This window comes from Atractosteus spatula, chromosome 25, assembly GCF_055471065.1.
Source record: "Atractosteus spatula isolate fAtrSpa1 chromosome 25, fAtrSpa1.hap1, whole genome shotgun sequence".
Lineage (NCBI taxonomy): Eukaryota > Metazoa > Chordata > Actinopteri > Semionotiformes > Lepisosteidae > Atractosteus > Atractosteus spatula.
This window is the reverse complement of record NC_142730.1, coordinates 254,181-365,856: the sequence shown is the minus strand read 5'-3', so window position 1 is coordinate 365,856 and position 111,676 is coordinate 254,181. Positions and strand designations below refer to the sequence as shown.

Here is a 111,676-nt window from a genome sequence, read left to right as displayed (position 1 = left end):
TCTTCAGAGAGTTCCCCTGAGAGAGATTTGAACTGCCCCATTCCTGATGAAAGCCAGCTCGGAAAGCTTCAGAGCCCCTGGGAAGCATTTTGGATTTCACAAAGCAATGACGGAGCCCACACACACACAGGGGCGGGAGGGGAGTCTCTCCGCCATGTCTGTGCAGCTACAGCACAGTCTCTCCTGCAAGACTCTGGGCTGCTGTGCTGCCTAGTTCCAATGACATGGTGGAGTGTCAGGATACTCTCCTGGTCTGTGATCATGGTTCAGCTTAACAAAAAAACCTACTTCACTCTAATGCATGCTTTCCAAAGCCCAACTTTTCAGCATTCAATTATTTACACTACTGTGTGCTGTAGCTCTTGCTCAGCTCCCAAGAGAAAGGGTTTTTCCTTCTTAAGAGGATAGTTGTGGACAAGGGGACAGAAAGGCAAGAGACAATTACAAGCTACTTTATTTTAGAGAAAAAGCCACAGGCTTTGATTCAGATGGGCTGTGCTAACGCGAGGGCCAGTTTGGAACATTCCAGTCAAGGAAATTGGACTGAAAGGGATCTATTACAAAACCGAGAGTGAGGATAACAGGAAATATCCTTCAGGACCTTCCTGGGCTCTGAAGTAGCGGGACCAGGAGGTTGGGCCTTAGGTTTCACACAGCCCAGTGCCAGCAGGCCTGTTCACACAGCTGGGTACACCAAGTGCTGCAGCAGCAGGCAGATCTCATGCAAACTCACACCCACCCACGCACACACAAAAAGAAAAACCTGAAGGGAGAAATTGGTCAGCATGACCAACCTGCTGACAAGCACACCAGTCAGCTATCACAGACTCACAGGCCTCTCTGGCCAGCAGTGCCCATGGCTGCAGTCTGTGTGGGGGCAGGTCTCGGGACTCTGCACTGCAAGGGGCAGCTGTGTGAACAGGCCAGCCGCCTGCGTGTCTGCTCAGCTCCTCAGCTCAGTGCTGGCGGCTCCTCACTGCAGCCCCTTGGCTGCCAGCCTCCACCTCTCCAGCCACTGCTGCAGGGTCAGCCCACCTCTGCGCTGGTCAGGCAGGACAAACTGGACCGGCTGCTCCCACCTGCACAGAGGGAGAGGGGTCGGTACAGACACACTGACTGGAGACTCCAGTACATTAACACTGCCCTGAGAGAGAGGGATCAGTACAGACACTGTGAAAACAATGGTGGTGCCTCACCAGTGTGAGATGGCCCTCTTGACCTCTGCCCCGTACCCCAGACACTGTGCACTTTGCTGGGACAGCAGACGCACCTGGGGCAGGAGGTCCCGCACGCGTGCCTGGTCCTCCGTCCGCACGCACCGCAGCATGGCTGGGGAGACAGGAGTGCAGCACAGGTCCAGAGCAGGTCGCACTTTACACAAAGAGCTGCCAGAGTGGGGAACGACCAACCCAGCTGCGTGGCTGCAGCCGATAGTTCATTCAGGGGCCAGCTGGACGAGCTCCGCTAATGAATTGGCTCCAATTAATCGATAAATTAGCTACTATCTGCCCAACAGGCTGGAAGGGTTCCTCTCATTTGTAACTGTTCTCATGCTCTTAAGTGCCTCAGTCTGCCCTCTGTGAAACAGGAGCAACTCTAATAAGAATTGTCCTCCTACACTCGCAAGCTTCACTATAACCTCTTGGAGCTTCCAATTCACAAACCGGACACAGGCAGATAGGCCATGGTCCTATTTTAGCCACCTGCGCACTAAAGCTTGGCTTTCGGCAGATTTTAAACAAAGCTCCGCTCCAGCTGGGGAAAAAGCCAAACGTATCTTGATTGTAGATAAACGTATTTATCTACAATCAAGCTGCAGTGCAGACGTCTCAAGGAACGAAACAAAGCTGCAGTACTGTTGGCTGTGTGGGGTTCCCAACTAAGCTCCCGTAGAGCACATACCTGGATCGCAGGGATCCCTCCTCCGTGTGCAACCCCCCCACCCAGTCCGTCTTACCTTCCATGTCCTGGGCTGGCAGCAGCGCCACCTGCTGATCCCGGCGCTGCATGCAGGTGGTATGCAGCTGCAGTAGCCTGCGCAGGAAACGCAGCTCCAGCTGCATGGAGACGGCCAGGGGCATCAGCTGCTCTGGGGCCTGAGGGAGGGGAGGCAGCAGTCAACCTATTCCACTGGCAAGAACTGCGGCATGAGGGGAACACGAACCTGAGGACACCGGTATGTAAACCAAGAACACCCCCTTACACAAAGGGTGGTGGGAGCGTGGAACAAGACGGCCAGCCAGGATCCTGGGAACGATTACCTGCTAACAGGCCACACGGCAATGGCCCCCTCTCGTTATGATGTGATTACGGAAAACGACACACAGACCTACAGACTGACCTTGTACAGCGCGAAGCCCAGGCCGTCGCTCACGCGGCGCAGGGCAGGGCAGTCCAGGTGGCGGACGGACAGCTTGCGAGCGGGAACTCTCTGCACACTGCGAGGAGAAACACACGCATCTTCAAAAGCGGACCGGGCCCGCTTCTCCCAACACAAGGCTCACGTACCGCTCACTAGCGGAAGCCCACGAAGATACAAAATCCACGAACCCAGGCAGATTATAACGTGTTTAAAGGACAGTTCCTGTCCTCGGGGGCCTCCCCCTGAGCGCACGCGTCCGAAATGGGGTTCAGGACGCGCCGCAGAGCCCCACTCACCCGTCCAGCAGCCGGCGGTCCAGCTCGTCCAGGGACACTCCGGCCGCCTGCCGCACCTCCTGGGACACGGCGCTGTGCAGAGCCCCTGCCTCCTGCTCCACGGCCCCCTGGTGGCGCTGCAACTTCTCCTGCACGAACCGGTGGACCTGGAGGGTGGGGGGACCAAGACCCGCGTCACGAGCCGAGGGCGGAGGCGGCGTGTGGCAACTTCAAGGCCCGCCGCAGAGGACACTGGGAGGGCGACGCAAGGAGACGCCAGACTCGCTTCCCGATGGGCAGGACATTCGCTGCACCAAATTAACATCAGCCTGGCCAGAGCGGTGCGGAGACCGCCCGCTGTGTAAGGCGCTGCACTTGATTACAATTAACCACACTGCAGCGGCTGAGCGAGGGTAGGGGCAACAGGGCAGTCTGGGGTCACAGCTCGGCTGTAAGGAGACTTCTGGGGTGCAACACAGGCCAACTGGCACAGACAGGGGCCGCCAGAGGAGGCTGGCAAAGGGGTACCTCGGCGTGGACCCTGGAGAGCTCGGACTTGGCTGTGGAATTTCCCTTGATGAGACTGCGGATCTGTTCCTGCTTCCGGTCCTGTGAGAACGGAAAGGGGGAACACTACTGAGCACAGAACCTGCGTCCGAGAGATCTCACGCACCGGAGCTTCTACACTGCTGTACCAGCACACTGCACAGGGCAGCCATTCATACCCCTCATCTCTCAACAAAGAATGACATTTATAAAACAGAAAAGGGAATTACAATGGATGCACAAAAATGGGAGATCTCAAGAGAAAACAAAAAACAAAACACAAATTCCAGAAATGACAAAACGTTTCAACACCTCGTCACTGTTTCAGCACCAGCAAAATGCTATTCAGCAGTACTTCCTTCCAGAAGGAGGAAGTCCGCAAAAAATATAACCAAGTGAAATTTAAGGGTTTCTCAGCCTCCACCCAACCTCACTAATAGATTTTCTTGGCTACAAGAGACATCATGCCTGGAAGATTGATGGCAATGTGGAAAAAATGGAGTAAGAGCAGTCAAGAGCTCTCACTGACAGCACTGCAGGACCACAGCAGAGTCTCCATCCACTCAAGGAGAGACACAACTCACATGAGCTTCATGTGTGGTAAATTGTGAGCCAGTGCTAAGAAGAATCCGAATCGCTGTCAGTTTGGAATGGCGACTTCTGCCCTCAACGATCCTTTCCGGGTCGCACTCACCACCAGCTGCCGGAAGTCCATGATGCTCTGCCGCTTGGCCTGGAGGGCGAGGAGGGCCTCCTTGCGGCTGCGGGCACCCTGCTCCAGCGCCTCGCCCTGGCGCTGCAGGGAGTCCCGGAGCGCTGTCTCCATGGCCAGCTGCAGCTCCAGCTCCAGCGCCGCCCTGCGCAGCCGGTTCGGCAGAAGACAACGTTACAAAAACCCACACAGGAGAATCACCAGAGACCCAGCTGCCTCCCCACAACAGCAAACCCTGCCAGCACCCAGCGCATCACGGCGGCCGAGCGGGACGTTACCTGAGCAGGGGCTCGACCTGGGCGTCGCCGGCGCACGCAGCCTGGAAAGCCTCGCTCTTCCTGGCCTGCAGCAGGGCGCTCTGCTGCCTGTCCTGCGCCCGCAATGCCGCCAGCTGGACCTGGCACCTCTCCACCATCTCCCAGGCCTCCTGCAAAGGGCAGCAGGTGTCAAAGGTCACCAGAGAATATCCACCACCACCCCCTCCCACAATGCCCTTCTGCCCGGACTTCCTGTTTTACTGAATTTAAAACTAATATCAAGGGGGGAGTACTTCCAGGCCTCAGACATTGATAGCTGGTCAAGGTTACAAAGCATCATACGAAACATGATTCCAAACATTCAAGGAGTTAACAAATAAGAGGAGACATTTTACATAAGAGCTATGAGCTGGTGCATCACGGCTGGCTGGGCCACTTCACTGTGCTGTTGAGATGCAGCTGAATGCTCTGGGGTAGTGAGGCAGGGGACATCATTTCCAGCCCATTAGGTCTGCCAACAGGGGACCGTGCACCAACAAGGCCCTGGGGTCCAGGAGCACGATATTCCTTGTGAAACGCAGTGAGCGTCTCTCCGCGGCCGAGGGAACCCTGTGTCTCGTGTGCATGTGTAGTGTCTCGTTCCCAGAGTACTGCGGGCCACAGGTACCTGCAGAAGCAGCCTGACTGAAGGCAGCGCTGCCGCCGTCTCCCTGGAGAGGTCCAGCAGGTGGTCACTCTCGTAGCGGAACCTGAGGCAGGACAGGGACACATTACTGATGCATTGTGGGTAAGGAGACGGTCCAGCTCCAGCGCCACGGGCTGTACGAACACAGTTCTGCCGTACTGCAGAAGAGACAGGAGCTCGACATCCATGCGATCCATCCATTACTACCTACTTTATACAGCGCAATAAAAAAAGTTGTTAATCTTTGCTAATTTGACACTGAAGTTCTAGGTCCACTGACACTCCACAGACTTTCGCAGAGTTGCAGGAGAGAACTTGCACCCCACTGAAGAAAATATTAACCCTCTAAAAAGCTTAATTATCTCCCCAAGAACCTTAGAGCCGCACACAGATGGGCCCTCTGGTCCAGACAGCCAGCAGCGCGCTGCTCACCCGAGAGCCGCCACGTCCCGCGACAAGTCGAGCTGCTCCAGCTTCTCCTGCAGCGCCCCCTGCTGCCGGGAGGCCAGGTGCTGCAGGGCAGCAAGCAAGTGGCTGGGAGGGTGGGTGCGCATCAGGTCCTGCCCGGGGAAGAGGCAGAAAGCAGGAGACAAAGATCCAAAAAAAGCAGAATAAAAAAATGGAAAGCGTGATAGAATACCTATGCAAGCACTTCTAGTGATCGAAAGACGCCCTCCTACCACCGACATTCTCACTCTAAACACCCTGCAAAACCTCAGACAAGAGGAACAGGCTCCTACCTCCACTGAGCTGAGCCAACGCTGAAACACAGCACTGCGCTCCTCCTGAGACAGACTGGAGAGAGAGAGGGGTTAATACAGACACACTGACTGACTGGACATTCCAGTACATTAACTACAATTTACTACACCACTGACATATAAAAGGCATCTTAAAACGGAGACCATTTGCACTTTAGAAAAACAAAATTCCCAAAGAATGAGTCAGGACTCCCTTCTGTCCACATGAACGCCCGACCGGCTTTGTAAACTGGATGATTTTCATGTACAAAAAGGAGTTAAACGGCAGCCAGTGGCACAGGGGTCGGCACCGCTGCCTCACAGCACTGGGGCCCTGGGTTCAATTCCTGGGGTGCCGTCTGTGTGGAGTTTGTGTTCGCGTGGGTTTCCTCCAGGTGCTCCAGTTTCCTCCCACAGTCCAGCGACATGCTGGTAGGTTAACTGGCTTCTGGGAAGACTGGTGTGAGTGTGTGTCTGTGTCTGCGTGTGGCCTAGCTGGATTGGACTCTTGTCCAGGGTGTGCCCTGCTGCACTAGCCTCCAGCTTCCTTGAACTGGGAGAAGCAGTTTGAAAATGGGTGGAAAGAAAAGAAGTTATCTGCTGCTAAACGTTCCTGAACATGACTTACTGTACGCCACTCAAGGGGGCAGCCTTCAGCTCGCTCTCCAGCAGGGTCCAGAAGAACTGCAACCTGTCCTCACACAGCTCTCTCACCTCACACTGAGACACACCAAGGAACACACACTGTCACAACAGGAGCTGTGCTATCACAATCTACCCTGCACGGTCACAGGTTAGGAGCCTGGACTGTTGTAGACTATCGCAATAGAACACATACGGTCACAATAGAAACCATCTTCATGATATCCAAAGATGAAGAACACTGTCATGACAAAACACCAACATCTTGAAATTAAATGCTTTACCTCTCCCCAGAACAATGACGATTAACATCAATCTAAGACAACAAATCTGGAGAAAGTAAGAGCTGTCTGCCAGGATTAGGCATGCCTTGTCTGGGGGGTCACACTCACTAGAGCTTGGGGCTCAGGGCCTGTGGACCCCAGAGAATCTGTGCTGCTGTCAGAGGGATCCCCAAAAACCAGCTCCACTTCTGCTTTCCTGAAAGACAAGAAAAGGGTTCTCATGCATTTGACCTACAGTAAAATCCCATCCTGTTACAAGACCTCATATCCAAAACATAATACCAGGTGGAGATCAGTCTGCAATGGTGAACAATTAAAATTTAGTTTCTGGAACACACACATCTTTTTTAGATGAGTCAGGGTTCACTACATTTGTGAAATGACCATTATTTATACTATATACCCAGCGGGTTTGGGAATCATGCAGAAGAATGTAAGACAATGACTCCTGATTACACCTGAAGACAATCAGTGAGCTCCGGGCAGGAGAATTTGTGCTGAACGCAGTTTCTCCCTGTAGGGATTAGTGTTTTGTGTGCACCTAGTCTTGGGGAAACCACCTGCATGACCCAGGTCAGCCAGCGATGTGACCCGAGCTTGAACCTCTGACCCCGAAGGCCTGATCCTGCTCCAGAGGAATCGCGTCAGCAGGGGTGATCAGTGACCCCTGCATCCACAGACGGGTGAGGAGTCTCATTTCACATTCAGAGCGCCCTGTCTGCTGCTGTGCCACAAGGACAGACAGGGTGACAGCCCGCGCAGCGCCCCGCTGGGGAACCCTACCTGGCCAGCTCCGCCAGGGCCTGGCAGTGCCCACTGATCCGCCGGCGATCCTGCCACAGAGAGTGGCGCTCCTGGGCACAGCGCACTCCCATCGCCTGGAGCAGGACCCTCCTGCGCCTGGCCTCCGAGCAGTGGTCCCAGCACTGACCCACAGCCCTGTCTGAGGACAGCAGGGAGAGCGAGGGAACTGGAGACGAATTTCCACAAGATGCCCAAAGGTGGGGTCTCGACCACCAGGCGAGGAATATATGACCAGACCCCTCCCAAACACCACGAAACATTTTTGTCGCTCTTCTCCAACATCTGGCTAAAGCTAGAGAGTCTTTCTGTGACCGGCCCTCAACACAATATTCATTAAAATTAACCAAACAACTGATAACATTCATGACAATTCTCATGTTCTTAATAATAAATTGGAAGAATATTTGCCTAGAAACATCTTCACTAATTACTGCAACAATTGAAAATAACTATTATAAGATCATCCATAAGGAAATTAAATTGCATATTTCTCCCACTATTTTGGGACTCAGAAGTCTTTGCTTTTGAAGTTTGATTGATTTTTTTAGCTTCTCGCGATTTAAACTGCACACGCGGTTGACGAACGGCTGATCCTCTGGAGGGATACCACCCCCCCGCTGCCCCTTGCTGTGCCCGCAGGCCTCACCGTCGCTGCCCAGCTCCGCCTGCGACTGCTCGATCTGGGCGTCCAGCTCCACCAGCTCTGCCCGCAGCTCCTCGATCTCCCGGGTCAGCGCCCGGCGCCGCGCCGCCTCACTCTGGCCCTCGCCGCGCCGCACCTGCCAACCCGCGGGAGTGAGATACTACAGCCCCACGCGCCTCCCCCGCCACTGAGCACAGGGAGAAGGGCGAGGGTCAAAGGTCAAAGAAGGGTGCCCTTGCCACGACCATCACTGCTCACACAAGGCTTTGAGAGAGCAACTTTACACTGGGTCTCTTTTTAAAAAAAAAAGAACTTGCATCAAGCCGTTCAGCCAAACTCTTAAGATCTGAATCTATAACAATCAAAGAGTTCCAATTTACCTCCGAATCCTGCATGACTTTGTAGCTGAAAGTGCTCCGTCAAGGAATCTGACATCTCCCGTTCAAACACGAGACAACAGCAAAGCCTTTCTCAGCGCAGCCCGAGCCCTAAACCCTGATGAACACGATGGGGCCTCCCCAGTCGAGGCAGCTGTCTGGAAAGACTGACCCTTTCAATAAGAAAAGAAAAGGGAAGGGAAGACACGTGTGGCACACTGCCTAAGCCCTCCTCCCTCAACAAGACTTGTGACCACAGCAGCACGGACCTGCCTGAGCAGAGTGGAAGCAACACGGATCTCATGAAACCAGCACAGGCCCAGGAGGCAGACTGTCTCACGGCTGAACTGGGTTAGAAGGCAAGGCGACGTGTGGCTTATCTTCTGCCTGGGTGAGGGGTCACATTTCAGATGAGACTTTAAAACTAGATCCCCCCTTCTTCCAATCAATCTTTACCAACACCACAATGACTGTGACAGAAATGCTCATGGTGCTGAGCCTGTAAATTCCTACTCACTCTTCCTCAGGCTGTTCTGCTTTACTCTAGTTTAAACAGCTTTACAGAATTCCAAATGAGCGAGAGCTTCAAGCCAGGCACTACAGATTATGGCACCAGGAGGTTTAATAAAGGATACCACTGCAGGTTTCCTTGCATGATTCTCACATTCCTGCAATGAAAAACAAAAATCCCGTTAGCTGGACTACAGCGGGCCATGATCACAGCAGAGTCTCCATCCGCTGGAGGAGAGACGCAGCTCTCACTGACAGCACTGCAGGACCACAGCAGAGTCTCCATCCACTGGAGGAGAGACAGCTCTCACTGACAGCACTGCAGGACCACAGCAGAGTCTCCATCCACTGGAGGAGAGACGCAGCTCTCACTGACATTACTGCAGGACCACAGCAGAGTCTCCATCCACTGGAGGAGAGACGCAGCTCTCACTGACAGCACTGCAGGACCACAGCAGAGTCTCCATCCACTGGAGGAGAGACGCAGCTCTCACTGACAGCACTGCAGGACCACAGCAGAGTCTCCATCCACTGGAGGAGAGACGCAGCTCTCACTGACAGCACTGCAGGACCACAGCAGAGTCTCCATCCACTGGAGGAGAGACAGCTCTCACTGACAGCACTGCAGGACCACAGCAGAGTCTCCATCCACTGGAGGAGAGACGCAGCTCTCACTGACATTACTGCAGGACCACAGCAGAGTCTCCATCCACTGGAGGAGAGACGCAGCTCTCACTGACAGCACTGCAGGACCACAGCAGAGTCTCCATCCACTGGAGGAGAGACGCAGCTCTCACTGACAGCACTGCAGGACCACAGCAGAGTCTCCATCCACTGGAGGAGAGACGCAGCTCTCACTGACAGCACTGCAGGACCACAGCAGAGTCTCCATCCACTGGAGGAGAGACGCAGCTCTCACTGACAGCACTGCAGGACCACAGCAGAGTCTCCATCCACTGGAGGAGAGACGCAGCTCTCACTGACAGCACTGCAGGACCACAGCAGAGTCTCCATCCACTGGAGGAGAGACACAGCTCTCACTGACAGCACTGCAGGACCACAGCAGAGTCTCCATCCACTGGAGGAGAGATGCAGCTCTCACTGACAGCACTGCAGGACCACAGCAGAGTCTCCATCCACTGGAGGAGAGACGCAGCTTTCACTGACAGCACTGCAGGACCACAGCAGAGTCTCCATCCACTGGAGGAGAGATGCAGCTCCAACAGGCAGGCAAGTTGCAAAAGTGCGTCAGTGAGCCCACTCACCCCTCATTGTAAACGTGCCGAGTGATGTATTTCCAGATGTCAGCACCCTGACCCAGACACAACCTGAAACAGAGAAATAAAAATAAGCAAAAAACAAAACAACATAAAAAAATAAGTGCTGCGTGTGTGGTGTCAGGAAGACATCACTCTTATTCTACAATCTTGCTTATACTGCACTGTAAAACCAGGAACGGATCACAGAGCCACTGCAGTGGGCATGCCGGAGCCTCACTCACGTCCTGAAGTAGCTGTCCGGAGGCAGGTCACGGGCCGGCAGCTCCAGCTCCTCCACAATCCAGCGCTTCAGCACCTGTGGCAGATCCTTGTCTCCCATCCTGTCAAATCCAGGCATGAACTGGGTCCGCTCCAGTTTCCCAGCCTCGGGTGAGAAGGGCTGGCTGTCAGCAGCAGCACAAACACTGGTATTCACTCCTGATCCTGGATGGGCTGCAATCCACCAGGTTTTATAGGCAACTGCGGGACGAGGAGTGAATATTAGTTAAGGACTGCCCACAGCACGTTTTGTTTGCACAGCGTGGATCAGATGGTTTCCGCAGGGTCTCCAGTCAGACACCCCACACAGCAGCCTGTCCCCCGCTGTGCGATGAAAGTGTGGTCACAATGCAAAACCCGGAGTGGACCAGACTGCTGTGCACCCGGAGTCCGACTGCCCCCAGTGCAAAGCCTGCAGCGGGTCAGACTGCAGTGCACATAAACAGACCAACACCAGCACCACTGCCGCGCAACGCGAGTCTGACGGTGTAAGACGTTGCAGGAGTTTCACCGTCTGAATGCGCGTCTTCCAGTGTCCCGTCCCCTGCGGCTGTGAACTCACGACGCAGCCGGTCAGGCTCGGCTCTCGGTGAGCAAAGGGAAACGAGCACAGGAGCCAGACAGCACAAGAGCCTCTGACCTCCGCGCAGTCAGACACGACACTCAGCTACTAACTTCACCTTCCGCTTGTCTCCGTGAGCCGAGAGACACAGCGTGAAGACCCTTTTACTGATATGCAGGAAAGACATAGTGTCGAAATATTATTGCTGCCCATTCTGTCTGCTGTCTACCACTATCTGAGGAGACACGGGTGAAACGTATTTGTAAAAACTTGACAAATGCAAGCAATAGTTTTTATTACAGTTATAGTTTTCATTATAATAGTCACTCAGAAACGGTTTTACAACACGATTAAATAAATAAACCGCCTGATACCTTTTTTTTCTCCTAGTTTCGCTCAACCCGGTCAAACAAACGGCAGCATCTTATTTTGAACCTCGGAAACATTTCCTACTTCCCGCCGCCACCGCGTCTCTTTATCAGAGGCTTTTCCGTTGACGTCACGTATGCCGCAGGGCGTCTTGGGAACTGTAGTTTTCTTTGCAGCAGTGACGTCGATCAGTGATTTTTTTCTTGTCTTCTTAAGAGTGTTTCACAATCGTTTACACATTGTTTGAGACTACACTCCCTATACTCAAAACTATAAACACAAATGGCAAAACCTTTGCCCAACTGGGCAAACCGCAGAAATGTCAAACAAAATTAAACAAACAAAATTCTTCTCTTCAAAAACGTGTTATCTTCCATCTGAACAAAACGTTGTGTTCAAAAGACACAGATAACCCATCTAACAAATAGACCCTACAGAGTAGCTGTTTAACATTCTCAGCATTTCTTGCAACCACTGGTGCGAATCACGATTAGGTCTCTTGCCACTGTTCCAGTTACGCCAGGTTTGTGATTGGAAATTGAACAATTGTGCCCCTCAGGGTTCTCACTGGAGGAGTGGGGGCTGTTAATTGATGAACGGAGCTCAGGCATTAACACCCGAAAGCAGGTGATTTTACTGATGACAATTTTGTGAGTGTGAGCGGAGCTCTGCTCATTCCTGCTGAAACCGTGTTCCTTCTGGTAGGGAGGAAATCTATCAGCTGCTCTGGCCTCGAGCAGGAAAGCCTGGACCTGCGGTCTGGAACTGAGCAAACTGAGACAATGCTGTTTGTTTCAATTTTGAGATATTTTATTTTACAAAACAATGCATATAATAACAGTGTATATACACACAATGTACAGTGCATGATACAAAATAGGCAAAGTCCAAAAACAGTCTTATTTGTACAAAATACAAGGAGAGATCGTTTGGTTACAAGTACAGTGAACAGGAGGTGATGAAATGTCACTGTGGTTGAAATGCTGATAAAGAAACGGCCCACTGGAGGCAGTTTCACAAACACAGTGAGGGATCAGGCTCCAATACAATACGAGAGCCGGCAAATGTCAGACTGTTCTACTGAAAATGTATAGGGGTGATCGAATCATTCATTCAGACTTCAAGCATGGGGAAGGTCTGACACACTTTCCAAAATCCTCTGGATCAAAGAACTGAATTCTGTGCTGAGGAGGAAGAGACTGAAACGCTCAAAGACCAAAGAGCTGTCGAGTGTTTAATGAATAACAAATTTCCGAAATGCCTGCACAGGGAGGTGGGGGACACATCTGAGCTTCACACAGGTTTTGCTGATGGGACTCGGATGCCTGTGTCACGCAGATATCAGTCCCACCCCAGTTCCTTCTCATCGGCCAGCGGGGACTTCACCTGGACTGCTAAGAGTGCAGTGTGAGTCGGCTGGGGTGTTGGAAGGGTTAATAGTTGTGTTAATGGAGGGTTTTAATGAGTTCGGAGTGACACATGTTCACAGGGGAATAGAAGAGCACTCTGCTGCAGCACAACCACTCAAACCTGGTGTCTCCTGACTGCCCTGATACACAGACATAACAGACACTTCTGCGGAATCGCAGGAAACGTCAGAAATAAAACAGGAAGTCTACGGCAAGCAGTGAACTACCAGCATGAATGGTAATTCCTTGTGTTATCAGCAAGAAGATACGCTACGTTTATAAACATATACATCAATAAATATAGTACACATAAAAGTTTCCATAGCTTATAAAAGGAGCTGCGCTTACACAATTTTCACCCAATAAATAGAGGCAGTAAGACGAAGTGCTTGCGTGAGTCCCGAGGGTCAGCTGTGAGTACAGACTAAGGGCTCCTGCCTGGACAGCCTTCATTAAACAAAGGGAATGTTATGTACAGGCTGTGTTGACACGGCTGCTGTTTCCTCTGAGAGATGAGAGAGTTAAGGCTGATGTCACCCTGGAGTGACGAGACACGGGGTGGGTGACCCCGGAGCTGAGCCATTATCAGAATTGTGCAAGGGGTCTCAGGGTCCCCCACTGATTTTCATATTCTGAGACAGGGGTTTGTATTAATATGGCTCCTGGGGCATCTAATTAAAGATGCTGAGAGAGAAAGAGACAGAGGGATTGTCTGTACAAGGGGTGTGGCAGTTCCTGGATAGTGCTGGTTTGTTCAAATAAAATCTCTACATGGAGAAAGTAAACCTAGTCTACATATTCTTTAGGACTGATAAGGCCAGAGCATTTCAACATCTACCCTCCCGTTTTGCTCATCTGTGGCCTTTGGTTGCTTTCAGGCTCCTACTTGTTTTAAATGGGATACAACAAACAGAAACCGCCTCAAAAAAGACTTCTCAAAGCTCAGGACCAGGGAGAGGCCCAGGGAAGGAATTCAGTGTCGCACTCATTGGCCAGACCTGTGGTGTGACACTGAAACTCTTCCCCTACGCCACTTCCTCTCAGAGGTGCCTTCGGGACTAGTTGACCCCGGGGTGACCAGTGTGCTTGGTAAAAGGCTAACAGGGGTCTCTCACCCTATCAGGCCAATTGGGAAAGGAAATGGTAGAAGAATGCAGCTGACATCAGTCACACTTTAATTTAAAATTTCTATTTCTTCACTGGAGAACTCTCCCATCCGGATCAAATTTCTCCCACACCATTCTGAGGAAACGGAAAGCAAAATTGAACTAAACAATACATTTGTTTCCAGGCTAGAAGCCCTACTTTATTCCCAAAGCTACTCCCATTGGAACAAGGAGAAATCTGGGAACGTCAAGAGCCGTGCAAGAAAACTGGACTTGCGCAATGCTGCACAATACTGCTGTCCATCATAGGACTATCAGCACTATTTTTAAAAACATGTCAGGATTAAAGTGATTCCTGTATCAGTTTATTTGTAATGGTGTTACAAGCCCAACATAGCCCAGCTGCTTAGATCCTGGAGTCTTGGGAACGACCTTGACCTTACACAGATAACTGAGAAATTGCCTATAGGCTTCTGCAGAAATGTCCCAGTTCTCTCCAGAATATTATAGCCATCAAGAGATAACTGGGACATTTCTGTAGAGATGTTTAGGCTACCATTGTGAGGTGGTGTGTCTGCCTGTTGTAGTCTATAACTGTGGGACACTGTGAGACTACAAATCCCAGCTGCCCTTGAGGTGCGTCACTTCCTGGCGGGGCAGCAGCGTCAAGCCTCAGTGAAGGTGGCAGCGTTTGACTGCTCTTTCTTCTGCGGCAAATTCCTAGCAAAGGAAGGAGAAACAAGCTGTTTTAGGATGCTTTGCTCATCAGGGGACACGACACGATACATGCTGACATTACTAATGGCAGGTGCATGCGTTTGTATCGTCCTCTGCGCCCAACTTCTTTAAAACAAGCAAACCGAAAGCCCAATTCCGATGGCAGGCAACTTTCTGCCTCAATAAAGGTGAGCGGCAACACTTGAATGATCTATTGCCATGTGGGTATTGAAAAATGGCCGCCGAGCTCAAACTCCAGCTGTGCAAACACAGCAGCGCGCTCCTCTGGGACAGAACCACGCCGCCTTGTTTCCTGATGTTCCCCTCATGTCAGTCCTTGCTTGTCCTGAGCCCAGCAGCAGGGGCTGCAGCAGGGGCGCCTCCTATAGGCTGATTGTTAACCAGGACGGATGTTGAGGGACGTGTTGCACAGGCATTGAAGCAGCAATGGGCTTCAGATGACTGTGCCACACTAATTCTCCTCCCCCGGTCACGCCCCAGAAGATGGATGTGTGAAACTGTCTGCAGTTTTAGGCCTTGCAAGCTGTTAGCCCATACGTATGGGAGACACAAAGCAGCTTAAAGATCATCCCTTTGCTAACATTCTTCTCCACTCTGCCCCAGTGAGTGTCGTTCTGTAAATTTTCAGAACCTATTTTTGCAGGATCAGTTATTTGTGATGGAAAACGGTCCAAACCAGCAGCAACAATGGAGGATGAGGGGGCGTGCAAGGAAGGACGACGGGGAACAGCAGACGGCCCAGATCACGCCCTTGAAACATTGCTCATTTCTCCCACGGCTGGATGTTTGAGGAAAGCAGTGCTGCTTTGGGGTTGTGATCCCTTAACCGGGCTCCGGAGTCACCCCACGGCCATTTTTCATGGAGCGCAGTGTCCTGCGTCCACCCTCTTCCCCCCTATTGGGGGGGGGGTCACCTACTCGAACTTGGTGAGGGGCGCTTTCTCGCACGTGACCTCGGCCTGCGCCCCGATCTGCGGTTTCGGGACGCTGCACCGCCGGGTGCTGACCCCTTTGAGCTTCACCTCGCTGCGGCTGAAGAGAAGGGACACAGACGCACAGGCTCAGAGCAGGCGGGTCACACAGGACAGCCCCAGGTGATGGGCAGGCCGCGGGTGGGCTCCCCAGGGCAGGCAAGCCAGGGGCAGTGATAGATCTGGGTTCATGCACGTTGGAGGACAAGACTGACAGAGGAGCTGGACAGCTGATGCTTGGACAGTGAAAATAAAGAGTGCGTGTAATGGCACAGACAGGCAGAGAACTGCTGGTGCTCACAGAGAGACAGAGTGTCCCACAGCACTGATCGCAGCACAGCAGAGACACACAGAGAGGAGACTGGCTGTTAGGGACAGAGTGTCCCACAGCACTGATCGCAGCACAGCAGAGACACACAGAGAGGAGACTGGCTGTTAGGGACAGAGTGTCCCACAGCACTGATCGCAGCACAGCAGAGACACACGGAGAGGAGACTGGCTGTTAGGGACAGAGTGTCCCACAGCACTGATCGCAGCACAGCAGAGACACACGGAGAGGAGACTGGCTGTTAGGGACAGAGTGTCCCACAGCACTGATCGCAGCACAGCAGAGACACACGGAGAGGAGACTGGCTGTTAGGGACAGAGTGTCCCACAGCACTGATCGCAGCACAGCAGAGACACACGGAGAGGAGACTGGCTGTTAGGGACAGAGTGTCCCACAGCACTGATCGCAGCACAGCAGAGACACACGGAGAGGAGACTGGCTGTTAGGGACAGAGTGTCCCACAGCACTGATCGCAGCACAGCAGACACACACGGAAAGGAGACTGGCTGTTAGGGACAGAGTGTCCCACACGCTGTCTAACTGGACTTACACAGTGGAGATCTCGGCCTCCTCCGGGTCCAGGCCCTTGGCGCCTCTGGGCCTGCGCCCCAGCAGGTTGACAGCGATGCACATCAGCATGCCGCAGCGGTTGGTGTAGAAGCAGGTGGCATCTGCGGCGATCAACACCACCAGGAAGATCACCATGACGATACCCACAATGCCCCCCGTGCCCACGCCCGACTTCTGAGGGGAAGACCTGGCGTCTGCGGAGGGAGGGAAAAAAAGGTATGAGGAGGGAGGGAGGAATGAGCCAGGGAGACAGAGAGAAGGAATGGGACAGGGAGGGAGATAGAGGGAGAAGTTGGCACAGGAGATCTTGGACCTGGCTGTTGTTAGCACCTTACAGCAGAGATGCCTGCGGTCGCTCCAGTCTGCTCCCCTGCAGGACTTCCTGCCACCAGCTCTTGAATTGCTCTGCTGACTCCGCCCTCAGTCCAACAGTTAAGGAGCCAGTTGCCACAGAACTCTGTAGCAGGGTGGATTGGAGGGGCCGGCCCCTCCGAGAGAGGCTGGGCGCGGTGGGGAGCCACGCACCTTTGGTGGAGATGGGCTGGGGGGTGAGGAAGGAGATGTTGGCCGGAGCAGAGTTGCCGTTGGAGTTGACAGCAAGGATCTCCACCCCGTATTCCGTGTTATAATCCAAGTCCATCAGGATCACTTCCTTGGAGTCCGCCGGGAGCTCCATTTCCTGTTCCAGCTGGCTGTCCTCCTGCAGGGACGTGGGCACAGAGACAGGCGCCGAGTGAGAACTGGGCCCCACGTCCCCCCAGTGTGCTGGGGCTGATAGTCACTAACCCACCTGGCCCTGGTGTGAGTGGAGTGTGTGTGTGTTTGTGTGCTCTGTGATCGACTGGTGTCCCGTTCAGGATGTACACTTCCTTGCACCTGTTGCTTACTGGGACAGGCTCCAGCTCCCCCATCACCCTGCAGTTAGAAAGTGTGTACGGACTGCAGGCTCTCAAAACCAGAACTTGTTCCTGGTGCCAATTTATCACAGAAAAAGCATCAGGAGGGCTTTCCATTGATATAGCCCATCATCAGAGAAGACCACGCAAAGGCAGGTGAAGGGATTAGGGGCTGGTCTCACTCACCGATCTGTAGCGGACAATGTATTTAATAATGGGCTTGCCCCCATCGTCCAGCTGCTTGAAGGGAATCCTGTAGGTGTTGCCCTCAGACGTTCCCTCTTTAGATATCACAGGCTTGTCAGGCTCCCCTGAAAAGAGACAGAGAAGATACACACTCAAGAGCACTGGACACTGCAGAGCAGCAGCCCCACAGTGAGTCTGAGAGAGGTGGACACACACTGGACACTGCAGAACAGTAAAAGACAGAGAAACTACCAGGAAAGGATAAAATCGCGTTCTAATAATTTGCTGTGCTTATGAACCAGAGAAGAAACTCCACTACCCTGGCACGTGAAACGTTGGAAGCATGAGAATGGTAACAATAGAGGAAGGTGGCCGGTGTGGTTGTTGCTAGGTTACCTTCTGCGAGGGCGGGAGCCGATGGGAATGACATCGTGGAGTGAGATGACGTCACCAGGAAGAAGATGATGTCATATGGGAGGTCGGGTGATTGCGAGTGAGTGATTGGGTGAAGGAGAGATGGGCAGAGCCAATGAAGGGAGATGGAATTGAGCCAGCAGATAAAAACAACAGAAACAACAGTCACAGTCAGGAGCTGGAACACGCAGGATATACTCAGATCTTTGAGATATAAATCACCAGAACTCTCAGTCACAGCTGGTCTAATTATTTAATTAACTGAATAATTCTTAAGACTTCTAACCAGGCTTGAAGTTTTATAGGAAATTGTAGTTTGGCTGTAGTGATTGTAAAAGACCTCCAAGCCTCCTCTCCTGTTAAGAGCTGATTTAGGTGAATTGTTGAATTGACGGCTCAGGTCAGAAGGCACCAGTCACAGCCCTGCTCTACTTGTGTCTGGATGGGTGGCCCGGCGGCTGTGCGGTACTCACTGATGCCCATGGTGCGGACCGTCTGCTCCTGGGACACGTTGCCCTCTCCCACCCTGTTGATGGCGGAGAGTCGCACGCTGTAGCTGGTGTACGGCTGGAGACCTGTGATCACCAGGGCATCTGCGCGGACAAACACAGGCTCAGACCTTGCAGCACCACCAGGGTGCTCTGCCATTTCCTGCCATTATCTCTCTCCCTCTCCCTCTCCACACCCCCCAAACAGCACCTGTGTCTCTGACTTCTCTTCCTTGTTCCGTCTCACCCTGGCTCTGAGCAGAACACCTACCGCCGGCACCGACGAGCTCCTGCCTCCACTCGCTGGCTGCCACCTCCCTCCACTGCAGGCGCAGCTGGAGTAGCGGGGAGCCCCCGTCGGCCAGGGGCGCGTCCAGGGAGAGCTGCACGGAGGTGGAGCTGGCGTGGGCGCGGACCTGCTGGGGCGCAGCCGGGGGCGCTGGGGGACGGGGAGGGAGACGCAGGGATCAGCACCAGGAGACACACGTGGGACGGGGCTACCCCGCATCAACACGGAAACCGAGGTGTGCTGTGTGTTATGATGCTCCTGTAATACGGCAACAGGACTTACTCTGCAGGCTGAGGTCCTGGGACGCTTCTCCAACCGTGTTGTTGGCGATGCAGGTGTACACGCCGCCATCGGAGGGTGCAATTTGCCTCAGAGTGAAGGTGGAGGACCTCGTTTCCTCTCTGATGTCCATCCGGTCACCAGGCCTCTGCACACAGCGACAGAGAGAGACGGCTGTCAGTCCCAGACACAGTGACAATCTGGGGAAGGGGTCCAACCCCAGTTTCTGCCCTCCTGTCTGAAGGCTCCTTTTCCCCTCCCTTCGCCTTCCTCTTTCCTGCAAGCCCTGCCCTGCATCTGCCCATGTCTGAGCTGCTCTCGTGTCGTTGGCTTGCTGATCCCTAACGATACTCTCACCAGTCTGCGCGGACCTATTGCCTCTTGGAGTCAGGGGTACCTGCTGTGTGGAGTTTGCATGTTTGTATGGGTGCTCCCAGTCTCCTCAGACACTCTGACTGATGTGCATAGCGCCTCTACAATGTGCAGGAGTGTGTCCTGCAGTGGGCTGGTGTCCCGTCCAGTGTGCAGTCCTGCACTGATCCCTGTGCTTCTGGGATAGACTCCTGCCTGCCGCAGCCCCAAGCAGGCATTGGTGCCCGTCCGTATTTGCTGCTGCCGGATGGTGCCACTCACCAAAATCTGGCCGTCACTCTTCCTGACCCAGCGGATTGTGGGGGTGGGGTCACCAGTGGCCTGGCAGGTGATGGACACTGTCTCGCCGGGCTGAGCCTCTCTTGTACCCAGCTGCTGGACGTCGGGCCTCACTGGAGCAGCCCAGAGAGGGACACAGTCAGGATTCGCAGAGAAACACACACCTGAGGGGCCGTGGGGCCTGATGCATTCGAAGACTGACATGCTGCAGGCTCCTGCACCTTGATACTATTCTAAACCTCCTAGATAAAGTCTATGCAACTTTCCTCAAAGATGTGAAACATATCCTGTAATACCAATATCCAGTGTCTGGTGTTCGATTTTGCAGAAACCCGGACTTCTAAAATGCAACCTCCTTTACAGATATGAAAGATCACCAAATCGGGATGTAAAATCAGGAAGGCCAGGGTGGATTAAGAGAGGTTAGTATTTGTTAATATTGCCTGCTTCCTTCTTTTTTCAAGTTTCTGCTCTGTCATGCCCTCCTGTTTGTGTTCAGAGCCAGTCTGTTTCTGTAAGGTTTCTGCCAAGATTATTTCTTGACTGTTCAGAAAATCATTACACCCAAAGGTGCTTCTGTGGGAGGAAACTTGTGGGGACGTTAATCATTGTCACACCACCTGTGCATCACTGAATCACTTCCCCATCTCTGACCTCACCACACAGGATGTTCCACCCTATAGAAACCTATCCAGAAAAGATTTTGATGTTGCAGGAAAAAACAGCCAGATTCAGGAGAAATGCCCAGACAGAATTTCTCTAAGGCCAAAGCGAAAATCCAACAGGCTGAACCTGTTAAAAGGACAGAATAGCCAGGTCAGGCAGTACCTGAGACTCCCAGAACGATTCTGCTGGAGTAAGTGCCGAAGGCGTTGGTGGCCGTGCAGTTGTACACCCCCTCGTCGCTCTTGCTGACCGAGTGGATGATGAGCTCGCTGTGGTCCGAGTTAAACTGGTACCTGCTGCGGTCAGAGCTCTCCGGACTGCAGGCAGTCAGAGTCAGGGAGAGGGAGAAGGCAGGGTAGTAAACACACACTGGCTACTGCAGCACCAAAACACTCAAACACAGTGCTGAGCCTGAGCAGAGGAGCTCGCGAAGCCGGCAGACATGATGGCTTTGGGTACAAGTGACAACAGACAGCGTGCTGTGCCTGAACTGAAGCCATGTTGAGCACAAGAACAACAGAACAACCACCTGGTCAGAGGTAACAGCCAGTAACCAGCCAGTAACACCTCACCACTTCTCTGGAGAGAAAGAAGCAGGAAGAAAGAGGAGAGGTCAGCTCAGACACACCTGGCCCAGCTGATGCTCGGAGGAGGGTGTCCACTGACCGGACAGGTCAGAGACACATTGGAGGCAGGACCAGCCACCACACTCTTCTCCTGCTCATGGGTCCTCATGTGGGGTGGAGCTGGAGGGGAGGAAGGGGACAGTCAGAGACACGTCCACTCACACACAGACCGGTCTCGGCCTTATCTCTGGCGTTCAGCGCTGTTGATCTGGTGTCTGAGCTCACATCTTCTTCAGCCCCTTACTCACTGTGATCCACTGTTTCCTATCCTCTTTATCCAGTACAGGGTCAAGGGGAGCTGGAGTCTATCCCAGCAAGCAACAGGCACAAGGCAGGGTCACTCTGGACTGGACGACAGTCCATCACAGGACACACACACACACAGACACACACACACACCAGGGCCAGTTTCCCCAGAAGCCAGTTAACCTGTGAGAGGACACCGGAGCTCATTCACTGGCAGTGTAATCAGAAACAGAACGCAAGTCCCCCTCTCCCCCTGATCCTGAATGTCCTGGCACAGTTACCCCCCCCCCTTCCAGGCCGGTCAATGCTGGTCTCCCGATGACCACTCACCGTTGACCACTATGGAGACCGAGAGCTTGGCCACCTCGTTGCGCTCCTTGGCCTTGATCCAGGCTTCGCACACGTATGTGCCGTGATCCACACGGCTGATGTTCAGGATCTGGAGGCTGTTGCCGGACAGGACAGCGATCCGGCCTGGAAAAACAAGAGAGACAAGGACTTCTTGTACCACTGGGCACGAGCAACACCGCAGTCACATGACCACCCGCCTGCGCTTTCCAAGGGCACCGGGGTGCGGTCAGTCAGTCTAAAGAAGCTTTTCGAACAGCTTTCTTACAGATTTTAACAGGAAACCCATCACAAACAAAGCCAAAGCATCATAAAGTGCTACATTTCTTAGTGTTGCGAGCCATTTTATATATTTTTTGGATACGAATTCTGCCAAGTCCTCTTCATCTAACAGTTCTTTATTTCATAAGTTGTACTTTTAATTTGCTGTCAGTTGAACCACACTCATGAAATTTTAAAAGTCATAAACACAATTAAACCATTTTGAACATTTTCAACAAGTTATTATGATGCAGACATAACAGCTGGATGGGGAGTAACGTGTAATAACTTCCCCGTCCTCCTTCCTGTTCCAGTTCAAAGGTTAATTTGAGTGCCATCGGGTGGCTCACCGTCAGCACTGTCAATCACGCCCCTGTCTTTGAACTTCCAGGTGACAGTGGGCATGGGGATGCCCGTGACCTCACAGGGCACGGTGGCATCTTCGCCAGCGAGGAACTCGTAGTAGGAAGTGGTGGTCAGGATCTTCGGCTTCACTAATGGTGGGAACAGAGGAGGAAACGACGAGTAAATAAAGGAAAAAAGATTCAGAGAAAAAAGGAGAATTTTCACAACATGGAGGCTCCTTGTGGACAACACAGTGGTGCAGAGGTTTACCCCCTTATCTCGGAATTACGAGATAGCAATGCTTACGTCAGTGTGTGTACAACCTGTTACACATCGAGAAGCCACCATGAACTTGGCTGGCACTTTCGGATTAATGGCCATGTTAATGTCCAGCGCTGCAGAAGACTGGGGTTTTGCCATTTTTAGCAAATAGGAACAGAATCATTATGAGCTTAAGGACCACTTTTGTGGGATTTAGAAATCAAAGCAATGATGGTTCTGTTATGAATAGTTATACATACAACCATTCCCACTGCTTAACTGTAAGCCTGCACGGAGCGTTATAGGTAATATATGACAATTCTGCTATCGCGTGATCACATGTACATGAGAATTACTATCGTATAATTACAAGATAATTTTCTCATCAGTGTGAGATAAGGACGAGGATGTTTTTTTTCCTGGGTGGCAGCAATGTTATTCTGTAGTTGTCCAATCAGTTGTGAAGAATCTAGACTAAATGCTTTAAAAAATGTATCTCCTAAAGGTCAAGCTGCATATTCTTTGCCTGTCAGCAGGAAACACATAGCAACTGCTGTCTGTTCATGATTTCACATAACATCTATGCAGAACTTGTAACAACATGTTTTGTGAATGCTGAGTTCTGGCAAAGTGCCATATAAGGAGGTCTTTTCTGTTAGACTAGCATAAGAATGGAAAGGACTGAGTCGACAGTTAGCAAGCCATATAATGTATGTGCTAATACTTTGTTTGTTACACTGTTTAAAAAGACTAACTTTATAACCGTTCGGAGAGACTAGCTTTTACAAGCTGATCTCCCGTATGCATACGAATAAACAGCTCCTCTTTCACCAACACCCGGACTCTGACATTTTAATGTTTCTACAGTTGGTACAAAATGTGAGAATCCCATCCTGGTTAGATACTAGACCAAGCAGGTAGGGCTTCACTCACTGATGATGGTGATAGTCTGTTTGGCCTTTTTCAAAATCCCATCCTCAAATTCACAGGAGCAGATGTAGGTCCCTCCATCTTCTCTCCTAGCGTTTTTTATGGTCAGCTTGGATGATACTTCGTCGATCTTGGTTATGACAAAATTATCTTGGTCATCCTCGATTTCTTCTTCATCCTTCTGCCAGGTGATGGTACCTTCTCCTCCCCTGGCTGAAATCAGAAATCAGGAAATACTAATGATGGGAGTCCTGTCAGCCCCTCTGGCCGGTTTAGTAGTTAGTGGAGCTCATTAATCTCAGAATCTCATCCAGCTGGTTCTTAAAAGAAATCAGGATATCAGACTGAACAACATGACTGGGGCGGATTGTTCCACACTCCCACCAGCCTTTGTGTAAAGACGTATCACCTGTTCTCAGCCTTACATGCTCTTCCACACAGTTTGCTCTTGTGCCCTACATGATGAGCTGGGTTTAGGGCTGGAGGCAAAGCAGAGGCAGAGAAGACGCCCGCCATCCCACCCATTTCTGCGTCTGCTGCAGGGGGAGGGAGGGGCACAGGAGGTCTGCGAGGTGGGACAGAGGAGGAGGCCCAGGCTGTCCCGGGACACAGGGGGTGAGGACGGGAGTGGGCGGGTGGATCCTTACCTTTACAAACCATGAAATGTGAGTTTTCGAGCTCGACGTCTCCGGAGTTGGACACGATCTCCAAAGACTTGCCTAACCCTGCGCACAGGACAAAAAAAAGAGAAAAAACTTTTTTTAAGCTCACAAGACAAGCTGAAACAGCAGCTGTGACCCTCCAGAAATTGGTGCTGTGAGCCACTTGTGCAGTTTCTATCACTGCATCTCCAGCGACCCTCAGAGCACACCTCACAATCCTGCGGAGGGCCCGGGGGAGCTGCGGACCTGGAAACTCCTCAACTTGTAGTTTTCCAGGGCTGATTCGTAGTACTGCCCCCCTGTGCATCTCGGATCCGGACACATGGGACTAGCCCGTTGTCCGAGGAAGAGAGGAGTCTATAAATACCCAGGCGGACTCCCTGCGCGGCTTTGATATCTTCCTGTATGGAGAAGGGCTCTGGCGCGGTGTGTCTGAGCCGGGCTCTGTGCCAGCTCCTCCCGACACACTGAGCCCCACAGCTGCTACTGGTCTGCATTCGTGCCCGCCTGCTCCAGCCCGCTCCTGCAGCCCGGAGAGCAGAGCCACCTGGCTGCTTGAGGCAGGAGAGAGCAGGAAAGGGCTGTGCAGAGGGGCTGCAGCTCCTCGCAGACCAGTACAGAAAGACTTGGACCACATGTGAGCTTTGATCAACTGTTCATGATCAACGTTAACTGGCTCCAGTGAAGCCAGGGTGTGCAGCTGTGGTGTTTGAGGCAGGTGAGATGTTTGGATTTTAATTTGAAATAATTGCTAAAAGGCTTAATCAGCTCACCTGCTTCAAGGGGCAGAAACTAATTGTGTGGAGATCAATTACTAACCCCCAGCCCAGAGAGCCACAGTTCAGCCGCATCTGTAGGTTAAATGTATTCACATTACTAAAACACCAGTTTCTAGAGCTGTGGATCAGCTCCACTGTGTCCAGTGAAACAGCTTAAATGCAAGACAGTCAACCCTCAGTCTAACAGACTGATGGGGAAGGGTATCTGTGATTGCTGAATGTGTGTCGTCACAAATTACATTTTTCAGCCGCAAAACATACTGTTATATGAGAATATTCACACTATATGAAGGTTTTCTGGATCTTTTGACATATTTTAACAATTGCAATTAACCCAGTCAATGGAAATTGTTCTTGTGACTTTTTATCATAAATATACAAACTGTTAATTTATACCATATATTTATAATATATGGTATAAAATTTGCTAAAGCTTACAAAACAAGAATAACGCCCATCGTAAACAGTTGGGCTGATCATCAGTAGCTCACAGGTTGTTGCCAATCTTCAGAAACAGGTGACCTACAGGACTGGGGCTCCTCAGGACCAGAGCAAACCATCCACCCACCATTTCTCCCAATTCAGAGCTGTTTAGAGTTTTATTTCAACTTGTGTCTTTGGTCAGTCATGAATGACAACAATCGTATTGCTCAGGTACAGTTTCCAACACCTACAGCGTGTAAAACTTTACTCATTCTGACTAAACAGTTCTTAGCAGTCGATCAATTACTGATGAGCAGACTTGGGTTGGAATGATGTGGCGATTAATTTCTGTACCAGACACGCCCACCCGCTGAATGGCCGTGTGACTAGAAAGACGTCCCGCCGTCGCCTATAACAAATGCGGATTTCTTGCGATGGTAACATGCTGCTGCTTGTTAAACACATCGGCTTGCTTGGTTCCGTTTCTCGGGAGTAGGGGGTGATGCATAGGTTAGGAAAGCACTCAACGATTTAAATGTCTTTCAGAGTTCAGTTTAACTAGCATAAAATACCGACAGTGCTGAAGTCGGATATCGTTTTGTGCCGCATTTATTTAACTCGTTTACACGGTACAAACCGATATCCGATTTCAGCAGTGCAGGTGATTCCGACTCGGAGAAACTGTCCCCAGGACGAGTCTGACTTCTTGCTGTGCCGAAGGTGCTCTCCAGCCCATACAGCCGGACTTGGTCTTTCATTCCGAATCGAGGCTACAGACCTATCGGATCAGCCCCGCGCTCTGGTGCTGTGATAAGATCAATAATATTAGTTTGATTAATTCAGCGCTTAGTTGGACTGATACATCGCTTGAGAGATCTTTGCAAGTTATTTTTCGTAGAAATAAGTTCGTAAATTACTTATTTTTATTGTTACGAACTTAAACAGCTTGGAGGCAAAGTCCGTTGTTTTTAGGAACTGAAAGTATTAAGATCCTTTATCATCAAGCTGAATCACAGGAGTTCAGTTATTGAAAGCAGCGCTCTGCTAGAATGAAAATGAACAGGTTTGAGAGTCCCAAGTGCTCAGGGTGGGAACTTATTTTGTTGATTGCATACTCTTATTCTTTTGCGTGGAGACATTAACAATTACTTTCCATTGAATGTGTATCATGACCCAGCTCCTCAAAGCCTGCTTGACAGTTTCCGTGTTCAGCTCTAGAGCTGCAGTGAAACCGCGGCAGACACAGAGCTGACTGTCCGGGTTCAAGGAATTCAAGGAGAGAAAATAACGGAGCTGCTCCTAGATTATCACAACGGGAGAGGCGCAGAAATAGCTACACGTTGGTAAAGAAAGAGACAAATGCCTTGAACGATTTCCCGTAATAAAACGTTTATCGTTTTTGTCTTAACTGTTCGTGTTATTCGCCGTTCGAGAAAGAACAGAAATAAAGGTAAAAGGTGATTAAAAAAACACTTTTGTTGGAAAAATCAGGCTAACACAATGACAAACTCAGTTAAACCGGCGTATTTATAACTAAAATTCAAACAACGAAATCCTCGCTAATCAAATATGTTATTTGTAATTAAATAGAATGGAAGAAAGGAGTGAAATCATATTTCAATTACTTTGACCCCAAATGAATTCTTGAACTTTATTAAGCATCACTTTTCCCTGAATCACTCCAGCAAACGCATTTTCCCTCCCAGAGAAACCAAGAAACAAACCCGTCGAGTGAAATACCCAGAGCAATCAGAAAGAAAGCGCAAGTGGTGCTTTTTATCCACCCACACCTTCTCCCTGCAGACCGCCGAGAGAAAGCGGCAGAAAGGGCGGCGTTACCTGCGGCGACCGCAGCCAGGGCCGCCCAGAGCGCAGCTCTCGTCAGCAGCGCCGCGATGCTCATCCTCTCCGAGCGCAGCGTCCTGGTGGCTCCGGGCACCTGTCGTGTCAGCGGGCTTGTGGCGGACTCGCGGCTGCGCGGAGCTTATATAGCGCAGGGACACGCCGGAGACAGCCCGGCCGCGGAAGTGCCCTTTTCCTGAAAGGCTCCTAATCTTCGCGATCTCTGCACGTCCCCACTTCGCACGAGCAGAAGTGGGCTCCCTGCTTCCACCCTGTCGGGCGCCAGCACGTACCCCAAAACTCCCCGCACCGCAGCCGGATGAGAGGGGCTTTTTGTTCCTTGATGATTGGGGGGGCATTTATATCGCACTTTTTTCTTTCTGTAGTGTGCAGCGCGTATAGTGTGCTTTGCTGATAGCGGATCTTTCCTCGTAATGGAAGAGATACTGTGAAGACTCCGCGTTTGCCAAAGTTAAAGCGGGCATAAATCCCACAGCGACTCGCTGGTTTTGGCTGAGCCTGACTGACGCGATTTGAGAAGCGTTTTCCCCCGAAATGTTTGATGAAAGATGCGTGTTTGTGACTTGCATTTGACAATACGGCTTCACAGAAGCGCACACGAGATGTTCCAGCCCTTGCTAGAAGCGAGAAACTTACTTCTGCTTCTGGAAACCCTCACACTTCTAAAGGCCTATTCCAGCTCCATTTCGGTATCAGCCACTCAGATCGAATGAAAAGATTCAATTCTATGAAAGCGCATATTTGCGCGCTCCTACATGGCGAATACCGCTACACGTTTATCATTAGAGGACAGTGTAAAAAAGAAGACAATTTAATGCGTTTTTAATCATCCGGCTAACTGCATCCGATGACCTACTTGAATATGCGTCCACTGCATGTAGGATCTTAAAAAAGTCTGAATATTTGCGAGCCCAGATCATATGGAATCGCCCCGCAGTGCCTGCGCTCTTGTAAAACCCTTTGCTATTTAAAAGCTACTTAGCAAGATCGATAAAGCAGTCACGGAGTTAGTTGAATGAGAGTAGTTCAGAGAGGAGTGGACTGGAGTTGCCGCTAGATGAGCAGATTGTTAAAAGCAAGTCGAAACGATTCCAGACGATCTCGTTACTGGTCGCAATTCGCACCGGAGGCTTTGTCGCTGTCTCTGTCAATGGATTTACCGTAATGACTGTGCAGGTTCTTTTATCAAGGCCGGAGGGCACAGCGGGAAAATACGGGGAAATGCCTTGCAAAGTAAGAACGGGGAGCTCTTTTCTACACAAAGGGTGGTGGGAGTGGAGAACAAGCTGCCCAGCGGTGTGATTGAAACCGATCCGATAGCTTCTGCCAGGAAACAGCTGTATGAGATCTTAGGATCACTAGACACTCACACTGAGGGTGAGACGCGGGCTCGCAGGCTTGATGCGATCTGATCTTTCAGCAGCCTGATTTCAAAGCTTTGCAGATGTTTTGATCGTCACCCCGAGCGGGCGGCGTTCCAGACTTCAGCCGCTCGTGTGGCGGCGGTCACACCGCTGGAGGCTGCGCAGGCACACCCGCCAGCTGCACGAGTGTGATGCGGACCGCATGGACGCTGATCCCCTCTCAGAAATACCAGAAACCGTTCTCTTGCACACAATCTATTGACCTTTTCCATACACGCTTATTTCACACGCTTTTCTCTGCTTTTCTACAGGAATTAGTAAATCAGAAAATGATTTTTTTTTCCGACAAATCTACCGATGCTCAGATATTTTTAATTTATCACTGTGTTACCCTTTAACATTTGTATTTTAATCTATTTTTAAACCAGTGGTAAACACCCTGCTGTTAGTAAGTTTATTGTTTTCGGAAATTTTTCAAACGAAATGCCCTTTGTTTTTGAGCAGCTCGGTTCTGTTGATAACCGTTTTACACATTTTGACATACGAGGGTGGAATACAATCAACTTCAGATATAAATCATTTTTTTCCGAAGAAACAATATAATATTATATCGGCAATATAATATTAAATGGAAAGTTAACGCAAATGACCTCTCGATCGTTTCTCTAAGCATTAAAATCGGTTTCACCTTCATTCTGCATGAAGATGGCCACAGAGCGCCTTTTCGGTTAAATGTTCGTCCACAGGCGGTTTACAGCGACGTTCCCCGTTTAGAAAATGGCATTGTTTCGTGGGCATGAAGGAGGACGTTTTATTACCGAACGTGTTCAAAATGTTCCTAATGTTGTTATTTAAAATGGCCAGAAATGCAACGTAGCCGCCTGTACTTGGAGATCTGAAGAGTCATTCTCAACCCTGGAGAGGCAGCGCCCGTATCTCTCAGCGAACACACTGACGGGTGACGGGTAGTGACGTTCTTACAGGTGTGACAGGACTTTCATTTCACTGAGACGTCTATGGGCTTGATGTGAGTGTTTCTCAGATGCTCGCCACTATAAAGCCGATGAAGTTCAATGTTTAGTTTGCTTTAAAATCATCCAGCGGTTGTACCTTGTGGTGAAAATAGTTTGCCTTGTGGAGGTGGGCGAGATGAAGCCCTGAGGCGCACAGACCCAGGCGAACTTCACGACGAGCGTGTCTTCTCGTCGGCCTTCTATTTTTAACCACTTTTTCGTGCCAAATCCTATTTTTAAAACTTCGATTTCGTTATTGTTCTTCAGGGCGTGTTCAAGCCGTGTCACTGCTGCGAGGAAGCCCCCCCCCCCCCAGCGCCGCCCGGAAGCAGAGGACAGCAGTCGCGCGGCGCGGCGCCCGTCTCGGGAGCCGCTCTGTCTGCGCGCAGGTGATGCGCGACTCGGGCCGCCTTCCGGCCAGGACCGTCCGCGTTTCTCTGTTTCATCCCACTCGAAAGGCTCGTGTTTGAGCTGTACGGTCCGGGACTAAAGAATCGGTCGAAAGAACTGCTCACAAAAATAAACGTATGCAGCATGCATTATGAATTTAGAATGAAATCACTGGTAGGACTGATGCTCTCAGCTCAGAGAGAGTCCCTGGATTTTAGCCCCCAGAAAGATTCGTGCAATAGTGCAATTTTACGGTTATCGTTTTGGAAATTACATTTAAAGCAATTCGACGATAATACGAGGCATTGTGTTAGAAAATACAGAAATAATGTTTATTATTATATTATAAACAATATTAAAATGTTTATTATTATAGCAGCAGTAGTAGGCTCGGAAATGATACTCGTTCAGTCAATATTTGTCTGACATCTGACATTACAGCCTCATCTGCGGGAGGCTGAGCTAACTTCTGCATCTCCTGCGCGTCCCCGAGCGGCGCCGCGCTGGCCGGCTGCCAGCGGAGCAGAGCAGGGCTCCGCGTGTGCGCGCGTTTGCTTAACTGGCTGCTCGTGTGCCGGGGGCCCGCTCGCGACCCCAGACCCCAATGTCCAGCAGAGGAAAAAGGCGAAGACAGCAGCGGGTCTGAAGACGCAGGTCACAAAAAAGCTAAAATTGTGGGGTGAGTTAGGTTAAGATCTCAACTTGAAAGAAAACCTGCAGATACACTGACCTCAAGACCAGGACTAGACACTCCTGCAGACACACTGACCGGCCCTCCAGGACTAGGACTGGACAGCCCTGCGGACACACTGACTGACCCTCCAGGACCAGGACTGGACAGCCCTGCAGACACACTGACCGACCCTCCAGGACCAGGACTGGACAGCCCCACAGACACACTGACCAGCCTCTCCAGGACCAGGACTGGACAGCCCTGTGGACACACTGACCGGCCCTCCAGGATGAGGAGCAGGAGTAGACAGTCCTGCTGTGGACGATGGGAGAGTCCCAACTGGATCCTGCAGAGATCATGAGACTTTTTTTAACTCTTAAAACTGAAGGCGCTTAGAAGGAAACATCCTTCATCAACCTAAAGAGCAGAGGAGGCCAGCGAGGTCGCGGGGTCAGCTCACCAGGAGGGAGGGGGAGAGGGGCTGTTTGCAAAACAAGAAGGGCCTGGTGTCTGCTGCTCTGTAATCAGAGCTCCCCGCCGCTGGCCTGCAGTCCCTGCCCACTGATCGCTTTCCTGCCTTTGTGCTGGCATCTCGCACACCTGACAGGGCCAGAGATCTCAGAGGGGCCCTGGAGCTGAGAACCCCACGCCTCAGCCAGGACCCTGAAGAGCCCGGGTACACCCTGGACAGGACACCAGTCTATCACAGGACACACACACCCTGGACAGGACACCAGTCCATCACAGTACACACACTCACACACCCTGGACAGGACACCAGTCCATCACAGTACACACACACCCTGGACAGGACACCAGTCCATCACAGGACACACACAGACACCCTGGACAGGACACCAGTCTATCACAGGACACACACACCCTGGACAGGACACCAGTCCATCACAGTACACACACTCACACACCCTGGACAGGACACCAGTCCATCACAGTACACACACACCCTGGACAGGACACCAGTCCATCACAGGACACACACAGACACCCTGGACAGGACACCAGTCTATCACAGGACACACACACACACACACACACCCTGGACAGGACACCAGTCCATCACAGTACACACACATACACACCCTGGACAGGACACCAGTCTATCACAGGTCACACTCACACACTCACACACCCTGGACAGGACACCAGTCCATCACAGGACACATAGACACACACACTCACACCATGGCCAGTTTCCTCAGAAGCCAGTTAACCCATCAGCACGTCTCTGGACTGTGGGAGGAACCCATGTGAACATGGGGAGAACATACAGACTCCCCACAGACAGCACCCCAGGAATTGAGCCCCAGCACTTCCAGGCAGCAATGCTGAGCACTGAGCACTGAGCCAAAGTGTCACTGAATGTCACAATGCAGATCTCCCCCCAGTCGCATGGCCTCTGCACCAGAGGCAGTCATTCCAGCGGATACCAGGCTCAGTGGCCAACCCGCAGTGCCAGGAGTGCCTGCAGCCATAATACCCCCCAGGATAGACCCCCCCCGACTTCTCTGAACAAATAAACAGGTCTCAGAGATAGGAAGACTGCAGAGTCCTTGAATCCAGCTTTGTTTTGGACGAGGAGAGAGGGGAAGCTGAAATGCAAACAGGCCAGTTCTGTTCCCGCCTTCCTCCAGCACCCCCTCCCCGAGCTCCACAGTCTCTGGAGCCGAGACCGGGCCTTTTCCTCTCTCACCGCAGGTCTAAATATACTCCACAGCCCGGGACAGAGACAGCTGCGGGTCAACTCGCGGCCAGGCCGGAGGGGGGGCTGCTGTCGCAAATGGGGTACAGAGACCCCCATCCTTTAAGCCAGGCCTAGGCTGAGCACAAGTTCAGTGGCAGACTTTGAGGCATGAAGGGGTTTTAAGAATGATTAGCGATGAGAAGAGGCCATTTGGTGCCTTAAGGAGTTTGACTCTCATCCAGCTGTGTCTTGAAAACAAACAAGGATATCAGCTTGAGCACCATAGCTGAGCAGCTCATTCCCTACTCCCACCACCCTTTGTGTAGGGACCTGCCTCCTGCTCTGGGTTTAAATCTACTTTCATGCAGTCTCTGCTTGTGCCCTCTGGTCTATGTTTCACTGTTGATACTGAAGAAGTCCACTGAAGTTTGGAGTTTATCCGATTCCCTGAAGCCTTCATCACTGACTGTTTTAAATTCAGTCCTGGAGGAACAGAGTCATTGAGCCAGCAGGTGAGCAGCTCACAGCTGCAAGGAGACGTCAGGAAGAAGGGAAGAAAGGGTTACAAACGAGAGGCAGCTCTTCAGCCACATCTAGCTTGCTCAGCTAATTAAACAGAAGCTAATTAATCATCCAGCAGCTCCTTGAACCCTACCTGGAAGAGGGTGTGTGGACCTGTGCCTACATGGACATGGACTGATATACAAACACAGACTGTCAGCAATGATCTCTCACAGGAACAACGACACACACTGATTAAGCATAGTGAGAATGTGAATTGAGTATCTCAGCCCTGGCTTGGGGGCGGCATGGTGGCGCAGTGGTCAGCAGCATTGGCTCTGGGGCCCTGGGTTCAATTCTAAACCTGGGAGTCTGTCTGTGTGGAGTTTGTATGTTCTCCTTGTGTTTGTCTGGTTTTCCTCCCACAGTGCAAAGACATGCTAGTACTGTAGGTTAATTGCCTTCTGGGAGAGTTGGCCCTGGTGTGAGTGTGTGTCTGTGTGTATCGTGTGATGGACTGGTGTCCAGTCCAGGGTGTGTGTGTGTGTGTGTGTGTGTGTGTCCTGTGATGGACTGGTGTCCAGTCCAGGGTGTGTGAGTGTCCTGTGATGGACTGGTGTCCAGTCCAGGGTGTATCCCACCTTGCGCTCGCTGCTTGCAGGGGTTCCAGCTGCCCTGAACTGGACAAAGCAGTAAGGAAATGGAGGGATGGAAGCCTTTCTCTCCAGGGGAGGTAATAAGGAGAAAACTGTTTTCTCCCCAGAGGCGGAGAGTAAGGATTTGGTTCACCCACTTCCCTGCCGGGTGTGTCCGGCGGCTGACGCGCGTGAACGTCCGGGGACGCTGTCTGCTGTCCCAGGCGGGACGCTGGGACTGCGGCTCCGCGCGGCCCATTGTTCGCCCCCCATTGTTTGTTGTCCGCGATCTGTCTTTAGAAACCTGGCGTCCCTCAAGTCCTACGCAAAAAAACAACAACAAACAAAAACAAAAAGAAGGTGGGAAACCATTGTTCTCGCAGATACTTGAGGCAAGGCCATCTCCCAGGCACCCCGTCACGCGAAAATGAAAACCGCGTCATCTTCTACATCCCCATCTGCAAAAGCACGTTCCCTCGGAGATCAAAAGGTCTCATCGCTACTGTAGACTTGAGAGAGAAACAGGAAAACACCCTCTGTCCCCTGTCTCAGGCGAGAGAGCTGCACAGCAGGAGCTGTTGCAGGAATCAGAGTCTCGAAGTGCAGCAAAGCCCAGTGAGATCAGGGTAAAAGCACGGTACAGTGCAGTAAATCACAGTGTGATCATGGTAAAAGCACAGTACAGAGCACTAAAGCCCAGTGAGATCAGGGTAACAGAGCAGTAAAGCCCAGTGAGATCAGGGTAACAGCACAGTACAAAAGACAGTGAAGTGTGATACACTTTACACTGAGTGCCTGGTATCTGCAAGATAAACCCCAGGTCCGAATGTACTGCAGGGCAGGTCGAGACCTGTCTAGTTGAACCACTCAAGTGGGTAAGGTGTTTCCCAGCTCTTAACGAGGTGCTGGTTGGAAGGCACCCCTAAAATCTGCAGGAACCTGTGACTCCGGGACCACGACTGCCTACACCTGTACTATGGTGAACTGTCAGATTACCACAGTAAACTGGAACAGTTCCTGACAGGGCTGGATTAAGGTCCTGCAGGCCTGGGTCACTACTCTAGCGCAGATACTGTAGAGGCTTTTTTATGGGTGTAACAATCACAGGTAGATGGGCGATTGGATTTTATCATACCAAATAAAAAAGTGTGGTCAAAATCTTTTCCATTGGCCTTTAAGTTTTCGTGGGCCCCAGTTCCGGGAGCAGAAGGGGGCTAGGTGTCGCGCACTGCTCTGAGGCCTGCCCCCAGCACACCCACATATACACACACACACACGCCATCGCCCTGGCTGCGTCCCCCGGCCCCAGCCAGAAAACACTGGGGGGGTGAATAAACGCCGGCTTGTCGTCTCTCGCCATCTGTGACCGCCCTGGGAGAGACTGCAGCTGTGCAGGAAGCTGGCGGAGATTGAAGGAGTGAAGCAGCGGGCGGTCTCACGAGTGCACGCTGCCCTGACGGGACAGAACGAGTGCGATTAGACTGTCGCCCCAGATGAAGGTGCGGGACCCCCCCAGCGCAGTGCAGGGTCTCACCGCAGCCGCGAGGTGCCCGCTGGGTGGCAGGATGACACAATCGCTGAGGCGGGCAGCTACGCCAGCACACGTACGCCCGACAAACACAACAGCACCGCGGCACTCTGGGAACAGGGGCTCCTCCCAGGATGGGGACGTGGGATGACCCCGCACGTCAACACTGAAACTGGTCGAGACAAGCTCTTCTCTCAAGCGTGACAGTGACGCAGGGTGAGGCCAGGGGTCCAGGGGTTCAGGGGTCCTGGGGTCCTAGGAATGTGTGTGCAAGGAGCTGTCCCTTGACCGCAAGGCCACGTCCAGACTGAGATGCTCGGCCGGAACTCGCTCTCAGGAACGCCAGCGAAGTCCACAGAGACCTTAACCAGACAAGGCGCCTGCCCTTCAGTGCAGAGATCGGCTCACTGGACGTTTGCTCTTTCGCCTGTTTCCTCAGGGCCACACGGTGGCGCAGTGGTCCTGGGGTGCTGTCTGCGTGGAGTCTGCACGTTCCCCTCGCATTCACGCGGGCTTTCTCCAGGTGCTCTCATTTCCTCCCACAGGCCAGAGACATGCTGGTGGATTAATCGGCTTCTGGGAAAACTGGCCCTGGTGTGTGGTGTGTGTCCTGTGATGGACTAGCCCTGGTGTGTCTGTGTGTGCGTGTGTCCTGTGATGGACTAGCCCTGGTGTGTGGTGTGTGTCCTGTGATGGACTAGTCCTGGTGTGTGTGGTGTGTGTCCTGTGATGGACTAGTCCTGGTGTGTGTGGTGTGTGTCCTGTGATGGACTAGCCCTGGTGTGAGTGTGCGTGTCTGTATCTGTCCTGTGATAGGCTGATGGGATAGGCTCCAGCTCCCCAACGACCCTGAATTGGATGAAGCAGATGGAAAATGGATGTAGGGATGGACTCTATGGCCTTCCATGCCTTGCTCTGTGTTTTCTGCAGGTACTGGCTTCACTGTGATACACCGTACCCTGCGTTCCATGGGGCTCTGTCTCCAGCCAGGCTCTGGGGGAACCACGGGGATACGGCAGTGACTGGAAAATAAGCAGAACTGAGAGGAAATGATTCTACACTTGACATGACTTGGCTTCTTTGCTGTGTGAATTGCCATGAAGGGTACCGCTCTGTAAGACACGGCCACAGACGAACCTTTTACAGCAGGGCTGTCCAGTCCTGGAGGGCCAGTCAGTGCGTCTGCAGGGCTGTGCACTCACACACACACACATACACTGTACACTAACATGCACACGCACTGCACACACTGTGCACTCACACACTCACACACACTGTACACTCACACACACAGAAACAAAGCAACACGCACTCACACATTCACACACACACACTCACACACACTCACAAACACTCACACACACTCACCCCTCCTCCTCCACCACATCCTAATGCTGGAGCTCCGCTGCCCAGAATAGCAAGACAAACAAACTGACCCGAAGGACACGGAAACCAGAGGACGAGAGACACGCCTCAGCCTCAAGCCCTGCTGCTGCTCTCCTTCACTCAGACCCTTGAGGCATGTCCTGGGAGGGGCAGAGGCCTTCTCTCTCAGAAGACACCCCAAGAGTGAAGACCTCTTCAGTGCATCACTCACACTCCCCCTGAATTCACACACTGACAAACCCATGACTGGACTGGAGACACTGCTAGAGACACTGCTGTCCCTCTCCTCTCACACTCCCCCTGAATTCACACACTGACACACTCCTGACTGGACTGGAGACACTACTAGAGACACTGCTGTCCCTCTCCTCTCACACTCCCCCTGGATTCTCCCAGATGTGGGTGTGTCTTTACCCTCAGTGTCTCCTGCTCCCTGAAGAACCCTTTCCTCTACTTTACCCATGGAGCAGTGCTGCAGAAAGTCACCGAGCACGCCGCGGCCAGACGCCGGGGGGTCTCGGTGTGCCAGCTCCCCGTCTTCCTCTGTCCCTCACTTCTCTCCCCTTTGTCTAATCCGGCTGTGTAATTAGAGGAAAATTGCAGGAAGTCAATTAGCTTTATCACTGGCACAGCAGGCCTCCCTCGGTCACGTAGAGGGCAGCGGGTCTTCGTGATGTCGGGGGGCTCGCGGCCCAGCTCGTCACACACACTCACGCACTCGCATGTCACGCACGCACAGCCCGACTCCGCGACACCCGGTACGAGACAGACGTGACTGTCTCCTGTCCACCGCGACCCCCAGAAGCGTCACCTAGCTCGGCTCTGACGTTCCTGTGGCCGTGCTACTGTTTGCTGTGGCTCTGCAGTGGGACCTCAGAGACGCCCTTGTGTGCTGTAGCGCAACAGGCACCGAGGTGGTCTTTACACAGAGGGTGGTGGGAGTCTGGAACAGGCACGCCTATGCTGTCAAAGCCGATACCCTGGCTTCTTTCTTCAAACAGCTGGATGGGATCCTGCAGTCAGAACAGGAGGCACTTCTGTACACAAAGAGTGGTGAGAGTGGGGAACAAGAGGCCTAATCATTTATCACAGTGAGATCAAGGTAAAAGCACAGTACCAACAACCTGGTTGGGCAGTTTGTTCCCCACTCCTGCCACCCTCTGTGTAAAGAAGGGATGTAAATGCTCTTCCTCCTGATTTCCACTCGTTCCCCGTGGGTCGTGTTTCCCTGCTCATTCTGAAGAAGTACGCTGGGATGATGGAGGGGACAGCCCACAGTTCAGATGAAAGGTCTTATACAGTAGAGAGATACGGAGCAATGAGCACGAGCATACAGGCAGCCAACCATCTGTATAAATACAGCTATGACTGGTTGCATTCATTTAACTGTGAGCACACTTGTCCCCGATAGCAGAAATAGCCATCAATAATAATAATAATGAAACAGCAAGTAATATTCCATGCTGAAGAGAGAAGAAAGAAAACAACTTTTCGGCTGTGGAGCCTTCTTCGGTGTAAGCGGGTGTTTTTGTATTATTTATTTATAATAATAAAACCTTGAGCTAAGATAGACTTCTGTCCGTGACGTCACAGGGGGGTGAACGCGCATGGTCACAACCCCCCCCCCGCCATTTTGGTTTTAAAAGGGCTCGCGGCTTCTTTGCCGTGACAACGGCTGCCCAACCGTTACCCCCGAAACGCGAAGCTTAAAATGTCCAAGAAAGAAGGTAAAGATAAAGGCCCCGTCTTTAAGTTATCGTTTTTTATAACTAATAAAAAGAAAAAAATATATATTATATAATGTTATATATATAACATTAGGAAAATGTTCGGTATAGGCCTACGTGGTAGGTTACGTCGTCCTGTTCGTAACTCAAATGACGCTGATCACAGCCAAACTTTTGTGTTTATTTTGTTGATATTAATAAATAAAAGTGAATTTAATCCATATTCTTTGCCCCATCCCACCAATCCCATTTGTGTTCACCTGGGGTCAGCACCTCCCCTCGAAACCCGAGCTCCGTTTCGCGTGTGACGTTTTGTTTTGCCGTTGTTTCACTAAATACAATTAAAAACCGACAAACCTCTTGTTTGCCCGCTGTACTCGCCGGACTCTCCTCCAGGACCTGTCTCGGATGAAAACCTCCCCTTCAGACCGCCGCCGGGATCCCCAGATCCTGGACACCCCGAATCGGGGGCTAATTGCTGCTTAATTACCGAGCAGCTCCAGATTAAACGGACCACAACCTCAAGAATCGATAGTGTCTAACATTTTACATGTATTTGTATTTTAAATATTCGGAAAAATTAAAAATAAAGCTTTTAATCTTATTTATTAATCTTATCTTATCGTTTACTCTCGAAGCCATAGACTGAGATAATGATATTATCACTCGGTTACATGCTAAGGACTTCACAGGAGTGTAGTATTTTAATGTCACTGGGCTTTTGGTAGGTTTGTTATTGTGGTAATTAGCACTGAAACAAATACACAGCTATAAGTACACAATAAATATACAAATAATAAATACACAAAGCTGTAAATGTTTATGCGTAGCAATACCACTGCTAAAACTATTCTGGCACAGTTCTTGAAATATATTTTCTTTCTGATGGACCACTTTGTTTCAGTAATTTAAGTTTCAGCGTTTAAAAATGTTTTTTTTTCCCGTAACTGTTAAAATGTATTGTTGGTGAAGCATGAACTTTAAAAGTGACTGAACTTCAGATCGGACCCGTGAGGAACGGAGTGACTGTATATGAAACCAGTGCGGTGCTCTCCGGCGGTGAACAGCGAGTGAAACTGGTCACAGACTGCCGCTCTGTGTCGAGAAACGATTTAGCACGTTGTTATGCACTTATTCTCAGCAGCCAGTGCTGACCTCCTCGTAAGTAAAAGATGCCAAAGTGTAGATGAATGTGTGAATATGCAGTTATATATATATAGTACTTTTGCATGTTCACTCTGTGTTCTGGTGGGTTTTCTCTGGGTGCTCTAGTTCCCCAGTGATCCTGTGTTGAATAAAGCGGTTCATAAATGGATAGTGATATTTATTCTATTTTAGAATAAATGTAATTTCCATCGTTTTCCACTTAAAATTATGAAGATGTCTAGAAGGAGTGGCTACATTTCATTTAGCATTGGAAACCTTTTGTATTGATGATTTGAGCTCAACACTTCTCTCTGGTGTTTTCGACTGAGCAGCAAGTCTCAAGAGAACCCCCCTTTCTGGGCTCCCATCTCTCGCTTTCATCAGTAGGCCCTGCCCCCGCCGTGACCGCCCAGCCCAAGATTATCATCACCACCAAGGTCCCCGGCACTGCTGCGGCTGGGACTGCGGGCCAGCCCAGCGTCTCCTGGCAGACAGGGCTGACGGACTGCTGCGCGGACACGAAGATCTGTGAGTCCGAAACACAAATAATCCAGAGACCGAAGATACTGGAACTTCACAGAATTAAACATCTGAAATTCCCCACAACACAGACATGCACAAATATCAAAATACTCAGGATTGTCTAAAACCTGACAGTCAACAGTTGATCTCTAACCAGAGAAAGTGACTGTAGGAATCATTAGATAATTATTGTATTTGGTAATTACTGTATTTGGAGGAATTGTGATACTTGTGTAAAAACATATAGAAGTTTACTAGGTTAAAAAACACATCACAAATGATAAATCAGACAAGTACCAAATGATTAAAGCTACAATGTTTCAGTGGGTATTTGATTTAGTTTTAAAAGTGCTTAGACTGTGTAACTTCAGCCATTTCCTCAGCTCACGGTCTTTCCTCGTTCAGCGCCTTCCTTTCTCATCTTTCCCTCCTCCCTCTTTTCTCTGTCATCACTTCTCTCTCCTGCCCTTTCTCAGCCCTGGGTTGGGCTTTACTTTGAATTCAGTCTCATTTAACAATATAAAACTCTTTCCAAGAGGCTCTAGATGGTCCAATAATACCATTAATGAAACCCTCTGTTCTGTGGACACTAGTCATTACAGTGTGCTCATCGGAGGACATGCAGTGGCATTTTCTGGGATAAAGAGCATTGGCCTTAGCTTTCATTAGGGATTGAGGTGGGGTTTATATAGAGCAAGGGTTAGAATTTGGCACCTTGTTCTATAGAGAAGCTTCTGAACGATATTAGTACATGCGCTTGTAACCTCTATTAAGGCGTTTTGCTCCTACACAAGATGGTATTCAAATAAATGTGACCCATATATCCTTTCCTAACCCTCTCCCTCTCAGTTCCTCAGCCGTGCCCCTCCTCCTGTCCCTCCACTGCTCCCCTCCTGGCCCCTGTCTTATCACTCGCTCATCTCTCGCCCTGGCAGGCCTTTGTGGGGGCTTCTGCCCCTGTGTGCTCGCCTGCCAGTTGGCCGAGCAGAACGGGGAGTGTTTCTGTCTGCCGCTCCTGGACGGCTCCTTGCTGGCCCTCCGCACGGGGATGAGAGTGAAATACGACATCCAGGTGAGCCTCCCAGCCCTGCTACAGTACAGCTCATCTGTGCTGCGACTGAGGATCTCATACTCCTTCATGCTGCAGCGATTCTGTCTGGACATGGTGCCGTGCTCAGCACAGGCATTTTCATGAGCTTCTCATGAGTCCTGTATAACACTTGCAATTCACAAATTCTGAACGATCTGAAAAACATATTTTCAAGGAATTTTAAATATCACTTGTGAGCTAATCAGTTGCATCTGTAGGGTTAAAGTGTTCTTGCATGATGCCTTTTGTTCTGAATTTGGACTTTTTAATCTACACATACTTGAGGACCTGTCTGCAGAATGGCTTCCAGCCGCTTGCACTGACTTGTCTCATGCAAGTGTGCGCGGGCTGTAGCTCCTGCTGCAAGTTGTTTCAGTGCCTCAAAAAAATCATGCAGAATGAGTCGAAAGGCCACCGGAATAGAGAACCTTAAATGGCCTGAGATGATAAGCTAGTGATGACTTTAAACGTTCCTTTTCAGCCGTCTACATCCTGAAATGCCAAGTCAGGCTCCTGGCACCTCTGCTCCGTGCGGCAGAGTAACAGAGCTCCGTTCTCTTTCAGGGCTCCGTGTGCTCCGACTGGGTGGCTCTCAGCTTCTGCACTGCCTGTGCTCTGTGCCAGATGGCTCGCGAGATGAAGCACCAGAGAGCGAAGTGAGGAGCACAGAGCACCGCGCGTCTCTGTGGCCTCTCCCCTCTCCCCCCTCTCTTGTACCTGCAGCTGAGCTCATTTTTTATGTTTCTGCTCTAAGGATATATCAAACAAGAGGTGGTATTAATAAAGTTCTGTAAATGTTCTGAGACTCTGCTTCAATTCAGTTCCATATTTCAGTACCATACCATGTGGATAAGAATAATAACATGGCTGAAGATGTCTTGGTTTCTGAATGACAAGTTGTGAATTTTTGGTAACTTTTCCAGATAGAAGCAATATAATATTCTGACGCCAGTAGAAACTGGTTTTATTAGTAACTCAAGTCATCCACGGTCCCCAAGAAATGCCAGTGTGTAGAGGTGTTCAAGACGGCCATGCAAATAGATTTTAGTTTTTAGAGCCAGTGAGATTCAATATCTAAAAGAATCAGCAAGAGAACTCTGCACTCATTAGAGACAGCTGTGGGAAGGCACTGGTGACATAAAATGACATGGGGGCATCCTCAAATTGTTCAGATTACAATACCAATGGGTGCAGCAGTAAAATGTATTCATTCGCAATCCAAAAGTAACCACAAGACTGTGTAAAAGGAAAAGTGGGAAATCTGGAGGCAACTCAGCTGGCATGCATCTTGTCTTTCGAAATCTTGCACAAAGAACTCAGACTACCAGCAGTTTTTTTCAGGTGTGAGGGATGGTTGCAGAAAAAGTTTACTGAGGTACAAAATGCACTTATCTGTGACAGGAGCACTTGAACAAAGAGCTGTTTTTGTGTCAGCTAGGTTTTCACATAGTGAAGAGCCCCCATCCTATACAGAGGAAACCAAACAGTTTTCTCTAATGTGAGCATCAGCACATTAATGCCTTGAGTCGCCACACTGGAGAGCAGAAGGAATCTGGTCAGTTTTCATCCCAGGAGGATTTAAAATCCACTCCTTTCATCTCTTCCCGGTATACAGCCAGAAACCGAGCCTCCTGCTCCGGGCTGAAGTAATTCTTCCAGTCTCCTGCAACGCCTGAAACCCAGAAAAAAGCCACTCCATTAAATCAGTCGGAATGGTTTTAACGCAAACAGCCCTGGAGCAGCCAAAAGCCAGCGACGAACCCTACTCTGTAAAGCTGGGGTCACGGGTTCCCCTCGGTCCATAGCCAGCTATGCCCAAGGTCCCCCATCCAGCAGTGCACCCATCTCCAGGTCCGGTTAGACTTGGGGCCGACTGGACTCCTGTGAACTTGCAGTGCCCCAGACCTGACAGAAACCAGTCGGGTCGATGGGGAACCGCTTTACCATTTAATCTGGCAACCGTCTCTCCGAGAGTCCAGCTGGTCTTGTTCTCGAACAGCTGTTCATATTCGCAACTATTAAGGTTGCCTTTGTCTGAGATTCCTCTTGAGGAGCTGGAAGGCTAGCAGGGACAGGGCGCCTCACACCTACTCCATGACCATCCCGTTTTCTGGGAGAGCCGCGCCTGCGGTCCCTCCTGCTGGCCCCGGCTGCAGGCGCCGTTACAGCACAAACTGCTCATTTCCCCGGAAAGGAAGAGACAGGAGCTGTATGGGCAACAAACCCCGTTTCAGGAGCTACAAAAGGGATTAATAATGAACTTTTATATAGCGCCTTTAAAAGTAGCTTCTCAAAGCGTTTTACAGACAAACAAAAAAAGAACAGATGGGAAAGATGGGAAAAAAATTAACGAGGACAGAAGATCACCGAAGTGGCACACAAGGGTTTGGAATGCAGTAGGAGATGCAGACACAGGGACCAATTACGTATAAGCCCTTCTGAAGAAGGTTTTGAGTCTGGATTTGAAAGCGCTCAGGGAAGGCGACTCCCCGATACCCAGGAAAGCAGGAAACTGGGGCGCAGGTCATGATAAGGCCTAGTGCTGTACCCACCTTTCCTGAGGAAATGGGACTTGCTGGTGTCCATGAACTCCGTGGGCACCAGAGAGTAGTTGGACATCTTGTTCTGCTTCATGTTGCTGAAGGAGCACTGCTCTGCGATGTGCGTCAGGGTCTCCTCGCCCAGCTCCTTCCCCAGGAACTGCGAGAACTTCAGCACGGCCCCTCTCAGGTCCTGGGAAACCACGGGAAAGAGAGGAGGCAGCTCTCAGGGAATCCCCTGCAGCACGGCGAGGAAGCCTGCTCCAGACTCCCACCACTCTTTATGTAAAAATCTTCTTTTGGTTCTATATACACTTCCGTGTGACCTCCAGTCTTTGTGTTCTTGTTCCAACCAGCTCTTTTCTAGTTGCAGGAGAGCTAAAGTCTATCCCAGCAAGCAGGGGGAGCATGGTAGGCTACACCCTGGACGGGACGCCAGTCATTGCAGGACTGACTGTCACTGCTTTTTGAATACCTCAACATAGTCTCTTCTCCTTTAACCTGTCAACAACCTGGGTATGTTTCACCTGCTGGGAGGTTTCTATTGGTCGAGATCTCAGCTACATCTTAAACAGCCCTGGTTCCCTCACTTCTTCGTACTGTATGGGGGACAGTGTCAAGGAGCCCCCATTGCCCAGGAAGACTAACAGCACTTTAAAATGCTTTTCTGAAAGGTGCTATACAACAAAGCTCATATATCACTATTTTAATGTAGAGAAAATTGTTTTTCACTGAACTAACTATTAAGAGGATGGTCCATGGATGAAGGCGTCCTACCTCCAGCATCTCCTCATAGGTGATGTACAGGATCCGATCCTGGACCTCAGGGGACCTCCAGCTCTTCACATGATCTGTCCACTTCCCGAACAACACTGCGTGGAGAGACAGGCAGGAGGACAGAGGGATCAGAGTGTGTGCTCTTCTGTCAACACCGTCTCCACATCAGCCTGGAGAGTCACACAGCGCTGAGGAGACCTAGCTGACATGCACAGACAAGGACAGACACGGGCACAGAGGGACAGACACGGACACAGAGGGACACAGAGGGACACAGAGGGACACAGAGGGACACAGAGGGACACAGACACAGGGCTCGTTCGCACTACATCAGAAAGACACACATGCTCCCTCACCCTCGCCTGCCAGGAACTTGTCCAGGAACTCGTCGAAGGTCCCAGGGTCGTCCAGAAAGCTGGCCATCTGGTGAAAGTGGAAGGACGAGACGACCACGTCCTTGGGGTTGCGGGTGACGTAGATCACCTGTCGCAGAGAGTCCTGTCAGACACCGGACCCCCCCCCCATGCGCTGACTGGTCCAGCTGTCCGCTGGGCGGTCAGGCCTCTGCAACCGCCCTGGAGCTCTTCCCCTTCACAGCAGCCTGCGCCCCTCTCATTCCCACAGCCCTGATCCGAAATCGCCCAGCTCATTTGTGTTTTCAGTGATTGACCTTCTACACAAACCTGGCCTGGCTCGCACCCCCAGAATGGGCATGGTCTGCACCCCAAGTTAAGGACCGCGGAATGAGACGATAACTGGCTCCCCTCTAGTGGTGTCACCGAGCGCGACGGTCCTCAGACTCTACCTTGGGCTTGGCCTTGAAGAAGGAGGCGGGCATGAGGGGCAGAGGCAGGTGGGTGACCATGGCGCGGGGTGAGGGGCGCCCCTCCAGGACAAGGGCTGCCCTGGTCTCCTCCAGCCAGGGCACGCGGTCCCAGTTGGGCTGGTTCTGCACCGAGGACAGGTCTCCCCCACTCAGGACCAGCGGCAGAATCTCCTGCATCCACGTGGTGCCTGGACAGCACAGACAACCAGACAGGCAGCTGTAAACACACCGCCCTGCAGTCCAGTCCCGCTGCAAGATGAGCAAGGTCTTCTGGCATCTCTGAAGCCACCCTCAGGGACACAGAGCCCACAAGTCCTGTGGGTCGCCCTAAATCACCTTTAATTGAAGCTCTTTTAAAGAAGCTCGGATCTGGGCGATTTATTACAAATGACTTCTCATTCTGCTTCGGACCGAATGGACGACCCTCAAGCGCTTGAAACGCACACACGGGCTCGCAGTTCCCCTCGCAGTTCCGGGTGTGATCCTTCCCGCCCCGCGCTCCGGGGGGGGTTCTGTGCCCGAGAGGAAGAGCAGACTGGCGCGGGACGGCGCCCTGTCCTTCTGTCCTGCCTGTGCGCGAGAGCTCACACACCCGATTGCATAACTCCCCCCTGAACCCTCTTCATGTGCCGCCTTCAGAATTGTATTTAATTTTCATAAAACTAATGCTGTTAAACTAAAACAAAACTGCCTTGCTGTAAGAGCAAACCAGGTAAATAATGAAATGGCTTTGAGCGCGTCTGTGCTGTTGCAGATAACCGTCTCTCCTCCAGATCCTGCTGGGCTGCCCGGTTCTGGCGATCAGAACACCGGACAGTGATCGCTTAATCAGACAAGTGCAGTCCGGCCAGTCGAGGGGCTAGTGGTACTCGGGTACCGGTACCGGTACCAGACGGTTTCGGAATCTCTTCATTTAACACGGCGCCCGTTTAATGCGCGACCTGAATTCGCCCCGAGCCGCTGCGGAGCGCTCGGTCCCGTTTCCAGGTTTCACTCCTCCTGGCTCGCTTCAGTAAAGGAGGCTGTACTGGGGCTGTACTGGGGCTGTACTGGGGCTGTACTGGGGCTGTGGGTGGCAGTGAAAAATGCCGTCTGTCCGTCGCGATCTCACTCACCAGACTTGGGGTATGTCACGGCGAAGACGTCGTCATCCCGAGTTTTAAACTCCTCGGCGTATTTCAGGCTTTCCGCGGAATGCGTTTCCCTTGGAACTATCAGCCCCTTGTACAGAATGTATTTCCCTTGCAGAGCCATGCTGAAATGGCAGCGGAACTTGCTGCAACAGACTGCAAACCCGGCGCTGGCGCTCGGAGGGAGCAGCGCCTCTCTCGGCGGCGCGGCTGCTGCCCTGGAACAGGACGAGCTGCTGCGAGAGAGATTTCCTCTGTCACCACAGACTCCGGGCCAGGGTCTGGCTTTTGCGATGCAGTAATTGTTTGCAATGAGTTTTTGTTGCAGAAAGACAGTTTAAACAAAGTGCCCTGTCGCGGCTGAACCGAGCCGGAGCCGGGTCTGGTCTCGGGTTCGCTGGCGGCGAGGATACAGTGTCTCTGCAGGTCCGATGTGTGATTCGAGTGTGGGCTACATCATCATCGACTGCAATGCTGGTTTGTTTTATACAGAGAGAAGAACCCCGCATTTGTGCTTCTTTCCGAAACTTGCCGAGCGTTTTGCGTGGACCTCTGCTTGTAAGACGCTTTGAAACGTGATGATTGCACGCGTGTCTGGGCGCTTCCTCACCGCGCGGGCTATCCGCGTCTCGGCCAGCGGCTCTCGCGACGGGCCAACTAACCCACCGGCATGTCTGGCACTGTGGGAGGAAACCCACGGAAACCCGGAGCGAACGTGCAAACTCCACACAGACAGTACCCGGTCCAGAACTGAACCCGGGACCCAATGGTGACCGCCGCGCCACCTCCTGCTAATACGATCATCTTTTGGCTTTTTAAACACTTCAGAAATATAAAACAAATTCTCCACAGTTTAAAATAAACATTTAAAAACACGCCAACCCCCGCTTACTTTGCGATGTAACCGCAGTGTGAGAGAGGTGTGAGTAGGGCGTTACAGCTGCGCGCTAATCTCCGGGTTGTGCGTGAGCAGTCCGCGGCTCTGAACCAACTGGTCCAGAATCGGGGAGGCGGGGAAAATCTACATTTAATAGCTATAATTATGTGTAAACAGAAACAGAACCGGGCGCTCTTTAAATAACTCGGTATTGAATAAGATCCTTGCAAAGCGCGGTTTTAAAAAAGAGGGGTTCATTTCACGCTGAATAACTCATCAACGAGTTACAAGCACGATCTTGCTCGGCGACCTGTTGAGGGATTAAACCGGAGAATTATTTCAGGGAATTTAATCCCTGTAAATCCGGGCTGTGTTCTAGAACCAGTTTGTCTGTCTTCCCCCGCTACGGCTCTCTTTAAGACTTTTCACAAAAGCGGTTCTTCAGTTTCAGCTTGAAAAACCTTTGGCAAACCCCCGTGCTGGAGGCAATTTAGAGAGGGGAATTAACCCTTCAGCCCGCCTCCGGAGAGTGGGGCGAAACCCGCACAGGCCCGCGGAGAACACGCAATCTCCACGCACAAGGCGCCTGCTCTTTGTCTCTGGGTTGGAATCGAACCCGGGACCGGCGGGGCTGTTCATCCCGGCCTGTCCTGAGAGATCCTGCGGGTCAGAGCTCTGGACCTTTAACTGGGAGAATCCAAATTCACATCCCGGGAGATGTTGCTCGTCCGAGCGCAAGACCCCCCCGGACTGTCCCGGTAAAATCCTCCACCGTCTTCCAGGAACAGGAGTGGGTCTCCTGCAGCCACCGGGGACACGCTGAGTGGGTCTCCTGCAACCACCAGCGGCGGAAGGACCCGTCGCTCCAGCGCGCACTTGTCCCCTCACGGCCGCTCGAGAGACTCAGAAGATGTCGGAACGAGACCTGCAGTTTAAGGGGGCGACCCCCTCAAACCCACCCACGCTGGGGCTCCCGGGGACCGGCAGGCAATCTGCAGAGGGCTATCCTATCGATTCATCGATCTATATTTCCGCCGAGAGCGGGTGACCCGAAGTTCCATCGCTAGTGCACCCCCCCAGAGACACCCGCGTGAGCTCCACTCACCGGACTTCGGGTAGGTCACCGCCACCACGTCGTCCTCGACAAACTGAAACCTCTCGGCGTAGCGGAGGCTCCCCGGGCTGTGAGCCACGGTGGGGAGCAGCAGCCCGTTATAGGAGAGATACTTATCGACCGCCGTCATGCCGGGATGGTGCGGTGAAGCGCAGCGTGCAGGAGAAGCCGGGAGACGAGCGCCGCAACTGCCGGTGACCTGTGGCCGGTGACCCTGCCCTGCCGGCGGTTAGGTTGTCGGACCGGGAGCTCCGGCGCAGCGAGTAAATACCTGCCAGCGCGCGCCTCGCACGCCCCGCGCCGGGCAGCCCAATCAGCTGCCACCCCCGCCCACGCGCGCCGGCCCACAAAAAGACACAACAAGTCGGACCCGTGCGCCGTGTCGCGACTTCCCTCCGAGTAACAGGTACAACGTTAAAGACGTAAATCCAGAAATAGGTCGCGAGGGTCAGGGAACCAGAACTGGGACGAAAACGGACCTGCATTCTCCGCCCATGAGCGTTTTTGGAAAATTGGCAGGAAGATTTAAATTTGTTTTTAATTAGTTCAATTAATGATTCATTATTGGCGCAGGAAGACCCTCGATGCATGTCAAACTTACCCGAGTATGAAACGCTCGATAGGTTATAGGTACAGATAACCTGCAAGACTCCAGAAACTGAGGGAATTAAGTTGGTGTTATTATTTTATACCCTTTATTATATACTCTTCCCTATGAGAATCGCTGACTTTTCAAAATCTGAGTTCACTGCTATGAACAATTAAGCTCATTATTTCCTTAATCTTTTATACCTCTGTCTTAAGGGCTTCAACAGTTGATAATGGGAAAATGCAGTTACTTATTAAAACCCCTTCCAGCCTGCTTGGAAGAAGTAACAAGAAGAAGTAATTCTGCTGCTAATTAAATAATTGGACACGTGGTGTTACGGTGGCCCAGCGGTTAGGCTCTGGGTTCCTGGGGTGCTGTCTGTGTGGAGTCTGCATGTTCTCTGTGTGTGTGTGTGTGTGTGTGTGTGTGTCCTGTGATGGACAGGTGTTCTGTCCAGGGTGACCCATCCTTGTGCCCACTGCTTGCTGGGATAGACTCCAGCTCCCCTGTGACCCAGTACTGGATAAAGAGGTTAGAAGACAGGTGGAAGAGTATAACTGAGCACAGGGCTAAGTCCAGCCCAGGCTGTGCAGGAACAGAGGCTGACACCCCTGATTTAACAATCACCTCTAAAACCTGCTGGACCAGGACTCCCAGAACGGTCCGTCATTGCACCCCTGAAAGGGTATATGAGGATCCAAAGGGGCATGTAACAGGTTTTTATATACAAATACACTATATTTCAGACTACAAGGCAATGTTTTTTACAGTCATTAGTAAGCAGAAACCTACAACTCCACTTGTAATCGAGCTTCCCCCCGATATTCAGTGTTTTAGTCACAGACTTGTTTTTGCTGCTAACCAGAAGCTATCCAATCACAGAAACTAATAAAACAGCATTGTATCAAGTCTTGTTGGCATCCGTGATGAATTCCAGAGATAATTTCTGGACGTTATAACAGAAATCCTGTCTGGTAACCTGCAAGAAATTCTTTCATCTGTGAAGTTCAGCCCTTGCCAGAGAACTAAGAGTTCCTCCAACAGCCCGACGCATCTTCAGCAGTTAACCCTTACCGAAGGTTTGGTCGAAATCCGCTCCTGTCCGGCCCAGGGACAGACGAGCGAGCTCTGCATGCTCTCGGCGGGGTTTAGAATTAAGCGCCACTGCAGACTTCATCCTGAGAGACTTGCACTGTGCTCTTTTTTTCATAGAGCTAAGAGTTTCATAACTTGTGGCAAACAGCATCAGATCTCACACTGATAATGTTTGAGGCAAACTCTTAAATGAAACAAACTGAAGTTCAAACATCTTACAACCTTAAATCCTTCTCCCTATTTTGTTCGGTAAATACAGGATCATTAACTCCCCCCCCGACACACACACACAGTGTGCTTCAAAAGGCTGGCAGCTGGAGACACTTGTCTTTGGCCACCCTGTGCTCCGGCAGGAGCCTTTCCTGAGCCACAGCTGGACACACGGTCACACGGAGCCCCGCTGGATCCATTCAGAGAGTCGAGCGATCGGTTCAGTTAACGCAGATCTCCTCTCCACCACTGCTCGTCTTGGAAAAGCCCCAAAATTCCTCTGGCAGTCTAGTTGGCCAGGTCTCGTGTCTCCTGCTGGAGCCTGGGGACTTTCTCCTCAGAAACAACAGCTACAAAGAACCACCGAGGGGAGGGGCTGCCGAGGCAGCGAGGGGATCGGGCTGCTCGCACGGACGTGGGAACGCAAAGGGAAACCGAAGAAGCGTGGGCTGACAGGTGCGGAACAGGGCTCCGAGGGGCTCCTAGCAGAGAGCCAGCCTTGCTGGTCACTGACGCGCCTTGTTTCTGAGCCATAGTTTGTGAGTATCTACACAATGCAAAGTGTGGATATGGGAGAGTCTGCCTTCTGGAGAAGAACCTGTAGAGCAGCAAGCACTTGCTCCTGGCTTCACTTGTGTGCGCACACTCACACTCACTCACTCACTCACACACTCACACATGCACACTCACACACACTCACATACACATGCACTCACACTCGCACTGATACAAAACATCTCAATGTTGCCCTTAAAGTGGGAATTTACCGACCCCCTGCGCTTGTGCTGCTGTTGAAATACTTCCAGACTGGCAGCACTGAGCAGCTGGTCATGCCCACAGAGGAGCACAGACAGGTCACAAATGAGAGGGGCCCTTCAGCCCAGCTTGCCTGTCAGGTTGATAGTAGTTTGTCTAGGATTCATCCAGCTGTTTCCTGAAAGAAGTCAGAGTATCGGCTTGTTCCACACTCCCACCAGCCTTTGTGTAAAGAAGTGTGGTAAAGACATACTGGTAGGTTAATGGGCTTCTGGGGAAATTGGCCCTGGTGTGAGTGTCTGTCTGTGTCACCTGGGATGAGCTGGTTGTCACGGAAGCCGGAGGCTAGCCGTGGAGAGACCGGCAGAACAGGGAGACCCAGTGAGTAGCGGCAGGAACAGCGCAAACGCTCACGGTATCGGGCGGAGTCGGGGACGAGACAAGCCCTCAGGTAGCGGTAGCCCTGGTGAGCCTCTCGACAGCCGATCCCAATGCCGGGCCAGGAGGATAGGGAGACCCGGAAACATACAGCCCCAGACGACAAGACAGACCGGAAGAACAAGCGAAGCACAGGGAAACCAGGAACAGGACAGAGCAGGAGCACCGTCTGGATATAGAGGGCGGGACACTGGTGTCCTGTCCAGGCTGGACAGCAGTTAGGAAGTGGACATGTGTGTCACCCTTATGTCCCCCCACCCCGAGCTCTGTCTGTTAGCCCGAGTTCCTCTTTCCTGTGGCCGCGGAGGAGATAAGGTCTGTTTCATCTCTGGCTGCCGCAAATCGTCTTTCATCACCCCACCGGCCTCTTCCCCTGCTGCGCCGGCCGAGAGAGCGCACTGCCCTCTCCCAGCCCCCGGGGCAAACTGCCTCCCCGGTGCAACGGGGGCTGTGTGGACAGACAGGCTGAGGGGGCAGAAGGAAGCCCGGCGAGTCGGAGCAGGGCAGGCTGGCTCCGTGCCCATCCCCTCACACACAGGCTGATTGTCCTGCTGGAATCCCTCTCCCTGCATGGGCCCGCATCGCCATGGCGACGCCGGAGCCCTCAGAGCCACCCCCCCCCTCCCCCCGGCTGAAACATGAGCCCAGTCGCACAGGCACCCGAAACTCACGGCCTCCTCTTTATCTCCCCTCGGCCACCAGGGAATCTCGTCACAGCCAACAGGATGTGAGGACAGAGAGTTAACAGCGTAGAGTTGAGAGAATCTTGTTAGTATCAAGGAATATGATCAACTATACAAAACCCTTAAAGCCACAGGCAACGTTAACCCTGCGGTTTTCTTCACAATCGACAGAGAAACACGAACCACTACCTGGAAGTGCATTTAAATCTGAGCACAGGAGCCTCTTCTTTACACAAAGGGTGGTGGCAGTGTGGAACAAGCTGCCCAGCTGTGTTGTTGAAGCACATGCTCTGGCTTCTCTCAAGAACTGCTTAGATGAGATCCTTAGATCAATTCACTTCTCAGTAACCAAATGAGTTAGAATCAGAATCAGTTCATTAGCCTAGAATGTTACACGTACAAGGAATTTGATCTGCTGCCTTGGTGCAAAACCACAGAACCGATCAATAATACACGTGCACTTCACACAGAGAACACACACAGGTCTACAGTTACAGTATATACACACTGCATCTGTATCCCTGTGTCCTGGGGCAGCAGGGTGACAGTCATGGGGCAGATGCCAATCTGGGCTGGGTGATAGTGTCTCCCTGAGGTGAATTTTTTAAACAGATGGACAAGATTTTCTGCTTGCTTCTTTAGTCCAAGTTTGTACAGGATATCGATACCTGGGAAATGGCAGCCAGTGGCTCTCTCAGTGTAGTGTGTCCACACTGCTTGGCCCCTCACGCACAGGTGTTGCAATTTCCCTCTAGAGTGACGCATTACGAAACCGAGCACAGAAGCTGTGAGAATGGTCTCAGTAACGGCTCTATAACGCTGAAAGAGAATGGGCTGGGAAACACGAGATTCTTCAGCCAGTCTCTGGGGCGCTTACTTTGTGCAGCTGGTAACATCTGAGGGTGTTAGAGATGGTTACTCAGCCATACTCGCTGTGACAGCGGCAGGGTTTTGGAGGTGTTTCGGAAAGCTGTGGAGCTGAAGGCTGCTGTCGCTGCACCTTGTAGAGCAGACCCACCGGCTGCAGCCCCTGGGCTCGGTCCACTGTGAGACCCCTGCTGGGGGCGGGAGGAGCAGCAGATGAGCAGACGAGCCCAATGACGAGTGCTGTCAATCGTGTAATGAATTAAATGCAGCGGGGGACCCAAGAGTGTTGCTTGTTCCAGACCTCCCCCACCCTTGGTGTAAAGAGGTGCCTCAGCAGTGTCCACTGGTGGTGTCCAGGATGATCCCTCCCACACCGTCTGTACGCGAGAGTGCGTTCTCAGCCTGGAAGCTATCCAGAGAAAGTAGGCTACTATTAAAGCACGTCCTGGCTTCTCATCCCTGGGAAGGGTGTAAAACGATGCTTCTCTCCTTTGGCCAGGGCTCTGTCCCATTTCGCGTGTAAGAGCGCATTTTCCTTTGGTTTGTACTTGTAAAGGGTCGCCAATGCTATCAGCACACAGTCAGACACGTATTATGAAAAAGAAAATCAAAAAAGTGTTTAAATGTTTAAATAAAGAAAATATACAGTCAATTGTCCAAATTAAGCAGGTTAATTGCTGTGGGAATCAAAGATGAATTAGTTTTGGTGCTCTTGAATCTAGGTACTGTAAACCGATGACCAGACGGAAGGAGCTCAGATACACTGCTACGGGTGGTCATATATTAGCATTTAACACATTTAATAAATGTGCACTACTACCTAAATATGAACCACACTTAAATGTTTTTCGTTGTGTTCTGTTGATCCGCGTTTCCACACCGCCCTCTGCTGGCGAACTGATGAAACGACCCAACCGGCTGCAGAGTAGGGAGTCGCAGGGAGCCACAGAGATGTGGCGGAGGATTTTAGGCTCCAGACAATATTTATTATAATAGAATGATGATAATAACGATAAAATGTGGTTGTTTCAAAACAGGGTACAAATCTAGAAAGAAGCAACTTCCGTTTTCGTATTGGAGTAGTTGGTGAAGGCACTTTATTCGGTACCGGTGAAAATCCATTTAAAAGCTGCAATCTAAACAAAATGTTATAGTACAGAATGAAAATAAATGTTAAGAATCGTAATAGACCATTTAATCCAACAAAGTGATTTCAAAGACATTTATAATCTATATCTTGCCCTAGCTTTGAACCCGTGAAAACGTAAGAATCACACATTCTTATGTAGCTGTGAGATAGCTGTCGCGATGTAACATGGTCATTCCTAATGCGTCTGGTCACACACATCATTACAGTTGACTTCAGCACCGGATCAGCACTGAGCACACCCTCGGGAATGACCCCGGCAGTCCTGCAGAGCTGGTCAACAGGAATCCGCACTTCTCCCACTTCATGACGGCTCACTGGCGCTTCGGGCACGAAGCTGCGCCGCTCGATGGCACGTCCCGCTCACTCTTAGAGATAAAAAATAAATTATTTGTCATAAACACCTAAACGACCCTGCGCGCCCGTGTGTTCATCCAGGCCGCTCCTGGAGTAACAAGAACCCACTCGCGAGAGACAGACTCGCGTGGAGTTGTCTGCTGTTCAGCAGGGAAGGGCGTAGCCACGAGTGGCACCCTGGTTGATCCGAGGCCTACCTAATCAGTCCAAAGTAATTTAAGATTTTTTTCCTTTGTTTGCGTTACATGATTTGCTTTTTAATGTTACGTGTTTGATTTTTTTCATTTTATGTGATTTGCTATTGGCTCGCTGTTTCCTTTGTGACCAATAAGAAAGTGCTGTAAATGTGGGGGGCGGTGCATGCGTAGCCGTAGCCTAATTGGCTGTCGTTGTCAGACGCTCTTAGAGCGACCTCTAGCGCTAAGTATTTGGTTTATTAGCCAACATAGCGAAACAAATGTGTATATCTACGTTTTTCAAAAAGCCGCCTGTAGATGATCAGACCAGTCCCGAAACTAATAAGACACATGAGATGCTACAGGCATCTTGGGTTTTGAGGAGTACAGCCTGGCTTCCCGAGCACAAGCGGCAGTGCTCGCGTTTGCTTGTAGCGGCTCGATACTGCTCCACCTCTAGGAGCTGAGCACAAAAAGGATCTAAAATTTCTCCTGTAAACAAATTACAACTTTTGGAATGCATGAATAACATTAAGATAATATTGACGGATAGATGCGAGTATGCATTTTACAGATAACTATTCAGATTGCCTCTAAATGCCCTGCAGTATTTTTAAATGAACGACGTTTACAGAGCTAAAATACATCCAAATATGTACTTGACGCTTTTATTAGCAGACCATTCTTGCAATTAAAGGTACGATGAATTGGTTAGCACTGTAATGCGACTATAACAATTCAGGGTTAAGTCTTGTGGGAAGTTACGAATTTCCAAATTAGGTGTCTTTTGGCATCAAAAATAGAATACTCATTTCGTTATTTCATTGGGTTTCATACAAGTTTAAAAGTTTCATGAAGGATCAGACAAGATTTTCAGAACATTTTGCCGGGGGTATGCCATATTGCAATATATGGACTTAATGTCGCGACAGCGGCGCCATGACAGTGATGCGCCAGTCGCAACGGGTATTGCAATGTGATCGTGACGCGCGCACTCCTACCAGTGTTGCTTCTCGGATGTGTTATTCGGTAACAGACGCTTGAACTCGGCAGACGGGGTCACTGGAGGTCAAAGTCACCGTGCATGGTCACGTGATCACCAGAAAAACAAGGTGCTATATCTCGGGAACAAAAGCAGCACAAACGCTACTTTCAACGGCACAAACGCAACACTATCGAATGAGGTGGGTTCCATCGATTGTGCTGTCTGTAGGGGGGGCAACTTCACAGAGTTCAAAGTAAACCCTGCATGGTATTTTAAATACAATATTTCAGACGGATTGTGAATCTTGTGTTTTGCGTTGTGTTCATTGTGGTTTGCAATGAAATATTAACTTCAGAGTAACTTGTAAAACTACTGAACAGTCTAAAAGCAGGCATACGAAATACTTAGAACTGTTACAAGCAACAAGTGAAAATGAGCTCTTGCAGCTTTTCTTTAGCTAAAGACAAAGTCCTCATATGAGAGGCCTTTGCAAACCAGCTGTCATTTGAATGGGAATTTGCCGACTCTCTATGTGACGAGATTATCGCCATATTCAATTCCAAGTGCTGACGCCTGCGTCTGGTCTAGAAGGCCACAACCTCACCACAGAGGTGCTGTTCCTTTGTTTGAATAGTGGGGGCTGGGCTCAGGGTTAATATTTCAGGTAAATACAGCTCCCTGTTGAGGGGCGTTCCCAATCCTGGTCCTAGAGAACCTCTTCCCGCGTGGTCACTGGATAACTGCACCTCGGGCAGCCCTAACTGAAGTAGTCTGAACTCCTCACTGCGCGTGGTTCCTGAACATGCAAGAGCTTGTCTTCTAACTACTGGGTGGCTTTCGTAACTAAATTCCCACAAAACCCCTAATCAAGAAACTCGCAGGCTTAACCAAGGAGCTAAGTCCCAAACTCAGCTGCTGGGAAAACCCGGTGTGGGTTTCCAGGATATGGATCGGGAAAACCTGCATTACATCACACATGAATCTGCCTGGTGCACTTCCTCGATTATGAAACATGCAGTGTTTCATTTGGCAGATTTTGCAAACTGCTATACAGTTCTGAACATGTGAACAGTTCTTCAAGAATTGTGTTCAAATAGTTGAGGAAAAACTGGAACAGTTTTTCCCAGCTCTTCGGGTGATGCTGTTTTCTGGAGACTGTGAACACCTGCAGACACACTGACCGACCCTCCAGGACCAGGACTGGACAGCCCTGCAGACACACTTACTGACCCTCCAGGACCAGGACTGGACAGCCCTGCAGACCCACTGACCGACCGTCCAGGACCAGGACTGGACAGCCCTGCAGACCCACTGACCGACCCTCCAGGAACAGGACTGGACAGCCCTGCAGACACCCTGACTGACCCTCCAGGACCAGGACTGGACAGCCCTGCAGACACACTGACCGACCCTCCAGGACCAGGACTGGACAGCCCTGCAGACCCACTGACCGACCGTCCAGGAGCAGGACTGGACAGCCCTGCAGACACACTGAAAAGTTGCTTTGCAACTTTAAGTATCCAAAAGAACTTCGTATATAGTATATACAGGAAAGAAAATTATTTCCATGCCTACAGAACACACTTGAATCGCCTTGGTCATGTTTGAATCTATGCATGTTTGAAGTGTTCGTTTAACAGTATTAACCTTTTAACAATATTAAATGTTATTTCTTTAACCTTGTTTGTAAAGCAGTAGCTCTCAGGATTTGTCCAAACTAAGTTCCAGTTCATATTTTCAAACATTCCATGAGCACGCGCTTCTTTACGTCTTATGTATAAACCTGCGTCCGCGCGGAGGTGACCTCAAGACTTCCGGCTCTGCGTTTGTCTGGACCCGAACGCAATCAGAATCCCGCCAATGTAATTCCCAATCCCAACTCTCCAACGTGGAGTTTTCAATCAAATCCTCAGGAATGAGCTCGGGGCGACTGACCTGCGACAATCACTTTCTTTTTTTTATTATTCCCATCTGAAAAAAGTAACGGTGATATTACCAACGACAAAGTGTTGGTAGCATGACTTTTTATTTATTTTGCGTTCTGACATAGTTCCCCACACTTTATTACAGAATGATAACCATTGTAATTTTTTTAGCGATATTTCACCTAAAAGCAGACAAGCGCCCCATTCAAGAAAATTAATTAAAAAAAACATCGGAATCTGACCCGCTTGCAATTGCAGTGGGTCTTGAGGAAAACAAGGATGGGCGACGCATGCGCTGCTGTAGCGGCCTCTCGTTTCGGAATTTCTGCTGTTCGAGGCTCGGCCACCAAGGGGCAGCAGGGTCCCTCTGCCCAGCTCGTATTGCGGTCCCGCATACCTTGCTTTGAAGTTGCACCTTCCCCCCTCGCCCAGCAAGAGCGCACATATCCTCTGGGACGGCAATGCAAAACTAGCCTCTGACGAGCAGACAGAGGAGGGAGGGACAGAGGGAGTGCCGTTAACACCACAGAGATACTGGGTGAGGAGACACAAGTACAGCAGCTCCTCGCAGAGACAGCTTGCAGCCAAGAGACACTGAAATCCTGAATCCCAGGACTGGCGTGTGGATCCGAAGCAGACCAGCGTGGTGATTGCAGCTGTTTCAGGAGTGGGAACCCCCTGTCCAAGGATGAGCAAACCCTATCCAGATGAGCCCAGCAAGGACCCCAGCGCACCCCCTCCCGGCTGGGACCCCGCGGTCAAGGCAGGGGCTGCGTACCCCCCTCCTCCACCCTACCAGGATAACCCCATGGCGCCCGGAGGGTACCCCATGCCGGCACAGCCCTACCCCCAATACCCCCAGGGCACCACGGTCACGGTGCAGCCCACCATCTACGTGACCCAGACCCCGCTGGCTCACCCGCTGCCGGACTACCTGGGCTACTCCATCTTCACCATGCTGTGCTGCTGCCTGCCCCTGGGCATCGCCGCGCTGGTGTACTCCATACTGGTGAGTCCAGCACTGGGGCCGAGAGGGAGAGGGTCAGGGAGAGGGGTGAGGGAGAGGAGTGTGAGAGAGGGGGGAGAGGGGTGAGGGAGAGGAGTGTGAGAGGTGAGAGTGTGTGTGTGTAAGAGAGAGGAGAGGAGTGAGAGAGTGTGTGTGAAAGAGGAGTGAGTGTGTGTGTGAAAGAGGAGAGGAGTGAGAGTGTGTGTGTGTGAGAGAGGAGTGTGAGAGTGTGTGTGTGTGTGAGAGAGAGGAGAGGGGTGAAAGTGTGTGTGAGAGAGAGGAGTGAGTGTGTGTGTGAAAGAGGAGAGGAGTGAGAGTGTGTGTGTGTGAGAGAGGAGTGTGAGAGTGTGTGTGTGTGTGAGAGAGAGGGGTGAGAGTGTGTGTGTGAGAGAGGGGTGAGAGTGTGTGTGTGAGAGAGAGGGGTGAGAGTGTGTGTGTGTGAGAGAGGGGTGAGAGTGTGTGTGTGAGAGAGGAGAGGGGTGAGAGTGTGTGTGTGAGAGAGGAGAGGGGTGAGAGTGTGTGTGAGAGACAGGGGTGAGAGTGTGTGTGTGAGAGAGAGGAGAGGGGTGAGAGTGTGTGTGTGAGAGAGGGGTGAGAGTGTGTGTGTGTGAGAGGGGTGAGAGTGTGTGTGTGTGAGAGAGAGGGGTGAGAGTGTGTGTGTGAGAGAGGAGAGGGGTGAGAGTGTGTGTGTGAGAGAGGAGAGGGGTGAGAGTGTGTGTGTGAGAGAGAGGAGTGAGAGTGTGTGTGAGAGAGAGGAGAGGGGTGAGAGTGTGTGTGTGAGAGAGAGGAGTGAGAGTGTGTGTGAGAGAGAGGAGAGGAGTGAGAGTGTGTGTGAGAGAGAGGAGAGGGGTGAGAGTGTGTGTGTGAGAGTGAGGAGAGGGGTGAGAGTGTGTGTGTGAGAGAGAGGAGTGAGAGTGTGTGTGAGAGAGAGGAGAGGGGTGAGAGTGTGTGTGTGAGAGAGGAGAGGAGTGAGAATGTATGTGTGAGAGGGGTGAGAGTGTGTGTGTGAGAGAGAGGAGTGAGAGTGTGTGTGAGAGAGAGAGGAGAGGGGTGAGAGTGTGTGTTGTGAGAGAGGAGAGGGGTGAGAGTGTGAGAGAGGATTGGAGGCGGTGTGTGTGTGTGTGTGGTAGAGAGGGGTGAGAGATGTGTGTGTGAGAGTGAGAGAGGGGTGAGGTGGTATGTGTTGTGTGTGCGTGAGAGAGAGGAGTGAGAGTGTGTGGATTTCTCTTTCTCTCTCCCTCTTCAGAAAATGAAATTCTGGGGTCCGTGACAGTGGACTGTCAGAGGGGCTGGGTGGGTGGGGAGATCTATGCATGGGGGGTGAACAAGGTGGGCGAAGGAACTTCACTCCAGACCCCAGGTGTCAATAATTCTCACTGCTATTCCCTGGAAAACTCTAGTGCCGCTGTCTGCTGCCTTATCAGCCCCAGTACAGCACATCGGTCTTGTCCCATGGTCTGCGATACTTCCGTCTTAATGTTTGCTGTGGAGCAGGTTGGAGCGAACCTCCAGAAATCAGGGATGTCTCAGGTGGAGAACAGGAGGTGCTTCTTTATGCAATGGGTGGTGGGAGTGTGGAACAAGCCGATACCCTGGAAACAGCTGGATTGTTGCATCAATAATTACTACTAAATACCAAACGGGGAGGTTGGGCTAAGTAGCCTCCTCTTGTTTGGAAGTTTTCTTTCTTTAAGAGCTCTTGGGATCTGAAGCACAGAGGAGACACATCTTCCTTGTCTGATATTCATTTGCTGGATGTTGCAGAAAGGGGCTAATATTCTGGCCAGCAAGTATATACTCTCAAAAGTGGCCATTGGCCAGCTCTCAGTCCACACATCCCTCACAACAGAGGAAGCTTGCTTTGCGCCACTGTGTGCAGGAGGGTCAGACCTAAAGGACTCCAGCCTGCTGTGTCAGAGTCTTGCTATCCACTGGGACACTAGTGTGCAGAGGGAGACGGGCAGCACTCCAGGCAACCAGATGTGGGACACAGGGGCATGTACAAGCCTTGTTAAGTGCAGGAAACAAGGTTATATATGTGTACAGTGTCTTTCTGCATTATTGTGCTCTTTTCACTCTCTGTTTTATTCCCTGGGCAAGAACACCATTCTCTGGTGATCTTTGCTCATTTAGTCTTTGAGATCCCGGTTAATCTCCAGGATCTGTATCCTGCGATGCAGGAGGGTGGTCTGTTAGTTTCACCAGTGACAGCAAGAGAGGATCAGACTAGACTGGGCCGCCTTCCTTGTACACTCCCCGGAGACTCTGAAGAGTGAACCCTAGGTTTTATAAATAAAATTATTATTATTTTTAACAACAAGTGCATGCTTGGGAAAGAATCGCGGAGTAGGGTTTGGAGAAGATGGTTCCTTCTGGCCGAACAAGCGATCAGAGACAGCAGTCAGGTATCTTAAGAACGCAGGAAATTCAGAAAGGGTACAAACGAGAGAGACCGTTAGTAGTTAACTGATCTGTAATGGACTGGCGTCCTGTCCGCTGCCTGCAGGATAAAGTGGTTAGAAAGTGGATGAGTGGGTAGTAAAGCAATCCCTTGACCTCATCCCGCCTGCTCTTGAGAGAAGCCTTGAGAAACATGACTGAGCAGCTTGTTCCACAAACCCTCCACCCTTTGTGGTTTTAATGCAATTCCCCGGACTTTCCACCCTCTGGTTCTTGTTTCACTGTTTGTTTTGAAACTGATCACCCATTTCAAAGGGTGTGTCAAGGAAGTTTGGGTCCTGGTATTAACTCGATGAAAATAAGAAACCTCATAACACAGGGGACCAAGAACTTCATAGTTATTATTATTATAGGATACAGGTTTTGCTCGGATGTCAGGACGACACCGTGAACAGAGCTGTTCTACAAAGTTGTGTACCTTCTGTGTGGCTGCAAACATCCTGAAACCTTCCTGGTTTTGAGCTTGAGTCTCACGCCCAACACGGGAACCGGCATTTGCACGATCTTCGACATGTTCCACGTGCTGGAAGGGAGGCGGTTTCTGTCGCGCAGGAGCAATAAGACCTTTGCACGTCGCCGGTTGCAATTACACACCAGTATTCAGCAAGCAGGAAATTAGTGGCGAATTCAATCAGGAGGCAGTGACACTGCACAGACACGCGCGTCCACACACCCCCTGGAAGGCTTGGACAGTCATCTTATGAGGGAGGGTTGTTCCCAGTTACCCGAAGTCACAAAGGAGGCTCTACAGCCGAAACGTTGTGAACCTTTTACTTCTACGTCTTCAGTCAAGTCAGCTGTGTCAGTGTGTGAATTCAGGGGGAGTGTGAGAGGAGAGGGACAGCAGTGTCTCCAGTCCAGTCAGGTGTGTGTCAGTGTGTGAATACTTCTCTCGTGGCCATAGGGGTTGAAGCTGAAATAGAAATACACCTCCTGTTGCACAGCAATTTGATACATTTCTAGTTGTAGGAGCAGATGGACTCGTGTACAGAAGTCAGCAGCTGCAGTTTCCTTCTTGTGGCCTCACTGCTAGTACATACAGATCTGCAATTAGCAGAACTGACACCGAAAAGAAAAAATAGCTGTTCTGCCCAGTCAGTGGACTTTTCCCAGCATCTTGTAAAGGAAGAATTGAGAGGCTGCCTGTGGGGAACTGATTCCTGGAAGAGCGGAGGTGTGTGACCCAGGCCAGTTAACGGTGTCAATCAAGGGGGAAAGCAGAGCCTCCTGATTGGCCGCCTCTTCTTGTTTATTCAGGGAGACTAACCAGATGGCTGAGCAGAGTCCAGAATATAACAGAAATCAGTGCATGTGACTTCTCCTTGCCAGCAATAAACAAGTTTATAGGCTCATTATCTGGTTGGTTGGTCCCACCTCCACCATAAGGATGTTGTCTCTCAGCTGCGGGGCCTCTGGACTCATCACTGCATCACTGGTTCCTGGGAGTGTGGAACCGGCAGCCCAGCCATGTTGTTCAAGCGCACACCTGGCTTCTCTCAGGAAACATCCACATGAGGTCCTGCCGTTGGGACAATAGGCACTTCTGTACACAAAGGGTGGTGGGGGTGTGATTGAAGCCGATACCCTGGTTTCTTTCAAGAAACTGTTGGATGAGATCAAATAACTACTCACTACCAAACGGTCTCGGTGGGCCAAGCTGTGTCCTCTCATCTGTAGCTCTTCTCCTGTCTTGTCTAATTCTGTGTGTGTGGAGCTCAGGTCCAGGGGGCCTGGGACTGGGAGGTGTGTCTGTGAGAGCTGAGCTGGCTCTTGCTGGGGTCAGACACTGGCTCTAGCACAGGCCTGGTTTGTTTTTCTTTGAGGAGTCCTTTGTTAGGAAACTCGGGAGGCAGGGAGGCGGAGGCTGTTTTGTTCTGGCTGGTTTGTGCAGCTCTGCTGGGAATGCAAACTTTCCCAGCTGTTTTGCTGCACCACTCAAAGGAATGCTTACACCTGAGCCGGATGGGTGCGGGGTCCTGGGTGTGGGGCGGAGGCTCAGGGGTAAGCGGACCTGACGCGCACTGCCGCCCAGGTGACGCACTGCACGCCTGCTTCCCCAGGGACACGCTTGGATGAGAGCTTGAAAAGGGGAAGCAATGAGAAAGGGGAACACACAGTAAGATATATAAAAAGCATGCAATTCAAATGAAGGGGTGTAACGTGTTACTGGCGTTTTCTGAATAATTTTGGCCACTGTGTTCCCTAAAAGCATATTGCAGTTCTGGAACCCATCCAGAGAAGAGCAACCAGACACATTCTGGGGCTGAAGGGAGGGGAGTGTCCCACACTAACAGGCTGGAGGAACTGAGTCTCTTTAGTCTGAAGGGTGTCCCACACTGACAGGCTGGAGGAACTGAGTTTCTTTAGTCTGAAGGGAGTGTCCCACACTGACAGGCTGGAGGAACTGAGTCTCTTTAGACTGAAGGGAGTGTCCCACACTGACAGGCTGGAGGAACTGAGTCTCTTTAGTCTGGAGAGAGTGTCCCACACTGAAAGGCTGGAGGAACTGAGTCTCTTCAGTCTGAAGGGAGTGTCCCACACTGACAGGCTGGAGGAACTGAGTCTCTTTTGCCCAATAACAACGGGGCAAGAACTGTTCTTACTGCCAAGAAAGCAGGATGTTCCCTTTCTCCAGAGACAGGAGGAGCCAGAGTCAAACCCCGAGTTTAGCTGGACTGGTGAAGAGTGGGGCTCACTCATGGTGGGTGGGGGGGGGGAACACTAGGAAGACTTTCAGAAGACAAATCAGAAGAAACAACAGAGGGCCTCAGAGGCTTCACATCCTCTCCAGACAGCACCAGTTTGGTATAGAGCATTAGTTTCCTAGAAAATTGTTTTAGAAGTCTCTGAGTGTTACTCTGGGTGGTATTAGAGTCAAAAGAAAAGGTATTAAAAATCCAGCTGTACGACCAGTTTAGGCTGTGAAATGCAAAAAATATATATTTTCTGGGCCTCTGTCCTGCAGAAGAAACAGCAGTCCAGTGAGTGTAAATCTTCAGATGAAAATGTGGGTTTGAGCCCCATCTCTGTACACTACTGGTGTTTCCTTGAGAGGGGCACTGCACCCCAGTAGCTTCAGTACACACAGCTGTGGAAGTGGGGACACATCTGGATTCCAGCACGGCTGGCTGTTTGGACCCCAGCCAGTGCGTAGTACTGTACAGAACCCCAGCTCACAGCCCCTGGGGTAATTAGTGGTGTTATTGTGTTCCGGTGGGGCTAACAGACCTTTGTCAGCCCTGTTCTCCATTTTGTTGGTTTCTGCTGGAATGACCTCTCTCAGCTTGGCAGCAGGGGGAACTGGGAAGCCTCCGTGTCTGTGTTAGGAAAGCGCGGACAATGCTCTTGCTGGCTAAGCAGGCATTTGGATAATAGGAGCCAGACAGAAAAGGGGGAGGAGAAGGAAGAGGTGGAGCAGGGATGGGGGATGGGGGTGGGGGTTGGGGGCCATGCTAGGGCTCGGAAATTCGAAACCACAGAGAGGCCCCTTTCAGGGGAGAATAATGGCAAAACACTGGAATCAAAGAGGAGCACTGAGGTTGTCTTGTGTGTGTGTGTGCGTGTGTGTGCACGCCTGTGAGCAGGGGAGAGGGGCAGAGTCATTAATCCAATTAATCCAACTCCTTGAGTGCGTGCTTGAAATCCCACAGGCCCCTGCCACGGCACAGGTGTGTGCTGTGAAAGTAAGCCATGCGTCTCACTAGAGGGGGGCAGCTGGAGCTCCCCATCAGTGCAGTCAGGCTGCGTGACTGACGTGTCAGAGTCGCAGGGCAGCAGAGCAGTCAGCAGTAGAGGAACAGATAGAGCTCGGAAAGCCTCTTCCATGACATCTGTCCTCTCGTTCTTGCTGTGCAGACCCGGGAAGCCAACCACCAGGGCAACCAGGAAGCTGCGCAGAGGAACTCCAGACTGGCGCGGATCCTCAACCACACTGCCCTGGGCATCGGCATCGCCTTCATCATCCTGTACATCATCTACTTCACCGTCATCGTCGCCCACTGAGCTGCTGCTGCGCCGCCCTCCCCTCCGCCCTCTTTCTCATTTCAGTAGTGCTGCTTCCCTCCTCGTCCCGTAATCACCGATTCTCCCCTCTGACCCGGCTCAGCAGCTCAGCTCCGCTCCAGCGCCCCCTACTGGCTGCAGGAGCGCGCTGGTTTGGCCCCGCGCCCCGGCCCTGTCCCGGCCCTGACCCGCCTCTCGTGCGGACCGGGCTGGTAGGGCTGTGATGATAGATGATAGAGTCTTCCCTTGGCGCTACACAGGGGGTGGCTGTCAGTGAATTCTGCTGCGTCTGCACTGGGGTCTGGGGGAGTTTGTCAGTATCCTGACCCTAATGCCCAGCCTCACGCTGCACCTCGTGCCTTTACGGTCTAAAATCGGCTCACTCTGGGGTCACATTCCCCTTTTGATTTCGTTCCCGCCTTTAGCTGCGCTGTGCTCAGGATTGATCGCCTAACGAGTCAAGTGTGTCATATCCCAAGGCGGCTTCCTGCCGGGAGCGGGTTGGGGATCAGTCTCGGGGTCACCGGCGGCGCTGTGGCCCCTGGCACAGCTGTCAGGGGGCCCGGAGCTGCAGAAGACCTCCACTTCCAGGACTTGTTGCTGTTATTTTGGCTGCAAAACTCTCACAAGTGCCTGTCCTGGAGGAATCGTGGTAAAAAAGATCTCCTGAGATTACTGTGAAAAGTGTAATCTCTTTTCACGATTAAGACGCGATTAAGCAATTCACGCTGTATTTAGGGCAAAGACCTCACTGACCGCGACTGAACTGTGAGCACCTGATTCTCTGAAGTGCTGTGCCTGCGATTGCAGAACAGAGCGACTGTGCTGTAGTACTGCAGTCAGCACAGCCCTAATAAGAGTTGGACAGGAACGCGGTGGTGTAACTCTGAAAGTGTGTGGCCTTCCCAGTCTTAGTGATGGTGTGAGACTGAAGCCTGCTCTGCCCTACTGCCATATTGCTCTACTGCACTCCTGTTCCACAGTCAGAGTGCCCACGGATTTCCACAGTAATCTCAGCAGATATTTTTGAGCCATTTTATTTGAAAAAGGTTTTTGCGCTATTGTGCTTTACTAAAGGGATGAAGATGTTTATATTATCATTGTGATCATTTATAAGCCAAAGCAACTATTTCTCTGTCATTTTACACAAAAGCTTGAAGTGGACTCTGATATGACATTCCACACCAGCTGATGAAACTGTCCCAGTACGGGTCTCCAGCCTTGGTCCTGGCTAGTCTGAGGGGTCCCCTCTCATCTGTGAGCTATTGAGGAAACTCCTTGCCTTAAGGGCAGAACTTAAATCTTAGTCTTAAATCACCTCTGAATGACTTCCTTCCTCAACAGCCTTAGAATTGGTGATTTAACGAAGGCCTCTACAAACCCCGCTGGACTGGGGCTCTCTGGGACCAGGGCTGGGGACCCCCTGTAGTCTGGAGGTCAGAGGTATTTCAGCTGAGTCCCTGCAGAAACACCCGCAGGAGTCCGCGAGTATTTGGCGTGAAGCCGACGGCACATTGCTACTTGTACAAAATTGCATTGGAATTGCATTTACTGGCAGTGCTGTTGCTACATTTTAGATTCAAAGTGGTTCAGGCTTTCAAACAGTGTTTGGATGTTTGCCTCCCTTTCCCCCACACTTTGCATCATGTTGGGTTTTGCGATCCAGTACGATTGTGATAGCGGAGCAAAGCGTCACCCTGTACCCTGTAAGAGAGCTTACCGCACAGTCACATACCGTGGATGTAGCGTTGCAATTGCGTTAAGTGAGCCTGGTAATACTGCAGGAGGAAACTGAACAGAACGGGTCTGGTGAAACAGAGGGCTGCTAAACCAGAAAATCAAATTCTCCTCACGTCTGCCTGAGGGTACGAACACGCCCAGAGCTCACGACCGCCCGGAGGTACGAGCCCTGCCCAGCGTGTACAAACGGGACCGGTGTTCGAAAGCGCTGACACCAGAAACCGGTCGGAGCACAGGCGTGTGTCTTTACGAACACGGCTTATCTAGGCCGGGCGGTAGTTGACCCGAGTGTCTCATCCAAACATTCCTTGAAAAGAAGCCAGACTCCCTCGAGTCTTTGTGTGAAAGGGTTCGTGTGAATGTCCCTCCAGTTTCCAAGGTAATAAAACTGCTTTTGTGTCCTCCGTTTTCTTGGGACAGACCAGCGTAATGTCACCAGGCTGGCGCAAAGATGCTTTTTGCTATCGATATGGGGGTTTATATGAGGGTAGACGATCTTGGATCTGGGTATCGCAGCCCCGCTTTATAACTGACCGCAATACTGCACTTCATGCCGCCGGCGTCTTGGACAACTGATTGAATTTCCAGCATCTACGCAGTAATCGAATTGATCATGAAGGATGCAGTACAATCTTGGCTCAAATAATATTCTGCTGGTCATAAACCCTTTAGCGTAATTACCCCGATAGCCCAGTGCACGCAGCTGGTTATTATAAATTAAATTTAATTTTGTTTGTTTTATTCGATGCGACGCAGATGAAACGTGATGCAGTATCAATACGAATGATGTAATATAGATAAACATGTATAAACCTAAAGAGCCAAAGTAAAAAACACATCAGGGTTCAAAATCCCTTAATGCACATGCACACGTTGTCATGACAGATCCGCTGGGGCAGCGCTGTGATACAGTGTGGCGCGATGTCTGCACCAGACTGAGCTTCACCGGGTCGCTTACACGCCGCCCATAAGACCTGCAAACCGAGCTGTGTCGAATGGGACGCGAACAGCAGACGGGGAGCGGAAGCAGGAAACCACTTCATGGAAATAGCAAAAACCACTTTCTTTAAATAAACTAGGCGGCCACTAATATAAATAACTTTGAAGGACGCAACTTGTGGAAGAGCTTGCGCTGTGAGGAGGATTCCTCTGTTGTGCGAGGATCTTGTCCTGGTGTGGATCCACAGGGGTGAATATGTTGCCTGCCTGTTTCTTAATAACTTTTGAAAAATAGAGATTCTGTATATGGTAGATCTGTATGTATACGAATATATCATAGCTAACGCCATTTACCTGTTGTATTTTCCTGACGTCTACTGCTGTCTCTAAGTCTAGCCTCCTATCCTCTTGTATCTGAGACCTGTTATTTCAGTCCACAACTGGAATTGTTAACCAAATACGGCATTTTACAAATAAACGTTATTAGACAAAAACCCGAGAGCGTGTGCTGCCTGCTTATTGATCCAGTCCTGCTGTACACTGGGGAACTGAGACACGGCTGGTCAGTATAGGCTTAATTAAGTCCTGCAGAGCGACAGATTACAACAGGAACCCTATGGAAACCCGTTTCCGCCAGGGAGTAAAAAACGCGCTATGGTATCTCGCAATTGCGACTTTGTATCTCAGAATTACGTTTTGAAAACACCATTTTGACGTCACTTCTGGCGCCAGCAATGAACGTAGCCCGGCCAGGCTGCAAGCCTACCGTGGCGTTACACCTCATTGTGTCTCCTTTTGGAATGCTATGTTTAGGAATATAAATTGGAAATTAGTTTGGACACTTGCTGACAGACTCTGTCTTACAAATAAAGTTAAAGAGATTTCATTTAAGATCGTTCATAGATTTAATCCTGTTAAATTGAGACTTTCTAGATTTAAACATGAACAAGATGACTTATGTGTGTTTTGTAATAATGAGAAGGAATCTTTGTTTGTTAATTGCATATATACAAAATTGTTTTGGATAGATTTGCAAAATGTTATTGTTAAACATTTAAAGGTAAATATTAAATTTAAAGATTTTGATGTTTTATATTTGGTTAGATCTGATTTGGATAAAGGATATGTTCTTATTAATAATCTGTTCATTATTTTGGCAAAATACTTCACAAAAGTAAATGGTCTAATACTGCTCCTTCTATTCATGCTTATAAAGTTGAATTCATTTTTTACTTAAATTCTATTAGAAATTTAAAGAATCAAAAGGCAAGACACACAATGGAAATATGTAAAAAGTATAATTTTCAGCTTTTATAACTATGAATTCCTCTGGCTGTGAAGTGTCTATTTCTGTATCTTTTTTCATATTCTGTCTCCTTTTCTGTATTTCTGGTGTTTAAATAAAAACTTTTTAAAAAGCCCACCGTCCACTATTCCATCCTGGTACTACAGAAGTCTCCCTGGCGGAAATAGGATTTCATAAAAACTAGTGTAATTAATTTGATTTTAATCAGGGCACTGTACAAGACACGTCTTCAGGCCTATAGATCCTATGATCCTGTACGATTCGTGAATACAGTGTAACGGACCGGCTGACACACAGCTTGTACGATCTGGTTGCAGTGTGGTGACGGCACCGCCCTCTCCTGCGCGTAACAGGGATGCTGGTCGCCGAGGCTAAAGAGGATCTTCTATAGCTCAGCTGGCAAGACCCGGGTTCGAGCCCATGCAGTGAGGGGCGAACTAGGGTGGGAGCGGCGAGGGCACCAGCCCTGGAACCCGAATCCGTTGCAACAGTGAAAAGACAGACGATGGAATGTGCGGTATTTCGAAGTCGAAAATGCAGATAAAAAGTCGTAATTCTGAGATACAATGTCGCAAGTGCGAGATACCATAGTGCGTTTTCTTTTTCTCCCTGCAGAAACGGGCTTCCATAACTATGTCATAAATACCTTTTGTCAAGACCTGATGATAGAACTGGAAATTTTTAGTTTTTTTAACATCACTTTATTAACCCTTTACAATTTCTTGCATCAGGAATTATCTTTTCGCAGACCCCAGCTTGCTCTCCATGAGACACACAGACAGGGAGAGAGCCTGGGGTCAGAGCGCAGGGTCTGCCATTGTACGGCGCCCCTGGAGCAGTTGGGGTTAAGGGCCTTGCTCAGGGGCCCAACGGAGTAGGATTCCTCTGCTGGCTGCAGGATTTGAACCAGATTTGAGGCCGTAACAGTACTCGCTAGCAAGCCTGCACTCTGGCCACTCTTCCAGGTCAGGGTGGCGGGGAGCTGGAGCCTATTCCAGCAAGGCGGGGTACACCGTGGGCAGGATGCCAGTCCATCGCAGAGCTCACACTCGCACCAGGACGAATTCTCCCAGGAACCGCCAAAATTAAACTAGCAGGATAATCCTGGTCTGTGGGAGGAACCCGACGCGAATGCCAGAAGGACATGCAAACTCCCAGCAGACAGACACCCAGGGCCCCAGAGCCGTGAGGCAGCCACGCCCACCACTGCGCCCCCGTGACGCCCTGTCCTGCTGTTCAACTGACTAAACTCATGGCAGGTGTGAGTGTGGCGCTGGAACACGAGGCCCTGAGCAGCAGTGGCAGGGCGTTTCTGCAGGTGCGTGTGGTAGAGACGAGAAGAAAAGAAAATGTAAAATCGGGTTATTCTCTGCATCAGCTGAGCATGACCATGCAAGTGAGACCAGAGGTTGCTTGCTCGAGTCACATGGGGGAAACTTTGCGCACGGCGCTGCTTTCATTTAAGTTTCATTTCTCGGGAAAAGACTTGGCGAGCCGGATCTGACTAAACCTGATCGTTATTTTCTTTCAGTTTTCGTGTGTGTTTCGTGAATGCCCTCCGGGTTGTAGACAGAGGATATTAGATTGAGAAAACGTAACTGGAGTCAGACAGGTGAGCCTTTATTGTACAGCATGTAATATCCTGTTGTAGCGGCGAGGCTTAATAATAAGGCAGAATTAAGTGTTTCTGAGCTTCCCAAATGAGGCCCCATTTCTCTGTTCATCTCTGTGGTGCAGCCACAGAGAGACCATTAGGGTGATTTAAGGTTTCCTAGGACAGCTCCCAAAGGGGGGTGCACTTAGCTAAGCCTGGCTATCATGATCAATGGTCATCCATTGGCGCCTATCAGTCTAGGGAGTGCCGGATGGACATCTGGACTGCATTACTAAGTGTCAGGACTAAGTGACTCATATCTCACCTTGATCAACCAATCAGGGACTGGTAGGGCTGAGTAACCCACGTGGGACTCTGATGCCCATGGAACTTTCAGCCAATCAACAAGCTGAAGTTCCTCCAGGTAAAAACAGGCAACACAGGCCTGGAGATTCAGATTCAACAAGATTCAGATTTGGGAGATTCAGTAAGATTCTGGAGAGGATTCTGTGGACTGTTCTAAAGGGAATTCAAAGGAGAATTCCAGGGCAGGACGGCCCAGGAGCAGAAGGCTCCCAAGGGCAGGACATTCTCGCAGCGCGCCTCCTGACCATCCTGAGACTCAGCCCGGACAACCACGGAACGGCCAGTGTGTCCGAGTGCCAGAACTTTCCTTTGTTCTAAGAGTCTAGAGTGGAGGTTGCCAGAGAGTAACCAGCAGCAGGCCTCGTGAACAGGTCGGAACTGTGGACAGCTGAATCACTATTCAGAACTAGCTCTTCATCAGGAACGAACCGGTCCTCTTCCTGACTTGCTGGGATCCACAGTCATCTTTTCTCCTGTGCACAAACTTTGCTAGTTAAAGCCAACACTAACTAGCCGGTCAGTGAGCATCAGCAGCGCACCGTCGCAAGCCGCACAGCACAGCCTGGCACGGAGCCAGAGAGCGCGGATTGGACAGCAACAAGCCTGCAGCTGATTGTTTGTGCCTGCAGGAGATCTGAATCCCCAGAAATTGGATGAGTATTCAACTTCAATGCATTACAGCTCGAGAATTCAATTGTTATCCCAACCAGTTGATATCAATTTAATTCCTAAGAGTTATGTACTTGTTTTGAGTATCTAATGTAGAAGTTATAACCAAGTTCATTTACGAAACGGTCTTAATGAATGATATACTGAACGTATGTCCTCTTGATGTGTAACACTTCGTAACTGATTGAATATATACCTTTTGTATTCTGATAACCCTCTCGATAAGATCTGTTAGGTTTACATGCATATTCTATGTATTAATAAATTTATCCTCGTGTATTAGTACCTGTGTGTGCGCGTTGTTTGAGTTCTGTCGCGTGGTTGGATTCTAAAGCCATCAAAAGAATCAACTTTGTGATTTACTGCTACAATTGAAAATTGTCTCAGTAAATGCCCAAACCCTACAGAACTGGTGCCTTCAGAGAGCCACTATGATTACATATTTGGCGTCCCTGAACGGCTATGAAACACTACATTTATGGCGTCCCTGGGTGGGCGTGGCAAGACTGAAATGAATCAACCAAGCGGAATAATTCATATAAAACGCCGCGGGTTTCATACACGACAATACAGTGTGCTGAAAGCCGAAAGAAAAAAAGTTCCACTTGCTCTTTAAGCAGTGCTTGATTGTTTTGTGATCTTTTGCAATCTACCGGGTTGATTGCATACTTGATCTTGTGGTTTTCTGTGGTAAAACTGTGATTTCGTACTTAAAAGTAATACTCTTTAAGTTTAACGATGGTTGCTAAAAGGTCTGATTTCGAGTCGCTATTAAGCACTCTCTCTAGCAGCGACAAGTCTGACCACGATCTCCGTCATATCTCCGTCAGCGGAGAAGCTAGGAGAATAAATCTCCATTCTCTGAGAGAGCTAGCGAAGGACGTAGAGAGATTTGACCCCGCAGTGTCAGAGAATAATATCGAGAGTTATATTCAAGACCTCAGGTATAACCTGCAGTTCCTGCCAAACGCCACAGAACAGGAGAAAGTGTTTCTGGTCAGGAAAACTACCAGCAGAGCTGTACATGAGTGGATGGCTAGGCAGATGAAAGAAGTCTGTAATGACTTTGAGCATGTCATGCACTTATCGAAGAATACAGTGCGTTTATTGACCCGACTGCTGCGATAGCCGCCGCTCTTAACATTAAGCACGAGAGAGCAGAGTCCCCTCGCGAATATTACGAGAGACTTAGACGAACTTATTTTGCAGGGCGAAATTATGAGGGTTGCGAAGAGAACACACATTTCAAGGGTTTATTCATTGCGAATCTCCACCCGTCAGTCAGAAAGATGATCTTAATGCATACAGATGCACAGACCATGAAAATGACTGATATTAAGAGATTCGCGCAGAAAGCCTGGGAGTATGATGTCCAAAGTCGCTCTGAGCAAAAAGCTGCTAAAGCGACCGTGTTCGCCGTCAGAGCCAGCAGGGTTAATTCCCTCCTGCTCGAAGGAGCACAGGCTCCTGAGCTGGCTAAGCCCCGTTCCAAAGCATGCACACAGGACCGCACCCAGCGTCCTAAGTGCCATGAGAACACCGGGGGAGGAAAAGGGCTAGATAAAGCTGAACAAAAGGATTCAGTAGCCACCCGCCTGGCCAGGCTTGAACAAGCTTTATTAGGACAGGGACAACCGCTCCCCAAGGCTGCCGGAAGCGTGAATGAGCTGATACTCTCCACTGGAGGAGGCGGAGACCCGCCCCCTCCCACTCCCTCAGTCTATCTGATTGAGCGGAAGGGTTCCTGCCTGGATGAGGTCAGCCACTCCCAAGTGAGTACTGACTCCACCCCTGAAGTCACAGAGCAGACAGTAAAACACAGAGGAAAAGCAGGAAGCTTTTACCTCAAGGCTGCCATGGGAGATGTCTTACCCAGTGAGACACTGATTGACACTGAGGTTGAAAGGTGTTTGATGTCACACGGCAAGCTCAAACGGGTAGAAAAAGAAAAGGGCATGCGACTCAGAGAGGAACCTTTGGTGGATCACCAGAAAGGCAAAGTGTGGAAACAGGTCAAGGCTCCTAAGCCTTCTGTACAGAAGGAAAGGGGGGCCAAGAGGCAGACTGTGCTCACACAGTGCCCACCGAACACAGAAGCCTATGTGGAGATTCCTTCTGTTCCCTCTGGACAAGAAATAAAAATATTTTCTTGTTCCCCGGATATACAGGGAAGTCGTGTCCCGGCTGAGGTCACAACAGCCTCCCTGCCACAGGAGCGGTGCTCCAAGCAGCCGCCTGATCCACCAGGTAAAGCACACCCCTTTTACATCCCTAAAGAGGAGCAGATCTCCCCACCTGGCGATGAAAAGGAGCTTTCCCTGTGCACCCTGGCACCCAAGAGGGGTCAGGACCACCACCCTGCAGTGGTGGAAGGGATCCAGATGGCAGGAGAGCAGGTTGGTGATGTAGCCCTCACCCTTAGCCCTGAGAGGTCCTCTATTAGTGAGGATCTGCTTGAGCAGCTGTCACGGGGCCACCGCCAGGTGCCCCTGGTGCAACATTCACAGGTTAGACAGGAGGTCCAGCTGGACGCTGAGACTACTGCGCTGTGGACACACCTGATCCCAGATGCCGATTCCCTCTGCTGTGACCCAGGGAACCTGCAGTCAGGTAACATTATTACTCACAACTACCAGGTAGTGAGTGAGACTGACCTGATTGTTCCTGCCTCGACAGCAGGGTTTCCAACACACCCAGTCCCCCAGAAGGGACAGGGAATGAAAGCCGAGCCGGTTTTCTTACAGCCACCAGCTCAGTCTGTCAGTCTGAGTCTGACCAACAGTGGTTCAGCCAGACTGGAGCTGGATGGTCAAGCCACCCGCCTGCCAGTGCAGGACATCGCAAAGAGGGGTGTCAAAATCCCCGCCTGCACTGACATGGGCCTGGTGGGTGATAGTAAGTTCAAAGACAATGAACTAGCTATCCCAGTGCTGGGGCAGCTCCCTGAACCCCTAGCGAGGGAAGGGGGGAGCGAGCAGGTGTCCTACACCCACGCCCAGCTAACGATTGTAAACATGCCGATAGAGGGATTCCTCAATCAGGAAGTGTGCAGGGTGGACCTGAACAGTGAGAATGGGATAACAATCCCAGATCACTCAGGTGCTCCAGATGACCACTCAGCCGAGGGTCAGGCATGCTCCACCGCTGCACCGCCCCCTGCAGGTTTCCTAGAGCACAGGCATGAACAAATCGAAAAAGTAGATGCCCTGGAAAAGGAGGAGCAGCATCAGCAGCTGCGTCAGATCTCCCCAGATTTCCAGGATGTTGGTGCCCAAGATGCCACATGGCATACTGAGAAAGACACCATGTACACGCTGCGCCAGCTTAGAAAGGCGACAGTCACTCAGAAGGAGATGACTGGGATCAGCCACCCGAAAAGACTTTTGGGAGGACTGATTGCTGCCGCCACTGTTGCACGTTTGCTTTTTCTGGTAGGTTTGTGTGCTACTGGCACTCTCACCCTGACTGCCCCAAGAAGGCAGGTGTCAGAGATACCAGAGGGTAGTGACAGACTGTATCGACAGCATCAAAAGTTGGAAAGCTTAGGGAAAACCCTACAGGCAATTTCCTATGCAACAGGGTTAAACCTTATTCCCCAACCAGTGGACATGATTGTTGGTGTTATACAGTGGGTTTATGCTTGTGTGCAACAGGCCAGAATGTTGACACAAGACCTGTTAAGGGAGCTTGGTGCCACTGTAGCCAGTCTAGCCATGGCACAAATCCCAACCCACTTAATCCCACTCTTCTCAGTAGAGGAGTATGTGACATTAACCCCATCGCTCATAGCTCACCCAGAAGGCAAACCAAGATTGAATTCGGTTCCAAATCTTGAGATGGGTATGGCTACCAAAGCTATCCATTGGCTGTGTCTAAACGATTCACCAATGAAGGGTGTAAAGCTACTAACGAGCAGAGGGAGGTTAATGAACCCCATGAAGAGCAGGTGGGAAGTAAATGGCTGGTCGGCACACCACATTTAACTGTCAGTATGACTTGTGACAGGCATGATACAGCTACCACAAGGCAGCTACCTAATAAAACAGTTCCTGTAAGTTCCTGAGGAGGCCATAGTACAGCATGGTAACTTAACACTGTACGGTCTGGAACCAGACAACATAAGACCAAACTTGAGGTCGTGGATGCCTTCAGGTGCCACACTAAGGAATTGGATAGAAATCCAAGAAACAGTAAGCCCTGAAGAGGTACAGGTAGTTAGTTTGCTTTAATGGAACAAACCTCCAAACCACCCTAGCAGATACCCAACACAGGTGTTGTGGTTTATCGGGGGGCTGGGAACAGGAACTGGTGTTATTGTAACACTGCTGCCGGGTAGCTGGATCATGACTGACAGTGTACTCTGAATGATGTACTCTTACATCAAGATGTACTCCGGGTAGCATGAATGAGTCAAAGGTAGCATGCCAAAAGAAAGGAAGTGACTTCTCCCCAAATATCTACCACAGAGGTATCAGATATTGACAGTGAACTTCCTGATGTGTAATTCCTAGACTTAGATAATGTCTCCTACCGTGTTTATACATGCTCCAGATGTTATTCATCCTGTTTGTATCCAATGCTGGTTCTGGTATGAATTCTCGAGGAGTAATGTGGACATTTAAGATTAATGTTCTAATGGCAAGGGACATCACTTAACTCTGTTTTTGTTTTGAAGGCAACAACGCCTCAGGACCTCGTGACCTTCAAAAAGGGGGGATATGTAGCGGCGAGGCTTAATAATAAGGCAGAATTAAGTGTTTCTGAGCTTCCCAAATGAGGCCCCATTTCTCTGTTCATCTCTGTGGTGCAGCCACAGAGAGACCATTAGGGTGATTTAAGGTTTCCTAGGACAGCTCCCAAAGGGGGGTGCACTTAGCTAAGCCTGGCTATCATGATCAATGGTCATCCATTGGCGCCTATCAGTCTAGGGAGTGCCGGATGGACATCTGGACTGCATTACTAAGTGTCAGGACTAAGTGACTCATATCTCACCTTGATCAACCAATCAGGGACTGGTAGGGCTGAGTAACCCACGTGGGACTCTGATGCCCATGGAACTTTCAGCCAATCAACAAGCTGAAGTTCCTCCAGGTAAAAACAGGCAACACAGGCCTGGAGATTCAGATTCAACAAGATTCAGATTTGGGAGATTCAGTAAGATTCTGGAGAGGATTCTGTGGACTGTTCTAAAGGGAATTCAAAGGAGAATTCCAGGGCAGGACGGCCCAGGAGCAGAAGGCTCCCAAGGGCAGGACATTCTCGCAGCGCGCCTCCTGACCATCCTGAGACTCAGCCCGGACAACCACGGAACGGCCAGTGTGTCCGAGTGCCAGAACTTTCCTTTGTTCTAAGAGTCTAGAGTGGAGGTTGCCAGAGAGTAACCAGCAGCAGGCCTCGTGAACAGGTCGGAACTGTGGACAGCTGAATCACTATTCAGAACTAGCTCTTCATCAGGAACGAACCGGTCCTCTTCCTGACTTGCTGGGATCCACAGTCATCTTTTCTCCTGTGCACAAACTTTGCTAGTTAAAGCCAACACTAACTAGCCGGTCAGTGAGCATCAGCAGCGCACCGTCGCAAGCCGCACAGCACAGCCTGGCACGGAGCCAGAGAGCGCGGATTGGACAGCAACAAGCCTGCAGCTGATTGTTTGTGCCTGCAGGAGATCTGAATCCCCAGAAATTGGATGAGTATTCAACTTCAATGCATTACAGCTCGAGAATTCAATTGTTATCCCAACCAGTTGATATCAATTTAATTCCTAAGAGTTATGTACTTGTTTTGAGTATCTAATGTAGAAGTTATAACCAAGTTCATTTACGAAACGGTCTTAATGAATGATATACTGAACGTATGTCCTCTTGATGTGTAACACTTCGTAACTGATTGAATATATACCTTTTGTATTCTGATAACCCTCTCGATAAGATCTGTTAGGTTTACATGCATATTCTATGTATTAATAAATTTATCCTCGTGTATTAGTACCTGTGTGTGCGCGTTGTTTGAGTTCTGTCGCGTGGTTGGATTCTAAAGCCATCAAAAGAATCAACTTTGTGATTTACTGCTACAATTGAAAATTGTCTCAGTAAATGCCCAAACCCTACAGAACTGGTGCCTTCAGAGAGCCACTATGATTACATATTTGGCGTCCCTGAACGGCTATGAAACACTACACTGTTATAAGGCTGAAACAAGGTGTCTGGGGTATACAATTCAGATGATACAATGATAGATGATACAGGTCAGGGCAGCATGGTGGCACATGGGACCCTGGGTTCAGTTCCTGGGGTGCTGTCTGTGTGGAGTCTGTATGTTCTCCTCGGTGAACTGGCCCTGGGAGGAGGCTGGTAGACGATGGGTGTAGGGATGTAGTTCAGAGGAGGGACACTCAACGGCAGGGGCGGTGCAGTGGGAGAGCGACAGAGCGACACTGTGAGCACACGGCGATGCTGAAGTAGAGACGGGGCGCATAAACAGGGCAGCCGGAGGGCAGGCGCTGTCCCAGAGCTGCTGACCACATGTGTGAAACAGGGGAGGTGTACAGGTCAGAAACGGACAGGCAGCAGGCAGGGCAGACTGGAGCTACGCAGGGCGCAGCAATCTGACATCTGAACAGAGGAGCGCAGTGCGCTGTTCAGAAGGATGTTTGTTTCTGGACTCAGTGCGGAATTTTCGGGCTTCCCGTAACTCAGCTGATAGAGAGAGGTGGGTGGTGGGAGGGGCAGAGCCAGAAATTACTCTTGCGCTGACCGCTTTCAGCACAAACCCGGGGGCCAATCAGGACTCTCCACGACCCTCCCCCCGCCTCTCGGGGCTCCGCGTGAGCGGGGACGCACAGAATTTCGCAATCTGTGGCTACACCCCCCTCTTCAGGGCTGCAGACCTCACACGGGTAGGGCACCAGCGCTAGAGCACAGTCACGTGTTGTGAGGCGCAATAGAAACACCATTCAAAACAAAAGGCAGTCGTGTAATGTCTAGCGACATCCCTCGGCCCAGCACACACATGAAATAAAGGAGGTGTTAATGGATGGCGGTTTGTCTCGGGCTCTCCAGCGCCCTACGCGGGGCGGGCGGGCCGAGTCTGCAGCTGTTCGCGATTCGGACGTCCGAGTCTCGGCTGTTCACCCACAGGACCCGAGAAAAACTCCTCCATTTAAAAAACACAGCCGTCATCGGTCACACCCTCCCCCAGCTCCCCTCACGAAGCACTGGAGGCCCCTCTCCGATAGCCCCGTGACCTCACCCTTCACCCAACTGCATGTTCCGCGATCACCTGGGGGATGAAGTTGTATTTTTCTATTAAATATATATCTCTAGATGCGTAACTAGAGAAACTCATTCACCGCTGTTCATCTTGTTTTTCAGAGAAAACAATAACCGAGAGCTGACAGCTGACTGTCTCTCCGACACGGGGAACCCCAGACACGACCCGAGTCGCACGTGCCCCCGTTCACACGGTGCTTCTCTGAGCTGAGCTCAACACTACGCGGTCTTGAATTTTTCTTTTAAGACTCGGGCTGTATTAGTTTGAGCGCCTCCACTGCGCAGCTGCGCGGTGCGGTTCGGACTGTAAGCGGAACAGCAGAACCGGGCGCTCCGAGCCCGACCTTCAAGCCGAGCTCCACCCGCGGGGGGCGCGGTCACCCCTTTCCAAACCTCCAGAAATCCTAAGAATGTGAAACAAAAAAAACCCTCCTGTTTTCCAAAAGGAGCCTTCGCAGTTATTAATCCCTCACCCTCCATACTCCAGCACACACACGGAACTGGTGAACGAGTGGAACCTACGTGGAGGAGCATTTAAAATACAGAACAGGAGGCGTGCGTCTTTACGCAAAGGGAGGTGGGAGTGTGGAGCAGTCACCCCAGTCATGTTGTGAAACACGATTCCCCGGCTTCTTTCGAGAAACGTCTAGATGAGATGCTGGAATTGATTAGCTAGTAATGGTCTCCTTTTCCCGTATCTTCTCCTGATGCCTTTCAACAAGCCGGTTTCACAGACAACACGTCCCTCGGCTTTCACGAGCCGGAGTCTGTAGTAGAGCGTGTGCGTGTTAGCGAGTCGGAATACGCTGCTCTCAGTATGTAGGTCAGTGTGGGTGTCTAGACCACAGTTGTGGGACGGCTGTCTTCCAGAGGAAGCTGTTTTTTCAGTTCTTGTACTGTTTTAGAGGTGACAGTCATCACGGGACTGCAAGCAAGTGGCCACCAACCTTGCACATCAGGAGCGCTGTCGAGTTTGAAAGATCTTCCATTTTCAGAGGAGCAGAAGGCTGCGGTCTTCTGAAAGCCCACATTAGGGGTTTCATGATGTGAAGCGAAGGCACGAGCTTACAGTACAAGGACATTTGTGTCACTGACAAAAATACCAAACTCGTAGAATTTGTGAGTTCAGTGAGAACTTAACCTTGAGCAAAATTTCACATGTGAAAAAAAAGGAACGAACTTTATAGGAGAGCTTTCACTAGTCTATTGACTCAGGCTCTCAGACACTCAGTCCTGCTTCTTTGTGATCCATGTGTCCAGCCGAACTCTTAATTAAATAGGCCTAATAATGCAATAGAATGAGATATTCCAAAACCTTGGGCATGGCTCGTCTGTTTTGGGAAGTGGTAGGAGGATACCTTAGGAATCCATGTGGAGGAGGCGCATGAGATCTAGAACAACACGCGTGATGCAGTCCGAGGCCTCAGCCCAGACAGCAGTTGAGGAGCGTCCAGCCGAGCCAGCGGGCTTTCTGTGCTCAGCGCTGGAGTGAGGGACAGTAGAAGATGCAGCTGGGATCCTCGGGGTGAGGTGTGACTCTGAACACGTGCGCTGTGTGTAACTCTGAACACGCGCGCTGTGCTCTGTGGCTGTGTTTCCTGCCACTGCCGAGGAGAAACGAAACCCAGAGCAGAACAGCTCCAGGTGCACACTGAGACACGAGACACTCCCAGACCTGCCAGGCGCCAGGCGTCCAGGGGCAGAGACATGACTGACTTCATTGTTCTCTTGCCACTTTCCAGCTGCACGGGGAAAGGCAGACGAAACACTGCTTGTTCGTTGCCTGTTTTTATTGCTTCCTCAGCATAGAAACAAAACAACTGGAGAGTAGCCCTTGTTAACACATCACTGGGGTCTGGAGGCATTCGGCCTTTGGTACTTGAGGAAACAAGAAGTCACCCACAGGCTGCTGGCTCCTGACAGGGGTGGTACAGACTGGCCGGCTGATTGCCTTCACAGAAATGACAGGAGGCCATTTGGACCATCTAACTTGTTTGGTAGTTCGTAGCTAACTGAACTGAGGATCTCATCCAGCTGTTTCTTGACTGAAGACAGAGTATCAGCTTCCATGACGTGACTCGGTACTTGTTCCCTACTCCCACAACCCTCTGGGTAAAGAAGTGCTTCCTGTTCTGGGCTGTTCTGTCCTGCTGGGTTGACTTCTGATGCCTTCAAGAATTTCAAGCACTAGGGCTCCTTGTACCAGGTCACCTTGTAGATTTCTCTGTTCATGACTAAAGATAATCAGTTGCAATAACATGACTGGACCTGAATCACTGGACCAGCTGTCCTCCTGGTGTAACAAGTCTTTTACTTTAAGTTCTGAACCAGAATCTCCTCTCTGCCTCTCCTCCCAACTTACTTTCTCCGCCTTTCAGGCAGCAATTACTGAGCTGCAGTGATTGATCGTGAAACACTGCTGAGGAACAGGGACAGTTTTTGGTTTATTTTCTTTGGTTAAATTACTGCCTGTTAAACAGGAAATCTCTATCTGAGTAGAGTGTACCAGGAAGGGTGTAGAATTACTCAGGGGGCTTTCAGATTATACATACAGGATTGCTAGACATTGTTCACCAGAGTGAGAAAATTTAACATTGTTACAGTTTTAAAGTTGTTGTGCAGATTTTATATGGATTTGGTTTGCTTCGGAGGTGTCCAATGATGTCATATGCCTTCAGCCTAGGTTGTTAACATAGAGAACAGAATAAAACAGGGAGAACATGCCAACTCATGGAGGAACATATCCTTCTAGCTGCAAAATTATTCTTGATCTTTTGACTCCATGTGAGACAGGAATTCACACCCAGAGAAGCGGATGAATGTGGAGTCAGTTCAGCAGTTAGTTAATACTGACTGTTAGATTTGCTAGTTTGAATTCGTTAGTCCAGACTAATTCCATCTTCGAAAGTCAAGAAATCATGCAATGTGAGGAGGCTGTTCTGGCATGTCTTGCTTGACTTCTGGAAGATGAACGATCCAATGATCATGTAAAGGAATGATTGCTGTTCTACCACAGTTTTCATCTGTGCCACTCCGTTTTGTCTTTAGTCTTTTATTGCCTTGAGCCAGACTTCTGGATTAACTTTGGTAATGCAGTATCTCACCTGCAAGAATAATCCTGCTAGTTGTGGACTGGTTGATGAAGTACTCAGCAATCACGGTGGGTCTGGGGTTCAGGAGTGGGAGTGGGAGTGACTGCTCAGATCATGATAACTGTCTTGACATGTTCACCCGAGTTCAGTGCTTTTGACCCACATTCTGCATGAGACACTTAACTCAGTTTTTGCTAGAATTTCAATTTGCCTTGCAACACTTTATTGTGCTTTCACCACAATTACACTGTGCTTTGTAATTCTTTACTGTGTTTATACTATTGGCTTTACTGCTTCTTACCGGCTGGCTGTACAGTACTGGAACAGCAAAAGCTGTTTTCTAAGAGCTGTCCTCTCCCCCCTGCAAACTCCCCCAGGAGCCTTGGCATCCTCCTCCAGTGTGTGAGGTGAATGAGCCCCTTGTCCTGGCAGAGAGGGGGCTCTGTCAGAGCTGAACAGAGGGGAACAGCGCTCTCTCCCGTCTGAGGGGAGAGTGGTCTGACTCAGCTCGTCTCCCCTCCCCCGCCTGGCCACTCCCAGGCTGCAGGAACACCTCAGTGGAGCACCACAGTAAAGCACGGTAAGGTGTCGAGGAAGGAGCCATGCTGGACTGAAAGCAGAGTCTTGAGTACGAGACCAGCAAGCAGTGCTGCCAGCTCAGATGAGCGTGGGTGGACCGGCTGGGCAGGACACCAGCGTCCGCACAGAAAGGCCTTTTGTCTGAAGCTCTCTGTACTGTCATTGATCTACAAGTACAGTAAGAGAGGGGGTCCAGTAGACTAATCCTGGTGAAATAAAGACAGGCCTCAGTTTGTCAACATCACACCTTAACCAAGCAAAGTAACGCAGCTGGAAAAGAAATGTATTGATGTCACATTCCCTTCATTGCAAATATGCACTGAAATTGGGAGGCCCTCCTTTTGCCTGAAAGAGTGGTTGAGTGCTGCAAAAATCGTCCCACAGTTGTGTTGGAAACAGCTGTAGGAGAACCTCAGCTGAGACACAGCTTCCTTCCTCGGCAGAGGGAGGACATCGGATCGGCAGGCCACTGTTGATTCAGATGCAGAAAACTGTGCAAATGTGCTGTCATCTTACCTGGCTTGATTTAAATGTATTTTGTTTTAATCTCTTGCTCAATTGCATTGTTTATTTTGGAAGGATATTTTGCCAGCTCTGGACCAAGAGAAAGAGTAAACAGTCACAGTTCTTCCAGTCAAGGCTTTCTCATGGAGAATTTCTCCACCCCAACTCCCCCTCCCCCCCCCACACACAATCCCCCCATGTCTCAGCTGAAACAAAAAACAGACCTGGCAATGATCTGTCTTATTAAGAGAGCCTTAAGGAGCGCATAACAGCTTTGACATTGAGCAGGCAGTGCAGTCTGTCCCCAGCTTGGTTTATGAGCCGTTACTCTCCTGCTGTAACTGTCTAAACACTCAGCAGATGACAGGTGCACAGTTCACTTATCCAGGCAAGAGCTGCACTTCAGCAAAACATGGCTGGTTAGCTTGTTCCACACTCCCACAGCTTATTGTGAAGAGAAGTTTCTCCTGTTCTCAGTTTTTAATGCAATTCCATTTAGTTTCCAATTAGTTTGGAAACGGGAAACTGTCTGGCTCAATCTAAAGAAATCTACTGGTTTGACTTGGTCAAGGTCTTTGAGGATTTTGAATATTTGAATCCGATCCCCTTGTAGTCTTTGTTCAGGAGTAAAGAACGAGTCAGCAAATAGCCTTCCTTCTGTTACACTGGCACTGCAACAGGTATAAGACAGCAGGGAGGTTTTCCCCGAATTAGAATCCAAAACGTCTCTGAATTCACACCAAACACTAGGAACGTGCTGGATGAGGAGACTAGGAGAAGTCTTAGGAAACTGAACCCCGGCTGGGAGACGCTCTGGATGCACTTCCTACTGTCCTGCAAGCCGGCTAAATCACGTTAGAGAAGGTGAATTCATGCGGATGGACGTATTTCAGCAAAACGAACACCCCGCTCCGCTACCCAGGACATTCTGGGTACATGGGACCGGTGGCTCAGACAGAAGATTCGACCATTAAATAAAGCTTCTTTTCTACGGTCGCAGGTTCCTACTGACCTGGGGGCAGGGGCGGGCGTGTGAAAGTGAAAAATGCTGTTCTTTTTAAGAAACGCAGCCACCCCGCTGGGCTGATCAGAAAGTAACACACCTGAAAGAAGAAAACCACCCGAAAGATCGATATCGCTGGTTCTGAGCCGCCATGATGCTGGTTATAGGGTTAGTGGAACAGGGGGAGGAAAGATTGCTACTTAGAGCAGTGTTTCCAGAGAGCTTGGTGATCCAATAAGCTTGTCAAGGATCTGCTTTCCTGTTGCATTTTCCTCTCCTTACAGCTCTCAGTGACAGCACTGCAGGACCACAGCAGAGTCTCCATCCACTGGAGGAGAGACACAGCTCTCACTGACAGCACTGCAGGACCACAGCAGAGTCTCCATCCACTGGAGGAGAGACGCAGCTCTCACTGACAGCACTGCAGGACCACAGCAGAGTCTCCATCCACTGGAGGAGAGATGCAGCTCTCACTGACAGGGTTAGGGTCACAGTCCTATTACGGTCTGATCAGATGGGCTTCTGGGGAGGTTTTCTCAATGATTTCAATGCAACCCTGGTTGGTGGAAACAGGGCCTGGCTGTTAGAGACCTTCCCTTCCCCTTGACTGGAAGATAAGCAGTTGACAGATCATCACAGCCTCATTCTTTTGCTTTCTCAGTTATCAGGAGACTCTCAGTTTCACATCCTTGTCCCGGCCACCTCCGGAAACCACAGAGGTGCACTGCACAGCCTGATGCAAATGTGTTTCCTTCTACAGATTTAAATTCCTGTGCTGGTTAAGCAGAACTGCAATAACTGAAAGGCCCATAAGTTTGCATGGATTCCATGTGTTAGGGGCTTGAAAGAGTGAGGTAAGAGGTTGTTGTCGTCAAATGCAGGAGTTTAGATTTTTAGAACTTTGCTTATCTTCTCAAGATACAATGGGGGGAGGGAGCTTCAGTCTTTTCTGAATTGGGGGTGTCTTCCCAAGAAACCCCTCTTATGGGGAACAGCTAGATCAGTCTTTACATGATCAAAGTGCTGCTAAGAAATACAATGTCTTAAAACAGCCAGGTTGCATGTTTGCAACAGCTTTTCCCAGTCTAAGGGAAGCATGAGGCCTGGTCATGAAGACACAGTGACGAAGTGGTCAGGAAGGCATCTCACAGCCATGCAGGGAAAAGCACTACCTGCTGGTTCACCAACATGATTTGCCACTTATCTGCAACCCTGGAGGTCTACCATCCCACGATTAACCAGTATCTGATGCAAAAGCCAGTTGCTTAGAGGTAAGAAGTACTACAGTGCCACTGGGTTCATCCATCCATCCATTTTCTAAACCACTTTATCCAACTCAGGGCACAGGAGAGTCACAGCCTATTCCAGCAAGCAGTGGGTGAAGGCAGGATCCATCCTGGACAGGACACGTCCATCACAGGACACACACAGACACACCCACTCACACCAGGGCCAGAACATACAAACTCCACACAGACAGCATCCCACGTCTGGAATTGAACCCAGCCTCAACGGAGGACCCCTAAGGGGGGGGTGATGCCACCTTCAGCAACAGGCTCTTGCACTCTGAGCCCTCCTACATTCTCTCCTTCCGCTCTCCTCTTCGTCCTCAGACACAGACAGTGAAATCCGAGTTGCTGCGCCCAGATTCCAACCCTCTGCTCTTGTTTCTTCTTTGCACAAGAAAACCTGCTCTCCCCTCCTGTCTGAAAGCAGGCATGGGAGATCTCTTGGTCATGTGCCCAACAGCCCCACGCATTGAAACGTGATCTTCACCTTCTCATGAAGTAGATCAGTCTCGCTCTGGGGTCAGCGTGTGGTCAGCAGCTCCCAGGGAAAAGAGAACACAGGCTTCATGCATCATTCGATTCCTGTCAGCACATCGGAATTCCTATTGAAATACCAAGCCAACAGCAGCCAAAGCCCTCTGAGGGACGTCACAGCAGGTACCAGCTTAATGAGGTTCGCTGGAAGATGTGTATGACCGCATGAGCTGGCAGGCTCTCTGAGCTGAGCAGGCTGTCTGTGCGCAATCCTGAGGAGACAGAGAGCCAGGATATGTGTAGGAACACTTCCTTCTCCTTGCATGCTTTTGGAAGTTCCAGATTGGTCATTTCCGACATACTTTTGTGGTTAATCATGAGTCCCAGGCTGGAGAGCAGGAGATTACTACCTCTAAATCCTAGATTAATCGATTGAATAGTTACCTTCCAGAAATTTTGCACCAATTACATTTATGATCCATTTTGCTGTGTTATTTTGGAGTTATTTATATTTTGGGGGGGTCAGTGACTAAGCAGAAAACCAACTTCCTTTTCTCTCAGATGTGGTTTGTGATTTCCAATAAAATGTCACGGCAGCAGTGAGGGTTTTGAAGTAGAAGGGGGGTAGAAGGGGGGTCTGTTTCGTCCAATAGACCCAGTGAGTCTCATGATTTATCGCTGGAGTTCAAACACAGGTATCTCTGGATTTCTTTAGAGAAGACATTGCTGCTCTGGAAGAAGAACCACCAGGTGAATCCTGAGGCGCAAAGCTGACAGGCTAAAGGAACTGAACCCTTTCGGTCTCAACTGCAAGCTGACCTGATGCAAGCCAGTGGACCTCATTAGCACAGTGTGGCACAAACCAGAGGAAACAAGTGGATACTACATGGAAGTGAATTTAAAACAGAACGGGGCACTTTTTACTTTTTTTACAGAGAGGGTGGTGGGAGTGTGGGACACGCTGATCGGCCATGCTGCTGGGGCCCATACCCTGGTTTCTCTCAAGGTGGTACTAATGGCTCCTCTCGTTTGCTATTGTTGAGCTGGGGTACAATTCATGGGAGTGATGAAGATATGGTCTTTCTAGCAGCACTCTGTCATCGTTTAAAGCTCTTCATTTCCAGAAACATGTATAAAACATCTAATTACATTAGACGGATTTGCTTAGATTGATGTCCTAACAATTTATTTCTTTTTAAACACAGAGATGTGGTAATTTGTCTGTAACAATCCCAACAACAAAGTCAGCACATCATACATTTCAGAGGGTTCACAAAGGTATGTAAGTACGTAGGTCTCCTATGACACTGAACAATAACAAGTAACAAAACACAGCCCATATTCTTATTTTATTATTAGTCGTCTTTTAAAGTGCCGACTGGAGACGCTAGGGAAACAAAGGAAACTGGTTGAGAAGACGGTTCAGGCAGAAGGGATGAATACAGCAGTTAAGGCAATATCAGGGCTGATTGTGACGCAACGTCCGTTCGGTGTTTTTTTTTACAGGCTTTCTGTTGTTTGTTCGCGATATCCCTCCGTGTTCCCTGTTGACATAACTGTTGAGCCAGGCGGCGTGCGTGCGGTGAATATCTGCAGACCTGCGCCCCTGAGACGCTGCATTCGGCGGAATAAACAAGGCCCGTCCAGCTCAGGCTGTGCACTGCTGCCCCCTGGCGGCAGAAGCTGGGAATCCGGCCCATTTAACTGAAGCTTTCCAAGAGGATTGATTGATCCTAGGATTTCATCCAGGTTACGTAGTTGTACGGTTGAAAAACGGGAGCGGCTTCCTGCTCCTGTCCTAGATTTACTATTCTGGAACCGGATGACTGCGGTTGTGAGCCTTTATTATGGATTTCTAGAGTGATTAGTGCTTTAAATGTCTTTAATTATTATGTTAAATTTGCCTTCATTTAACTGGTTTCGAGCTCACCTGGGTGATTAAGAATTAAAATCAAGAGAATGGCTTAATTGTCATCTCTTTTCAAACAGCTGTCTACCTGTAGAATCAATTAACTTTTTGCGAACAAAACATGAGTCACAGAATAAATAGACTTTGATTGAAAAACTGAGGCAGTTCTTGTCGTTATGAACAGTGCTGTTTGTGCCACGCGTCAGCTCTAGTGTGTGTTAAAAAGATCCTGTTTTTTAAAAGAATGGAGGAGAGGTAAGGAGGCGGAGCTGATTGAACACCGGTATCTAATTTCCTCCCCAATGGGGTTCAGAGCCTTGCGCTGTGTTCATGTGTCCTGTGTGAAGGATGTGGGGTTCCAATCGCAGTGCTTTGAGCTACCAGTCTGTGTCTCTGGCACTTTGTTTTCAGTGTTAGAAGAAAGAGCTTTTAAAAAGTTCTCAGTCAATATTTATTTAAGAAATAAGACTCTGCTGTCGGGAGGCTTTGCTGCCTCACAGCGCTGGGGCCCTGGGTTCAGTTCCTGCGGTGCTGTCTGTGTGGAGTCTGTATGTTCTCCCTGTGTTCATGTGGGTTTCCTCCAGGTGCTCCACTTTCCTCTCACAGACCAGAGGTGTGTTGGTTAACTAGTGTCTAGCAAAACTGACCCTGGTGTGTGTGTGTGTGTGTGTGTGTGTGGTGGACTGGTGCCCTGTCCAGGGTGTACCATTGCTTGCTGAGATAGGCTCCGCCTCCCTGCAGCCCTGAATTGGATAAATTCATTTGGAAAATGGAAGTTCTCTATTAGTGAATCCTGGAAGAGCAGCCTTTATGTCTGGCCTGAAGCTGCGATGTGGGAGAGAGGGAAGTCACCTGTCTCAATGTGCCACAGTGCTGGTTCCTGGAAGCAGTGCGGACTCTCCCTCCCTCTCTGCCCCTAAAGCCTTGCTTATCTGCACTGGTTTCTCTGCAGATAACTCAGCCGTTAGGCCTCAGCTTTGCCTGATAAGGCAGCTGTTCATTAGATAAACTCCAGGTACCTGTTTTCAGATCTCTGTTTCAGCACAAATTCCCTCAGGACCTGCGATAACCCTCCTGGCTGTTTTCCAGTTTGAGTGACCTTGGGCAATGACTCTTTTTGGAGCCTGGTTTCAAGTTTCCCCAGATTTTGGAGGATTAATGCAGTTTCATTTCTCAGCCCCGGTGAGAGTATTGCAGGCTTTCCATCTCAGTGCCATTTGACTAGTTTAAGTCAACTAGTTGGCAAATTACACTTCTGCAACAGCTGGAACTTTCCACTTACTTGTGCAATTCTGTGAGCAACTTAAAAAACTGTTTTTAATGCCACTGCGCGGGGAAGGACGTCACTGTGCCGTACTGTACTGACGTGGATGCCAACGCCGCCAGGGGTCCAGGTGAGCCAGCGCTGATAAGGTCTGGGTTGCTCCATGTCCTGACGTGGAGACGGCACGCTGGAACGCCGTGGGCTTGTGGGAACATTCCGAGCCTCGCGTGCGTGCGGCCGAGGGGGCGGGGCTGGCGGCTGTGACGTCACGCGAGGCACCTCTGTGCACTTCTGCGCTGTGACCGAGATCAGCCGCGGCCCCCACCACGTCCAGGATTAGCTTCTAACCCTGGGAAAAGTCCGGACTTTTTGACATTTGAAGTTTGCTTTAGGTAGAGCTCCAAGAAATCTCCAAGAAAGCGGTGAGGTTCTTGAACAGCACAGTGGAAGCTTGGAAAGTTCTTGTTAAACGTAAGAACATAAGAAAGGTCACAAAAGAGAGAGAAGGTCTATTTAGCCCGTTTGGTAATAAGTTAATTGATCCCAGGATCTCATCCAGCTGTTTCTTGAAAGAATCCAGGATATCAGCTTCAACCACATCTGGGCAACTTGTTCCACACCCCCGCCAGCCCTTGCGTAAAGAAGTGACTCTTCAATTTTAAATGCGCTTCCACTTCCTACCCTCTTGTGTCCTCTGCGTCGTGTTTTTACTGTTCATTCAGAGGGAATGCTCTGTGCTGACAGCGTCGCTGCGTTCACGGATTCTGAATGCTTGGGTCAGGTCCCGATGGTACTGAAATCTGACTGAGGCCGCATGGAATGATTAATAAGACATTGAAAAGACATGTGGTATAACATGCTTGAGCTACATCCTAGCTCAGCTATACAGTGAATCATTGCTGATTGATCCACTTGGATGTAGACTCCTGGTTCAATTGTTTCTGAGCTCAGCCTTGGGTTTTAAAACTAATATCTTTCAAGGGTGCAGTTTCCATAAGCTCAGAGGACTGGTTCCCAGTGAGAGGAGCCATTCTGCTCATGTTGCCTGTTTGATAGCTCGTAGCTAGCTGATCATAGGAGCTCATCCAGCCATGTCTTTAAAGACTGCTGGGTATCGGCTTCAACCACATGGCTGGGCAGCTTGTTCCACACTCCCACCACCACCATCACCAATCCCACAACCCCAGCTAAAATATTTAATTACATAACAGGAGTTTGCACAAAACTTTGGGCTGCCACATCTGCTGTATTTTTTGTTTCAGGGAACGGGGGGCTCTTTACACAGATAGTGGTGGGGTTCTGGAACAAACAAACCGGTCATGTTGAATTAACTAAGTAACCCCAATTCCACCAGCATCAGAACCAAGCCCTTTATCATCCTCTCCCTGTCCGGGTCAGACACGTTCCACCTGCATTGCAACTGTTAACCAGGTAAGAGGCTCAGCTGGTTTTCAGGCACACAGCTGAAGGAGGGCTGTTTCAAAACAGGCTTATAATAACAATTTAAAATCTTTGCAAAAACACAAATTTTAAAATACATCCCAAGCAGATAACTGAATTTCTGTGAGCTGGGTTTTAAGAATAAGAAGATGGGGAAAATTATTTTCGAAGTATTCATCTGTGCTGTTACCCTGATCTCATCTTTACTGTACTGTGTAACTGTGTTTTTACAATGGTCTCATTATGATTTACTGTTTTTTCCGTGATGTCGGAGGTCTTTACTTCAGCACACTTTGCTTTACCACGACTTCACTGTGAGTTGCTCTGCTTTTACCACGTACTCACCCTGCTTTGCTTCACTGTTTTTCCATGCCGTGCTGCAGGAGGTGAAAAGGAGCTCAGAGGAGACGCAACCTTGTCGTTTAACAGTTTGTGGCTTAAGGTCACTCAATGACACAAAGACACACTTGAAAAAAATTTCAACAAACAGACGAAAAATCTTTTAATCCTGACCTGATAAGGGCAGAGTATCAGCTACACAAAGGCTGTTCTCTCAGCCCCGAGCAGGTACACAGCCCCGTCCTCTGTGACATTGGGGCTCTGAGGAGAGGGAGGGGAGGAGGGAGATGGCTGAGATATATAAACTAGTCCCGGGATCCGCGTCCTGTTTTCTGAAGCAGGGACAGGCACGGACGGGGCGTGCGCCCAGATCGGACACGCTCTGTGGGAATTGTCAAGGATTTCTGTGGAACAGATCTGTCTCAACTGGAGAGGAGTGACTTTTGCTAGTGGACTGGGATTGGGCCCATTCTGGATCGACCATGAGTAAAACGGTAGGACATTCCGGCTGCCAGGGGTCTCTCCCTGAATTTGTGATTTTTGTGTGAGACTCACAGATGTCTATTTCAGTGGTTGAGTGTTTCTTTTCATAATTTTATCGTGTTTTAGCGTGTTTGCTTTACTAACCACAATGATGCCATAATAATCTAAAGTTAGCAAGGTTGGCACGTAACAAGAATTTTCCCTGGCAAGCTTTCTTTTGAAGGGCAGTTGTGTTCTGCCGTTAGGAACGTGTGGATGAATGGAGAGAATCACAGAGCACTGCTGCAGCCACTGGAAAGAGCTTTTACACAACACACCTCGCAGAGTACAAGGGGAGAGTCAGACACTGCCATGCCTGGTCGCTAGAGTAACGCGGGCTTTTTATGAATGATAAATAAATACAATTATACTGATGTCTCATCTATTCTTTAAGGTGTTTTCAGCATGCGGTTCAGTGGTTTCTGGTTTTGTAATGAAAATGAAATGTAGTAAAGTATTCAGTACACTACAGTATAGTACAATGTACAGTACAAGACAATTAAGTGCAATATAGTACGACACACTGCAGTTTCTCTCACATGATGTGAAACAAAACCCAGATACATTCTTGAGATGTTTTCACCCCCTCTGTGCGAATGCCTGAAAGCTGCATGAATAATAATATAATAATAGTCCGGTCTTTCCATCGCCTCAGGCTGGTTCATGAAGCAGGCAGTGGCGTGCTTCAGGAATGACCAGTGTACAGAGATGTCACATGCAGCGGAGCTCAGAGCTCGGCGCAGCTGAACAGCTCCCCCTAGGGGTACAATCAGAGCCAAAGGGCAGGGTCAGATACTGGGTCACCCCAGCAGGAACCCCAGCACTGTTTTCAGCAGACAGACCTTCCCAGCTGCCGTCATGTTTGGTCTGCAGACTGCAGTGACCCCGAGTGTATCACAGAGAGGGGGGGTGGTTTGGTGGACAGAGGGGTTTCAGTGTCTGCTTCAGGGGGACCTGTGTTCCTGTCGAGAGCCCCCCCAACCGTGTCTGTCTCTGCCCCCCAGGACTCGTACGAGGTGTTCGTGGAGATGGAGCGGACGGGGAACGGAGACATGGAGGCCAAGATCAAGAAGAAGAAGTTGAAGAAGAAGGAGAAGCTGGAGAGCATGAAGAGAGAGATGGACATTGTGAGTCAGGGCAGGGGAGGGCAGGGGCTGGTCCTGCGGAGTCTGTAACCTCACCCCTCTGATTCTCCAGTTCTTCTATTTCAGTTTCTATAGTGGGTATTATGGCACAGGGTCCTGGGTTCAATTCCTGGAGTGCTGTCTGTGTGGAGTTTGTATGGTCTCCCTGTGTTCACATGGGGTTCCTCCTGGAGTCTGAAGACATGCTGGTGGGTTAACTGGCATCTGGGAAGACTCCAGCTCCCCCTGACCCTGAATCAGATAAATGATGAATTAATCGCGGGTATTGAGCTGTAAACTGATCCTAATGAAGCCTGTGAAGTAATAGACTGTGATTGGATAATGAAAGATACAAACTGACAGCTGAAACATAAGTAATGAAAATGCACTTAATTTAACTTTGAAGCATTTTAGAATAGATCACCTTGTTGCATATAACTCGATCAGATCTCTACAATGAAACAAAACCCTGAATGTAGCTGGGTGAGATTGTGGGGGGAGACCTGACCATCTATGTCTCCCCAAAAACACTTCTATCTGCCTGCGACAGTGAGGCACATGTGGAGGGAGAGGAGGGAGGGAAGAAGGAGGGGGAGGCTGATCCCATCATCTCACTGTGGGCACAGAGGGTACCTGTGGGCTCTTGCGGTGATTTTGTGTGTCTCTGCCGACAGGACGATCATGAGATCAGCATAGAGGAGCTGGAGATGAAGTACACCACCAGTGTCACCAAGGTACTCCCAGCTGTCTGCCTGTCCCCTTGTCTAAACAGCTGTCTTCCCCTCTCTCAGTGCAGTGTTAATGTGCTGGAGTGTCCAGTCAGTGTGTCTGTATTAACCCCCCTCTCTCTCAGTGCAGTGTTAATGTACTGGAGTGTCCAGTCAGTGTGTCTTTATTAACCCCTCTCTCTCTCAGTGCAGTGTTAATGTACTGGAGTGTCCAGTCAGTGTGTCTGTATTAACCCCTCTCTCTCAGTGCAGTGTTAATGTACTGGAGTGTCCAGTCAGTGTGTGTGTATTAACCCCTCTCTCTCTCAGTGCAGTGTTCATGTACTGGAGTGTCCAGTCAGTGTGTGTGTATTAACCCCTCTCTCTCTCAGTGCAGTGTTCATGTACTGGAGTGTCCAGTCAGTGTGTCTGTATTAACCCCTCTCTCTCTCAGTGCAGTGTTAATGTACTGGAGTGTCCAGTCAGTGTGTCTGTATTAACCCCTCTCTCTCAGTGCAGTGTTAATGTACTGGAGTGTCCAGTCAGTGTGTCTGTATTAACCCCCCTCTCTCTCAGGGGATGTCCAGCAGCTTGGCTGCTCAGATTCTGGAACGTGATGGCCCTAACGAGCTGAAACCTCCCAAGGGGACCCCAGAATATGTCAAGTTTGCCCGACAGCTGGCTGGGGGGCTGCAGTGCCTGATGTGGGTTGCCGCGGTGATCTGTTTCATCGCGTTCGGGATCTTGTGTGCCCAGGGCAACCTGACCAGCGATGATGATGTGAGAATCAGGATCTTCACAAGAACACTTGACCTATTTCTGTCTCTCACCTTCTTTCTGTCCTCCTCCCTGGATCAGGCCCCTCTGTCCCTCCCCTCCTTCCTGGATCATCTATGTCAGGCCACTCTCTCTCACTCCCCTCCTTCCTGGATCATCTGTCAGGCCTCTCTCTCTCTCACTCTCCTCTCCCTGAATCGTCTGCGTCAGGCCTCTCTCTCTCCCTCTCCTTCCCCTGGATCGTCTGCGTCAGGCCTCTCTCTCTCCCTCTCCTCCCCCTGGATTGTCTGCGTCAGGCCTCTCTCTCTCACTCTCCTCCCCCTGAATCGTCTGCGTCAGGCCTCTCTCTCTCACTCTCCTCCCCCTGGATCGTCTGCGTCAGGCCTCTCTCTCTCCCTCTCCTCCCTACAGCTCTACCTGGCCATCACCCTGATTGCCGTTGTGGTCGTCACTGGCTGCTTCGGCTACTACCAGGAGTTCAAGAGCACGAATATCATCGCCAGCTTCAAGAACCTCGTGCCGCAGGTGAGAGGACACGGCGGAGGATTGGGGCACTGGAGGAGAGTTGGTCAGGTCAAAGGGCACTTGAGACCCAGGCCCTCTGCCATCCCGCTGTCTGGGGAATACTGTACCAGTTGAGCCGGTCCAGACACCCTCGGAAACGTGCTTCCTGGTCTTTCAATCTCACACTGTCTCGGCCTCTCCCTTCCCAGCAAGCCATGGTCATCCGGGACGGGCAGAAGAACCAGATCAATGCCAACCAGCTGGTGGTGGGCGACCTGGTGGAGATCAAGGGTGGCGACAGGGTGCCAGCCGACATCCGCATCATCACCTCGCAGGGCTGCAAGGTACAGCGTGGGCGAGGTCCCAGGGCGAGGGGGCAGAATACAGGTCACAAACAAGAGGAGCCTGTCGGGTAGTTTCGTAGCTAATTGCTCCCAGTGTCTCATCCAGCTGTGTCTTGAGAGAAGCCAGGATATCGGCATCTACAAATTGGTTGGACAGCCTGCTCCCCACTCCTGCCACTCTCTGTGCCTCCACTTCTCAGTTTTAACTGCACTTCCCAGTAGTGTCTACCCATGCTCTCTGGTTCGTATTTCTTAGTTCATTCTGAGGAAGACTGCTGGGTAGACTTTGTCTGGGTCATGAAGGATTTTAAAAACGGACCAAGTCACCTCCTAGTCTCCTGTCCTTAGGACTAAAGACGTTCAGCTCCTCCAGTCTGTCAGTGTAGGATGTTCCCTTCAGCCCTGGAATGCACCTGGCTGAAACTGTCATGAAAAAATCGAATGGTTTCATGGTTTCTCTGCAAGGTCGACAACTCCTCCCTGACGGGCGAGTCAGAGCCCCAGACCCGCAGCCCAGAGTGCACCCACGAGAACCCGCTGGAGACACGGAACATCGCCTTCTTCTCCACCACCTGCCTGGAGGGTGAGCCCACAACGAGAGAGTGGCGCTGGAGAGAGTCCCCCCAAGTGACCCCCTCATAGCGCCTCAATATGTCAGAGAGCAGGTCTTGCTCCCGTATTGACAGGCGGTGCAACAAGATGTCAAAACGCTGCTCATCAGAATGCACCCCCACTCCTCACTCCTCAACAACAGCTCCCCATCATCGGAAAGTGCCCCTCATTACCAAAGTGCCCCCTGCGACAGGTTATCCACCAGGGGGCAGCCCAGGGACTTCCACGCTCCCAGGAGGATCTCAGCCCAGGTGGATGGCTCGTCCAGTGCGAGACTGCCTGGCAGATGGGCGGTAGTGGGTTAAGGGGATTGTGGGATTGTTTTGGGCTTGCCCTGCTGTTCAACCTCGCCTTTCCTTCGCAGGTGTGGCCACGGGCATCATCATCAACACAGGCGACCGCACCATCATCGGCCGCATCGCCAGCTTGGCGTCGGGCGTGGGCAACGAGAAGACACCCATCGCCATCGAGATCGAGCACTTCGTCGACATCATCGCCGGCTTGGCCATCTTCTTCGGAGGCACCTTCTTCGTGGTCGCCATGGTGATTGGCTACCAGTTCCTGGAAGCTATGATCTTCTTCATGGCCATCGTGGTGGCATACGTCCCCGAAGGGCTGCTGGCCACCGTCACTGTGAGTTACTCGTTACAGAAGGGACTCTATAGATCCTATAGGGCTATAGAACTAGCCTGTCAGCCTCCTCTCTCACCTCACTGTGACTCCTCTCCTCCTCTCCCCCCAGGTGTGTCTGTCCCTGACAGCCAAGCGTCTGGCCCGTAAGAACTGTGTGGTGAAGAACCTGGAGGCAGTGGAGACGCTGGGCTCCACTTCGGTCATCTGCTCCGACAAGACAGGCACCCTGACGCAGAACCGCATGACCGTGTCGCACCTGTGGTTCGACAACCACATTCATGCTGCCGACACCACAGAGGACCAGTCTGGTGAGAGACGGCGCAGGCTGTAGGCCCAGTCCCTGTGCAGGAAAGTCTGGTTCTGTTGGGTCTCCAGTTCTTACACCTCACTGCCTCCTAAGGACCTGTTTAAATGGCTAAAGGCGGCGTAGTGGTCAGTACTGCTGCCTCACAGCACTTGGGCTCTGGGTTCAGTTCTGGGGTGCTGTATGTGTGGAGTCTGTATGTTCTCCCTGTGTTCACATGAGTTTACTCTGGGTGCTCCAGTTTCCTCCCACAGTCCAGAGACATGCTGGTGAGTTAATTGGCTTCTGTGAAAACTGGCCCTGGTGTATCTGTATGTGTCTGTGTGTGTCCTGTGAAAGATAGGTGTCCTGTCCAGGGTGTTGCTGCCTTGTGCCTGTTGCTTTCTGGGATAGACTCCAGCTCCCCTTGACCCTGTACTGGATATAGCAGATAGGAAATGGGTGGATGGATAACGTATAGAAACACAGTGGGCTTTCAAAACCAGATTTTGAGCTACAATCAGATGCTAAAACTTTGTTCCTGTTTGAGAATCTGTGTGCCTTGTGTGTAGTGTATGAGTGCAGTAGAGAAACGATTCTTTCGTCTGTACTGCTGTTAAAGCTCACAGGAAGCAGGGAAAGTTTCACAGAGCGAAGCTGGCAGCAGAAATGAGGTGACACGCCCCTCCTCCGGGTGGACTCACGCGCGAGTGTCTCTGCGTCTCCCCAGGCCAGAGCTTCGACCAGTCCTCGGAGACGTGGCGCTCCCTCAGCAGGGTCGCCGGGCTGTGTAACCGCGCTGTTTTCAAGCCCAACCAGGACTCCGTCCCCATCCCCAAGGTGAGCCGCCCCAGCCTGGCGATGAGCCTGGTTCGAGCCCATCAATAGTAAAACAGTTATTCAATTCTCAAAAAACATTGTTATTCAATGTCTCTTTCTCTTTTCTTATTACTAACACTCTCCCTCTCTCTCTCACCCTCTCCCTGTACCTCTCTCATTCTCTGCCTCTGGCTTAGAGGGAGGTTGTGGGGGACGCCTCAGAGACAGCCTTGCTGAAGTTCACAGAACTCACAGTGGGCAACATCATGGACTACAGAAACCGCTTCAAGAAAATCTGCGAGATCCCGTTCAACTCCACGAACAAGTTCCAGGTACGGGGAGAGGGCTGTCTGCGAGTGGTGGACACGGGTGGTATTGCACAAGGACAGACCGAGTGTTTTATGAGAATTTTCTGGTGCCTGCAAGCTGTCTCCCTCTAGTGGCCAGAGCCGACACTGGGACACTCATCTCATCCCGCTTACTAGCCGCTTGAGAGGGTATCCCAGGACACCCCAGTACTGGTCCAGCCCACTCAAATCTACTGGTTTCATTCCAGCTTTATTTCTTAATTGAGCCCTTAATGGAAGTAGCAATTGAGTTCATTAAAACTGTTACAGGGGTTTAGTTTATCAGGCTCCTCAAGGTTTCATATTTTCACAGGATAACAATCGCAACAGATGTGTGATTAAGGGCTCGTTAGTGGGCAAGTCTGGTGACTCTGTCCTCCCCACAGCTGTCCATACATGAACTGGAGGACCCCCTGGACCTGCGGTACCTCCTGGTGATGAAGGGCGCCCCCGAGAGGATCCTGGAGCGCTGCGCCACCATCCTCATCAAGGGCCAGGAGCTGCCGCTGGACGAGCAGTGGAGGGAGGCCTTTCAGACCGCCTACATGGACCTGGGGGGACTGGGCGAGAGGGTGCTGGGTGAGACAGACACTGGGGAGTGAGACAGACACTGGGGAGTGAGAGAGTGAGACACTGGGGTGAGACAGACACTGGGGAGACAGACACTGGTGTGAGACAGACACTGGGGGAGTGAGGCACTGGGTGAGACAAGCACTGGGGAGTGAGGCACTGGGGGAGTGAGGCACTGGGAGAGTGAGAGACTGGGGGAGGAGGATTTGGGGTCACACAGGGAGAGAGGAGGAGCTGGGGTCACAGAAGGAGAGGAGCTGGGGTCACCAGGGAGATTTCTGGAGGACACTTTCTGACTGCCCTCTCTCCAGGGTTCTGCCACCTGTACCTGAATGAGAAGGAGTGCCCGCGGGGCTACAACTTCGACACGGACGAGATGAACTTCCCCACCAGCGGGCTGTGCTTTGCCGGACTTATCTCCATGATCGACCCGCCCCGCGCCACGGTGCCGGACGCCGTCATGAAGTGCCGCACAGCTGGGATCAGGGTAACTGAGTTCCTCCCGACAGCAGGATGGACCGCAACCTTAAGCCCTATTGGGGGTCAAGGGTCAACTCTAATGTGATAGATTGTGCCCATCTGGGGTCAAAGGTCACTCACAACGGGGTGACCCTTGACCCTTGACTCTTTGCTTCTCTCCCCTCCGCGGGGACAGGTTGTCATGGTGACAGGGGATCACCCCATCACGGCCAAGGCCATAGCAGCGAACGTGGGCATCATCTCGGAGGGCAGCGAGACGGTGGAGGACATCGCCCAGCGGCTGCGCATCCCGGTGGAGCAGGTGAACAGGAGGTCCGTCCGCCGTGCCACCGTACCACGGGGCTGGCTCTTCTGAGCCATGGCGTCTGTGTTCACTTCTCTGTCTCCTCCCCTCTCGCAGGGACGCCCGCGCCTGTGTGATTAACGGCGGGCAGCTGAAGGACATGAGCAGCGAGGAGCTGGACGACGCCCTGCGCTGGCACCCGGAGATGGTGTTCGCCCGCACCTCACCCCAGCAGAAGCTCATCATCGTGGAGAGCTGCCAGAGGCTGGTGAGGAGCTCGTGGCTCGTTAAGGGCTGTTCGGTTCTCCAGAGCAGTGAATAAAGGTTACAGGACCTGGGAACCCCAGCTTAGCGACCCCCAGGCTCCAGGACCAAGGCAGATACAGATCTTGTTGAAATGAAACATCACTGCTTCACTGTTTCTGTCGGTCTCCTCTGCACACAGGGCTCCATCGTGGCTGTGACAGGAGATGGGGTGAACGACTCCCCAGCTCTGAAGAAGGCCGATATCGGGATTGCCATGGGGATCGCCGGGTCGGACGCGGCCAAGAACGCAGCTGATATGATCCTACTGGACGACAACTTCGCCTCCATCGTCACTGGAGTGGAACAGGGTAGGACACGGGGGGGGGGGTGTAAAGGAATGGGAGAAAAGCCCAGCAAGAAATAAACAGTGAAATATGAATATGGATTCAGCTATAAACAAAACAAAGCCAAAGTCTACTAACTTTCTATTGTGAGATGATGGCAGGTTCAGACAAGATGGCTGATGCTTGTCTGAACTACATTACCCAGAAAGCTGTGATGGAATGACCTCCCTCCTTCTGTCACCCAATCACATGTTCTCCTCCAAGTCAGGCGATGTGGGATGCAAGTCATTCCCCTTAAGTGTTCTGGGAAATGTAGTTCTGACAAGACCTCCTATCTTGGAACCTGCCATCCTCTCACGCTGCTTGTCTCTCACCGCAAATTTAATCCATTGTAGCTTCCCCTCAGCCCCTCAGAACACCTAGACTTACCTGTCTCTATCCTCCCTCCACCTTGCTGTGTCAGGCCGGCTGATCTTTGACAATCTGAAGAAGTCCATCGCCTACACCTTGACGAAGAACATCCCTGAGCTGACGCCTTACCTGATCTACATCACTGTCAGCGTGCCCCTTCCTCTGGGCTGCATCACCATCCTCTTCATTGAGCTGGCCACCGACATCGTGAGTCTCTCTGCCCTTCTCTGTGCTTTCAGCTGGTCATCAGTGTTGTAAATCCGTACGGATCTATCCGTCACCTCTCTCGTCCAAAACCCTCTCCGAGGATTGTGTAGGACACCTTGTTCAGGACAAGACTGTCCTGTTTCTCCTCACCCCCATCATCTCTGCCTGCCCCACACAAACCCTCCCTTCTGTCTCATTTGGGTGTCTCACTTCGGTCCTCCTGTTTCCCACAGTTCCCCTCTGTATCCCTGGCCTATGAGAAGGCAGAGAGTGACATCATGCACCTGAAGCCACGAAACCCCCGCCGAGACCGGCTGGTGAATGAAGCACTGGCTGCTTACTCCTACTTCCAGATTGGTATGGCCCAGGGTCCTTGCCTCTCCTCCCTGTTTCCAAATGTTTTAGTCCGTTGCTATAGATCAGCACATTGAATGTCTTTTTAAATGGGTGAACACACCCAGTTTTCAGATCGGTATGAGCTGCCCAGTCTGTGAAGTCCTGGGCAGGGGTGTGTCTGTCTAGACCGGTGTGTGTTGTGTGCTGTCCCATGTGTACATGTCTGCTCAGTCGAGAGCTGTCCTGTCTCATTCCCAGGTGCGATCCAGTCCTTCGCTGGGTTCACAGACTACTTCACAGCCATGGCCCAGGAGGGCTGGTACCCCCTGCTGTGTGTGGGGCTGCGTTCCTACTGGGAGAACACCCACCTGCAGGATCTCCAGGACAGCTACGGACAGGAATGGGTGAGACGGACAGTCTGGACGTCCCGTGACTGTCCGGGACACCGACAGCAGGGCTGGGAATACTGCTGCTCTCACACTGGGGCTCAGGGGAGACAAGGGCATCTTGCAACGCTCCGTGGAACAATTTCCGAGGCGGGTTGGGCTCCAAAAAAAAATTAAAAGGGGAGTAAACAGGTTGGGGGCTACATTGTGAGGTTATCCATTACCTCCCACAGAGGGTCAGTATCTTCACAGAAGTATTTAGCAAGTGAAAGCACCTGTTCAGAAACCAGGGGAACACGTATTCGTGCTTCTTTCAGTCTGAGCCGTGTTGGCTGGGTGTTAGGATGGATCGGGGTATTGCTAGAACTAACAAGCTGACTTGCTAGTGTCCAGTGTTAAAACTAGCAAATGTGCACTGGCACAATACCGAGCACAAAGCGGAGCCTGCACGAACACCATCAGTGCTGTTTTCTGAACACAGTGCTGGACATGGAGGTGAGACGAAAAAGACGGGAGTGTAGCGAGCCCGCTGGGAGTGTGTTAACCTCTGTCTCCCCTCTCCCTGACCCAGACCTTCGGCCAGCGTCTCTATCAGGAGTACACCTGCTACACCGTCTTCTTCGTCAGCATCGAGATCTGCCAGATCTCCGACGTGCTCATCCGGAAGACCCGCCGCCTGTCTGTCTTCCAGCAGGGCTTCTTCAGGTGGGGTCCCTGGAACGCCACAGGCACCACACACTGGTGCAGGTCAGACCTGGTGCTCTGGGCCCGCAGGGATGGGCTGGAATGTTTTGCCCTCGTCGCTAGGGGGGGGCTGCCCCTCCTTCTCTCACCCCTGGGACACTTTTGGCCCTGTAACATCCAGGAAGAGAAAGCTGACGAAGCCACCAGGAATTGTGTCTCCAGCTACTGAAGTCTCGATCCACTGAGTCTGCAGCTCACTCTGTCCACTTGTCTTACATCTTTGAGACACGTGAACCCCCAGATGCTGCTTTAAACCAGTGCAATAGCAGACTCGTCAGGAGTTCAAACCCCCTGCTTACTCCCTGTGTGAACCCCTTTAGTAAGTGAGGGAACCTCTGTGTGCCCCCTTGTTTCACACGAGACAACAAATTGAATCTCCTGTTGGCAGTGAGACTCACACAGTCTCTGTGTAAATGCCTCTGGATAGTAAGGTTACATCCTGAAATGACTCTTCATCCACCCACTTTCTGACCACTTCTTCCAGCACAGCCTATCCCAGCAAGCAACAGGCATAAGGCAGGATACGCCCTGGACAGGACACCAGTCCCTCACAGGGCAAACAGACACAAACTCACACCAGGGCCAGTGTTTCCAGAAACCAGTTAACCCACCAGCATGTCTTTGGACTGTGGGAAGAAACTGGAGCACCTGAAGGATACCCATGTGAACACAGGGAGAACATACAGACTCCACACAGACAGCACCCCAGGAACTGAACCCAGGGCCCAAGTGCTGTGAGGCAGAAGTGCATGACTATTCATATACATTTGTATTTTGATCATATACGTATGATGAACAGAAAATGAACAGCAAAGGATTGAGGGCTGGAAATGGGTCATGGGTAGGGACAGGGGTCTGGAAAGCCGTGGACGGGGCCCCTGTCACTGACGATGTGCGTGTTGATCCTCCTCTCAGGAACAAAGTGCTGGTGTCTGCCATCGTCTTCCAGCTGTGTCTGGGCAACCTGCTGTGCTACTGCCCAGGGATGCCCAACATCTTCAACTTCATGCCCATCCGGTGAGTCCCTGTCCGCTTGGCGTAACTGGCGTGACTGGCGCTGCGAATGGCAGCTGGCGCTCATGGCGGCACAAACCAGCCTCACTCAGTGCCCGAGAGGGTCCCTCCCCTGCTCTCTAACCATGGTTTCTTCCTTGCATTCCCCCCCGCACAGAGTGCAGTGGTGGTTTGTCCCACTGCCCTATGGAATCCTCATCTTTGTGTACGACGAGATCAGGAAGCTGGGAGTGCGGAGGCATCCTGGGAGTGAGTACACGCCCTCCGCCTTCGGGCCCTTCTGGCGCTGCAGGACTGCTGTGGTTCTTACAGGCGGCGGGCCGGCGAGTTCCTTGGCCTGTCGGCTTGCAGACAGGGGTTTAGGCTACACCATTACTCGAACATGACTGGGACTTCCCAAGTCAAGTACGAATAAGAACCTTTGCAAGCAGCAGTGCTGCCCCCTTGTGGCCAACAAGGTGCCTACGAGTGTCCAGCAAGAGCTGCATCATTCCTCTCATTGACGCTGACTCTGCTGTGAGCACAGTGGGTAGTTCAGAACAAAAACCAGATGAATCTCATCAACTTTTATTTAATTAAGCGCCTATCCAGACATCCTTCATTAAAATGTGTATTTCAGACTATGCACAAATACTGACACAAGCTACAGCTCTCTTCCTCTGGTACCAAAGTCCATGTGGAGGGCTTAATGGCTTGAAAAATTATAGCTGCAAAAGTACATTTAGATAAAAATTTAATATGAGAGCAACTATCATACGGATAATTTAGTTATAGGAATACTATAAAAGTACACTAAACTGCAAGCAGATGAAGAAAATAATGAACTCCATCTCTTCTCCTTCAGGCTGGTGGGACCAGGAGCTGTACTACTAAAGAAAGACTCAGCGGGCTCAGGCCTCCTCCCACCACAGCGCTGCCCCACACCGCCCCCTGCTGTTCCACCTCCCCTCGGCAGCGAGATGCACCAGCGTCATGGCTCTTTGACCGGCCACAGCCCCACACACCCAGCTCTTCACCCTCAGTTCACGCTCCAAGGACATTCCCAACGCTGAGCTCATTATAAACGTTCCCACTAAATCAGAAATGTGGCAGGCCTTCATTCTCAGTGCTCCTGATGAGTAGTGTAGACCCAAGCACCCACAGCTCACACAGTCTCTTAGCAACAGGACAAGAGGGTACACCGTCCTGGCAGAGCTCACCAGTAAATGTGCTGGGCAGCTTCTGGGACATTGGGTTTTAATTTGTCACTGGAATTTGCTTCATTACTGCTCTCTCTGCTGTGCCTTGATTTTACTCTGCCTTTCTATGCTGCTGCTCTGCTCTACTCGCCAAAGTACAACAATTGAGACTTTGATATGGAGGCAGACTGTGTGTGGAAGGCGACTGCTGTCAATAAAAAGTTTTATGGGGTGTTTAATTCATGGGGATGTAAGAGGTCAGGCAGAGAGCAATTTAACCGATGACCCTTTTCATTGTGCCATTTATTGAATAGATTTTTGAATTACAATCCGTAGATTAGTGCTAGTTGTTTAGAAATAAATTATTCAAGTTTTTTTCCAATGTCTCTTTTTATGTTGTTCATTATTTATTCAGTTATGTTATTAGTATATTTCCTAGAAAAAATGTTTGCCTCTCTTAATGTTGTATTAACCATCCTTAATCAATAATGTTGCCCTGACCTCTATGTGCACTGTATTTTTACTTAAAGGAAATGTTAACTTGTAAAGCAACAGATGGTCTCTTAATTCCCATCTGTTTTCTTACACTTTTGTGTGACTGGATTAGATTATTTTGCCTTTAGATGAAACGAGTTCTTAGAAAATTATTTATCTAGCCTTAGGAAAACTATTTCCCACTCCCCCTGGAGTCATGAATTTAATCTCCGTGCCTTTGCTGCCCTCTTTATTTAACAATAATAATAATTGCTTACACTTATATAGCGCTTTTCTGGACACTCCACTCAAAGTGCTTCAGGTAATGGGGATCCCCTCCACCACCACCAGTGTGCAGCCCCACCTGCATGATGCGCCAGTCTGCTCCCCACACCCCAGCTCTCAGTGGGGAGGAGAGCAGAGTGATGAAGCCAGTTCAGAGATGGGGGTTATTAGGAGGCCATGATGGGTAAGGGCCAATGGGAAATTTAGCCAGGACCCCTACTCTTTTCGAGAAACGCCCTGGGATTTTTTTTTAATGACCACAGAGAGTCAGGACCTCGGTTTTACAGTCTAGTGTCCCCGTCGCTATACTGGGGCATTAGGACCCACATAGACTAGAGGGTGAGCGCCCCCTGCTGGCCCCACTAACACCTCTTCCAGCAGCAGACTTAGTTTTGGGATAGACTCCAGCTCCCCGCAGCCCTGAATTTGGATGAAGTGGTTGGAAAATGGATGGATGGATCTTTTGCACAGTTTAACTCTTTCATTCACAAAGCCAAATATGACTTAAATCGCTCTTAGACTGAAATAAACCACAATAAAGTGTGATACAAATTGAGGTTCTTTCTTCTGCAGTATTTCTCTGGTAGTAATCACTGAGCCACAGATATTGCTTGTTGTTAAGCAATGGGAAATTGTGAATCTCCAAGCAATCTTCATCAGTCTACTTGCGGAAGTCTGACTTTCTGCAGCAGGCTCGCTGTGGGCCTGCGGGAGGAAGAGGCGCACTGGATGCGCGTGTGAGCGGGAATGTGTGCAGCTCACTCACGGGGAACAGCCGAGGACGGGCGCATCACACGTCTCCTGCACACGTGGCCAGCTTCGTGAATCGGCGCTGTCGGCAAATATGCAGCAAATCATTATAGATCAAATAAAAAGAAAATGTTAACAAGACCTTATGCTATATTGAGAATTACGAGTTTGTATTGAACTGTATTAAAACAAACTGCTTAAGACGTTCTCAGAATTTGACAAACCATGGTAAGTAAACGTCTTTCCTGGCGCAGAAGGCGCTTCAGGGTCGTGTCCGGTGTCGGACGGGTCGCCGGTGTGGCTCCTGCACAGGAGAACAGCCACACACCTATTAATAAGACATGCTGTTTTAGAGGCAAATAATATGATAGGTGTTGCAGCCCCCGGTCGCCAACTCCCCCAGTTCAGCAGGCGAGCAGTGACGTGCGGCGTTTCCACGGCAACGCGGGCCGGTATAAATGCTGTCTGCGCGGCGCGGAGACCCGCAGACACACCGCAGCGGCGGGCGGGGAAGGTAAGGAGCAGGCGGGCGTCGGGATGCGGAATCTAGACAAAAACAGATGGATCTCCTGTTCTGTATAGGTGTGGTCTGCAGGGGCCGGCGGCCGGCAGGGGAAAAGGGCGATAAGCGCCTGTCGTGCGTCGACTCTCGCAGGCGCGCAGTGGGCGGGGCGCTATTTTCTCAGCCTCTGATTGGGAGAGAGTCCTGCGGATCCGCTTCACACCACGGGGAAAGAGTCCTGCGGGATCCGCTTCACACCACGGGGAGAGAGTCCTGCGGATCCGCTTCACACCACGGGGAGAGAGTCCTGCGGGATCCGCTTCACACCACGGGGAGAGAGTCCTGCGGATCCGCTTCACACCACGGGGAGAGAGTCCTGCGGGATCCGCTTCACACCACGGGGAGAGAGTCCTGCGGGATCCGCTTCACACCACGGGGAAAGAGTCCTGCGGGATCCGCTTCACACCACGGGGAGAGAGTCCTGCGGATCCGCTTCACACCACGGGGAGAGAGTCCTGCGGGATCCGCTTCACACCACGGGGAGAGAGTACTGCGGATCCGCTTCACACCACGGGGAGAGAGTCCTGCGGGATCTTTTCCTGTACTGAACGCGTGTGGCGTCTATGAAATTCTACTTTAAACGTTTAATTAAAGAGTAAAAAACTTACAGCGTAGACAAAGATTCTAAGCTGATCACAATGAAGAAAAATCACCTGTTTTTCGCGTATAAAAAGTGTTTTTGAACTAAACCAGTTTTTTATAGACATGCAATGTCTAACTTTGGCCGAGACACAGGGAAAGTGACAAAAAGCTCGCGAATCCCAGCAGCCCGATGGCCATGAGAGCAAGTCCCCAAGAAACCCCACTGTTTCACCCTGACAGACACACACTCGCGATTGGACCAGACACCATTTAACCCACCAGTATGTCTTTGCACTGTTGGAGGAAACCAGGGCACCCAGAGGAAACCCACACAAAAACAGGAGAACATGCAGACTCCACACAGACAGCTCCCCAGGTCTGGAATTGAACCCAGGGCCACGGTGCTACAAAGCAGCAATGCTGACCTCTGAACAACTGTGCCAGCTGTAGGCCTATACACTGCAGAGAAGAAGTGTGTGAGCCCTGCTATAATTATGGGAGTTCCCATGATACCCCTGTTTAATCGAGACCAGTCTCTTCTCATGTTACCAAAAGGGGTTTATATTTACTGATTCAATCTTTGAAGACACAGTGGTGTAAGAAGTAGAAACATAAAATGAATAATTAGGAATTGGTGTATGTGAAATAATAAGTAGACCCTTAGCTTACTTAGCACAATTAAGGGGCTAATTAGAATCAGGCAGTTAAATAATTAGGTGACAAGTAAACGAGGACAGAGTTGGGGCAGCCTTGTCCTGTATAACGGTCGGAAACTTTGTGAGTTTGTTCTTCACCATACAGGCTGGTATGCCATCATGCCACGATCAAAAGAGACTTCAGAGGACCTCAGAAAAAGAGTAGTTGATGCTCATTGGGCTGGAATGGGATACAAAACCATCTCCAAAGAGCTGCAGCTTCATAGATCCATAGATCAGGCAAATCCTCAAGAAATGGAAAATATTCAAGACTACAGAGACTCTGCCCAGGACCGGCCGTCCCACCAAGATCTCCCCGAGAATGACCCGGAAGATCATGCAGGAGGTCACAAAGAACCCCAGAGTGACATCCAGGGATCTGCAGGCCTTCCTGGCTGCGGCAGACATCCGAGTCTACGCCTCGACCATCAGGAGGAGACTGAACAGGGAGGGTTTCCACAGGGTGGCAATGAGGAAGAAGCCCAGCCAAGCGGCGCTTGAAACTGATCCCGGAGAAGGAAGGAGTAACCTGGAGACTTGAGCTGAAGGCTGTGCAGTAGGCATTAAGCAGTCCGGAATGGGCAAACTCCTGCGAAACGCACAGAGCCCTCAAATTAACGAGGCGCGTGGAGTTCCTGACTCTGTGCATAGAGAATGTATTCGGCTGCTTATTTAGGGGGCCGTATTGATTAGACTTTGCAGAAATTTCCAAACAATTAAACAATAGTAAACTCTGGATATACCTACTACAAGAGGAATACATATTGTTCTGTTTCAATTATGTTATCATTATTTTGTTAGCTGAGAGTGCTATATGCCTTTGAGTGGATAAATAAAAGATAGTTTTCCATGATCATTACGCTTTGAAAAGTTTAGATGATAATCTTGATTTGATGTATTCAGATAAAGATCTTTAAAAAGTCTTACTCAAGCGCTTTGAGAAGCCACCTTTAAAGGTGCTATATAAAATAAAGTTTATTATTATTTTCTATTAGTTCTCCTTTAATGATTTCCCCTTTGGTGATATGTTTAATAATATAAAAAAATAACATTTGATAACTAACTTTTTTACTACCTAATTAACTACAGTAATGGGTTTGTAATAATTCATTAAAATAAAAAGGGTGTCCTTTGGGAATATTTTTACTTTTTTATGTTTTTGCTGTTTCTTACCCTGTAAGAGATAATTATTACAATTATTTGTAAAAAACAGGCTGAGCTTTCATCAACTAAACTGTATTTATATGATATTTACTCAAGAGTTATTAAAATGTAATAGTTTTTCAGACCACACTATGGGAAAACTACCTAGACTCCCAAATTCATATGAAATTTTCTTGATTTCGGTTTAGATCTATATAAAACATTCCACAGAGCCAGCACAGGGTAGTAGACAAAATAAACAATATAACATTTAGGACAGGGCCGTGAACATTAGGGCATTAAGTCACTTTCCAGTCTCAGTAGCCATTTTCATGAGATTCAATTTAAACTGTATTATCCCCTATGGGAAAATTGTTTTGCGTAGAGTTCAACACTAAAGTACAACAACACAAAAAAACATCAAGCATCATGAACAAAGAGGATAGTATAAACAATATTGCAGGAAATCAGAGAATAATTTAGCAATTTTTAAGAGAGGTGTGTAGTGTTTCATAGCCGTTCAGGGACGCCAAATATGTAATCATAGTGGCTCTCTGAAGGCACCAGTTCTGTAGGGTTTGGGCATTTACTGAGACAATTATTAATTGTAGCAGTAAATCACAAAGTTGATTCTTTTGATGGCTTTAGAATCCAACCATGCGATATAACTCAAACAACGCGCACACACAGGTACAAATACACGAGGATACATTTATTAATACATAGAATATGCATATAAACCTAACAGATCTTATCGAGAGGGTTATCAGAATACAAAAGATATATATTCATTCAGTTACGAAGTGTTACACATCAAGAGGACATACGTTCAGTATATCATTCATTTAGACCGTTTCATAAATGAACTTGGTTACAACTTCTACATTAGATACTCAAAACAAGTACATAACTCTTAGGAATTAAACTGATATCAACTGGTTTGGATAACAATTGAATTCTCGAGCTGTAATGCATTGAAGTTGAATACTCATCCAATTTCTGGGGATTCAGATCTCCTGCGGGCACAAAGAAACAGTTGCAGGCTGTTGCTGTCCAATCCGCGCTCTCTGGCTCCGTGCCAGGCTGTGCTGTGCGGCTTGCGACGGTGCGCTGCTGATGCTCACTGACCGGCTAGTTAGTGTTGGCTTTAACTAGCAAAGTTTGTGCACAGGAGAAAAGATGACTGTGGGTCCCAGCAAGTCAGGAAGAGGACCGGTTCGTTCCTGATGAAGACTAGTTCTGAATAGTGATTCAGCTGTCCACAGTTCCGATCTGTTCACGAGGCCTGCTGCTGGTTACTCTCTGGCAACCTCCACTCTAGACTCTTAGAACAAAGGAAAGTTCTGGCACTCGGACACACTGGCCGTTCCGTGGTTGTCCGGGCTGAGTCTCAGGATGGTCAGGAGGCGCGCTGCGAGAATGTCCTGCCCTTGGGAGCCTTCTGCTCCTGGGCCGTCCTGCCCTGGAATTCTCCTTTGAACTCCCTTTAGAACAGTCCACAGAATCCTCTCCAGAATCTTACTGAATCTCCCGAATCTGAATCTTGTTGAATCTTTCAGGCTCTCTGTGTTGCCTGTTTTTACCTGGAGGAACTTCAGCTCGTTGATTGGCTGAAAGTTCCATGGGCATCAGAGTCCCACGTGGGTTACTCAGCCCTACCAGTCCCTGATTGGTTGATCAAGGTGAGATATGAGTCACTTAGTCCTGACACTTAGTAATGCAGTCCAGATGTCCATCCGGCACTCCCTAGACTGATAGGCGCCAGTGGATGACCATTGATCATGATAGCCAGACTTAGCTAAGTGCATCCCCCTTTGGGAGCTGTCCTAGGAAACCTTAAATCATCTTGCATGAATAGTTTCTCTGTGGCTGCACCACAGAGATGAACAGAGAAATGGGGCCTCATTTGGGAAGCTCAGAAACACTTAATTCTGCCTTATTATTAAGCCTCGCCGCTACATATCCCCCCTTTTTGAAGGTCACGAGGTCCTGAGGCGTTGTTGCCTTCAAAACAAAACAGAGTTAAGTGATGTCCCTTGCCATTAGAACATTAATCTTAAATGTCTACATTACTCCTCGAGAATTCATACCGGAACCAGCATTGGATACAAACAGGATGAATAACATCTGGAGTATGTATAAACACGGTAGGAGACATTATCTAAGTCTAGGAATTACACATCAGGAAGTTCACTGTCAATATCTGATACCTCTGTGGTAGATATTTGGGGAGAAGTCACTTCCTTTCTTTTGGCATGCTACCTTTGACTCATTCATGCTACCCGGAGTACATCTTGATGTAAGAGTACATCATTCAGAGTACACTGTCAGTCATGATCCAGCTACCCGGCAGCAGTGTTACAATAACACCAGTTCCTGTTCCCAGCCCCCCGATAAACCAGAACACCTGTGTTGGGTATCTGCTAGGGTGGTTTGGAGGTTTGTTCCATTAAAGCAAACTAACTACCTGTACCTCTTCAGGGCTTACTGTTTCTTGGATTTCTATCCAATTCCTTAGTGTGGCACCTGAAGGCATCCATGACCTCAAGTTTGGTCTTATGTTGTCTGGTTCTAGACCGTACAGTGTTAAGTTACCATGCTGTACTATGGCCTTCTCAGGAACTTAAAGGAACTGTTTTATTAGGTAGCTGCATCATGCCTGTCACAAGTCACAGTGTCAGTTAAACGTGGTGTGCTGACCAGCCATTTACGTCCCACCTGCTCTTCATGGGGTTCATTAACCTCCCTCTGCCCATTAGTAGCTTTACACCCTTCATTGGTGAATCGTTTAGACACAGCCAATGGATAGCTTTGGTAGCCATACCCATCTCAAGATTTGGAAACGAATTCAATCTTGGATTGCCTTCTGGGTGAGCTATGAGCAATGGGGTTAATGTCACATACTCCTCTACTGAGAAGAGTGGAATCAAGTGGGTTGGGAATTGTGCCGTGGCTAGACTGGCTACAGTGGCACTAAACTCCCTTAACAGGTCTTGTGTCAACATTCTGGCCTGTTGCACACAAGCATAAACCCACTGTATAACACCAACAATCATGTCCACTGGTTGGGGAATAAGGTTTAACCCTGTTGCATAGGAGGTTGCCTGTAGGATTTTCCCTAAGCTTTCCAACTTTTGCTGCTGTCGATACAGTCTGTCACTACCCTCTGGCCTCTCTGACACCTGCCTTCTTGGGGCAGTCAGGGTGAGAGTGCCAGTAGCACACAAACCTACCAAAAAGAGCAAATGCACAACAGTGGTGGCAGCAATCAGTCCTCCCAAAAGTCTTTTAGGGTGGCTGATCCCAGTCATCTCCTTCTGAGTGACTGTTGCCTTTCTAAGCTGGCGCAGCGTGTACATGGTGTCTTTCTCAGTATGCCATGTGGCATCTTGGGCACCAACATCCTGGAAATCTGGGGAGATCTGACACAGCTGCTGATGCTGCTCCTCCATTTCCAGGGCATCTGCTTTTTCGATTTGTTCATGCCGGTGCTCTAGGAACCCTGCAGGGGGCGGTGCAGCGGTGGACCATGCCTGACCCTCGGCTGAGTGGTCATCTGGAGCACCTGAGTGATCTGGGATTGTTACCCCATTCTCACTGTTCAGGTCCACCCTGCACACTTCCTGATTGAGGAATCCCTCTATCGGCATGTTTACAGTCGTTCGCTGGGGGTAGGTGTAGGACACCTGCTCGCTCCCCCCTTCCCTCGCTAGGGGTTCAGGGAGCTGCCCCAGCACTGGGATAGCTAGTTCATTGTCTTTGAACTTACTATCACCCACCAGGCCCATGTCAGTGCAGGCGGGGATTCTGACACCCCTCTTTGCGATGTCCTGCACTGGCAGGCGGGTGACTTGACCATCC

At 50.3% G+C, this 111,676-nt stretch overlaps 6 protein-coding genes across 8 annotated transcripts; 3 read left to right on the top strand and 3 right to left on the bottom strand.

The window, feature by feature from the left end:
* Nucleotides 1-435: 435 nt before the first annotated feature.
* haus5 (HAUS augmin-like complex, subunit 5) lies at nucleotides 436-11,412 on the bottom strand. The gene is made up of 20 exons (XM_088905193.1): nucleotides 11,312-11,412; nucleotides 10,339-10,576; nucleotides 10,103-10,165; nucleotides 8,963-8,995; nucleotides 8,331-8,355; nucleotides 7,954-8,086; nucleotides 7,287-7,446; nucleotides 6,612-6,699; nucleotides 6,206-6,297; nucleotides 5,578-5,632; nucleotides 5,270-5,397; nucleotides 4,820-4,901; nucleotides 4,174-4,322; nucleotides 3,878-4,040; nucleotides 3,166-3,246; nucleotides 2,659-2,804; nucleotides 2,342-2,438; nucleotides 1,958-2,096; nucleotides 1,197-1,329; nucleotides 436-1,079 (listed from the first exon to the last, which is right to left on the bottom strand). The coding sequence occupies exons 2-20, from the start codon at nucleotides 10,452-10,454 to the stop codon at nucleotides 974-976; spliced, it is 1,989 nt and encodes a 662-aa protein (XP_088761319.1). The 5' UTR covers nucleotides 10,455-10,576; nucleotides 11,312-11,412; the 3' UTR covers nucleotides 436-973.
* Nucleotides 11,413-12,100: 688 nt separating this feature from the next.
* On the bottom strand, nucleotides 12,101-27,132 carry ncam3 (neural cell adhesion molecule 3). Its single transcript, XM_088905222.1, has 16 exons — nucleotides 27,018-27,132; nucleotides 23,962-24,039; nucleotides 23,318-23,527; nucleotides 22,129-22,272; nucleotides 21,500-21,643; nucleotides 20,926-21,043; nucleotides 20,460-20,614; nucleotides 19,614-19,744; nucleotides 18,984-19,128; nucleotides 18,684-18,851; nucleotides 18,398-18,517; nucleotides 17,511-17,635; nucleotides 16,954-17,128; nucleotides 16,409-16,622; nucleotides 15,478-15,591; nucleotides 12,101-14,541 (listed from the first exon to the last, which is right to left on the bottom strand). The coding sequence occupies exons 1-16, from the start codon at nucleotides 27,079-27,081 to the stop codon at nucleotides 14,487-14,489; spliced, it is 2,160 nt and encodes a 719-aa protein (XP_088761348.1). The 5' UTR covers nucleotides 27,082-27,132; the 3' UTR covers nucleotides 12,101-14,486.
* A 10,754-nt stretch (nucleotides 27,133-37,886) lies between these two features.
* Nucleotides 37,887-41,378, top strand: LOC148814902 (cornifelin homolog A-like). The gene is made up of 4 exons (XM_088905212.1): nucleotides 37,887-37,960; nucleotides 39,491-39,634; nucleotides 40,564-40,700; nucleotides 41,283-41,378. The coding sequence occupies exons 1-4, from the start codon at nucleotides 37,945-37,947 to the stop codon at nucleotides 41,376-41,378; spliced, it is 393 nt and encodes a 130-aa protein (XP_088761338.1). The 5' UTR covers nucleotides 37,887-37,944.
* A 283-nt stretch (nucleotides 41,379-41,661) lies between these two features.
* On the bottom strand, nucleotides 41,662-48,228 carry sult2st3 (sulfotransferase family 2, cytosolic sulfotransferase 3). Of its 3 annotated transcripts, none has more exons than XM_088905205.1 (6): nucleotides 47,974-48,228; nucleotides 44,841-45,049; nucleotides 44,392-44,518; nucleotides 44,036-44,130; nucleotides 43,271-43,451; nucleotides 41,662-42,390 (listed from the first exon to the last, which is right to left on the bottom strand). In XM_088905205.1, exons 1-6 carry the CDS (start codon nucleotides 48,110-48,112, stop codon nucleotides 42,275-42,277), a joined length of 867 nt encoding a protein of 288 aa, XP_088761331.1. In that variant the 5' UTR covers nucleotides 48,113-48,228; the 3' UTR covers nucleotides 41,662-42,274. The 3 variants fall into 3 exon arrangements, with proteins under 3 accessions (XP_088761331.1, XP_088761332.1, XP_088761333.1); XM_088905206.1 differs by lacking the exon at nucleotides 47,974-48,228 and adding an exon at nucleotides 45,977-47,457; XM_088905207.1 differs by lacking the exon at nucleotides 41,662-42,390 and adding an exon at nucleotides 42,397-42,925 and having other exon boundaries at nucleotides 47,974-48,223.
* Nucleotides 48,229-57,670: 9,442 nt separating this feature from the next.
* Nucleotides 57,671-67,851, top strand: LOC148814900 (uncharacterized). Its single transcript, XM_088905210.1, has 2 exons — nucleotides 57,671-58,219; nucleotides 64,532-67,851. The coding sequence occupies exons 1-2, from the start codon at nucleotides 57,899-57,901 to the stop codon at nucleotides 64,676-64,678; spliced, it is 468 nt and encodes a 155-aa protein (XP_088761336.1). The 5' UTR covers nucleotides 57,671-57,898; the 3' UTR covers nucleotides 64,679-67,851.
* Nucleotides 67,852-90,806: 22,955 nt separating this feature from the next.
* On the top strand, nucleotides 90,807-103,723 carry LOC148814899 (potassium-transporting ATPase alpha chain 1). Its single transcript, XM_088905221.1, has 23 exons — nucleotides 90,807-90,947; nucleotides 91,980-92,102; nucleotides 92,774-92,833; nucleotides 93,383-93,586; nucleotides 93,995-94,108; nucleotides 94,297-94,431; nucleotides 94,897-95,014; nucleotides 95,408-95,676; nucleotides 95,786-95,984; nucleotides 96,690-96,799; nucleotides 96,976-97,110; nucleotides 97,512-97,704; nucleotides 98,007-98,182; nucleotides 98,351-98,487; nucleotides 98,576-98,726; nucleotides 98,904-99,072; nucleotides 99,512-99,666; nucleotides 99,900-100,023; nucleotides 100,261-100,406; nucleotides 100,960-101,093; nucleotides 102,048-102,149; nucleotides 102,304-102,395; nucleotides 102,991-103,723. The coding sequence occupies exons 1-23, from the start codon at nucleotides 90,936-90,938 to the stop codon at nucleotides 103,017-103,019; spliced, it is 3,087 nt and encodes a 1,028-aa protein (XP_088761347.1). The 5' UTR covers nucleotides 90,807-90,935; the 3' UTR covers nucleotides 103,020-103,723.
* The last annotated feature ends 7,953 nt before the right edge of the window (nucleotides 103,724-111,676 follow it).

Bases quoted from the DNA above. Each gene is read 5' to 3' on its own strand.
- haus5 (XM_088905193.1), bottom strand. From the start codon at position 10,454: ATGCCTGGATTTGACAGGATGGGAGACAAGGATCTGCCACAGGTGCTG. The intron at 8,996-10,102 runs GTGAGTGGGCTC...TTTTCATTGCAG, and splicing joins CGGCACGTTTACAATGAGGG to GAATGTGAGAATCATGCAAG. The intron at 5,633-6,205 runs GTAAGTCATGTT...CTCTCTCTCCAG, and splicing joins GCCCCCTTGAGTGGCGTACA to TCTGTCTCAGGAGGAGCGCA.
- ncam3 (XM_088905222.1), bottom strand. From the start codon at position 27,081: ATGAGCATCGCGGCGCTGCTGACGAGAGCTGCGCTCTGGGCGGCCCTG. The intron at 22,273-23,317 runs GTGAGTGAAGCC...TCCCACCATTAG, and splicing joins ACAGACTATCACCATCATCA to TGAAGCCGAAGATCCTGACC. The intron at 14,542-15,477 runs GTAGGTGACCCC...TTCCTTTGCTAG, and splicing joins GCGCCCCTCACCAAGTTCGA to GAATTTGCCGCAGAAGAAAG.
- LOC148814902 (XM_088905212.1), top strand. The intron at 39,635-40,563 runs GTGAGTCCGAAA...TCGCCCTGGCAG, and splicing joins CTGCGCGGACACGAAGATCT to GCCTTTGTGGGGGCTTCTGC. The intron at 40,701-41,282 runs GTGAGCCTCCCA...GTTCTCTTTCAG, and splicing joins GAGTGAAATACGACATCCAG to GGCTCCGTGTGCTCCGACTG.
- sult2st3 (XM_088905205.1), bottom strand. From the start codon at position 48,112: ATGACGGCGGTCGATAAGTATCTCTCCTATAACGGGCTGCTGCTCCCC. The intron at 44,519-44,840 runs GTAGAGTCTGAG...TCTCTGCGACAG, and splicing joins TCTTCAAGGCCAAGCCCAAG to GTGATCTACGTCACCCGCAA. The intron at 44,131-44,391 runs GTGAGGGAGCAT...CTCTCCACGCAG, and splicing joins CAAGTTCCTGGCAGGCGAGG to TGTTGTTCGGGAAGTGGACA.
- LOC148814900 (XM_088905210.1), top strand. From the start codon at position 57,899: ATGAGCAAACCCTATCCAGATGAGCCCAGCAAGGACCCCAGCGCACCC. The intron at 58,220-64,531 runs GTGAGTCCAGCA...CTTGCTGTGCAG, and splicing joins CGCTGGTGTACTCCATACTG to ACCCGGGAAGCCAACCACCA.
- LOC148814899 (XM_088905221.1), top strand. The intron at 94,432-94,896 runs GTACAGCGTGGG...TTTCTCTGCAAG, and splicing joins TCACCTCGCAGGGCTGCAAG to GTCGACAACTCCTCCCTGAC. The intron at 100,024-100,260 runs GTATGGCCCAGG...TCTCATTCCCAG, and splicing joins TTACTCCTACTTCCAGATTG to GTGCGATCCAGTCCTTCGCT.